This window comes from Carcharodon carcharias, chromosome 23 (genome assembly GCF_017639515.1).
Source record: "Carcharodon carcharias isolate sCarCar2 chromosome 23, sCarCar2.pri, whole genome shotgun sequence".
NCBI lineage: Eukaryota > Metazoa > Chordata > Chondrichthyes > Lamniformes > Lamnidae > Carcharodon > Carcharodon carcharias.
Window position 1 is genome coordinate 20,507,210 of NC_054489.1, and position 112,315 is coordinate 20,619,524.

Here is a 112,315-nt window from a genome sequence, read left to right on the forward strand (position 1 = left end):
AAAAGGAAAGCGATCTTGTTAAGCTTCATCTGTGTCTACCATCTTTTATGCCTGATTTCAGGTGACCCTTGGGTATAGGACCTCCTCCTAACTTTTCTCTTTTTAACATGGTGAGAAAGGATAAATTAGGACTCTGATGGGCTGGGAGTTGCTGAGTTGATAGAGCCATGGTTTCAATCAAGTCTTGGGACCTTTTCACTGTACTGTATTCTTCTGTCCATCTGCATAAATACAAAGGTACCTCCCAATCTATTGTAGCTCTGATGCAAAATCATCTTTCTGTGCCATAACTTGTTAAATGTATATTGTGCAATAATTTACTCCTAAGTCTGACAAGTAATTATCATAGTAGACAGTCTGCTTATAAACGTCACTTTTAAACAGCTATGTTGAAGACTTATTGTGAACATGGTGTGTTATGGCTTTCACTGGATGCATGATAATACTGATCTTGCATTGGTTTGTTTGCAGTATTAAATTTATTTTAATCTGAATCACATACCTGGATAGTAAGGATGAAGGTAGAACTATAAAAATCTGTTGCAGCATGATCTCCCATCTCTACAAAATGGCAGCTCTACCATGAGTGACCTAATATGCAGAGCTCTTTAATATGACCTAGTCCTTTTATCACTAGTTTATTTGTGTTTTAAACTGTTGCACAAGTCCCAAATAAGTGTAACCTATTTATTAATGTCTTTCCAAATGTTATACAAATAGATGATAGACCGAGTTCAGATTTAAGTGGGTTAACAGTATTTGCAGACTATTTTCTTGAATGGGAAAGAAATTGTTGTAAGATGGTTCTCTAAAAGTTCCAAATGTACTTATAATCAGATTTATTAAACAGTGACTTAAAAAAAAACTTTTTGAACTCTGTCTCTGGTGTCTGATTTTTTTTTTTATTGAATTGCCTTTTGTTGGAAAGCTGGGTCTCTGGATTCCTAATGTAGTAATGTAACCATGGAAAGACAAAGTCACCAGTGAAGCAATGCTTCCTAGGGCAAACATGCCAAGCACGCTAGTGCTAATCAAGCAAAGAAGGCTTCACTGGTTTGGGCATGTGCACAGGTTGAAAGAGGACCCCCATCCTCAAGGAAATGTTATATGAGAAGCTATCCCATGCTGAGAGACCAGCAGGGCACCCAAAGCTCTGAGATATTGAAAGCCCTCAACATTAATCATGGCAAGCGGGAAACATTAGGTGATCGTACAAATGACAACACCAGCTGTGGGCAGCAATTCGCCACCTTGACATGAACTTTCAGAAGCTCCAATGTAGATCCCAGCCCTGCAAACAAGGCGTCAGCAGAGATCATCCCGTACAACCAGGAAAGGGCAACTTCACATGTGGTGGACTGCCTTTCCAGAATTGACTTGTTCAGCCATCAAACAAAGAGCAGCAGCTGATCTCATCTGCACACCATCTCTTGCACGTGGAAGGATGCCAATCAATGTAACCGGTATCCTACCATATGTACATTGCCCAGACCAGTGTGGTACGAGTTTAGGTTGGTTGGGTAATTATTGGGGACAGGAACTTCTCTTTTTCTTTTTCTCATTCTTGCCCCTCCCCATGAACACAGGGACACTTCTGTAGGGCCACTGCCATTGTCCCAGCTGGCAACAACTAACTGGGCACAAGCTGGAATTGCACCTAGGATCTACTTTGGTCTAATGTGACTCACCGAATGATTGTCCTAACTAGCTGAGGCTGGTATTGATAGCTGATGAAGCCTGCAGATTTACATTACTGATTACAAATGATTCTGTCTTTGTTAAATGGTATTTCTTTTGAAGTTTTAAAAAGCACCGCTGATAGGTTCTGCCCATTTCCCCACATGATATTCATTTGTGTTGGCCTGTTGTTCGTTTCGTGTGACCTATCCCTGAACTCAACTTGCCAGACGTTCTGAATGGATTGCTCCGACAGCACTTGTCATTAACCTTTTTCTGAGCAGCAGGAAGGTTATGCTGCGGTTATTTCTGTCTTTTAAAAATGCACTCACCACCCAGCAACAAAGTAATTTCCATAGTGGGTTTCCATAGTGGTAGGAAGTCTATTTTCTTATGGTCCAAAAGGCCATTAGGATGGTAATTTGAACAGTTTCTTCTGACAGACGGACATGTACATTGGATACGTCGCATCCATTTTTGGATTTTATCACTGTGCAGGGTACAAGAATGCTGTGTAAACACTTTGCTTTTTAAAGCAAAGTTTTAGCATTCTTGTGTGATGGAGTTTGTATTCTGTATGCATTTGGCATCATAAAAAAGACATATTCCTGGTGTGGTGGATCATAAGTCTGTCTTGTTTCAGATCTTGATCTGTCTCTTATTTATATATGTAATTTAATTTGGATGTTGTAGCTGGCCAGAATTGTAACAATTTTTGAGTAGTCTTCTGAATCCCCTTGCCGCGAGTCCTGTTTATTAATATAATTTGAGTGACACAATAAATTGGAGGCAGGTTGAGATTTAATGGCAGGACTAACAGAAAATTATTTTACGTAAAGCTCATGAAAACCCAAAGGGAGCAAAATCTTTTTTTTAAACAAGTTCTCTGCGAACTGCATGAATGAAACTGCAGCAACTTCTGATTTATTTTTTCTTTAAAAGCCGGGTGGTTTCTCCAGTAGAATGCAGTGAGTGGAGGGGCTTGCACTGCCGTCAGAACACAGCTGCACAGTTTGAGACCACTGTTCCCAGTCATAACGGAAATGATTGGGAAGTATTAAGATACTAGGATGATATTTTGGTTTTGCAGTTATCCTATATGGAGGCTCTCTGAGCAATGGTCACTCAGCTTTCGTTAGTTGGAAGCTGTGCAAGTCAGGCTCTTTAAGGTGCAATTTGAAACCTATTTTCAGGTAATTAGGAAGATATTGTTTATTTCCAGAACAAAAACAGAATTACCTGGAAAAACTCAGCAGGTCTGGCAGCATCGGCGGAGAAGAAAAGAGTTGACGTTTCGAGTCCTCATGACCCTTCGACAGAACTTGAGTTCGAGTCCAAGAAGGAGTTGAAATATAAGCTGGTTTAAGGTGTGTGTGTGGGGGGTGGAGAGATAGAGAGAGAGGTGGAGGGGGGGTGTGGTTGTAGGGACAAACAAGCAGTGATAGAAGCAGATCATCAAAAGATGTCAACGACAATAGTACAATAGAACACATAGGTGTTAAAGTTAAAGTTGGTGATATTATCTAAACGAATGTGCTAATTAAGAATGGATGGTAGGGCACTCAAGGTATAGCTCTAGTGGGGGGTTTTTTTTATAATGGAAATAGGTTGGAAAAGGAAAATCTTTATAATTTATTGGAAAAAAAAAAGGAAGGGGGAAACAGAAAGTGGGTGGGGATGGGGGAGGGAGCTCACGACCTAAAGTTGTTGAATTCACTATTCAGTCCGGAAGGCTGTAAAGTCCCTAAGTCGCAAGATGAGGTGTTGTTCCTCCGGTTTGTGTTGGGCTTCACTGGAACAATGCAGCAAGCCAAGGACAGACATGTGGGCAAGAGAGCAGGGTGGAGTGTTAAAATGGCAAGCGACAGGGAGGTTTGGGTCATTCTTGTGGACAGACCGCAGGTGTTCTGCAAAGCAGTCGCCCAGTTTACGTTTGGTCTCTCCAATGTAGAGGAGACCACATTGGGAGTAACGAATGCAGTAGACTAAGTTGGGAGAAATGCAAGTGAAATGCTGCTTCACTTGAAAGGAGTGTTTGGGTCCTTGGACGGTGAGGAGAGAGGAAGTGAAGGGGCAGGTGTTGCATCTTTTGCATGGGCATGGGGTGGTGCCATAGGAGGGGGTTGAGGAGTAGGGGGTGATGGAGGAGTGGATCTGTTTATTTCCAGGTTGGTTTCTAAAGGAAGGCGAGGTACAGAGTCGGGCTGGAGTCCACACACTCCAGTTCATATCTCAATTGCAGCTGACTTTAAGCAACTCTGTAATGTGTCTTTCTCACATAGATTTTCATTGAGAAACATGATACAAATTATGGAAGTTACCAAGTACAGCTAGAGACTCAGGAATATTGTTTATTTTGGAATTGTATAAAAGTGCTACTGAGAAATCAAATCACCCAGGTGTGGTGCTGTTGAATTGATCTGCTTTCTTCCCTTGTGCTTCTGAGTTAAACATTAATTAATATTTTTCAACATAAACCATGCTAATTTTCTGCTGATCTCTGGGTAGAGCTAAGGGCTAGCCCCACCTGCTTGCAGTGTACAGAGTAACAGTGAAACGGTTGATTGGACATGCAGAGTAAGCTTTATCTTGCTCATAAATGTTCTTATCTTGGTAATACAGACACAACTGGGAAACTCAGGCTTGTGTGGTTCATGAGCAGAGAGATTCGACCAGAATTTTGACAAGATGTGACCGTTTTTTTTTCTAGCGCTGAGGGAGGAGATGATGAGGTGAAATCCTGGAAGGTCTAATGTGTTTTTCCATCTGGATTCCTTGGAGGGTGGGAATTGAATGCATTGCTATAGTCTCTTTTAAATTCAAAGCTAACAATTCCATAAGTTCTACCCTTTACTTATTGTCTTTCGTCCAATGTTAGTATCACTAATGGTGACTATGTAATTTCTGGCTTTCTGTAAAAGCCCATCTGGTTCGCTTAAAATCCTTTTTAGGGAAGGAAATCTTCCATTCTTACTTAGCATGGCCTGTATGTGACTTTAGACCCACATCAATGTGGCTGACTCTTAACTGCCCTCTGAAATGGCCTAGCAAGCAATTTAATTGTCAGGATGGTGGCTCACCACCTTCTCAAGGACAATTGGGGATGACCAATAAATGCTGGTCTGTCTAGCAACACCCACATCCTGTGAATTTTTTTTAAACTGGATTTTTTGACTTCTTAGCCACCCAGTACTGTCCTAAACTGGAATAAGTGTTGGAAATGGAGGCACAAAATGGCCCTCAATCCTGGATTGAGATTCCTCATGCGCAGAATTTGTTATATCCTTCATTCCATAAACTAGCAAATGGAAGTTGCTATAGCGCATTGACTAATCCGGTGGCTGTGAGGGTCACAATTCATTATAAATCTAGGTAAGGTGGTCTTTGTAACTTGAGTAGAGAGATTTATCTCGCAGTTGTTAGTTATTACATTGCATTTATAACACTTCCAGCTTGTATAAATGTTTTAGGGAGTTTCTTGAAACTGTTTTATGATCTCACTCGTTGTGCGGGTTGTCAACATCATATGGTAATTATACACATCTTATCACCAGCGCTCATAGAATACTTCTCATTTAGCACTCAAAACCTGGGAGCTTGGGGAAACCCTATATTTTCCTGTTACTTTACCCGTGGCAATGCCTTGGCCAATCAGAGTCGACTTGCCAATCGATCAGCACCCTTTTTCTCCTGTGGTATAAATTGTTGTGATCAATTGAAATTTGGCATTCTTCTGTTTGTTGTGATGAGTGCATGCTTCAGCAACATGTCTCTCTTTTTCAGAAATATTTAGAATTCTCTTAAGTAGATGAGAGGTAGGCTGTTGTCATTGCACAGGGTGAAAATATTCTTAATTATTTTGTAATAGAGAGAAATGAACCATGAGCTGGTGGAAGTTTAAATTTCCGACCTCTCGGCAAAGAGGATTTGGAGAGGCTAAGTGAGTGGGCAAAAATTTGGAAGATAGAATACACTGTGGAGAAATGTGAGGTTATCCATTTTGGTATTTAAAAAAAACAGAAGTACGGGACGGAATTTTATGGCTGCAGGATTTTACGTTCCTGCCGCAATCAATTGAGTTTAGAATGGCTCGCTGCATTTTATGTACCCATCCCTGCCGGGATGGGGCTGTAAACATCTGGCCACAGAGTATTTCTTAAATGGTGAGAGGCTGGGAAGTGTTGAACTTCAAAGGGCCTTGGGTGTCTTGTTCATGAGTCACTGAAAGCTAACATGCAGGCACAGCAAGCAATTAAGAAGGCAAATACAATGTTGACCTTTTATGGCAAGAGGATTTGAGTGTGCGGGAGTAAAGATGTCTTACTGCAATTATATAGAGCCTTGGTGAGACCATACCTGGAGTATTGTGTGCAGTTTTGGTCTCCTTACCCAAGGAAACATATACTTTCCATAGACGGAGTGCAATGGAGGTTCGCTAAACTAATTCCTGAGATGGAGGGATTGTCCTATGAGGAACGATTAAATAGACTGGGCCTTTATTCTCTGGAGTTTAGAAGAATGTGAGACGATCTCATTCAAACCTACAAAATTTTTAAAGGACTCGACAGATGCAGGAAGAAGTTTTCCCTGGTTTGGGGGAGGGAGGGGGATGGGTGGTGTGTGGGTTCTCGAACCAGGGACACCATCTTAGAATAAAGGGCAAACCATTTAGGACTGAGGTGAGGAGGAATTTTTTCACCCCGGTGGTGAATCTTTAGAATTCTTTGCCCCACAGGGCTGTGGAGGGTCAGTTGTTGAGTATGTTCAAGATTGAGATTGCTGGATTTTTACGTATTAAAAACATCAAGAGATATGGAGATAGTGCAGGAAAATGGTGTTGAAGTAGAAGATCAACCATGATCTTATTGAATGGTGGAGTGGGCTCAAAGGGCTGAACTGCCCACTCCTGCTCCTATTTCCAATGTGCATATGAGCCCTGGAAACCCAGCTTTGAAGCCCAGATAGAATAGCCGTCTTTGTACTTGTATCTTTATTTATTTGATTTTTAAAATTCAATTTTAAAATTCTCAACCTTTTGCCATTTTGAAGATGCATTCACTGACCTTGACCACCCGTGTGAGATCATTAAACGTCTTACAGCTCTGCTGCCAAGTCCTTGGGGCCAACCTTAGGGCATTGACCTTACAGGCCATTTTCTCCCATTCCCTCATCCACACTTTTCCTCCCTCACCAACCCACCCCCCCCCCCCCCCCAACCCCCCCACCCCGGCCAACCCCCGCAACGACCCCGGAAACTTGCCAGATACTCCTGTTGCCCTCCACCATTAAGACCTCCAGTGCCACGTCCAGTGGCTTGGAGCCTGCTCTCCTCCATGGTTCTTCATTTCTGTAGCTCCTACATGTAGCCATTTTCAGTGCAGGCAGTCTGCAGCAGCTTCTTTTTACAAAGTATGGCCCTCCTTTAAGAGGGCCCAGGCAGCCAGCATTGTGAGCCCAACTCAGCCCAATGCTACAATCATTTAACTAAAGAGGTGGCACCAAGTTCACATACTGCCTGCCTCATGGGTGCTGACAGATCTCGAAATATGACCCTTGTGCCCAAAAATGGGTGCCAACTAAACTTGAGCACAAAGATTGTACTATGGCAATGTCTCAACTAAACAAATGGATCTCTGCAGACTAGTGCTGCAAACAAATGTTTGAATAACAAGGGAAGCATTGAACTTTAGCATTTTTGTTAATGCGCTTGTGTTGTGCTCAAAGTCTTGGTTGATTATTTGAAATCTTGTGTTGACCGATTACTGAACTTGGTGAAGTACAAGCTGTTTTTTTCTGAAGTACCATACTTGGTATAAACTGAAGACTGACTGCAGCATGCTTGAGATAATCCAAATATTTTCTAAGTAGCTATTATAGGCTACTGGTTTTATAGAAACACTACCTCCCTGATTTTTAACTCTGGATGAGCTTTGAGTAGCTGTGCAGCAAGGTGAATTGGATAATCATTCATTGTTCCAGAAAGGCAGAGGATTTTTTAACTCCTAGACTTCACTTACGCCCTGTCAGCCCACTTAGTCATGGAGTCATAGCATCACAGGTGGAGGCCATTCAGTTCATCAAGTCCATGCCAGCTTTCTGTAAACTAGTCAGTCCCATAGCCTTGCAAGTTTATTTCCCACAAGTGTCCATCCAATTTTTATGTTGGAATCATTGACTGTCTCTGTTTCAACCACCCTTGTAGACAGTGAGTTCCAGTTCATTACCACCTGCTGCGTAAATAAGTTGTTCTTCATGTACCCATGTACGCCCAAAACCTTCAATTTGTGTCTCCCTAGGCCTTACATGATCACCTAAAGGAAGCAGCTTTTCTTTATCTAAACCTGTCATAAATTTGCACACCCCTATCAAATCTCCACTCAATCTCCTTTTACTCCAAGGAGAAAAACCACAGCTTCTCCAACCTAACCCTGTAGCTAAATTCCCTCACCCCTGCAACCATCCTGGTAAACCTCCTCTGCACCCTTTCAAGGACTGCTATATTCTTCTTAAAGTGTGGTGGCCTTGAGAGGCAGGAACCCATTGCAAGCGGAGAAGCTACGCAAAGTAGTGCAACTCACAGGCCACCTGCCAAAACAAGGTCAATAACCAAGCCAGACTCTGGGCCCTTGCCACCTACCTAGGAGAGAAGGTTGAAGTCCCAACGTCAACCTCCTGACAGCTGTTGTTGGGTAAGTAACCTGACCAATTTTAATTTTCCCCATCCCCCACCCTGGTCCCAGTTTCCATCAGGTGGGTAAAGCGAAAACCCCAACCTTCACGCTCACATCATAACCTCTTAAACTGCTGCATATACAACTCTGAAGAATAGTTTAAAAAGATGAAGATGATGGGATAGGAAGACTTCCACGTTGGCTAATCGATCCCTGTAGGATCTTAAATTTTTTCCCTTCATATAGCACAAAAAGTCTTTTTTTAATCTTCTCCCGCGACCCCCATGCTCCCTTGCATGTGGAGCGGGAACAGTCATTCTTATGTTCAATATGAAAAAAAACCCAGTGACAAGAAATGTACTAAGAAACCACTTTAACAAAAGATCAGAGATAGAATTGTCCCCAGGGCCTAGCATCGGAGCGCCATAGAGTCAAAGGTAAGTAAGCCACGCGCCCCCTTTTTAGGATACTGGCTGCTGTAAACCAGGTAAGGTTAAAGGTCCAGCCAGGTCTTTGACAAGGTAAATGTATCAGGTAAGTGGGTAGGATCATGCAGAGGGGCAATCGGATCGGGCCTTGGGGGGTTCTGAGTGAGAGTTGGGCCTGGCAGGGTGGGAGGGTGGGTGGGGAGGTGGTGGGAGTGAGAGTTGGTTTAGCATAAAGGAATGGCCTATTAAAATAAATGGTTCATGTTCATGCTATGTAACCTTAGGATGGTCTGGGTCATTAATAAGATGGTTTTAAAAAGTTTGATGTGTAAATTATGCCATTCAATCGTCTGAATATTGGGCTGTAACTTCCCAGCTCCAGGGCGTTATATTGGGGGTACCCCAAGGATACATTGGGGAACCTCTCCCAGAAATTCACAGGTAAGGTTTGCATGGCAATTACCCAAAAGTGCAAACCTCCCCTGCGCAACTGCCCTGCACTGGGAACCACCTGAAAATGCGATTTAAATTGCAAACTTCAGACGGTTCCAACTGGGTTACATCAATAGTTAACCAGAAACAGTTAGAAGAGTCCAAACCACTTCTAACTTCTGGGTAACTAGTGCACAGCCACACACCGACCCTCCACAGGACTCCCCCCACACACCGATCACCCAGGGAACGCCCCCCACCCCCTCGACTACACCCCCCCCCATGGGAGTCCACCTACTCCAAGGGCCTGCACCCCCTGATGGGACCTTGCCAAATCACGAGATTCTCCCCACAGGGACTCTTTATGCCCGCTCTCCACCAGCCCAACTCTCACTCCCACCACCTCCCCACCCACCCTCCCACCCTGCCAGGCCCAACTCTCACTCAGAACCCCCCAAGGCCTGATCCGATTGCCCCTCTGCATGATCCTACCCACTTACCTGATACATTTACCTTGTCAAAGACCTGGCTGGACCTTTAAACTTACCTGGTTTACAGCAGCCAGTATCCTAAAAAGGGGGGGCGTGGCTTACTTACCTTTGATTCTATGGCGCTCCGATGCTAGGCCCTGGGGACAATTCTATCTCTGATCTGATCATCCGTGTGGCCTGAGTCGGAAGGTGGGGCGAGCTAGGATCGACTACATTTTTAAGGCAAGAACTTTTGAGCAGAGTGGCAATCTGACTCAATTGTCACTCCATCGGAAGTTACGGCCCATTGCAAATCAAAATGACTTTATGTCCTAATGGTACGAACACCCTGGACTGATTTTTGCTTTTATTAACGTCATGTTGTTGACCAAATGTGATCCTTGCTTACAAAGAGAACATTTTTGGAAAGCTGAGAAATCCACTACATGGCCCCATCCAGAACTCAGTTCATTAAACCTCACCACCCCTCTAGAACCTTTCTCTGACTGTCTTTGTTTCCTCCATCCCAGCCTCTGTCTTCTCTTTTTTGAGAAACACTTTGAGACACTTCTTTCATCAATAGGAATATAACGTGATGTTAACTAATCCAGACTTGAAACAAAACACTAGCATATGCTGGAGTTCAACATTTAACATGTTGGTAGCCAAAAGATTTTTTGTTGTAACTGTAACATTTTTGTGATCTTTCATTATTTCTTCCGCCTCCCCTTCTCTTTATCTACATCACCCCCCCCTCTCACCATCACATTTCCGTATTCAATTCTCCTGATTGGCAATTCTTTTCTCCTCTCTGGCTAGTATTAAGCGAAACACATTTTAGCATGGACTCTGTGTTGGTGAAAACTGAAAACCTGTTTCAGTTTTATATAATTCTTGCCTGTTTCTTTACTCAAATCTACCTTTTTCGTAAGGGAAACACATGGCTTATTTGGAGAAATGCCTTTGTATATAATTGCCTGTTGTGCACTGTGTCTTGCCATTCAATCCCATTCCTTTGTGAGTAAAGGATAGAGGTAGAAGCCATTTTACCACCACATGGAATGTGGTGTCAGGAGTATGCAGCTGAAATTGAATGGATCTTGACAGATGTAAGATTCGCAGCAACTGTAAGGAGCAGCGGAGAATAATTCAGACTTCATTCAATCTGCAACTTTGTGCAGATTATTGGCCACTGGGTGAGTCAGTATGGCTTTGAATATTCCAGTACTGACACTTATGGAGATGAAGGGAGATGTGAAAATGAATTGGAAATTCTTCCAGTCTCAATGAAATTGCCATAGAGCTAAACAAGAAACCTGAACGAATAAGAGTAGCAACTCTGTTTTCAGTGCTGGGGAAAGTGTGCTACAAGCTGTATTGCACCCTGGTCCTCACTGAGGAGCAGAAAAGCCAGTTGTAAATTTTGGAAGCCTTGAAGACCCACTTTGAACCCTCCACTAATGTTATTTATGAACATCACATGTTCAACACTAAGCTTGGGAAGAGAGGGAGAATGTTGATCAGTATCTGACTGTATTGAGATGTCTAGCTGAATCTTGTGAGTTTTAGCAACTGAATGATGATCTGAGCAGAGATAGAATTGTCTTAGGAACAAGGGATCCCCCTATGGCAGCATGGCTGCTGAGAGAACAGAAACTTATTCACAAGAAAACTATTGATACATGCAGAAGCTCTGAAATTGTTAATCATCAGCTAAAGAGCATTGATTGGAGAGCTGACGAGGCTTTGCACTGTGCTGAGAGGCAGTTCAGGCCTTTCACGAGACAATGGGGAAAAGGAAGAACTATTTACAAAAGGGCGAGCAGAAAGATCAGAGCAGGAGTACTGGATGTAAATTATTGCAAAGGACAGCACACAAAAGAAGAGGAAGCATGTCCAGCGTAGGGAAAGCAGTACTCTAACTGCAAGAAGCTGAGTCACTTTGCATGCAAGTGTTTTGCTGGAAAGAAGAAAAGCAAGCCGATAAAGATGATTGCTGGAGAAAGGTCGGACAACGATTCTGATGAACCACTCTATGGCTCAATGATTCTGACAAATTGCTCTACTCCCTGGAACAGGTTGGCACCGTCAAGTCTCAAGGTTCATGATGGTTTGTGACTATGGGAATGATAATTGCAGAAGGAGAGCATCACCTTAATGTGATAGACACCAGCGCCACCTGTAACATCACAAGCTTTGCAGAACTTTGTGAGCTTGGTCAAGATAATGACCCGAAAATGAAGCCGTCAAGGGTGAAGTTGAGACTATATGATAGAACGATGCCCACCCCAAGAGGACAAACTAAGCTGGGAGCCCAATGCAATGGGACGAAAGAAGTTCTACAGTTCCAGATAGTAGACGCTAAGCAACATCATCTCAGCTGAAAGACGTCACAAGCTTGGACTGGTAATCTCCATATACCAGAAGAGATTTGCAGCATTTTGCATGGCATCAAGCCATTGGCTGCTGAACAAAACGTGACAAATTACAAAGAGTTTTTTTCACAGGCCTTGAATGTCTTCCTGGTGAGTATCATCTTGAAGTAGATGAGAATGTGAGACCAGGTCAACATCTTCCCAGGACAGTCCCAGCTGCCCTCACATCCAGCCTGAAAGACAAGATGGAGGAACTTGAAATGATGGAAGTAATCAAGAAAGTGACGAATCCTGCTGACTGGATTAGCAATATGTTAGCGGTAAAACAACCCAGAAAGCTGAGTCTGTGCATAGATCCAAAGGACCTCAATAAAGCTTTGAAGAGATCTCACTGCCCCATGCCAACCATTGAAGAAATTTAGCCGCAACTTGCCAAGGCAAAGATCTTTACAATTCCAGGTGCAAATGATGGATACTGGCAAGTGTCTGGTGCTGGTGCGACTGCTAGAGAGTGCTTTCCAGATGAACCTGAAGCTGAACAAGAAAAAATTGCAACTCAAGATGACTGAAGCCTAGTACATAGTTCTTTTGCTGTTAGTACATAACCTATGCCCTGATTGTGATATGGCAAGAGCTGAAGCAGAGATACAGCAACAAACAGATGTGGAGCTGGTGAAACACTTTGTTGGATTTGTGAACTACCTAGCAAATCTCTTGTCCAATTTGTCATCAGAGTGTGAATCTCTACACAAACTCACTGCAAAGGATGTTCAATGGTATTGGGGCACAGAACAAGAACCAACTTACATCCTCAGCAAACAACTAGTGATGACGACGCCAGTGCTGAGGCACTGTAATGCCAACAATGAAGTCACCCAGCAGTGTGATACCAGTGAGATAGGACCTGGAGAAACCCACATGCAGCAAGGACTATCAGTTGCATTTGCATCCAGAGCGTTAAGGCCAACTGAATGATGCTATGCTCAGATTGAGAAAGAGTGCCTGGCTATTGTCTTTGCTTGTGAGAATTGTAATCAATACCTGTTTGGGAGAGACAAAGTGGTGGGAGAGACAAAGTGGTGGGAGAGCCTGACCACAAATCACTTCAAAGCATCTTTCTCAAACCACTTCTATTTGCTCCAAATCATCTGCAAAGGATGTCACTTTGTTTACAGAGATATCGCTTGGAAGTCACGTATAGGCAAGGGAAGCAGACATATGTTACCCACATGCTGTGAAGAGACACACTCCCTTTGAAGGAAGTTGATGATGCTAGTTTGGAGTGTGAAATCTTCCAGATTCAATGAGAAGCAACGACACGGCATGCTCTGGAAGTCATCAGCCCAGCAGAGACATTCAACCCGATAGACAAGCATCATGCTCAGATCAAGCAAACATTCAATGCGCTGAACAAGGGTCAGCCCACCTGATAACTTGGAACCCATGTAAAGCAGTTGTCACCTCGATCGGACAAGTTGAAAGTGAACAGCCGGATATTTCATCGCAACAACAGTCACAAACGTGCAACTGGAGAAGCTGCTCATTCACAACAGACAGCTGCTGAAGAAGAGTTGATTTTGCCAGTTGAACAAGGAACAGAACAACCATCATTGCCGGAGATCAACTGCTCCCCAACAAATACAACGGATCAGCAGCTACACTTGAGATGGCAACAACATTCCCTGGAAAGGCATCACCCCAGGAGCCATCAACAGCTCGTAAACGTGCCATTAGAAGACCTGAACACTTTAAAGATTATGTGCGTAATGCATGTGTAGAGACAGATACAAGTGAGACAGACAGGAATGAACAGTTTTCTGTTCGTGTGCAGTGGCTTTGTTCATAGACTATGTGTGTGGGTAACTTGCAACTGTTAATGATGGTGCATGCAACGTGTTTTTCTCTTTTTATGAAAAGGAGGATTTTGGAGAAATGCCTTTGTATGTGGCTGTCTGTTGTGTGTTGTGGCTTTCCATAGTCATGTGACCTGTGATATAATTCCTTTTGAGTAAAACATAGAGGCAGAAGCCGTTTTTCTAGCACGTGGAACGCCGCAGGACCACTGAGTCCTGATCTTAACCTGAGTAATCTGTACTCTAGTTTTTTGCTCAGTACACAACATTGCTAGGATCTTTACAAAGTTAACACCAATGTCCTAAAGTCCGGACTTGCATGTAAAAATGCCATACTTCTCCATAAATGTTGTTTGTTAATTATGTAACATTTTTTAGTGCTATGTCTCCCTCTAGTGTGTTTAATACTCTATTGTAATTCCATCTAATGGCCACATGCTAATTTCACAAATGTATTTGACCACTCTAATTTAACGAGTTTAACATAAAAACAGAAAGTGCTGGAAAAACTCAGCAGGTCTGGCAGCAACTGTGAAGATAGAAAGAGAGTTAATGTTTCGAGTCCGATATGACTCTTTCATGACTTTGCCGGGATTTTCCGGCCCTGCCATGGCGGGATTCACCGTGGGGGATGCGGCAGGCCAGCCAAAAGCCCATTGACTTTCAGCGGGACTGGAAGATCCCAGCCTTTGTTGATTTACTACTATCCAAATTGGAAATTTGTTAGACTACTTTTACTTGTTCAGTAATCCATAATGATAAATCATGATGAATGTCTGTGTATCCCCTTAAAATCAAGTGTTCGAGGCAGGAGTATATCCTTGCTAGTGTATCAATTGTATAGCCGTCTTCATTAAAACCTATATTTACAGATGTTGTAGGGTGGCTGAGTTGTACTATTAACGATAAGAGTTGACCTGCAGACACTTCTTGGGTGGAAGCATTAAGTTTATTTACAATATACTCAGCAGCAACTACAAGTGTGCTTTCAACTCCAACTCCATCTCTACACTGTCTGCTGAGGTAGCCTGTGCTACTCTCCTATTGGTTACTACAAATCATGCAATCTCTCCTAACAAGTATTATTCTTAAAGGTACATTGCATACTAAATAAAACCATAAGTACCACATTCATCCCCTTTACCTCGGCTATACATATTATATTTACAAGTACATATTTTTCAAGACTACATAATATTTACACTGGGGAAGGAATTTACAAATTCAGGCGGTTTCCTGGTGGAAACATCGCAGCTCCACAACTTCAGATTCTTTGTCAGGAACCTCCTTTTCCGGAGTTGCCTGAACATCAGGTGCTTCAGTGGGCACTTGCAGTTCTGTATCCTCAACTCTTACAGGAACATCAGACATGTTACGACTACTTCTGGTAGCCCATGAATGGCAAAACTCTGATGTAGTTTCTCAATTGTAGCAGCCAATGTTGGGGACTTCACCTCACATACATCCAACCATTTTGAATGGGCATCAACAATGAATAGAAACATTATTCCCAGGAAAGGTCCAACGTAGTCAATGTGTAACCTCACCCAGGGTTTACCTGGCCATTCCTATGGGTGTAACGGACCTGTCACTGGCAACTTATGCAGTTGCTGACATTGCACACAGTGCTTTACTAAACTCTCTATTTCACCATCATCCAGGCCACCATAGATAGCTGCGTGCTATGGTCTTCACTTGGGAAATTTCTGAATGGGCACTGTGTAGTTCAATTAAACATGGTTTCCCTCCCTGTGGAGGAACTATCACTTGTGCTCCCCACAGTAAGATGCCATCCAACTGGTTATCTCATGTCTTCTGCTGAAGAACGGTTTCATTTCATCAGCTACAGGCTCCTGTGGCCAACCACATAGCACTTGTTCTCATACCTGAGATAGGACCAGTTTTGACTTGTCCAGTCTCTGATCTGATGAGCACATACCAATGATGAATCTAAGAAATATAACAGTAAAACAAGTTCCTTGGAACTGGGACGTGCTTATCATTTTCTTCTAAAGGCAAACGACTAAGGGCATCGGCGTTTGCGATTTGATTGTCAGGCCTATGTAGGAAAGTGTATTCGTATGTTGCCAGAATTAAAGCCCATCGTTGAATTCTTGTTGAGGCTATGGGTGTTATAGCCTTGACTTCACTAAATAATCCTAGCAACAGTTTGTGATCTGAAACGATTGTAAAATGGCAGCTGTGTACGTACTGGCGAAATTTGATGTATAGGTTCTGTGATGTTATAAATTTGTGTTTAGGATGATGTTGTTGATTATGATATTGGTTAAGGTTTTCATTGACCCAGCTACAGTCTTGAGGGCACACTAGCATTTATATTTTGTTGCTGGTGGTCTGTGCCATGTTATGAATTGATGACCTATTGATTGGAATGGTTCCTGTCCATAATTCTTCTACCTCCATTTTACTAAGGTGTTTTTTAAATTCATGGGACGTGGGTGTCACTGGCCATTTACTGCCCGTCCCTAATTTCTCTAGTCCAGAGGGCATTTAAGAGTCAACCACATTGCTGTGGGTCTGGAGTCACATGTAGGCCAGACCAGGAAAGGACAGCAGATTTCCTTCCCTTTAGGGCATTAGTGAACCAGATGGATGTTTACAACAAACAACAATGATTTCATGGTCACCATTTGGCTTTTAATTCCAGATTTTTATTGAATTCAAATCCCACTATCTGCTGTGGCAAGATTCAAACCCAGATCCCCAGAGCTTTACACTGACCATCTGGATTACTAGTTCAGCAACAATACCACTACACCATCACCTCCCCCTTGATCCTTGATCCTTGATCATAGATATGTTCAGAGTTGTGTTGTGCTTGCATCTTAATACGATATTTCCCCAAAAATCATTTCAAAGTGTAACTTTTTTATGAGCCATATTCTATTGAATAGCAATCATGGATGTATTTGTGTGCACACTTTTTAACTTGTTGGGGAATTTCTTGCTCTCATCTTCTACACTGAATGAATTGCTGCTGTAGGTTCAGATTTTTGTAATAGTTTAATGAAGTTGGGATTTCTAATCTGTCAAAAATATTGTAAAAATTCCTACCCACTACCAAATGCTCATCAAATCATCATCTGAACATCAGGTGTGAGGGGTGGTTTACAGGCAGTGAGAATTTGATGGATGGGAAACATTGGAGAGGACAACTATAGTGATAGTTGGGACTAGCGGTTTGAGGTATTAGGATGGGGTTGCAGAATCTGAGAGAGTTTATTCTGGAAAAGTGAAGGCTCAAGCGATTTTATAAAAGATTCAAGATGAAATGGGACAATGAGAAGAATGTCCACTTCAACAGAGAGGGAAGAGACGGGTCAATAAGAACTTGGGGCTGAATCTTTCGAAGAGTGTCAATCACCCTGCTTCTATGTACTTACCTTACTCTGGAACTCCACATTTCTTGTCGAGATTTCTGAACTGACTCTGCTATGTAATGTGGAGCATACCTGCTCCTGGACTCATTCCCTCGTTGTGTAGGTTTTCCCTCAGGGGAAATCAAATTCCTGCCCCTTTTTTATGAGTTGCCTTATTCCAGTAAGCTTAAATGTCCCTTTGTTTAAATGCCACTTTGACAAGCTACAGAGAGAGCAGGTAAGTATGTAAGATAAGTGGATGAGGGGAATGGTTTCAATTGGTGGCCGAGGTGGAAGTCAATTTGGGGGGGCTAATCGGGTTGTTGGGGGCTAGTCGGGGTTGGGTAGTTGGGAGGGTTGTTGCGGGTGTTGGGAGTAGTTGTGTGGCAGGGTTAGGGGTGGTCAGGGTTGGGGGTAGTTGGGGGTGGGGGTTTAGTCAGGGGATAAGGAGGTTAGTGAGGGGGTGTGGGGTAGTTGGATGGTTGGGGGGGTCAGAAGGGTAGTCAGTGGGTTGAGAGAGTAGTCAGGTTGTAGCGGTTGGGGGGTAATTTATTCGGGAGGGTAGTTGGGTGATCAGGGCGCGTGGTAGTCAGGGTGCCTCTTGTATAGCTACCCAGGAATTAGAACCGGTTTTAATCCTTCTAACCTTTCCTGTGTAACTATTCTATAAATAAGTCGGAACTCTCTGACTTTAAATCAGAACTTTTGAAAGGGAGATCATGTTTAACCAATTTATTGGGGTTCTTTGAGGGAGTAACATGTGCTGTGGATAAAGGGGAACCGGTGGATGTACTGTACTTAGATTTCCAGAAAGCATTTGATAAAGTGCCACTCAAAGGTTATTGTAGAAAATAAAAGCTCATGGTATAGGGGTAGCATATTGGCATGGATAGAAGAATGGGCTGGTTGGCATAAATGGGTCTTTTTCAGGTTGACAAGATGTAACGAGTGATGTGCCACAGGGATCAGTGCTGCGACCTCAACTGCTTACAATTTTTATAAATGCCTTGGATGAAGGGATGGATGGGATGGTTGTCAAATTTGCTGAGAACACAAAGATAGTTAAGAAAGTAAGTTGTGAAGGGGACATAAGGAGGCTACAAGAAAGATATAGATAGGCTAAATGAGTGGGCAAAGATCTGGCAAATGGAGTATAATGTGGGAAAATGTGGAATTTTGGAAGAAGAATAAAAGACAAGCATATTATCTAAACAGTGAGAGATTACAGAGCTCTGAGATGCAGAGGGATCTGGGTATCTTAATGCATGAATCACAAAAGGCTAATATGCAGGTACAGCCAGTAATTAGGAAAGCTAATAGAATGCTATCATTTATTACAAGGGGAATTGAATACAAAAGTAGGGAGGTTATTCTTCGTTATACAAAGCACTAGTGAGATTACAACTGGACTACTGTGTACAACATTGTTCACCTCATTTAAGGAAGGATTGGATGCAGTTCAGAGAAGGTTTACCAGACTAATACCTGGAATGGGTTGGTTGTCTTGTGAGGAAAGGTTGGACAGGCTGGGCTTGTATTTACTGGAGTTTAGAAGAGTAAAAGGTAACTTGATTGAAACATATAAGATCCTGAGGGGTCTTCACATGGTGGATGTGGAGAGGGTGTTTCCTGTTGTGGAAGAATTCAGAACTAAAGGTCACTGTTTAACAATAAGGGGTCACCCATTTAGAATGGAGATGAGGTGAAAATTTTTTCTCTCAGAGGATCATGAACCTTTGGAACTCTCTTCCTGAAAAGGCAGTGGAAGCTAAATCTTTGAATATTTTTAAGGCAGAGGTGTATAGATTCTTGGTAAGCAAGGGGGCGGTGAGTTATCAGGAGTAGGCGGGATGCAGATATGAGGTTACTATCAGATCAGCCATGATCTTATTAAATGGCGGAGCAGGCTCGAGGGGCTGAATGGCCTACTCCTGCTCCTTGTTCGTATGTAAAGTTTCAGAGGGTTCCATATGCAGGATAACTGCCCAGTGGAAGTTGAAACTTCCCGGGTAGTTCCTGCGTAATCAGTGCATGGGGGCTTCTGAGGGGTATGACTGTCCGGAGATGGGAAGGTCTGGGTCTAGGAGTTGGAGAGTCTGCAGCTGGATTGAGGAAGAAGAATGCTAATGTGAACTGGGAAAACGAAGATCAAGAGAATGATCATCTTTGTGAACTGAGAAGACTTTGAGAGAAGGAATACCTGTGTCAAGGTTAAGGACTCTTAAGGTAGCCATTAGGAAATAACCTGATTGATTTGTTGCATATTGATAAACTTAGATCACAATTGCCCTATTTTTTGATTAAAGAACCATAAATTGTGAAGTAAAATGATGTTTTGAAAGAAATTAGAATTTGCCAAATTTTAAAGTAAAAATTCAATATGTTGACAAGCATGTCTCCAACCCTCCCATTTACTCTGGACTAATGCTTTGTCTCTTCAGTACTACCCTTACCACTCTCTTTGCCTTTTGTTCCATGACATCCTTGTCATTTAATCTCCTCTGCCCTCTAACCTATCCCTGACCTTCCTGCCTTTTTAAACAGCTTAAAGCTGTTTTCTCTTCAGTTCTGAAGAAGAGTCATGTTAGACACGAAACATTGGGCTGTAACCTCCAAGCTCCAGGACATCATACTGGGGGTACCCCGAAGATGCACTGGGGAACCCATCTTGGAAGTTTACAGGTAAGGTTTACACAGCAATTGTTCAGAAATGCAAACTTTCCCTGGGTAATTGCTCTGCACTGGGCACCATCCAAAAATGCAATTTCAATCATAGACTCATAGACGATTACAGGACAGAAGGAGGCCATTCGGCCCATCGTGTCCACACCGGTCAACAAAGATCTGACTACACTAATCCCATTTTTCAGCGCTTGGGCCATAGCCCTGGTGGCTATGGCAACACAAGTGAATACTTAACTACTTCCTAAATGTTACAAGAGTTTCTGACTTGACCACCCTTTTAGGCAGTGAGTTCCAGACTCCCACCACCCTCTGGGTGAAAGAATTTCTCCTCAAATCCCCTCTTAGCCTTCTACTCCTTACCTTAAATCTATGCCCCTGGTTATTGACCCCTCTACTATTGGAAAAAGTGCCTTCCTATCCACCCTATCTATGTCCCTTATAATCTTATACACATCTAACAGGGCCCCCGCTCAACCTTCACTGCTCCAAGGAAGACAACCCCAGCCTATCCAATCTTTCTTCATAGTTCAGACCCTCCAGCCCAGGCAGTATCCTGGTAAATCTGCTCTGCACCCTCTCCAGTGCAATCACATCCTTCCTATAATGTAGTGACCAGAACTGCACACAGTACTCCAGTTGTGGCCTAACCAACATTTTATATAGTTCCAGCATAACCTCCCTACTCTTGCATTCTATGCCTCAGCTAATAAAGTCAAGTATCCCATGTGCCTTCTTAACCACCTTATCTACCTACCCTGCTACCTTCAAGGATCTATGGAGGGACACCAATGTCCCTCTGATCTTCAGTACTTTACAGGGTCCTACCATTCATGGTGTAATCCCTTGCCTTGTTAGCCCTCCCCAAGTGCATTACCTCACACTTTACCAGGTTGAATTCCATCTGTCACTGCTCTGCCCACCTGACCAGTCCATATCGTAAACTTTGGGGGTGGGAGGAGGGGGGAGGGGGGTGGGTTGAGGGGATGGGTGAGTGGGTGTGGGGAGAGGGGAGGGGGTTGTGGGTGGGGGTAAGTGCGGGGTGTGGGTGTGGGAGGGGAATGGGGTGGGGAGGGAGTGTGGGGGGTGAGGGGGGAGGGGAGGGGAGTGGGGTGGGGAGGGGAGGGGGTGGTGTTGGTGGGGTGACACAATATGGCGAGATGGCCAAAAATCGGCTTCACGCTGTCGTAAAACCAGTTTGCACTCGTCTGCTCCACCCGTCGATGGCAGGATGTGTTTCCTGTCACCGCATAGCGGGAAACTAATTTGAATACTTTAGCATCTCATTATAAACCCTGCTTGCCAGAACCATACCCCACGTTGGATCATCCGGAATCACACCAGCGTGTTTCACAACTGTACATGAACGATGTGCGCCTGGTGGGCTGCACTCTGCTCGGGACTTCGAGGTTAGTTTGCCTACCTTGCTTCGGGCAGCACTTGGGGACATCAGAGCCAGGCTTCGCAGGCAGCACCACATCACTTTTATGGGGGCTCACGGGGAGGCGTCTATCAGTCCAGCCATAAGGCAAAGGTGTCTTTTCAATGGCTGCAGGGCTAGGGCTTGCTTGGGGAAGGGGGAGAAGTGGCCTCAGGCAAGGGAAGAGGCTGCAGGATAAGGGCTGTACTGGGGAAGGAGGATATTCCAGGGTGTGTGTGTGTGGGGGGGCACATGTTGATCTGTGCAAGTGGCTTCAAGATGGTGAGGGCTGAGGAGGCAGTCTCCAGAGCAGATGAGGCCAGATGGAGATATGAGGGTGTGTGTGAGAGAGTGAGTGGTGATGTCCCTTGAGCTGGCAGTGAGTGAGATGTCAGTGAATGTGTGATGGCTTTGTGAGTGTGTGAGATTAGAGCGATGAGATGGTTGCCTCGCCCTGGAGGCACGGATGAGATCGTTCATCTGTTTTCTACAGTGGATGGCCAACCTCTTGTGTACAGCATTGGCACTGACCACCTCTGCCACCGCCTCCCAAGCCGGAGTGGTAAGACTGATGGGCCACCTGCAGCCAGAGTGGGCATAGAGGACATCGCGGTGGGCCTCCATGATGTCCAGAAGGTGTCCCAGGGACACGTCAATGAATCGGGGGCTGCACTTTTCTTGGCTTTTGTGGCAATGTCTTCACCAGAGCAGTCCTGGACTGCGAGCATTGAGAAGTGTGTGTGGCTGAAGTTTAAATGTGGTGCCTTGCGTGAAGAAGTGATGAGGCATTGGAGGCTGCCCGTCAGCAAGATGGCATGTTTCCTGTAGTTGCATAACTAACGAGGCAGGAATGGGACGATATGGTGCAAAAACCCGCCATTGCGGCCATGAAGTAAAAAGATTTTTTTCCTACCTGCTACTGCACTTTGTGTAAATCTGGGATGATTCCGCTCCATGTCTTTGCTGGTTTCTTCAGTGAGACCTGCAGTGGCTGTATGAGCCTTTGTGTAGAGCAGCTCCAAGGCCTTTGCCATTCAACGAGTCTTAATTTATTTGCTGTGGTGATGACCTATTAGATCTTCAGCGTCCCTATTGTTCCAGGATTCCTGGATTTGGGGCAAAATCTTTGACTGGTTTCACTGGTATTTCCTTGGATTTTCTGATCACCCTACGTTGTACTAAGTTTATGTGAAAGTGTGACTCTTTTTCGTAGATGTTTCTCCCTGATTTCTGTTGCAATGAAACACTTTGGACGTACTGAGGATTTGACGGCACTAAATCATAGTTATTTGTTTCTATTTTCTTTTCCCTTTACTGCATCTAATTTGTAAAAGATGCCTGGGGGGTGGGTGGGGGTGTGTGTGTGTGTGTGTGTGTGTGTGCGCGCATGCGCATAGAAACCTTTTACAACTCACAACAGTACTGCAATACTCGTCATATGATCAACCTTTTGGTTGACTGCAGCAGCCTAATTTATTACCTTGTCATTTTGACTACACATTTATATTCAGCACAGTGTCAGAATAAGGGCAGTAAACAAAGCTTATATATGACTACTTTGGGTTCTTATATCAAATAACTTGCTAGTTAAAAACAAGTAGGAGACTCTAACCCAATCACAGAATCCAAATACCTTGGCAGGATGAATAACAGCCTTGTGAAGGTGCTATCATGGACAGAATTTATGTTGTCATTTACTGCCTGTGGTCAGTATGTTTTGTATGTAAGAGATCTGTAGTTTCTTATTCTCAGAGTGCGGGTCCCAAATTAAATAGTTTCATAATTTCAGCATTAAACTTTTGTGAGTTTGAAAGTGAAGAGGAGAATTTTCACCCCTGCCCCTCGCATGCCAACGTGTAAAATGACGTGCGGTGAGATCGAGCATGTGTCCAACGTCACCGTGTGTTGTTCAGATCTTACATTAGGCGGCTGCGTGCCTGCAGAACTGTCAAAGGCCTGTAACGCCATTAATAAACCAATTAAAGTAATTATCAATGCTGCTCATCCAACCACAGGCGGGGTGATGTTTCCTGAAGGTTTTATTAAATAAACAAATTTTTTTTCACAATTCATAAACGTGTCCCAACTCATGTGACACTGTCACATGTGGGGACATGTCTGAATAATTTTTATCTTCCTTTATTTCAAACTTTCCATATGAGCTGAATCTCTCTGAGGCAGCTTCGTACCTCAGGGAGATTTCGGCGCTCTCTCACGCGCAAGGCCCGACTCTCAGCTGCCCCCCCCCCCCCCACCCCCCACCGCCTGCACAGGTAGCGTGAACACTACCGGGCATGCGTCATGCTGGATAGGCCTATTAAGGCCCGCCCACGTAAAATGGCGGCACGCAGCCAATTGCGGGCGGCAATCGGCTTCACGCCCGCCCCGATTGACCCGCCCGACAGGTGGAACATTCTTCCTGAAGAAGGTAATTTATTCTCATGCACTTAACCCAAATTTAAAACATGACGCTTCCTGAAAGTTGTAATGAGGGTCTTGTATAATGAACGCTTCACATGCTCGTTCCCACAGACGCAAAGGTTTATTACAGGTAAAGGTAGTATACCATTACAAATGATGGTTAGCTCAGTCATTGGTTTGCGATCTCCATCCCCTTGATGGCAGGCCTATAGGTTCTTAGATGGTTTTGATATTGAAAGTTGTAATGAGGGTCTTGTATAATGAACGCTTCTCAATAGACTGTGAGGTTTCTTGTCATCGAAATTCTAAGAGGTTGATTCTCAGTGAACATGAAGTTGGAACAGGTTAAGGGAGTCTTTCTCTCTGTTGGGGTCCCCCACTTTCAAGGTATTGCTGTTAATTACTTTGGCTGCTTGAATGACTTGCAGATAATTCGATGGCATTCTGGTGGAACTCTCTGCAAACATCTTCTAGCTGATTTTGAAAGCAGGCAACAACATGGCTCCCTCATCATGTTACTTTTTACAAGTTCAGAGTTCTTTCCCAGATAAAAGGTGGCGTGTATGTTGATTACACATTCTGTGTTGTTGTTTAAAACCCTGAGAGTTTGAGGCAGGTCTTTGCATTTGAATGACCCATTCAATTCGACAATACCCTTTTAGATTAGTTTCATGGAAAGGCATTGACTCACATCGTCTGGAAAGTTTATTTTGTTTCCTCTTGAGGCAGGGGAGTGGTTTCAATTCACAAAAGAAATCAAGTGACACTTGGGGTTTGGGGGGGTAGCTGGTGGGGGTATCTTTTTCAGTCTTTGGATACAAACATAAAATTGGTTTGAAGTTCACAATGGGACATGTGGCACTGGACCTGGCAGTTAATCAAATCAGGATAGGTTATGCCATGGACTGTCTTTCAATAGCTTGCGCTAGAAAATAACTTGGTGGTATTATTACAGTTAATGTTCTAGATGTGCTTGACCTCCTAAGTCAATTGTTTATTGCAGCTTCCTCTAAGAAAATAAACATTGGAGCAGGGGGAGGCCCTTGAGCTTGCCATTCAGTAAAACCTGCTGCTCAGCTACACTTTTCTGCATTATCCCCATATCCCATAATTTCTTTAGTATCCAAAATCTGACATGAATACACTCAACAAATGAGCATTCACAGCCCTCTGGGCAAGAGAATTCCAGGTGTTTGCAGATGCTGCCAAACATGCTGAGTATTTTCCAGCATTTTCTGTTATCAAACATACCTTCCTCTCCCCTCCCCTTTCAGCATTTTGAACAAAGCATTCCTTCTGGTCCACTCTTCAGTTATCCCTAACACCCCACCCCCCTCCCTACAATACTTTTCCATACAAGGGCAAGCCCTGCCCTTTTACTCCCCCCGCTTTCACCATGCAGAGCCCCAGACACTCCATCCAAGTGAAATAGCGATTCAGTTGTACTTTTTCAATTTTGCTTACTGTACTTGTTGCTGATGATGTGGCTGCCTCTAGCTGGGGGAGACCAAACACGGGCTGGGTGATTGCTTTGTGGAACACCTTCCTTCAGTCCACAAGTGTGACACCGAGCTTCCAGCTGCCTGCTACTTTATTTCTCTACTTTGCCCCCACTCTGATCCTCCTGTCCTGGGCCTGCTGCAGTGTTCCAATGAAGCTCAACGCAAGCTGAAGGAACAACATCTCATCTGTTGATTAGGCATTTTACAGCCTATCAGGCTCAACCTTGACCCCCATTTTGCTTTGTTTTCCTTTTCTGCTTTTTTTCTCTTATTTCTTTCTTATTTCTTGAATTTTGCTTTCAGATGGCGGTTACTGATGATTCTGCCATTCACACCTCCTCTAGATACATCTATTGTTTCTTTACCCATCCCATTACCACTCCCTCTGGCTTTGCACCATGAAACCTTTTGTCATTTAATCTCTCCTGCCCTCCACCCCTATCAGTGACCTTGCCTTTTGTTCTTCTTCCCACCTTTCCCTCTGTCACTGGCTCAAACCCTGTTACATTTCTAACTTTTCCCAGTTCTGATGAAAGGTCTTTGACCTGAAATGTTAACTCTGTCTCGCTCACCACAGACCCTGCCAGCACTGCTGAGTGTTTTCAGCATTTTCTGTTTTTATTCCAAAGTTCGCAACCCTGAGCAAAGGAGTTTCTTCCAATCTTCATCCTAAATGGCCGACCTCTTATTCTGAGACTGTAACTCCTAGTTCTAGACTCAACAGGCAGGGGAAACAACCTCCCACAGCATCTACCCTGTTAAGCCCTTTAAGAATTGCACATGTTTCAGTTAGATCACATCTCATTCTTCTGAACTCTAGGGAATATAAATCTAATCTTGTTCCAAAGAATTGGACTAGAAATGTTAACTCTGTTTCTCTCTCCACAGATGCTGCCAGACCTGCTGAGTTTTCCCAGCACTTTCTGTTTTTCTTTCAACTCTTCAGCACCCAGAGTTTTGTTTTTAAAACCCTAATCTACTCCATCTCTACTGGAGGACAGCCCCTCCACCCCCTCATCCCAGGAATCAGTTCAGTGAAACTTTGTTGCACTCCCTTTAATGCAAATAGATCCTTCCTTAGGTAAGGAGACCAAAACTGTACACAGTGCTCTACGCCTGTTGCACTACCTCTACTGTGCACACTGTATTAAACTGAAAACCAAATTGTTTTAAATATTGAAGTTCTGCTCTTTCACCTTGTGGGTTTATCAGAGCCCCTCTATTTAATTAGCTTTTTAACTTAATCCCAGATGCCTGTATGCTGTATTTCTTGGCACATTTCCACAAATGTAGTTTATGACTCATCTTCAGGGAAAAAAAACATAGTGCATTTTTCACTTTACAGTCCAAATCAAAATTAATACCAATTAACTGAACACAGGATTTTACTTGCAAGATTTAAAAACTTAAAGCATTCAGTCAATCAAATCAAGTCAATCTAAAATTCAAATATGTCTATTTTATTATGGGTTTTTCTCTTGCACTAACTGTTGCTCCCTTGCCTTTAAGATTAAAAAAATGAAGTGTTGTTAGGCATCTCTTAGTGCTGCAGCCCTATAGGTACTTGTAGGGTAAAGGGTTAATGGTTACGTTAATGAGACAATGATGCTATTGATGATGTAAGCATGACATCAAGAGACAGATGACCAGGAGTCTTCAAAAGTGCAGGTACGGAGCAGTTTGTGTCCTGAAAACCTTGAGCCTTTTACAAATAGTTTTAAGGAAAGCTATATACCGACTATCTTAAGTCACTCATAAAACAAGCAAAGCCTCATCAAGATATGGTAACACACCAAAATGCAGAGACACTAAAAAACATGGTAAAACATCTTCAAAATAACACTGATCCAACTCCTTCGAAAGCTTGTTCCATGCATGCACTATCCCATGAGGTGAGGGCAGTGTGGGAACTGATATTCTTTTTCTCAAGGTTTGTGGATTTTATGCTGGCATCCTACCTAATCCTAAACTTGTTAACTTTTATGACTTGTTCTGGCTTGCACTCCAGATGCACAGAGGTAATGGTTTTGCGTTATTAATAAGTGCTTCAGACCTAACAGATGCTTTCAGGGTCTGATCAATAATCACCCTCAAATGTTAATTGGCCTGTGACAATGGAGAGAGTTTCACATCGTACACCTGTTTAGTACTCCATCTTTTCTATAGGCATTATCCTTCATTCGAATCCATCTGCCTTATCGATTTAATTGGCCAAGTCTCTTTGAAGATAGCCCACAGAAATGCCATCTGTGGAACATCACTAGTTGTGTTTCTCAAGTGGAATATTTATCACCACCCCTTGTTTTCAATCGACCCAAGTAACTTGTCAAATATTTCACCTTCCTAGACTCACAGGAGATACTTTGTCAAATACCTTTTGAAGACCCAAGTAAACTATGGGCAGAATTTTACACTGGTGGGATTTTATGGTCTTGCCGAAGTCAAGCACTTCTAAATGGCTCACAGCATTTTACAGCCCTGCCCCCGCTGAAACAGGGCTGTTAAATTCCACCCTATACATGCGTTTTGGATCATCCTTAAGATTGCAAAATCAGCACTTTCAAGTTGGGCTTATGTCCAAACTGAAATCTTCAACTTTTAACTTATGTCTATTCCTACATGTCTGATATATCCCTTTTCATTTGTTTTAAGAATAGGAGGAAAATGTTGAAATAAGCATTCAGCTATTATCCACTCCCACTTAAAAGGAATAAATTCTGTGCCTAAGTAGAAAATGTTTTGGTGTTTTCAAAATGTTTCAGTTTAAACAATTAGGGTTGAATGTAACTAATCAGCATTTATTCTCCAATATCCTTTAAATTGGACTACTGAGATCTATATTACTGGGTTAGACAATTGTGTGATTTTCATGTTAACTGTTTTGACTGGGAATAGGTTAAAGAATAGGGGGAATAAACTCTAATGGCTTTGTTGAAAGCATTTAATCACAATTGTCCTAAAAGAGCAGTAAAATGATTAGCCGCGTATTTTGATTCAAAATTTTCCAACAGCAGCAGCTCAGCATTGCAACTACTCCCACATTTTGCAGTTCCCTGGAAGTTTAAAGATAGATCAACTGGCACTCAACATTGGCGCTGTCGTGCTGCCGGCAATACTGTCAAAATACAGGGATTGATTATGGTTGATTTTAAACTGAGGATTGTCCATAGAGACATTACAAAATATGGATGTTGAAGAGCGTACTTTACCTTTATGTTTTTCTGTATGTGGTTTCCTGGCTGAACAGTCAGCCTGATTGACTATGTCATCTTGCCTTTTCCAATGCTGCTGTTAATGCATGAGGAGTTGCACTGACTTGGCATCTGTTTTATCCTGTTTAGGTGCAATTTCATGCTTGAGTACTCCATTAGCCATAGCCACCGGGCGATCTCTACTCTTATTTTCAAAAATGAATGATTGGAAGTTCAGAAAATAGAAGTGACTGTGGCATAGATCTTGACGATGTGTGACAGTGTAAAGTGTGTTCAGCAACCTGTTTACATCTGTCCCAATATTGCGTCTGTTTGGCTTCAACAGAACTAAAAACTGGGAGAGATGCAAAAAGGCTACTGACAAGCAAACAAACTCAAGGAGTGCCCTGTGTTACCTGGCTTCTGTGTTTGTGTACAACTGGGAACAGATGTGGGGCACACAATTCTTCTATGTAACAATCTGTCTTTATTATGTCGTTTATCAGAGAAGTAGCTAAGATCAAATTGAGGCCATTCTCTGCTAAACTTCATAATCAAAGACAAGAGATAGTATGGTAATAGAGCAATGACATGTTTGGAAGCTTACTTTAGGAGCTAAGTCTTGTTTTACATGTTGATTGATGCAGTTTAACAGATGGTGTTATATTTTGATTGTGGTCAGATGCCAATCACATCTTCAGGGAAATTTCAAGCTACTGCCACCTGGTGTCTAAACATATAAAGGACATGAACAATTTGATTCCTTGAGTTCTCCAAATAAATTGTCGATCTTCCAAAATAAAAACAAGTCTATATAATTCAAAGATCTTCTAGTTGTCTTCAGTCTTCTATTACTCACATCTTTCTAAGGGTACTTAGTAGGGACACAATGAGTAGACACCGCAATAAATCACTTTTGGAGTCTGTATGACCAAGATTATGCTAAGAATCTTTTTTTAAAGCTACTTCCTGTAAAGGATCTAGTTGCCCTTTGTAGAATTGATTGCAGTTTTATTTTACATTTTGTGCTGTTTTGTATCTTGCTATGTCTTGGTGCTTCAAAATACGCTTTCGCTTATAAGTGAACTGAACAAGTAACTTAGTTTAGACACAGTAACCTGACGGCATGATATTTTGTCACCTTTTAAGTAATGAACAATGCAGTGTGTATCCCAGTAAATTATTTAGCATGACTGTGGGCTAATTAGTAATCCTGAGCTGTGCTAACCCACATTCAGAAGAGTACAAAATAGTTTGCTGTGTTTAAGAGGCTCTGCCTGCTTGCACAGAATGTAGTGCAGCTGAGAACAGAGGAAAGGTTATTGAGGCCCCAGGGGTGAAATCATGAACTGCAACAACATCTAATATTTAAAATTATTTACTACAGTCGGAATTTTCCCTGAATTGCACTAAGTGCAGTGGCGGGTGTAAAAAAAAAGACATTTCTCCTGTCGGCCGCAAGGGCAAATTTTTGCATCGTATTGTCGCTTCCTGCCACATTAATTATGCAGGCATAGGAAATACGCCGTTTCACTAGTGCGTGGCCTCTGAATCACCCACCATGTCATTACCTCACTGTTTCCTCACTCTGGGTGCCATATATAAACTGCAACTGCACACACAGCTCTTAATGCTTGCAGTCCAGGACTGCTCCAGTGAAGACACGGCCTCGAAAGCCAGGAAGAGTTCAGTGACCTGTCGCCGGAATGCCTTTTGGATGTCCTGTATACATGCTCTGGCCACAGGAGGTTCAGCAATCTCACCAAATCTGGCTTGGGAGGCGGCGACAATGGTGTTCAGTGCCAATGCTGCACAGATGAGGTTGGCCATCCAGTGCAGAATGATCTCATCCATGCCCTCAAGGTAATGCAACCATCTCATCACTCTAAATGATGGCAGGCGTCATCAACCGTGCTATCAAGCGGCACTTGCTTAGCAATAGCCTGCTCACTGATGTCAGTTTGGGTTCCGCCAGGGCCACTTAGCTTCTGACTTCGTTACAGCCTTAGTTTAAACAAGGACAAAAGAGTTCAATTCCAGAGGTGAGGCGAGAGTGACTGTCCTTGATATCAAGGTAGCATTTGACAGAGTGTGGCATCAAGGAACCCTAGCAAAACGGCAGTCAGTGGGATTCAGGGGGAAAATTCTCCACTGGTTGGTGTCATATCTAGCACAAAGGAAGATGGTTGTGATTGTTGGAGGTCAGTTATCTCAGCTCCAGGACATCACTGCAGGAGTTCCTCAGGGTAGTGTCCTCGGCCCAACCATCTTCAGCTGCTTCATCAATGACTTTCCTTCCATCATAAGGTCAGAAGGGGGAATGTTCGCTGATAATTGCACAATGTTCAGCACCATTTGCAACTCTTCAGATACTGAAGCAGTCCATGTCCAAACGCAACAAGACCTGGACAATATCCAGCCGGGGGCTGACAAATGGCAAGTAACATTCACGCCTCACAAATGTCAGGCAATGACCATCTCCAACAAGAGAGAATCTAACCATCGTCGCTTGACATACAATCACATTACCATCACTGAATCCCCCACTATCAACATCCTGGGAGTCACCATTGATCAGAAACTGAACTGGACTAGTGATATAAATACTCTGGCTACAAGAGCAGGTCAGATGCTAGGAATCCTGTGGTGAGTAGCTCGCCCCATGATTTCCCAAACCCTGTCCGCCATCTACAAGGCAAAAGTCAGGAGTGTGATGGAATGTTCCCTACTTGCCTGGATGAGTGCAGTTCCAACAACACTCAAGAAGCTTGACACCATCCAGGACAAAACAATCCATTTGATTGGCACCACATCTACAAACATTCACTCTCTCAAAAGTTGTTTCCATCTACAAGATGCCCTGCACGAACTTACCAAGGCTCCTTAGACAGCATCTTCCAAACCCACAACCACTACCATCTGGAAGGACAAGGGCAGCAGACACCTGGGAACGCCAGCTCCTGAAAATTCCCCTCCAAGCCACACACCATCCTGACCCAGAATTATATCGCCGTTCCTTCACTGTCACTGGGTCAAAAATTTGGAACTCACTCCCTAACAGCACTGTGGGTACATCTAAACCACATGGACTGCAGTGGTTCAAGAAGGTAGCTCACCACCACCTTGTCAAGGGCAATTAGGAATGGGCAATAAATGCTGGTCTAGCCAGTGATGCCCACATCCTGTGAATGAATAGAAAAAACTCACAAAGCCATCTCACATTCATTGGCATCTCACCCATTGCCAGCTCAAGGGCCATCATCACTCACTCTCTCACATATCTCCATCTAGCCTCACCTCCTCTGGAGACAGCCTGCTCATCTCTCACCATCTTGAGGCCACTTGCACAGATCAACACATGCCCCACACATAACATGGGATAACCCCCCCTTTCCCAAGCAAGCTCTAGTCCTGTAGCCATTGAAAAGCCACCCCCATCTTACTGCTGGTCTGGTAAATAGAGACCTGCCCATGAGCCCCCCTAAAAGTGATGTGTTGCTGCCTGCGAAGCCTGATGCTGATGACCACGTGGGCCGCCTGAAGCAAGGTAGGCAAATGAACCTTGAAATCTTGAGCGAAGTGCAAGTCCCCAGGTGCACATTGCTTATGTATGGTTGTGAAACACATTGGTGTGCAATCATGCCAATGTGAGCTCATGGTCCAGCGTAGGGGGGTGATTCCTACGAGCAGGGCTTATAACGAGATGCTAAAGTATTGAAATTATGTTTCCAAGGTGTGGCAGCAGGAAACGGAGCCCACCATTGAGGGGTGGAGCGGATGATCGCAAACTGGTTTCACGGTGAGGTGAAACCGATTTTTGCGAACTCCTGATATTTTCCGCTCCTGCCTGCTATGACGCCGGCTGCAAACAGGAGCAGAAAATCCTGGCCTATGTGTTATTATATTGATGATAGCAGTTACAAAGGGGATATCTGGAACTGCTGTGATAATATTTTTTCTTATGCAAGTTAAAGACCCAAATAAGTAACATGAGAAACTGAACATTTTAACTGATTCATATTAAGATAACATTTAAAGATGAAATTCCTGAGAGAAATCCTAGAATCATAGGGTGCTACAACACAGAAGGAGGCTATTCAGCCACCACCGGCTCTTTGAAAGAGCTATCGAATTAATTCTACTTCCCTGCTCTTTCCTGTAACCCTGTCTTTTTTTTAAAACTTAATTCAAGTTTTTATCCAATTCTCTTTTGATACTTACTAATAAATCTGCCACCCTTTCAGGTAGTGCATTCCAGATCATAACAACTCACTACGCAAAAATCCTTGTCATAAGCATCCCTTTTTCATTTCATTTTGATCTCTATTGTCATCCAGGGAACTCTAGCGTTGGATGCCATTTTCTCCCCCTTGTGGGAGTGTACGTATTCTGTCCTGAACTATTTCCTTGAAGGAAGTCTTCTATTGTTCAATTACTGTTTTGCCCATCAATCTTTGATTCCACTCCACCTGAGCCAAATGCCTTTTCAACTCACTGAAGTTTCCTCCTCTAGTTAAGTAATTTTGCGCATTATTTTTACTGATATTTTTCAATAACTATTCCAAACCTGATGACCTTATAATCAGCATTTCCCAAATCCTCTTCTACACTCCATTTCCCCAATGTCATTCCCCAGAACTACATCCAGCACTGCTTCCTTCCTTCCTGCACTTTAGACACTTTGGGCTGTTATCAGTTTAACATTTGGAAGTAGCTGCTCATAAAATGATGGTTTGGCACATTTCCTCCAGTAATATCTTGCAGAGTTGTGTGGTGCTCACTCCAAAAGATCATGTGCAGAGATTCAGGTTCAGCCAAGACTTTGTTTATGCAAATTATGCCTTATATCTTTTTGTCTCATTTTATTGCTGTTTATTATCAATCAGCCAACCAGAAATGTTTTCATTCTCCCAGGGAATGGTGTACTTGAGTAAGCTGTTATCTGGATTTACTGGTGCAGAAATGATCTCAAAAGCAAAGTGTACCCAGGACAATATTGGATCATTATGCTGGTTAGGTGCCTAGATGTTAATCAGCCTCCAAGAAACAGCTTCAGGACTCATTCAGCTGTAAATTGTATTTAGCTGCAAGGAGTGGACATTTGTTTCTGTAAAGTGGGAGTAGGGGGAATAATTCAGTGAGTTGAGATGATGGAATTCAGGAATAGGTGCTGTGAGCTAATGATGTCTTTCAGTGGTGAATGATTTAATATCATTTGCTTGCTTGTTAGAATTCAGGGCCAATATAATGTGCCACATAATTTTAACTCAGGCTCTGTTTAATTCTAAGAACCGCAGCCCACTCATAAGTCAAGGTCAAATTTTAAAGGATTAATCTGCCTTTGTTATAATTAATGGCAATGATTAAATAGATACAGAAATAAGTGAAACACTTTTTGTTCGTACTGCATTAATTAATCTCAACCTGACTCAGGCTGGGAGTGTCAGTTCTGTTGAAGGGTCATGAGGACTTGAAACGTCAACTCTTTTCTTCTCCACCGATACTGCCAGACCTGCTGAGTTTTTCCAGGTAATTCTGTTTTTGTTTGGGAGTGTTACAATTGGCTTCAACCAAAAGATTGAAAGATTTCTGCTTCTTACTGCTATCCAACAATTCCTGCTGGAAAGTTCATACTGGGTACTTGGCAAGTAGCTGTTGACACTCATTTGTTTAGGCTGGTAAATGGGGAATGATAAAGGGATCAGTTTCTCTAAAATATACCTGAAGATGTAGCAGCCCCTTTAAGATTGCAAGGGGAGCTCTATATATACATGGCACTTTGAAAATGTTGCCCACCTGGCAGATTTTGGATCCAGGTGGTTCCCAGGTGTTCATGTCTGATTATGTTGCTTAGAAGGTGGAATTTGATCCTTCTGTTCTCTGGTACATGTGCCAATTTTCTTTTCTGGCTTCATGTATTCTGGTGATAAGCTTATTTGTTTAATGAAATTGACACACACCCAAATTGCAATTATCAGTTTTATCCTCTGTTTCTGGAATTCATTCAATATTTTTTTTATTAGACTTTCATGGCTGCTGGTAACTTTCTCACCATCATTACATGGGACCTGGAAGAAAAAGAAATCATTCATAATCCAGAAGGTAAGATAATTGGTCAGGCTTCCTTGAAAACCTGCACATTAGTAATGGTGCATCTATAGTGTATTCCATTAATACAGCGCAGGTTTACCAGAAAAGTTTGCTCTAAGTGACTCACGCCATTACAAATGCCAAACCAGAATTTCTTGAACTCTCTACACCACTCCTCTATGAACCTTGCCAAACAGGCAGTCCTATTCTCGTAGCTCCACCCCTATCATCTTTGCTTCTTTGGTTATGCTGTCAATGAGACTGAATGGAAATGATGCTGGTGACCTGGCAGCAGTGTGGTTGATATTAAAAGAGGATCTGCATTTCAGTATCCCCTTTCATGACCTCAGAGCACCCTAAAGTGCCTTACAGCTAATGATATACTTTTGAAGGGTAGTCGCTATTATAATGTAAGAAAGGAAGACAACTTCATTGGGGAACTTCAATCGGCTTGAAGAGGCCTTAGTTAGTTATAAATGATCTTAATAAAAATTATACTTATTAGAATACTCTTCAATTAAAATATTGAGATGTGCAGATCCAGCCAGATATCTTGCAGTTGAAGACAGTGTCCAACGCAAAGCAGAATTTTTAACCTTTGCAACAATATAACTTCATTCTTTAATGTGGTTGTTTTATCTTGATGGTCAATCCGCTCTGTTTTGAAATATATAATTTGAAATGAGTTTGTAGGTCTCCTTGCTCTTTCCTAATTGCTCTTTTTAATCAGACTTTTGGCGTGCACAAGGATCAATGGTCAATCTACTTCGACTCAGAGGATAATCTTTTCATCCATCCCCCTATAATCAGATATGATTTTACATTTAACTTAGAGAAACACCAAATAGTTGATGTAATACATATGGTATCTGTACTTCACCGCGCTGGAGATTTACCACATCTTTTTACCCATTAACCTTACGGGGTCAATACATTGGTCATTGATTGCACCAGTTGCAAATTTCCATTATCTTCACTGTGGCATGTCCTAATAATTCCTCTGGAAAATTTGGGGGTAAATTTTCCATTGGAAGGTCAGAAACACAAAGACCTAATGTCAGGTGTTTGACACCAAGTTCATCATTCCAGGAAATTCCTGGTCAATATATCTCTAAAGATGTAGCTCTGCCAATACAGGATAATCCAGTGGGGTCAAGTGCATGCTAATAATGGGAGACCAGCTGATTTTATGTCCAGGGTTGGCCATTTAGAAATGTTTTGTAATGTTCTTCCAGATATTTTATGAATAAAGTATATTTTTCAAAAACAAAAGGTTTCCTGATAACTCAAAACATTTACATAAAGGGCTGAATTTTTGTTTGTCGGTCCTGATCCCACTGTCAGGAGGAAATACAATTCGGGAACTCACACATGCTGGTGTCAGGTACCAGAGGGCAATTTTTAAGGAGGTGTCCAATTAAATAGATGCTTCTGGGAGCCCTGTCCAATCAAAGACAGAGGGTGGATTCCCAAGGCCAACAGAAGGCTCTCCAGCACTGACACATGGGGAACCCCACCATCGGATGTGGGAGCTGCCAATGTAGGTAGGAGAAGAAAAGTACATCTCAAGAAGGAGAGGCCTTCTGAAGACTTTTTAAAAACTTGAAAAATAAAAAGAGGCTGGAGCTGCCAGGCTGTCATCATGGAGGTGGAATTCCTCCATAGGGTGGCCTGTGGCTACAGACATGACCATCTTGCAATTGTGGCCAGGGCAGGGTGTAGTAAGTTTAAAAATAATAAGTAGATTGCTGGCTCCCTGGTTCGCCACCTGAAGACCACCCCCATTCAGCAGCTGGGATTCAGCCTTAACGGAGAACCCAACTACTGACTGATAAATTCCAGTTACCATCTGTACAATGACCTTAATAGACCTATTAAGGGACTTATTTGCCTACCCACCACTTGTGAGTGGGCAGTCATCCCCTCCAACCAGGGTCTTAAAAAAAATGGCCCCAAGGCAGAACCATGCTGGCAAACTGTCATGCCGTTTGGTGACACGGAATTATGAGCCTATTCAAACTTTGTCTCACTGCTGTGGATGTATAAAAAATCTGGCCTAAATATTGGCCTCATGGTTCTTGTCTGCACTGAATATCCCCCTGTAGTTTTTGTGACCACAATTGCAAACAGCACTCAAAAATGTGTGCTGACCTGGCTGTGGTAAAGTTTGATTAACACTTTGATTTTTACTGCTTTGCTGCAAAGTTTAATATTCTGTAGGCTTGTTGATTGCTATTCTACTGTGGTTTGAAAGTGAAATCCACAAAGGCTTCTTGGACTCTCTCAACTTCATTATTAGTTAGTTGAAGATGTGCCTCTGATTTAATTGCCCAGCCTATGTTGGTATCAACTGCAAACAATTGTTTGATATCAATTATTCTTGTTTGGAATGTGATACTCCTGCAGAATGTAGGTCAGACAGATGATATCTAGTATGTTCATGTTTTGATCGAAACTTTGCCACCTGCTTGCTTCCCAAACAACCAGCTGACCCAAAAGACACAAATTTATAGCCAACTTCTATTAGAAGACGTTGAACAATTTCTGGATAGATTCACAAACAGGCCGTGCCATCACAAACCTTTGCAATAATTTCCATAGTCAGCACAGCAACTGTTATGGTTGGAACAGTTTACAGTGCAGCTGCATGGTAAATTAGGTGAATATGCACCGCATCGTCCAGCACAGGAAGTTAAATCTACACCTTTGCAGCTGCATGGACCACCACTCCTTCCACCATCGATGCCAATTCTTGGCCCATATTTTGCATCAACAGTGTTAGCTACACAAGAAGAGAGAACTAGATAAAGCAAGAGAAATCTCCATTCTGATAACTGCAAGAACTAGTTTGCAGCACACATAGTGTACATTTTAATTAATTGCAAACTCATTTTCAAACAATATTGTTCAAAAAATGACTATTTTTATATGTATATATATTTACTGCTCATACTGCCTCAAATAATGGTGCCACACATTCCAATACAAATTACTTTCAGAAATTATCAATCAATTGTTTTAATTCAAGTGTGTATTAAATATATACCTGGCTTATTATATATGTCAGGGCCGAGCATCAGGTAAATTCATGGTTGTTGGAGGTAGAGATCAGGGGCAGGGAGGGAGGTGTGGCAGGGAATGGACAATGGGTAGAATGTGGTTGGAGGTGATAAGGGTGCCAGTGATGGGAAGGATGTCAGGAGGAGGTCAGGTGGGGTTCAGTGATGAAAGGTGGTGTCGCGGGAGATCATTGAGTTGGGGTGATGTTCATAGATAATCTTGTGAGTCTGGGGCAAACACGTTTGCTGCTGCTGTCCCACAAGCCGTGCTGTAAAAACACTTACCTGATGGATGCAGCCTTTCTCACCAGTTGGTTTCCTGATGCTTGGAAACCCAGCTGACATGAGTCAAAAATTTAAACCCTGTAAAAATAGAAGCATGCAGCCTCCTTAAAAAGTTTCAGCAATCAACCCATCTCCAAAGAGCAGATTGGCTTGCCTGCCTTTTTAAAAATTCATTCACGGGATGTGGGCTTTGCTGACTGGGCCAGCATTTACTGCCCACCCCTAGTTGCCCTTGAGAAGGTGGTGGTAAGCTGCCTTCTTGAACCACTGCAGTCCATGTGGATTAGGTGCACCCACAGTGCTGTTAGGAAGGAATTCCCAGCAACAGTGAAGGAACAGCGATATATTTCTACGTCAGGTGAGTGACTTGGAGGGGAACTTCCAGGTGGTGGTGTTCCCATCTATCTGTTGCCCTTTTCCTTTTGGATGGTAGTGGCCATCAGGACCTGGTGACTTGCCTGCCTTTAATCCCATTAATTTGTCAAATACTTTGTCCCTGTGATAGAGAATGTTACAAGATCTTTCCTCCCATTAGTTCCTTGTTTATCTGTTATCTTTAGGATGTTTATAGTGCCCTCTACCATGAAAACCAATGCAAAATATTGGTTTAAGTTATCTGTCATTTCCCTGTTGTCCATTATCAATTCTCCAGATGCATCCTCCAAAGGTCTCATGCTCACTCCCTTTCTTTTTATATACCGGTAGAAGCTCTTGCTGTTTGTTTTTCTATTTCTTGCCAATTTACTTTCATAATCAATGTTCTCCCTCTTTATTAACTTTTTAGTCATCCGCTGCTGGTTCCTTAAAAAAAAATCCCAATTCTCTGGCCTACCACATATTTTTGTCACTTTGTATACCTTAGTTTTTGATTGGACACTCTCCTTGACCGCCTTTGTTAACCATGGGTGGTTCATCCTTCTCATCGAGTCCTTTTTGACTGGGATAAATTTTTGCTGAGCTTTATGAAATATATGCCTAAACGTCTGCCATGCTCATCCACTGACCTTCCCCTTAGTCTATTTTCCCAGCCTACTTTAGACAACTCTTTCTTCATGCCTCTGTAATTGCTCTTATTTAAGTTGAGGACACAGGTTTGAGACCCAAATTGCTTGCCCTCAAACTGAATTTGAAATTCTACCATGTTATGATCATTACCCCCTAGAGGATCCTTAACTATGAGACCTCTTATTTATCCTACCTCATTACACATTACTATATCTAAAATAGCCGGTTCCTGGATAGGTTCTGTAATGTATTGCTCTAAGAAACAATCCCTGATGGACTCTACAAATTTATCTTCCATGTTTGTCCAGTCACTATGCAGATTAAAATCACCCATGAAAATTGTGATGCCCTTCTTGCATGCCTCCATAATTTCATGATTTATACTTTGTCCTACTTTTCGGGGGCCAATAGACAACTCCCACCCATGACTTCTTCCCTTTGCTATCCCTTATTTCCACCCAAACTGATTCCACATCACGATCTATTGCATCTGTATCACTACTCACCATCGCACTGATAACTTCTTTTGTTAACAAAGCTACCCCACCTCCTTTTCCTTTTTGCCTATTTTTCCGGAATATTGAATATCCTTGAATATTGAGTTCCCGGTCTTGGTCACCTGCAACCACATCTCTGTAATAGCTATCAAGTCATATTCATTTATTTCTATTTATGTCATCAACTCATCTATCTTGTTACAAATGCTGCATGAATTCAGATAAAGAGCCTTAAGATTTGACTTTTTTTTACCATTTATTACTCATTTGGGTTCTAATTTCTGCTGCACTCTTCTATTTATGTTTTCTGCCCCTTCCTGTCACACTTTGATTATCGTTCGCATCTTCACTATGCTGTACCTCTGTTCTCTTGTTTCTTTTTGATTTTTTAAACTTCCCTGCAAGTGAACTCTACCCCCCCCCCCCACTAATTAGTTTAAGGTCCTATCTACAACACTAGTTATGATTTGCCAGGAGACTGGTCCCAGCATGATGAAAATGAAGCCCATCCCAATGGAACAGCTCTCTCCTTCCCCAGTACCAGTGCCAATGCCCCTTGAATTGGAACCCATTTCTCCCACACCAATCTTTGAGCCATGCATTTACCTCTCTAATCTTATATACCCTAAGCCAATTTGCACGTGGCTCAGGTAGTAATCCGGAGATTATTACCTTTGTGGTTCTGCTTTTTAATTTAGCCCCGAGCTGCTCGTAGTCCCTCAGCAAAGTCTCTTTCCTAGTCCTACCTATGTTGTTGGTACCTATGTGGACCAAGACAACTGGATCCTTCCGCTCCCACTCCAAGTTCCTCTCCAGCCCAGGAGAGATGTCCTAGCCTTTGGGACTCTCTGTCCTTGCTGCAGAGAACAACATCTATTCCCCTAACTATGCTACCCCCTATTACTACTACATTTCTCTTTTCACCCCCCACTTGAATGGCACTCTGTACCACAGTGCTGTAGTCAGTTCACTCATCCTCCCTGCAGTCTGTGCTCTCGTCCACACTGGGAGCAAGAACTTCATCCCTATTGGACAAGGGGACTGGTTGAGGTTCCCCAAAAGCCAAGCTCTGGATCCCCATACCTGCCTCACTCACAGTCACACGCTCCTGTCCCTGACCACAATCCAAATTTGATGTAATTAATCTAAGGGGTATGACTGTCTCCTGGAACACAGTGTCCAGGTAACTCTCCCCCCTCCCTGATGTGTCGCAGTGTCTGCAACTCAGACTCCAGCTCATCAACTCTGAGCCGAAGTTCCTCAAGCAGCCAACACTTGCTGCAAATGTGGTCACCATGGATCGCACCAGTGTCCATCAGCCCCACATACTATGGCTGCAACACATTGCCTGCCCAGCCTATCTCTATTCTATTTAATTAATTAATTTGGGTGTTAAATATTTCAAACTTGAATTTCTTAATTGTACCCTTCAGCTGTAATAATGTCTTCTGATTTAGGCCACTTGGCCAGTCTAAAGGGACATGGAAGACATACCCGCCAATCACCTACCTGTTTTCCTATAGGCCAGACCAGGTAAGGACAACAGATTTCCTTCCCTAAAGAACATTAGTCCTGCATTTACCAGGCATTAATGGATTGGGCTTCATTTGAACCATCTGGGACCAGTATCCTGGTGAATCACATAACGAGGGTTGTAGATAGGATTTTAAACTAATTGGAGTGGGGGGGGGTTTCAATTGAAGGGAAGTTTAAATGCATTTAGTCCTTCCCTGAAGGACATCAGTGAACCAGATGGGTTTTTACAACAATTGACATTTGTGGTTATCATTAGGCTTTTAATTCCAGATTTTTATTAAATTTTATTGTCTGCTGTAGCAGGATTTGAACCCAGTTCCCCAAAGCATTACCTTGGGTACCTAATCAAGCAACAATACCATTACACCATCACTTCTTGTCCTGTCTCCATTAAAACCGGAAGTGGTTGAGTTTGTGGCAGATTGGGTTCCTGTTTCAGATTTTTACCTATTTAAACAACTACCCATCCCAAACTCTTCCATTTTGGGGGTTAAAATTTCCCCCAGGTCTCTATTGTTGACCACTTTTAATCAGCTTAGTTAAGTTTAAAGATTTCTACTGAACAGTTAGATAATATAAGGATAGAACTGAATATTTGTGCAGCCTGCTGCCAGCAGTCCCCATTGCCTGAAAATTGTCTGCCTCTGGCCTTTGGTATTCATCTGGTAAAGGCTGTTGATACTTCAATGTCTTGATGCTTGTTGTCAGAATAACTCAATGCATCTAGTCATATCATATCAATTCATAATGCAGCACAAGCTTCTACTGATCTTATCAACCTGAAAACTAATTTCTTAAATAGTTCAACTACTCTATTGCAAACCTGCAAAATTGAGACTATCACTGAAACTGAGATACTTGGTGGTTTCAAACTGGTAGCATAGTGGTTATGTTATTGAATTAGTAATCCAGAGATCTGAACTAAAGATCCCAAGACATCAATTCAAATCCCAATATGTGAGCTTGGGAATTTAAATTCAACTAATTAAATAAATCTGGAATAAGAAGCTAGTATTAGTAACAGAGACCATGAAACAACCGAATTGTTGTAAAATTCTATTTGGTATACTGATGTCCTTTAGGGAAGGAAATCTGCCGTCCTTATCTGGTCTGGCCTACACATGACTCTAGACACACCGCAATGTGATTGACTCTTAATTGCCCTCTGCAATGGTCAAGAGGGTGATTACAGATTGGCAATGAATGCTGACCTTACCAGTGATACCATTTCCCATGAATGAATATTAAAAAAACCTTGGTTTCTCAACAATTTTAAGAGCAAATTCCACCACCATTGTGATTAAATAATAGTGGTAAACAGCCCATATTGTGATTTCTGGATGTGGGCTAATGACAAAGATAGATAGTAGAATGTTGTCTTTCCTTCATTTTATGGTTCATTAAATTTTTCAAGTCAAAGTGTTTTTCAAGAAAAAAATGAAACATGAAAGTAAAACACCGGCCATGCATTTTGCTTTTCTTGGGATGTGTTTGACTGATACTAGGATCAAAGGGAATTATGCCACTTTTTTGTGCTCATTAGAAAAAGTGACAAACCTCACTTACAATTAAGAAAATATCTTAAGAAAACATTGTTTAAAAAGTACCTTAACCACATTATATAAAATTTCATTGATTGGTGATGGTTTTTAAGCTGGTTATTCCTTATTTTTATCAAGATTATATAAACTTAAGTTCCACTATATTACATTGTTTTACAATCAAACAGAGCAGTTTGAATGACCTCAATGAGAGGCAGTGCTTATTTACTTACGATCATCCTCCAGGTCAAGTTCAATGGGGTAATGATCTGACACTTCTCTGACCTGTAATAGAGAATTAAATCTAAAATGTAAGTATATTGTTCAAAAATATGTCAAAAAAGTTCTAATTCTTACATTTAATCAGACTATGAAAAGTAACTACCTCAATGTGTCTCTCCAGTGTATTAGGTAGTTTCAACCTACTGACATTGCGAGTAATTTCTCTTTAACTTAACAAAGACATGCAATTTATTCATTCTTACTGTTTCATAAGGGAGGCCAAAAACACTTTGGAAATTGAAGGCCTTGACTGAGCCAGGAACTATGGTCTTAAGCAATCCTTCCGTGCTCACAACAAACCTAAGAAAAAAAGACTTGTATTTACATAGTGCCTTTCACGATGTCCCAAAGCACTTTACAGCCAGTTAAGTACTATTGAAGCACAGTTGCTATTTTAACATGGGAAACACAGCAGCCAAGTTGTGCACAGCAAGGTCCTACAAACAGCAATGTCATAATCATAGAATCACACAGTGCAGAAGAGGCCCTTCGGCCCATCGAGTCTACACTGACATGAGAGAAACACCTGACCAACCTATCTAATCCCATTTACCAGCACTTGGCCCATAGCCTTGAATGTTATGACGTGCCAAGTGCTCATCCAGGTACTTTTTAAAGGATGTGAGGCAACCCGCCTCCACCACCCTCCCAGGCAGTGCGTTTCAGACCGTCACCACCCTCTGGGTAAAAAAGTTTTTCCTCACATCCCCCCTAAACCTCCTGCCCCTCACCTTGAACTTATGCCCCCCTTGTGACTGACCCTTCAACTAAGGGGAACGGCTGCTCCCTATCCACCCTGTCCATGCCCCTCATAATCTTGTACACCTTGATCAGGTCACCCCTCAGCCTTCTCTGCTCCAATGAAAACAACCCAAGTCTATCCAACCTCTTTTCATAATTTAAATCTTTCATCCCAGGCAACATCCTGGTGAATCTCCTCTGCACCCCCTCCAGTGCAATCACATCCTTCCTGTAATGTGGCAACCAGAACTGCACACAGTACTCCAGCTGTAGGCTCACCAAGGTTCTATACAACTCCAACATGACCCCCCCTATTTTTGTAATCTATGCCTCGATTGATAAAGGCAAGTGTCCCATATGCCTTTTTCACCACCCCACTAACACGCCCCTCCATCTTCAGAGATCTTTGGACACACACGCCAAGGTCCCTTTGTAACATAATGACCAAATAAACTTTTTTTTGTGACATTGATTGAGGGATAAGAATTGGCCAGGACACAGGGGATAATTCCCCTGCTGTTCTTCAAAATAGTGCCAAAGGGTTGTTTATATCTATCCAAGAGTGCAGACTGCACTTCAGTTTAATGTCTCATCTGAGAGATAATATATTTGATACTGGAATGTGGCTTGAACCAACAGCCTTCTGTCTCACAAGCAAGAGCAGCAGCTACTGAGCTATGACTGCTACCATACACAGCACTGTCAAAATTAGAAATGTGACTGGGCTGGATCAGTGAACATATTTTTGAAATGTAAAGTACATGCAATACAAATACTTTCATCTATGAGCACTAAACACTACCTGTCAAAGGCACAGTTTGTGTGTTTACTGACAGTTGTATCTGTCCCATCATCAATCAGCCAATGGAAATTCTTATGTTGACGTAGTCGTATATGGGGCCAATCACTATGCGTCACGTATCTACAATCTGCATTGTAATCTCCAAGTATCAGGATGTTCTGCATCGGAAAGCAAGAGACAACAATTGGAATTAGACTGGAAGCGTCCTGTTTCTCTGAACGATTAACAAAAACAACTGCCACTTGCAACGATATAGCACCTGTAATATAATAAAACATCTCAAGGCACTTCACAGGAGTGTTATAAAAGAAAATTTTAATACTGAGCCATCAAAGACAACACTGGGGCAGATGGTCAAAGGCTAGACCAAAGATTAAGGGGGAAAATCAAAAGACTGAGTGTACTGAACCTCCAAAATACACAACACTTCCTTTCATATGACACAATACAACTTACAAAATTGTTTTAAATAAAATTACTTTTAAGGGTAGGCTATTTGAAATTTTTTAAAAAATCAACAGAGAAGGCTTCACTCTGCATCCAGTTATGTTTTAATTCACCTGGAATTACCTGACATTGGCACTAAATACAACTGCAATTACACTGTGACCAAATAGACCAGAAGGTAAGTAGCCAATAGTTCCACCCAGAAAGGGATGTGCAAACTGTTAGGAACTGAGGTGCTGTAGTGGATGAGAATTCAGAGATCTTGGTCAATAAAATGAATGTATCCAATGTGAACCAACGTGTATCCTGGCTTGATTTTTTAAATAGAATCATGTTTGTTCAAGCACCATGAGGATGAAACTAAGTGAATAATTTTAACATAGCCTGCCCAGATTAGGATGGGATTGGATTGGTTTTACTGTCAGCCCAATTTTACTCGTTATTGACATCATTGGGTGTAGAATGGAAGCCAGCCCCAAACTTTGCTGAGTGTGCAAGGTTAAAATTACCTAAATTTAATGAAGCATTTAGGTGGGGATCCATGATAAAAGGATCCAAAAATCCTTTAGCTTGCTCCACAAGATTAAATGCTGATGATCTCTGTTCCTGACTCCACCAGAGTATCCATGCTCAGGGTTTGTTCATTAGCCTGGCTTTGGCAGGTGCCTATGCCAGACTAGACACCCACTAGAGGAACGACAGAAATGTGGCTCCCAGGCTTTACAAGATGGCTGATCAAAACATGCATTTGCAATACTTATGGGCTCTTTCAGACTGAGCACCCAATGGAGCCCTACTGCCACCACATCCAGATTCCTGAGTGGAATGGAGGTAGAGTCCTGGGAATCCCAGCATAGGAAAGCCCATTGCATGGCCCTGTCTGCTCAGACGTCATGGGCTAGGATTGAGATGGAGAGGAGTTTTGCCTGCTCCTGGCTCTATTGGCTACACTCAATCTTCTGGCTACAATTGTTCCCTTTCCGGCTTCACGGCCACTAGGACTTGATCTGCATTCCCTGATGGGCCAATGAGCTGGAGCATTTTTGGACACTATACAGTATATAATTATTTACTAGTCCAAAAATCTCACATTCTTGAAAAATGGAGCCTCATATTTCTGAAATAATTTTATTTATTAGATGTTAGTTGTCTGGATGAGTGCAGCTCCAACAACATTCAATAAGCTGGACAAAGCAGCCCATTTGATTTGCACCACATCCAATAGCTTAAACTTTCACCCCCTCCACCAGTGTCGCACAGTAGCAGCAGTGTGTATAGTCTACACGATGCATTGCAGGAATTCACCAAGGATCCTTCGACAGCACCTTCCAAACCCACGACCTCTACCACCTTGAAGGACAAGGGCAGCAGATGCATGGGAACATCATCACCTGCAAGTTCTCCTCCAAGCCACACACCATCCTGACTTGGAACTATATCGCTATTTCTTCACTGTTGCTGGGTCAAAATCCTGGAACTCCCTTCCAAACCGCACCTTGGGTGTACTTACACCACATGTATTGCAGTGGTTCAAGAAGGCGGCTCACCATCACCTTCTCAAGGGCAACTAGGGATGGGCAATAACTGCTGGCCAAACCAGCGATCCCTTAAAAATGTTTTAAAAATTAAGTACATTTTGCTGTGCAATGAGAGAAATGGAGAAAGGCAGATTGCCAGTGTACCAGTGTTCTGTTTTGTAGAATGACGTGAGGTGGTTTTTGCCCACAGTTTACCACATGGCAAATTTATGAATTAGGTTAATGTATCAAGAGAGATGATAAGCATGGTTCCAGTAGTGTTACCACAGTTGCAAGGAAAATCAGAGATTAAGTCAAAGTTAAGGCTACCCTTGTATTCTCAAACACAAGTATGGTTGGTCACAATTTGGGACTAGCAGAGGCCTGAGAGGAAATGGGCTGTCTAATGCCCTCAATAGGAGCTTTACATACCACCTAGAGGGGAAACCTACAAAAAATGTATAAGGGAGAACCTTCAGCTTGGAGAGCGGGGGCGGGCCTGCTCACCAAGGCGTAAAACAATTTGGGGTGATGTTGGGTGTGCGTCCGGACATCACCGCGCGTCATTTAGATTTTCAGCTTGGCAGGCACGCAGCAACTGTCAAAGGCCTATTAAGGCCATTTAACTAACAATTGAAATAATTAACAGAGCTGCCCGTCCAACTTTAAGATTGGCGGCCGGCGAAGAGCCCAGGCGGCCTTCGCATTTTTCATGGAACTTCCTCCTCGGGCGGGATGAGGTTTCAGAAATGATTTTAATTTTTCTCAAAAAATTTTTATTGAAATTGATGCACATGTCCCAGCTCAGTTGACAGTTTCACATGAGGGGACATGTCATAAAAATTTTTTCAACACTTCATTGAACTTTTAAAACTTAAAACTAATCTCCTGAGGCACCTCCGTGCCTCAGGGTGATTTCTGTGCTCTTTTGTGGCATGCGCGTGAAAAAGCGCACTCCCGACTCAGGGAACACCTCCCTCCCCAACCCGTGCAGGGAGTGCTCAGCGCTTCCGGGTGCGCGTCACACTGGGCGGGCCTTAATTGGCCCTCCCACGTAAAATGGCGGCGTGGACCCGATTGGGGGTGCTGATCAGGCCCACGCTCGCCCTCGCACAACCCCCCCCAACAGGGGGAGAATTCTACCCAAAATGGGAGTAAGTATTAAAAACAAAATGCATGAAATAATGTAGTTGATAAATGTGATTGATTTGTTTCTAAAATTATATTGATTGCATATAAAAACACTAAAGGCACAAAAGAGATTTAGTAGAATCATACCAAAACTGAGATGTTATGCCTATCAGGAAAGATTGAAATGGTCTGGAACAGAAAAGACTAAGGGAATTATCTTTTTAAGATTTGGAAAGGGTTTGGTAGGGTAGAAATGGAGGACATGTTTCCAATTGTGGGTGGGGTGGGACCAAACTAGGGCCACAACTATAAGATAGTTACTAATAAATACAATAGGTAATTCAGGAGAAACTTCTTTATCCAGAGTGGTTAGAATGTAGAACGCCCCATCACAAGAAGTAGCTATGGCGAATAGTATGGATGCATTTAAGGAGAAGCTGGATAAGAATATGAGGGAGGAAGGAATAGAAGGATAAATTTATGGGATTAGATGAAGAAGGATGGGAGGAGACTCGAGTGAAGCATAAACACCAGCGCAGATCTATTGGGCTGAATGACCTGTTCCTTTGCTAGAAAGACTTTGTACCGTATACACTCAAGTAATAGCTGGTCTCATGTAAAAGTCGACCCAGGTTTCTGAGGGATAATGGAACAATGGCCAGAATTCCTCAGCTGGCAGGTGGAGGCGGACACAGAGCTGATCACTGCCCACAATCAGCTGCGTGCCGTCATATTATGCGGGTGGGCTAATTAAGGCCAGCCCAGCATAAGACACGAGCTGTGATACCTGTGCGGGGCAGGGGGAGGAGAGAGAGTCGGGGCCAGCGCTCTTTCGCACATGAGCTCGACAGAGCACTTCAATCTTCCTGAAGCACGGAGCTGCCTCAGGGCAATCGAAGGGCTTTTGAAATTATTAAATATATGGAGTAAAAATTTAATTAAACACGGCTCCTCATGGGACATGTTTTGGTATTTCGGAAAAATTATTTATTTGATTAATAGAAGCTTCAGGAAACCTCATCCCGCTCGTGGATTGGGTATCCTAAAAAAACGTGAAGGCCGCTTGGCCTTTTTGCCAGCCCGCTAGCCTTAAGGCTGGACGGGCAGCGTTAACAGTTATATTGGGCAACATTTCCCCCCCCCCATCGAGGGGGGGGGCGATGTGCGGGAGTGGGCACGGGAGAGCGGGTTCCTGATCGACGACCCGGTTGGGGGTGCGCCGCCATTTTACGTGGGCGGGTCAATTAAGGCCTGCCCAGCGTGAAACATCTGCTCGGAAGCGCTGTGTGCTTCCTGTGCGGGCAGGGGGGTTTCCCTGAATCGGGAGCAAAGTGCTGCCTCTGGGAGATCGGTGGAAGTGGTGAACATTTTTGGAAGTGTACAAAAAAAACTCCTGACATGTCCTCTGAAGTGACACTGTCACGTGAGCTGGGACATGTCAATTTCTTTTATTTCAACATTTTATAAACATTCAAAATAGGCTATTTACATATTGGCGGGCACGCAGCCGACTCCGGCGCGCCCCCCGCTGAATGAAACATCGCTATACTGCGCGATGATGTCAGGATGCACGCCCAATGTCATCATGAGTCATTTTGCGTGTCGGCCTCAGCCCTGCATGCCGACTGAAAAATCCTGCCCAATGTGTTCTTATATAATTATTGGTGTACACTAAAATTGCGTAAATGCAAGTTACTACCAGCAATGATAATTTCCTGAAATTGCTTCAGATACCATGCCCTAAGATGTTGATGGCAGCCATAATTGGTCCATGACATCTGCAGTTTCCTACTGTTGCCTTCTGCAGTATGGCTGATCAGGGAACTCTCCAACTCTTTGCTGCCTGACATCAGACGAGGAATTACAGGCTTACAACCAACCCGTTTGGGTATACTATGAATGTACCTTTCATGGCCATCAAGTCCTGAAGTGGGACTTGAATCTAGAACATCTAGCCCAGAGGGAGGGATATTACCACCATGCTACTAGATCTCCATGGTTATGCTGCTATACCATTAGATTACCTACACTTAAAACATAATATGGAGCATGGTACCAGAGAATATATGATTAATGAAGCTATTTGTGATGAGTTATGAATCCACTCAGTGGTGGGATGCCAGCAAGATACCAACAGTATTGCCAGGTCAGAAACTACCCTTCTGCTAATCTCGCCCTCTAAACCAGCCAATGCAATGATAAATAACCTAATGTCATCAAATCATTCAAGAAATTTGGGATATCCAATGCACTTGATGGGACAGAAGATGATTATTTGTGAAGTGATTTGGCTGATGACGACATGATTGTTGATGTTGATGATCCATATGACGATGCAATTCAAGAAACAGATTGGGATGAGTTGCTTGGCATTGAAGACAAGGAAGAGGGTGATTTTTAAATAGATTTTAGTATATATTAAGTTAGGTAACAAGATGATGGGAGAGGATGTTTACAATTAATGTAAACTAAAGTGTGATATCAATCTTTAATTTTAGATTTAAAGTGGAATATGGCGATTGTGTGTGGTTTTGCCAGAAACCTAAGTTCCGGCAACTGCTGCTTAGCCTACCAAAAGCATGGGATGCCAGCAAGATGACAACAGATATGGTGCTGCTTACTGGTAATTAGTAAATATTTTTCATGTTTTAAGATAACAGTTGCCCCTCGACATTCATGGATTTCAACCCCTTGAAAATATTCCGCATGTATATGTTGAACCCCTACTTTTTGCCTAAAAGTTTTGTCTAAAAAACAACTTATACAGAGTATACATGGTAATACATTTGCTACTTAGCTTAATCAACTACACCTCTGTATTGAAGTGATCCCTTGCATCAGCCCAAACATCATACAATGCATCAACCTCTCTGACAGCATAACTTGGACTGGTGTGGATAGCTACGAGGACGAAATCCTTGACAACTGTCAAAACACATTGTACCAGAGGTTATTATCAAAGAGTTTGCGAAGGCTGTTACTTCTTAGATCTCACTCATGGAAGGTTATTCTGAAGACGAGAGCTATATTTAAATTTCTATTCAGGGGATGATAAAAATTCTATTCTATATCATTGCTTCCAAAAGCCATAGAAATAAAGGTAAAATATCAAGGAACACAAACACCACGAGTTTCCAGTTTTGGCATAATTGACTCCAAATTGTGCTAGTTTTCAGGTTTACACATTCTAAAATAGATATATAATTACATAGAAGTAAAATAACTCATCATAGGGTGAAATGCATGTTGCAGAATTAACGTGCCCCATGGGGTAGTAAGTTGCACATTTGTGACAATCATTTCCCATATGGTGAGTTCCTGATCTCAGCCTGTTAAGGGAAGCACCAAAGTACAAGGGCTGGGTTTACCTCTGTGTAAGTGAATGGGTTTTGAGTAAGTTAAAATCAGGCCCCAAGTAGTGTCTCACCAGGAGAGAAAGAGCATCAGATGGTGAACTACTGAATGACCTGCATCCTCATGCTGAAGAAAAGTAATGGGAAAAAACTGTAAGAACAGTTTGCCTTTCATTCCTTTCTGGCTTGGGTTGGAAGGAGGAAAAAAATAAAGTAATAACGACCAATAAAATTCTTATAGCACTATGGTACCACTTTGTAGCCTCAATAATAATGTCATCTGTTACTTTATGTCACATGGTTCATGATATAAAGTCAAATGAGGCTTGGAGACTAAAACCACTCAAACCAGTTCAATGTCTTCATGATACTGACTTTGTAAAGGTCAAGTATGCAGCTGACAGTGTCCTGGTGCTGCTTAATGTTGACATTAAAAATCTGCAGTACAAACCAATTATCCTGAGTACCATATTTCTTTCTCAGAACACAAAGCAGTGTAATGCGGCAGTAAATTATTTGTACTCCCAACTAAGGAATTGGTTACTAACAGCATATTTCATCAGGACTGAAGCAGGTCTCCTTCCTATACTTGGGTCTTGAGCCTTGGTTTTTCATTTGTCAGCAGGCTCGCCAGAATAAATTAGCAGTTTTAGTGTAGCCAAGATTTTCTCAAAAATAAACGTTTGAAATCTTACTTGTAGTGAGCGAGTGGAACTTCACTATAAAAGGCTCGCGGATGAAAGTGTCCGTCCCACACTGTTCACAGCCATCATCAAAGTGATACCACGCCATAGGCTTGAGAATATTCTCACTGTCGGAAACAAAACAAAACATGAGAATGAAACAAAGTCAGCAGCCATGTTCAACTGCCAGGTTAATTGTACTTGAGCACTACTAAAGATTTGCACAATTTTTCAAGTTTATTGAAGTCTAAATGTGGTCCATCTGGAAATGCTTCTTTGAATCCTTACCTATAGCATTTCAAACAGCAAGATCTACTCTTTCTGTCCATTTTTCTCCCTGTTTCTCCTGAAAGCATTGCTTCATGTTCATGGGTGTTTCCATATTGTAAGGATATTGCATATGAACTTTTGTAGCTTGTGGAGTTAAGTAACTGCTGTAAGTATGTCAATGCCAAGCTTTGTTAAGTCCCCAAATTAGATCACATCAATTCTATTGCTGTATTGTTTTGAGTTGCATGTTTTGTGAAGTTTCACTCAGAAGTGAACAGCTGTTGCGCTCCGAGTATATTGTGAATCAATACACCATGAGTACTGCTCACCCTCTGGTACCTATCTATGTGCCCATCTTTCACTTGCGAGATCAGTAAACTGATGGTATGAGATCATCCTGATTACCTGACAAACACAATGTCACGTTTTTCAGCAGTGGTTACTGCCTATTGATTAGGAGTAAAAGCTTTATCTCTTTCCTAACCCCATGATACTGGGGCTAACTGTCATGCCTTAATGACTCTCACAGCTAGAATCAGCTGACGCTGCACAGAGGATCCTCTGTTTCGTTGGCTTAATTAAGATCTACATTTTTAAAGACTTATCTTTTGAATAGATAAATTAAAGTTAAATTAAAGATATAATTGTGCACTAACTGGTTCTGCCTTAAAAATATCCAAAGACTCTGCCTCAGCCACTTTTTGAGGATGAGAATTCCAAAGTCTCTCAACTCTCTGGGAGAAAACAAATTTCCTCATTTGTCTTAAATGGGCAACCACTTATTTTTAAACAGCGACCACTAGTTCTACATTATTCCACAACAGGAAACATCCTTCCCACATCCACCCTGTCAAGTCCATCTTTAACCTAAAATTTAACATTGAAAGCACAACATCCAAAAATTATCACAACTGGAAAAGCCATGACCAAAAATGATAATCAGATCTTAGCAAATAAAACAGATTCTGGATCGTATATGCACTTTTGCAATAAATTGCTTTTACGGCTTTGGAAATGTTAATTCGAAAAATTGTGCTTTATCTAAAAATCAATCAATAAAGCCAAGTCCACATGAAATTTAAAAAGGACAGGAATGAGGTAAAAGGGTTATTGTTTCCAATTAACTTCAGTTAACCTCGAAATTTTGAAGTACTCACCAATCTTCAAACTTTCTTCACTGATAACAATTAATCTCTAATTGATCTCAGGATGTTTCTTAAAGACAGTAATCGGACAACGTGACGTAAGGGACAGGCTAAGTTAAACATACTTGCACCTCAGTGGCAAGATAATTTGCATCATGTGATGTAATATTTTAATTTTTATAAAGGAACACATCATCTGACTTACCAAAGTGATACTATGGGAATACCATTTAATTTAAATCTACATTACTTGATTTTTAACCCTCAAATTTCCCAATTAATGCAATAAATCTGCATAGATCCCAGATGTAATTATGATGGAAGAGAGCTGCCTGTTGGTCAGAGTGCTGATACAGTGGACAGTGAACTGGGAGTTATCAATTGGGAATGGAAATGCTAGACAACAACGTTACTATAATAGAATGATATAATAGCAGCCATAATAGTTGAAAGTTGGACTGTCAGTGGTAGATACTGAGGGCGGAATTCAATCCAAGTGACAGGGGTCTCGTCCGCTGGCTGGGGCGCTGGCGAGAGCCCCGTGTCGTCTCCATTGGGAAAATGACCTGCTGAATTAAGTGCCAGTCAGGCTGGCCTGACCTAGGATCAAGGACCCCATGCAGCAATGGAAATCCCAAGCAGAGGCTGGCAGCTCCTCATTGCCATCAGCATCACCAGGGGAACAGTGGTAGCTGCCGATAATGCACCCACCAGAGGCCCAGGATCAGCGAGGAAACCAGGCCACAGGCGAGTTGAGGGCGGGAGGAGAATTGCAGGGAGGATGTTGCTGGCTGTAGTGGCAGGAGAGGGGTTGGAATAAAAGGCAGGGAGGCGGCTCTTGGCAGGGTTTTGCTTTTGGAGCTTGCTTCATTTTGACTGTCCTGCCTGCCACTGGTTGAATACCTGCGGCAGTGGGATGAGGGCTCTTAACTGGGCATTAGTTGCCCACTTAAGGGCCTCAATTGGTTTCAGGGTGGGAAGGCCGTCCACAAGCCTTCCTTCTCCAGATTTAATCGGGGCAAAGGTGGGAAGGTGGCGGGGACCCAACCCCACATCCTCTAACTTGATTAAATGCTCCTCCCCACCCCCACCTCTAAACTCAACTTGGGAGAGGGCATTAAAACTCATCCCGAGTATTAACTTTGGTACATTCGGTTCTGGGGATGTGTGGAATAGTGAAGGGGAAGTTTGCCATTCAGCTAACTTATTCAGACATGGAAACCTGCCAGAAAGGCACCAGTCTACATTACTCAAATGTGTCTTTTGTTGGGCAGTCATAGAATATTATTTGTGTAGATTTCACAGACTGTCTGCCTTTCATTTTACGAAGCAAGGAAAATCATGTAGTTGTGAGATGGGAGAATTAACAAGTCGAGAAAGTAGAGCAAATAAATGAATTTAGTCAACTTAATCGATTCGTCCATCACTGCAATGATGGGAGGTCAATTGATGAGCAACCTGTACTGAAGTAGGAGACTTACTTATAAACAAATGCATATTTTTCCCTGTATGCACTGCGGCCAAGGTAATCAGAAGTGATGAAATTGTATTGCAGTTTAGTTGACCTGAAAGAAAAATAATTTATGTGCTTATTTGAAGTAATTCAAATAGATTGATGTACAAAATCTTTAAGCTATGGTCCAATATGAAAAATAAGCTATCTTAAAATACAATGTATTACGTGATGAATCCAAATTTTGGTCTCAGTCACTGAGAGTGTGAATTCTGTTTGTATTTTCAGTTAGTATATCTAATTTGACTAAAATGCAACCATTGGTCAAAAAATCTTATTCAAGAGTAATATAAACGATTTATGCCTTACAACAGAAAGAAGAAACTTATTGTTAATGTGAATAGCCATTGTTCAAAATGGTAATGTTTGGCATAACACACAGTTGGTGTGGTGTCCCAGAAGGGAAAAAACAGCTCAGACCAGTAGTTTTATTTCCCAGTTTTTTACTGTTTCTTTGTTCTGGTGTTCAGGTTTGTGGATAGGCTTCCCCACCTTTTCATTACTGCATCGTCCTTCTAAACACCATCCAACAATTTACCTAAGTTTTCAAAACTGTTTCTTCAGTCCAGCTTCCCAACATTCCTCTCCCACCCACTGATCAGCAGTCGCATCCCACTGGTTTTGAGCAGGAGATTGATGGGGTTTATGCAGATAGGGCCCGCGAATTCAAACCTCGCAGGTCTTCTGTTACTGAGGTCGGGACAGATTAACATTCATCTCTGCTCTGACCTGCATAACTTCTTTAGGAGGAGATGGTGGGGTAGTGGCAACGTCACTGGACTAGTAAGCCCAGAGTAATTCCCTGGGGACGTGGGTTCATGGTAGCTGATGGAATTTAAGTTCCATTTTTTTAAAAAAAAATCTGGAATTGAAAGCTAATCTCAGTAATGAAACAATTATTGTTGTAAAAACTCATCTGGTTTGGCCTACATGTAACTCCAAGCCCACAGCCATGTGGTTGACTCTTAACTGGCCTCTGAAGTGGCCCAGTAAGCCAAGGGTAGTAAGGGATGGGCAACAAATGCTGGCCTTGCCAGTGATGCCTACATCCCATGAAAGGATAAAAAAACTCCAGCCCCAAAATAAATTCAAGGCTGATGCTCCTAATTACTTACCAATTCAGTTCCATCACTAGTTTTGTTATTGCTGAATTATCAGCTTCCATGACTTCTTCGATGGTGATAAGGTCATACCTTTGTAAAATCTAAGAGAAAATGAAAATAAATGTGTGCTCAATCTACTTCTATCACAAAACATTTGCTTTGATTTTGTTCACCTGGATGAGAATGCCAAGGGTCACATGATTATTGACTTTTGACTGATCAAATCTCTGAATGTTAAATGCTGAAATCTTAAGCCCTTGACTTCCCTGCAGAAAACAGCCAATCAGAATCATCATCACGAGAAATGCCATTGTTATGAATCTTGAATTAAAAGAGAAATGAACAATTAAATAAGGTAAAGACTTTTAAGACTTGAGTTGAAGTTTAATTATACATGTACCAGCCAAGGTACATTACAATATTACAAGATATTGATCTAATCAATTTGATATGTCCTGTTCTTGTGTGCAAATGCTAACAGTTTTACTGGATTTTTGGGATTCACATTTTTCTGATGACTGATGCATTGAAATTTCAAACTTCTTTGTTGTGTTGATAAAGATTATAGAAGAAAGCACAGTTGCTGTCAATTTATCAAAATAACCCCGTCTTACCATACAAGTGTAGAACCTGGTATCATGTAAACCAAGAATGCATATGTTGTAGATTCTTCCTCTTCCCTGAATTATCATAAAACCATGATTAAGACTCATAGAATTGTTGCTTACTCCAATTTTATTCTTTCCAAAACTTCTGTTGAAATGCACACCTCTTTCCTCCTGCAAACTTTATAAACCAGACGCTACTTCATTTAATCCACAACTCACTGATTTGTCTTTGTATTCTCTCCTATTATTTCAATGTCTATACACCCTGCGCCATAAGCCTTGGGCCTTAGCCTCTTTGAATAAAAAATATTGACTGAAGCCAAATATTTTTCCTCCTCCCATGGTTCCATCCTTTTATGGAGACAACAAATTTTATTGGAACGCGACCTCATGTATTGGCAACTGTCATGAAGAGCTACTAATGTGAATAATGTTATTGGAAATTATGTTTAAATTGGACTTGTAGGGTGTGTGTCTTGTGTGTGGCTTAATTGGATTAAAGCCAGCTAGTCTGGGTGCTTTGATGTATAATAGTTTTGAGATGTTAATTAGATAAATGTAAGGAGTTAGAATGTAAAGGTGACATTTGCATTTGTTGAATAAACTATTCAAAATAATGGTAAAATCCTGCACCTAGCTGGGAAATGCCAAGCAATGTGTTTGTATTACTAATAAAGTTGGTGGAATGAAAGGATTATTGTTAGGAGAGGTAACATTTTTTTAAAAAACTAGTAATACAATGGAAATTTTACATTCAAATGGAAAGCTGGGTATAAACAGAAAGGAGTTTTGTGTGTGCAGGTCAGAGGCATGTAAGATCTAACCAGCCTGTAAACCAACAACTGTGTCTGCAAATTGAAAGGGACCTCATTTTGAATTTTTAAGGTCAAATGTGCTTTGCCTGGTTTGTTACCTTGGTGAAGATTTACCTGGAAATGGTTAATTTGGGAATTTGTTTAAAAGTTATTATGGTAGTAATTCGTAGACATGTGTCTGTCTTTAAATTGATTGTTAAATTGATAAATGTTTAATTTGGTTTTGTATAAAAAAACCTTTTGAGGCTGGATGGTTTTATTCCTGAATTCAGAGCTGCATCTCAAACATACCAATTGAAAATATAGGTGATGACAGTTTCCCTCTGGGATTTAAGCAACTCGACCTTTACCAACTGCTGTGTCATAACAGCAACCTTCTGCAATATGACCTAAATGGTCATTCTTCAGAAGTGAGTTTAGATAGTGAGCACTGACAGACTATTTTACCATGAAGGGCATTCACACCATGTTCAGCCAGACTTCCATTTCAGCAAGGGTCAATGAATAGTGGGCAAAAGTGAGATCCCTGTTTGATCTAGGGATGCTAATGCTGCATTGCTAGTTCAGCATAGTCAACCTAGGACCTTCTTGGGCTGTATGGTTCAATTCCACACAGTTTGGCACTTTAATTAACAAAACCGTCAGGTCTGTTCCTTATTCTAGTTTTAAGGTTGTTTCAAGAAAATGGTGTGTATCCCTGGGGAGATTTTCTTTTCATTTCAGTGCAGAATAAAGAAAATGCACATTTATTTTTTTCCCACAAATTTCTCTTTTAGAAACATAATTTTAAGCAGACACAGTGCAAAGTGAGTTACATATCGCACTATGATTCTACAGCCTCTGTCCGTGAATATAGACACTCTTAAAGCATTAAATATTTTACAACTAAAATCACAACACCGCAAATTACTGATAATACTTACCCAAATGTTATTGTTTCCTTTCATTAAAAATTCATGAAATTCAATAATAGACAATCATAGATTTTTCAGAAAATATATTGAAATGCAGAGTTTACAAATATGTACAAGAACAAGATCAACATTTCTATATTTGAAAATCAGGGTAATCTAAGAAAATTCAGAAAATAATATTGAACTTACATGTACTGTACCTGTGAACAAAACACTCTTCAGTACAAAATGGATCTCAGAAATGAGACCACATTTAGTTTGTTTCCTCTGGGTATTAATATACATTTTGGCTTGATAAATATTGTTAATTTATTATTTTAGGACATGGGAAAATCTGTTTAAAGACACCTGCTTTCAGAATTACACCATGCTGTGTGAAGGAACATGTGTATGTATATAAGGAATTGAGAAACATTTTCTGGGAAAACACCTAATTTCAAATGCTTTGCTGATAAAATAAGGGCCCTTTATATAACACTACACCTGTTACCTCCACATAGAAATCTACCATGTTCAGTTTCTTTTGTTGATTATCCCTTCTGTAATTGATTAAAATAAAAACAAAATGTCAGGAATACTCAGCAGGTTAGACAGTATCTGAAATGTCTATTTCTCTCTCCACAGATAGTGCCTGACCTGCTGAGTATTTCCAGCATTTTCTATTTTATTTTTGATTTCCAAATTCTGCACCGTTTTGCATTTATAAAAATTGAATGTTGACAGCTTGCACTAGAATCATTGCTGTTCTTCCATGCAGTCAGTCACTGGGCCATGTTGTTCTGCAGCAACCACGCACGATTGCCTATTGAACATGTGCTCCTCTGAAACAATAAATATGTGTAGAGTATATCAGACTTGTAAAGGAAGAGTTTACCAAACCTATTTAACCAAAACTACTTTTTTCTGCATAATTAGGCCTATATTGATTCACTTGTCTCTGTTACGAACAGTCATTGTGAAAATCTTGAACATTTTGGCAGGTCTGCAAAAGATCCTGTCCAATTGTAAAAGAAAATTTCCACATCTTTGAATTCCCTATTATTTTCACTGAGATGTGCTTTTTGAAAAACTATAACTGTGTTAGCATAAATGTCACCTCAGTGCATTTCATTTAAAATAATGTAATTTATCTCTTATTTTATAAAACTTCTTTCTGAACAATCAATATATGAATTCATGACTGTTGGCATTATCATCAAAAATGTTTAGGGCAAATTTTTGTACAGCAGACTAAACTATGTATGCTCCACAGAAAGAAGAGGAAATTTTGCCTAAATAAAATGCATACATAGATTTACAAAACTGGGTAAACTACATAGAAGCACAGCTTTAAAAAAAGCTCTGGAAGCTTATTATCCTCAGTGTGACTTTTCATGGCCCTGTGTACTTTCTAATTTAAAACCATAAAATATTGAATAAGACTCAATGACAGTGCATGCTCTCATGAGCGACCCAGGCCATAGGCAAATGTATTCCTGTATTAAGTACTTGAACAAAAAACACTATTTAGCAAATGCTGGAAATCTGAGCCAAAAACAGAAAATGCTGCGAACAGAAAGTAGCACAGGCAGCATCTATGAAGGACAGACAAGTTGATGTTTTGGATGTGTGGAACCATAGTTAAGAGTAGAAGATACAACTGATGAATAAGAACAGATATGTTTCTTTATCCTGGCTGAACATATTCCTGGAGATTTCAACAGGTGGCCTTAATTAATTAATTAATTAATTAAATAAATTGCACAGGTCAGTTTTGGGAATATATTAATAGGTTATGCATTTTTTGGAAGATGAGATGATGAATGTCTTTTTCCAATCATTATAGCACAATGTGAAATTCCATCATTTAAGTGTACTTCCAAAACCCAGATAAAAATTGTTTATGTAAATGGTGAACAACAGCACAGATCCTTGTGGAAAACCACTTCTTTTCCTCAGCAAATTCTGAGTCAATACATTAACAGCTGCTCTTTGTTTTGTGTTTTGTAACCAACTTGTGATATTTTTGTGTATTAAATGGGGAAATTCATTGTTTGAATTGCTGGGGTGGTCGGAGGCCACCTATTGAAATCTCCAGGAATATGTTCAGCCAGGATAAAGAAACATATCTGTTCTTATTCATCAGTTGTATCTTCTACTCTTAACTATGGTTCCACACATCCGAAGCATCAACTTGTCTGTCCTTCATAGATGCTGCCTGTGCTACTTTCTGTTCGCAGCATTTTCTGTTTTTGGCTCAGATTTCCAGCATTTGCTAAATAGTGTTTTTTGTTCAAGTACTTAATACAGGAATACATTTGCCTGTGGCTTGGGTTGCTCATGAGAGCATGCACTATCCAGCAGTATGTTTGGGGCCTGCCATGACGATGGACACCTAGGGTTGCTAACTCTGGCTGGATGTAATCCTGGAGGTTTTTAACATGTGACCTCTGGCCCATCCAGAGGTTTTATCACACGATCATCTGGTCCTTCCAGTCAAACAATCATTTTTCTCTTCTCCAATGAACAAAAATATACAAATAAAGTGAAAATAAGGACAAAATTAATTTAATGCTCCGAAGATATTTTTCCTTGTGTTGTTCACAGCAGTATCTATAGAGATTAATTTTTAGAGATTCCAGGGCAACCCTGGAGGGTTGGTAAACATATGGGCAGCACAGGGACATGACAAGTTTATAAATTTCCCTTTTTTCTGTGGTGAAGTCCTTTATTAGTTGTGCCCCCTCAGAAAAAGGGCACTTTGGTTTTTCCATTTGGGGACAATGGAGTTGACCATAAGACCATAAGACATAGGAGCAGAAATTAGGCCATTCGGCCCATTAAGTCAGCTCCACCATTCAATCATGGCTGATAAGTTTCTCAACCCCATTCTCCTGCTTTCTCCCTGGAACCTTTGATCCCCTTACCAATCAAAACCTATCTATCTCGGTCTTAAATACACTCAATGACCTGGCCTCCACAGCCTTCTGTGGCAATGAATTCCATAGATTCACCACTCTCTGGCTAAAGAAGTTTCTCCTCATTTCTGTTCTAAAAGGTCTTCCCTTTTCTCCGAGGCTGTGCCCTCGGGTCCTAGTCTCTCCTACTAATGGAAACATCTCCCCCATGTCCACTCTACCCAGGCCTTTCAGTATTCTATAAGTTTCAATTAGATCCCCCCTCATCCTTCTAAGCTCCATCGAGTATAGACCCAGAGTCCTCAAACGTTCCTCATATGTTAAGCCTTTCATTCCTGGGTTCATTCTCGTGAACCTCCTCTGGACCCTCTCCAGGGCCAGCACATCCTTCCTGAGACACGGGGCCCAAAATTGCTCTCAATATTCTAAATATGGTCTGACCAGAGCCTTATAAAGCCTCAGCAGCACATCCCTGCTTTTATATTCTAGTCCTCTCGAAATAAATGCCAACATTGCATTTGCATTCCTAACTACTGACTCAACCTGCAAGTTAACCTTAAGAGAATCCTGGACTAGGACTCCCAAGTCCCTTTGCACTCCAGATTTCTGAATTCTCTCCCCATTTAGAAAATAGTCTATGCCTCTATTCTTCCTACCAAAGTGCATGACCTCACACTTCCCCATGTTGTATTCCATCTGCCACTTCTTTGCCCATTCTCCTAACATGTCCAAATACTTCTGCAGCCTCCCTGCCTCCTCAATACTACCTGTCCCTCCACCTATCTTTGTATCATTTGCAAACTTAGCCAGGATGCCCTCAGTTCCTTCATCTAGATCATTAATGTATAAAATGAAAAGTTGTGGTCCCAACACTGACCCCTGCAGAACTGCACTAGTCACCGGCCGCCATCCTGAGAAGGATCCCCTTATCCCCACTCTCTGCCTCCTGACAGACAGTCAATCTTCTATCCATGCTAGTACCTTGCCTCTAATACCATGGGCTCTTATCTTAGGGAGCAGCATCCTGTGCGGCACCTTGTCAAAGGCCTTCTGGAAGTCCAAGTAGATAACATCCATTGGCTCTCCTTTGTCGAACCTACTCATTAGCTCCTCAAAGAATTCTAACAGATTTGTCAGGCATGACCTCCCCTTGATGAAACCATGTTGACTTTGCTCGATTTTACCATGCACTTCCAAGTATTCTGAAATCTCATCCTTAATAATGGACTCTAAATTCTTACCAATGACCGAGGTCAGGCTAATCGGCCTGTAATTTCCCGTCTTTTGCCTCAGTCCCTTCTTAAACAGAGGGGTTACATTAGTGAGTTTCCAGTCCTCTGGGACTCTCCCTGACTCCAGTGATTCCTGAAAAATCACCACTAATGCCTCCACTATCTCTTCAGCTATTTCCTTCAGAACTCAGGGGTGTAATCCATCTGGTCCAGGTGGTTTATCCACCTTCAGACCTTTCAGTTTTCCTAACACCTTCTCCTTGGTAATGGCCATCATACTCACCTCTGCCCCCTGACTCTCTTGAAATTTGGGGATGTCACTCGTGTCTTCCACTGTGAAGACTGATGCAAAGTACCTATTCAGTTCCTCCGCCATTTCTTTGCTCCCCACTACGACTACTCCAGCATCATTTTCCAGAGGCCCAATGTCCACTTTATCTCTTACCCTTTATATATCTAAAAAAACTTGCAATCTTCTTTTATATTACTGGCTAGTTTACCTTCATATTTAATCTTCTTCCTCCTTATTTCTTTTTTAGTTGTCCTCTGTTGGTCTTTGTAGACTTCCCAATCCCCTGGTTTCCCACTGCTCTTCGCCGCATTGTATGCTTTCTCTTTAGCTTTTATGCTGTCCCTGATTTTCCTTGTCAGCCATGGTTGCCTCGTCCTCCCTTTATTATGCTTCTTCTTCCTAGGGATGAATTTTTGCAGTGTCTCCCAAATTACTTCCAGAAACTCCTGCCATTGCTGTTCCACTGTCTTTCCTGCTAGGCTCATCTCCCAGTCAATTCTGGCCAGCTTCTTCCTCATGCCTCTGTAGTTGCCTTTATTCAACTGTAATACCATTACATCCGATTCCAGCTTTTTCCTCTCAAATTGCAGGATAAATTCTATCATATTATGGTCACTTCCTCCTAAAGGTTCGTTCACCTTAAGCTCCCTTATCAAATCTGCCTTATTACACATCACTAAATCTAGAATTGCCTGTTCCCTAGTGGGCTCCACCACAAGCTGCTCCAAAAAGCCATCTCGTAGACATTCCACAAACTCCTTTTCTTGGGATCCACTACCAACCTGATTTTCCCAGTGTACCTGCATATTGAAATCCCTCATGATCACTGTAACCCTGTAACCTTGCCTTTCTTACACACCTTTTCTATCTCCTGGTGTATCTTATGCCCCACATCCTGACGACTGTGCGGAGGCCTGTACATAACTTCCCTTATGGTTTTTTTACCTTTGCGGTTCCTCAACTCTACCCACACAGATTCTACATCATCTGACCCGACATCATTTCTTGCTATCGATTTAATTTAATTTCTTACTAACAAAGCAATCCCACCCCCTCTGCCAACTTGCCTATCTTTTCGATAGGATGTATATCCTTGGATATTTATCTCCCAGTCCTGATCACCTTGCAGCCATGTCTCCGTAATGCCCACCACATCATACCTACCAATATCAATCTGCACCACAAGCTCATTTACCTTATTTCGTACACTGCGTGCATTCAGATACAACACCTTCATTCCTGTATTTCCCGTCCCCTTTCTCTTTGTCGTCTCTTTATCTGATGTGCTTGAAGTTAGATTCCTAGCCCTTTCCAAACACTCTATCCTATTTTGTGTTCTAGAGACTTTAATAGCCTTTCCTGGGCTCTCCTTTCTTTTCAGTTTTTTCATAATTTTCCATGAAGTTGAATCCACCCTTCCACCTGCTAACCTGCTGCTTTGTTTCCCATTAGTTATACTTCTTGGAGTTTTACCCTTCCCTCCCCGCCCCCCCAACTTTCCAGTTTAATGTCCTGTTGACCACCCTATTTACCCTTTTCGCTAGAACATTGATCCCAGATCGGTTCAGGTGGAGACCGTCCCAACGGTACAGATCCCTCCTGTTCCAATACTGATGCCAGTGCCCCATGAAATGGAACCCCTCTTTCCCGCACCAATCCTTTAGCCGCCTGTTTACTTCCCTTATTCTCGCGTCTCTATGCCAATTTGCACGTGGCTCGGGTAGTAATCCAGAGATTATAACCCTTGAGGACCTGTTCTTTAATTTTGTTCCTAGTTCCTGATAATCCCCAAACAGTTCCTCTTTCCTAGTCTTACCTATGTTATTTGTCCCGATGTGGACCACAACAATTGGATCCTCCAATATCCTTTCAAGCCGGTCAGAGAAGTCCCTCACCCTGGCACCAGGCAGGCAACATACCATGCAGGACTCTCGATCCTGCTTACAAAGGAAGCTATCAATTCCCCTAATTATAGAATCCCCTATAATTACCACTTGTCTTTTTGCTCCGCCCTCTTGAATGGCCTCCTGTGCCATGGTCAGCTGGCTCATCCACCCTACAGCCCTCTTCCTCATCCACACAGGAAGCAAGTACCTCGTACCTGTTGGACAAGGTCAAGAGCTGAGGCTCCTTTGTTCCTGAACACAGGATCCGTCTACCTGCCTCAGTTGCAGTCACACCCTGCTGACCCTGACCACTGACCGGACTTGAGGTACTTAATCTACCGGGTGTGACCGCCTCCTGATACAAAGCGTTCAGGTAACTCTCCCCCTCCCGGATGTGTCGCAGCGTCCAGAGCTTGGACTCCAGCTCATCAATTCTAAGCCGGAGTTCCTCCAGCAACCAACAGTTGCTGCAGATGTGGTCACTGCAGCTCACAATGGGATCTGCCAGCTTCCACATCATACAGCTACAGCACATCACCTGCCCAGCCATCTGTACTTAGATAAGTAATTTATTAATTAGCTTTGCAATGCTTTTTTTTCAAATTTGGTGCAGATTTCCTACCAACCAATCAGGTTACAGCTTTCCTGTGATGTCACTTTTTCAGTTTTGGCTTCAGTTAGGCTGTGCCCCGTACTCACCGCTCCGGTGCTCCTCCCTTTTTTTTGCAAAAATATACTTTATTCATAAATCTTCAAAAACATTTTGAACCATTTCAATATCACCATTACAAAAATACAATCAGGTTCAACTTTTACAACATGAATCACAAGGTGTATCAGTACAAACAATGAATATTACAATCATTGGCAGACATTCATTTTAAGCTGTACATCCTGAGAGGCTCTTTACAGTTCCCAGTCCCCCAGTGCACTGTGGCAGAAAGGTCTTAGGCAGCGAACCTTCCCCATTGCGCCTTTGTGGCGGCTGCCCCAAACTTAACTGTGTCCCTCAGCACGTAGTCCTGGACCATGGAATGTGCCAGTCTGCAACACTCGGTCGGGGACAACTCTTTGCGCTGGAAAACCAACAAGTTTCGGGCAGACCAAAGAGCGTCTTTCACCGAGTTGATGATCCTCCAGCTGCAGTTGATGTTTGTCTCGGTGTGTGTCCCTGGGAACAGCCCGTAGAGCACAGAGTCTTGTGTCACAGAACTGCTCGGGATGAACCTCGACAGAAACCACTGCATCTCTCTCCAGACCTTCTTCGCAAAGACACAATCTACAAGGAGGTGAACAACGGTCTCTTCCCCACCACAGCCACCTCGAGGGCAACGTGCAAAGGGGGTGAGACTCCTGGTGTGTAGGAAGGATCTTACAGAGAGGGCCTTTCTCACCACCAGCCAAGCTACATCTTGGTGCTTGTTGGAAAGTTCTGGTGATGAGGCATTCTGCCAAATGACTTTGTCAGTCTGCTCAGGGAACCATCCCACAGGATCCACCCTCTCCTTTTCCCTCAGGGCCTTTAAGACGTTACGTGCCGACCACTGCCTGATGGACTTGTGGTCGAAGGTGTTTCTCTGCATAAATTTTCCCACGAGGGACAGGTGGTACAGCACGGTCCAACTACTTGGAGCGTTCTGCGGCATAGAGGCCAGACCCATCCTTCGCAACACCGGGGACAGGTAAAACCTCAGCATGTAGTGACACTTGGTGTTTGCATACTGAGGGTCTACGCACCGCTTGATGCAGCCGCACACAAAGGTGGCCATCAGTACGAGGGCGATGTTGGGCACGGTTTTTTCCTTTATCTAGAGGCTTGTACATCGTGTCCCTGTGGACATGATCCATTTTTGACCTCCAGATAAAGCGGAAGATGGCTTGGGTGATTGCCACCACACAGGAGTGTGGAATGGGCCAGACCTGCGCCACGTACAGCAACAGCGAGAGTGCCTCACACCTGATGACCAGGTTCTTACCTGCAATGGAGAGGGAGCGTCGCTCCCACATGCCCAGTTTCCTTTTCACCATAGACACTCGCTCCTTCCAGTTTCTAATGCGTGCCCTGGTCCCTCCGAACCATATCCCCAGCAGCTTCAGGCCATCAGCCCTGACAGTGAAGGGGACAAAGGATCGGTCAGCCCATTTCCCAAAGAACATGGCCTCGCTCTTCCCACGATTTACCTTGGCTTCCGAGGCCAGTTCGAACTGGTCGCAGATGTGGATAAGTCTGTGCACCGACAGCGGATCCGAGCAGAAGACGGCGACATCGTCCATGTACAGGGAGACTTTGATCTGAGTGCCTCCACTACCTGGGATCGTCACTCCTCTTATGCCCGGATCCTTCCTGATGAACTCAGCAAAGGGTTCTATGCAACACACTAAAAGAACAGGCGAGAGAGGGCAGCCCTGCCTGACTCCAGATTTAATAGGTAAGCCATCTGATTCCCACCCATTGATTGAGACTGCACTACTGATGTTAGTGTCGAGCAGTTGGATCCAATTGCGAATTCCCTCCCCAAACCCCATTTTGGAGAGCACATCCACCATGTAGGTGTGCGATATTCTGTCAAAGGCCTTCTCCTGATCCAGGCTGATGAGGCAGGTATCCACACCCCTGTCCTGCACATAGGCAATTGTATCCCTGAGCAGCACGAGGCTGTCAGAGATCTTCCTGCCTGGCACAGTGCAGGTCTGGTCAGGGTGGATCACCAATTCCAGAGCGGATTTGACCCGATTGGCGATGACCTTGGACAGAATTTTATAGTCCACATTCAACAGTGAAATGGCTCGCCAATTTCTAATTTCCTCCCTTTCCCCCTTGTGCTTGTGGATGAGGGTGATAATGCCTTTCCTCATGGATTCTGACATACTGCTGGCCAGGAGCATACTCTTGTACACTTCTAGCAGGTCTGGGCCGATCCAGTCCCACAGAGCCGAATACAACTCCGCCGGCAAGCCGTCGCTTCCGGGAGTTTTACTCTTCTCGAAGGACTCAAGGGTCTCAGTCAGTTCGTCAGGAGTTAGCGCTTTGTCCAGACTCTCCCGTGTACTGTCGTCTAAGACCTCCGTGATAGAGGACAGGAAGGACTGGGAGGCCGTGCTGTCTGTGGGCTTCACGTCATAAAATCCGGCATAGAAGGATTTGCTGATCCTCAAAATGTTGGACTGTGATGACTTTACTGAGCCATCTTCTTCCTTCAGGCTGCTAATCACAGAGCTCTCTCTGTGTACCTTTTTGGAAGAAGAAACGTGAGCACGTCTCATCCTGCTCCACGGAGCGGACTCTGGAACGGAAGATGATCTTGGAGGCCTCCGAGGCAAAGAGCGAGGCTTGCTGGCTCTTCACCTCTTGGTGTTCCTCCTTGATATCGACCCCCATCGACCGCAGCCAGAGCAGGTTCTGATGTTTTTCTGAAGTCGGGACATTTCCCTCTGTTCCTTTCTAGCTTTCTGGGTGCCTTTGAGGATGAAAAACCTCTTGATGTTTCCCTTGATCGCTTCCCACCAGTGTGTCAGGGATTCAAAGAGGGGTTTCATGGTTCTCCAACCTTTGTAATCCCTTGAGCTCCTCAATGTTCTCTGGGGTCAGCAGTTTCACGTTTAGCTTCCATGCCCCCCTGCCAACCCTCTGGTACTTCTCTAAGTGACAGTCAGCCAGTAGGAGGCAGTGGTCAGAGAAGAACACCGGCTTGACGTCGGTGGATCTGACTGTGAATGCACGGGACACAAACAGGAAATCTATCCTGGAACAGACGGACCCGTCAGGCCGCGACCAGGTGTATCTACGCTGCGCTCTGTCTGCAGGGTTGCTGAAGACATCGTGCAGCTTGGCATCCTTTACTGTTTCCATCAGAGATCTGGACGTTAGCGTCCAATCTGCTGTCGGCCCTGCCGGATCGTCCAGCCGCAGCGATGATGCAGTTGAAGTCACCGCCCAGAATGACTGGCCTGGAGGTCACCAGCAGCAGTGGGAGCTGCTGAAAAACCTCTAGCCGCTCAGCCCCTTGTGATGGGGCGTAGACATTAATTAACCGGAGTGGAGCATTCTTATACATTACGTCTGCTACGAGGAGGCGCCTGCCCACCACCTCCTTAACCTCGGAGACGGTGAAGCTGCCTCCCCGCAGCAGAATCCCCAGGCCGGAGGAACGAGAGTCGTTTCCTCCCGACCAGATCGATGGCCCATGGGACCACCATCGTGACCATTGCCTGTAGGAGCTGAGGTGCGGTATCGCACACTCCTGCAGAAACAACAGGTCAGCTTTGACCTTGGCAAGGTAGTCCAAGGTCGCAACACATCGCTTAGTAGATTGAATGCTACGCACATTTATGGATACAATCTTTACACCCATTTTAAAGCAGTTAGTCGCTTACCAAACCTATTGTCTCTGAGAGTTCCAGACCATTGGTCTGCTCCTTCATGCCCGTGGTGTGCTCAAATTGCTTCACTTGGGATGGGCTGAGGAAAGCGTCCTGAACCTCCCCATTGGAGATGGTCTGCTCAGGTGGCATCTGGGGGTCCGTGCAGAGAGCGGGGTTTGAAATGTCCTCTGTTGAAGAAGCTTCTCCAATCCTCTCCCCCTCTGGGGCGTTGCTGCTCCCGGCTTCCCGGAGCTGGGGTGCGCTGGCCTCTTTGGGTTGTGGGCCAAGTTGGGGTGCGCTGGTCTCCTCATTGTCTCCAATGTTCTGGAGCTCGGGTGTCTCATCCTCCAACTCCCTAGTGTTTTGCCGCTTCTTCTGTTGGCGCCGCCCTGGCGCTTCTTCTTCCGAAGAGCTGCTGCTCTTGTTATCCGTGTCGGATAGGAGACGCCTCTTGACTCTTGTCTGGGAAGTGGCTTGGTTTCTTTTTAGCCCCTTCTTCCTTTTGGCTCTCTTCACCAGCTGCCACTCCCCCTGCTGCTTTCCCACTGCTGCCTCCTCCTCCTCCGTTGATTCTCTCTCCTGAGGACTGGGAGGTTCAGGGGGCAGTGCTGTTGATTGGCTGTCTGTTGCCCCAATCTTTTCCTCCACCTTGTCTCTCTCTGTGTCCTCCTTTGTCCCGTTGTTCTCCCTGTGGGGCCTTGGTGGTTGGAGTGACACGAGGCATTTCTTCTGCTTCCCCCTCGTTGGCTTTGGCTGCCTGTGCATAAGTACGGCAACGTTTGGGGCAGGTCTTGTAGAGGTGACTTGCCTCGCCACACAGGTTGCAGCACTTAGCCTGTTTACATTCTTTTGTCTGGTGCCCTTCCTTTTTGCAGTTCTTGCAGAGGATGGCGCTGCAGTTGGCCGCCACATGACCAGACTTGCTGCATGAGCGACAAAGTTTGGGTTGCTTAGCGTAGACAAGGTACCCACGGCTTCCCCCGATAGCGAATCTGGAAGGGGGGTGGAAAACGGCTCCCTTACCGTCGGTCTTGAGCGTTACCTTAACCTGGCGTTTACATGTCCAGATCCCCAAATTATCTTTAACTTCAGTGCAGCTCCCAATCTTATCGAAGTAACTGGTAAGGAAGGTGAGCACGTCAGCGACAGGGACATAGGGGTTGTACAGATGCACCGTCGCAACCCGTTCTCGATGCAACGGCAGAGCAAAGAGCGGCTCCACCGTCAGGACCTTCATTTCTGGCAGGTCTTTCTTTTCCTCAAACACCTTCAGGAGTTTGACGCAAGCTGCCACTTGTTTGAAGGTCACATCAAAGAAACCAGCGCTGGGGAAATCCTGTAGGCAGTAGATCTCCGCAGCCTCGAAACCACACAGCTTGAATAGGATCCTCTTGGTGAAGAAGTTCCTATCCATTCCTGTTCCTTGCTCGCTGCCCTTCACCATGACTCGGATGGTGTTAGGTACCCCATGGTAAGGGGTTCTCCTCCCTCTGAGTCTGCTCCCAGGATTTACTCACCAAACAACTGCTTTTTCTTTAGCGTTCTTTGACAGTTGGTCCTCCTCGATTCCCGCCTGAGTCGCGGTGACTGCGATGACTTCTCCCAGAATGCTTCAGTCACTTCTCATCAGCGCCCTCTGTTGGATGCTCTTCCTTCTGTTGAGTGCAAGAGTCCTTCTCCTCGATTCCCTCCTGAGTTGCGGTGGCTGCGATGACTTCTCCCAGAATGCTTTAGTCACTTCTCACCAGGGCCCTCTGTTGGAGATTCCAGGGCAACCCTGGAGGGTTGGTAAACATATGGGCAGCGCAGGGACATGACAAGTTTATAAATTTCCCTTTTTTCTGTGGTGAAGTCCTTTATTAGTTGTGCCCCTTCAGAAAAAGGGCACTTTGGTTTTTCCGTTTGGGGACAATGGGGTTGAGAAGGGGGTTGGGGGGGGGGTGGGGCGGGGGCGGGGGGGGGGGGGGGGGGGGGGGGGGGCAAAACGAAGTGCGAAAGCGCATGCGCGCAAGCCTATCTGACCCCGCCCACACTAGGGGGCGGGAGCATGTCGATTGACAGCAGCTGTAGCCAACCAACAGACGGACCGTATGCGTGACAGGCTGTTCAACCAATGGGCGTCGACTTCCAGCACCTCCCCCCCGCCCCCGTAACGGCGGCTCCTGTCACGGTGAGCGTTTGTAATGGCGGCAGGTTTGAGTGAAGCACAGCTGGCAGCTCGGGTGATGCAAAAGCTCTTGGTAAGGGGAAAAGAAAAGCGATTTAAATGCGTGCGGGTCAATGCGTCGAGGAGGCCGACTTCAAATATCGACTTGGTGACTGCATTTAAACAGTTTTGATATGTGGGTTCATAACTGAGACCCTCCCCCCCCCACCCCTCCCCGGCCACCCACACACGCTCACAAACAATTAAGACATGAATTCAGGATTCAGAGTGAACTGGACGGAGTCAGAGCCTTCTCCATGATTTTCTTTCCAACTTTGGCTCTATTCTAGGTGTCAGACTCGTGGGTTAATCAGGTATCCAAACCCTGTCGTAAATTGAGACCATCTCTTGCAGAGAGCCTCCTTCATCTTTCTCTTGTTGACAAGTCGGTCTTCGCTCCAGATTCAGGCTGTGTTTATTTACACTGTAACTGCAGCATTGTTGTGAACTGAAGACCCCCCCCCCCCCCCGAACTGAAGTGACTGCATCCTTGATGTCGGGTGCTCGACGGTTAAGTGTTCAGTTGCAGGGTATCTGTATACCTTGAAAAAAAACTCAGCAGGTCTGGCAGCATCGGCGGAGAAGAATAAAGTTGACATTTCGAGTCCTCATGACCCTTCAACAGAACTGAGTAAATTTAGGAGAGGGGTGAAATATAAGCTGGTTTAAGGTGGGCGGGGTGGTTGGGGGGAGAGAAGTGTCGGGGTGGGGGGGTGGGGTTGGGTGTGGTTGTAGGGACAAGTAAGCAGTGATAGGAGCAGATAATGAAAAGATGTCACAGACAAAAGAACAAAGAGGTGTTGAAGGTGGTGATATCTAAGAGAATGTGCTAATTAAGAATGGATGGCAGGACACAAGGTACAGCTCTAGGGGTGGGGTGAAATAAGACTAACGGCATAAAAGGTATAGATTTAAAAATAATGGAAATAGTTGGGAAAAGAAAAATCTATATAAATTATTGGAAAAGACAAAAGGGAGGGAGAAGACACTGAAAGGGGGTGGGGATGGAGGAGGGAGTTCAAGATCTAAAGTTGTTGAATTCAATATTCAGTCCATTATTTTTAAATAATGTACCTTGTGTGTCCTGCTATCCATTCTTAATTAGCATGTTCTCTTAGATAATATCACCTTCAACACCTCTTTGTTCTTTTGTCTGTCATCTTTTGATTATCTGTTCCTATCACTGCTTGCTTGTCCCTACAACCACCCCCCTCCACTTCTCTCCCCCCAACCCCCCCAACCTTAAACCAGGTTATATTTCACCCCTCTTCTAATTTTACTTAGTTCTGTTGGAGGGTCATGAGGACTCGAAACGTCAACTTTATTCTTCTCCGCCAATGCTGCCAGACCTGAGGTTTTCCAGGTAATTCTGTTTTTGTTTTGGATTTCCAGCATTCGCAGTTTTTTTTTTGTTTTTATATCTGTATACCTTGTTGTCCAACGGGATGGTTTGCTTGTGCATAACCCTTATCCATGGGTTAAAATGAGTTATTGGCTGGTGTTGAGGAGGTTATTTTGTTGAGACTGGGTGAGGATACTCAAGATATTGCCCATGTTAAACAAGACAATTTTAGCATGATTTTCCCTCAAAAGGTACAATAGCAATTGTTGAGAAGATTACGTGGGTGTTCCTGAATTTTTATTTGGGAAAGGAAGTGACCCAAGTTCAGCTTAAATAAAATGTAGAATGGCAGGTTGAGCATAAGTATCAAAAATTATATGGTTAGTCATCAAAATTTATATGATTAGCCATTCAAATGTCAATCCACAGCATAATGGGTTTAAATGTGTAAATGGTGTAGGTTGGCTAGAAATGAACAGTGTAGTGCCTCAAGTTGTATCAGTTAAGAATATTTGTTTGTTTCCCTTCTCCCCCAGCACAGGCTTGTAGTTTCAAAAATAAATAAAACACTCCTGTTGTAAATATCTATGATTATAACATGGACTTGTCAAACTCTGCAATAGGTTTGTTACCGGGAATCCTCATTTTATTATGTGATTGTAGCCCAGTAATGTTTCAAAGATGGACAAAAATCTCGTTACATTTAATATTTCTTTAAGTTTTAGATTACATCTTGTTTAACACTCATTCCCTCTTCATAAACATCTACAATGATACATAATACATTTTTTCAATTAATGCTTTCTGTTGCTTTTTCTATGTTTATTTCTTTATTCTTACTTTCATTTCCAATAGTATCTAAAATATACATGTCAGAGTATATTCTTTATCACAATATTTAATTCTTAAATACTGTTACGATCTTGGTAGAAGCCACTAACATTTTCAAAATCCCAGTTATTTGCTAAAAGAATAAAGCCACAAGATTCCACAGTTTAAAACAGAAGAATTTTTACTATATAAGAGTCAGCAAAGCAAACGTTAAGTACCATCTATCTGATACTCTTAACATCCAGAATTCACATATGTCAAACGTTAATTAACAGACAAATGGTGCTCGAATATAAACTATAAATGGCAGATGCAACTAAGACAGATCTTATGAATTGATTCAACAGTCCACTCAGGTTTTAGTGATCATAGTGATTCCTTTAAACTCTGCCTTGCTCGCGAAGAATTTTAGCTCCCTTCCTAGGAGCTTGTCTGATCCCTAGCTGACAGCAGTGCTCAACCAACCTGAGTTCCATGGGCACAATCTTCACAAATGGCATAGGCCTGCAGAACCAGCTCAACTCGGTTTGGATGGCCAAGTAACACACAACAGCAGCAACTTTCCCTTTGTTTATTCTTAGCTTCTGGATCTGGTTGCTTCTTTTTGGGTCTTCAGTTTCTCTGTTCTCTTACTGTGGACTCAACAACTGCTACAGCCCAGCTTGGACTGATCTGTGTCCTTTTATATCTTAAACCAAGGTTTAGTTTTGATTTGCTTAGAGACTGAGAAGTTCAGTTTCATTCTCAATGTTTACCTTTTCTGCTTCTCTTTCAGTTTCATTTTCAGATCAGCTTCTGCTTTGAGGTAGGGCCTGGCTCAAAAACATCCAAATTAAATTTAAAAATCTGGATTCCCTCACAACTTCATCAAACATGTGTAAGATGCACATAATCATGGAATTATAGTTTGAAAATAACAAATGAGATTGGAATTTAAAAACCCAATTTTGTTAATTTGAAAATCTGTGCTCCTTTGTGTATATTGCTTGGGGTGAAACAATGATTCATTAACAGTGAGGTTGAGTGTCTTGAGCTACAGGAAGATGTAGATGGGATGGTCAAATGGGCAGATAAGTGGCAGATGGAATTTAACCCTGAAAAGTGTGAGGTGATACACTTTGGAAGGAGTAATTTGACAAGGAAGTATTCAATGAACGGCATGACACTAGGAAGTTCTGAGGAACAAAGGGACCTTGGCGTGTGTGTCCATTGATCTCTGAAGGCAGAGGGGCACGTTAGTGGGGTGGTGAAAAAGGCTTATGGGACACTTGCCTTTATCAATCGAGGCATTGATTACGAAAGTAGGGAGGTCATGTTGGAGTTGTATAGAACCTTGGTGAGGCCACAGCTGGAGCAGTGTGTGCAGTTCTGGTCGACACATCATGGGAAGGATGTGATTGCACTGGAGGGGGTGCAGAGGAGATTCACCAGGATGTTGCCTGAGATGAAACATTTAAGTTATGAAGAGAGGTTGGATAGACTTGGGTTGTTTTTGTTGGAGCAGAGAAGATTGAGGGGCAACCTGATCGAGGTGTGCAAGATTATGAGGGGCATGGACAAGGTGGATAGGGAGCAGCTGTTCCCCTTATTTGAAGGGTCAGTCACAAGGGGGCATAAATTCAAGGTGAGGGGCAGGAGGTTTAGGGGGGATGTGAGGAAAAACTTTTTTACCCAGAGGATGGTGACGATCTGGAATGCGCAGCCTGGGAGGGTGGTGGAGGCGGGTTGCCTCACATCCTTTAAAAAATACCTGGATGAGCACTTAGCATGTCATAACATTCAAGGCTATGGGCTAAGTGTTGGTAAATGGGATTAGATAGGGAGATCAGGTGTTTCTCACGTGTCGGTGCAGACTCAATGGGCCGAAGGGCCTCTTCTGCACTGTGATTCTGTGTGATTACGAGTAATGCTTTGGGAGATTTGCTTGGTGTTCATTATAGATGTAAAGCAGCCCTGATTGTGGCAGGAAAATTGCAATTTTGGCCCCATGAGTAAACAAGAGTCAAACCTTGTTGCAGGTTGAAAGGGACTTACATAGTTCTCTTGGCTTATTGTTTTGAATTTTGCACTTAAAAAAAAGAGATGTTATCAAGGGGAGGAAAAGATTGTTATGGTTTTTAATTATTCAGTTATGTCTCACTTACATATGCTTGGAATGTATATCTAGATTGAGTTAAGTTCCTTAAGCTAAACTGATAATTAAAATGGTGAAATGCATAGCATTGTATTCTGGAAATGAATTGAAACTATTACACAAAAAGTAGAGAAAAGCTGTTCAGCCTCGTCCGTCTGACGGGATTTCTGTATTTCAGATTGGATGGAGTTACAAATGAAATTAAGGTGGAATTTATGTTTATATCTTTAGTGCAAGTTCCATTTTTGTTTTGGAAGGGCTTTCAGAACCTCTGCATGATGCAGCCTTTGTGTAAAAATATTTTGAAGCTCCATTGTATGAGAATGGTTTCTCCTTGCCTTATCCTGATGTTAATAATTGCTCTTTCAGAATCTGAAATGCCCATTTCTGGAAGGAATCAGCATGAATGATTCAGACGCAGTTATTCGGTTGCTGTGTACACCAGGAGTGGACAGACTTCAAATCTTAGAATGGTTATGCATCAGGTATTCGATGATCTCCTATGTGCATTTCAGCGTTCTTGGGTGCTTATGAAATGTGAATGTTTTATCTTTAAAAAATAGAGAGATCTGAGATTAGAGTCTTATGAGGAGCCTATGCGTTGACCTAAATGATAGTGGGAGCTTAATAACCCTTTCTTAGTCTTGCTGGATGATCCTAGCAGTATTCCATTTTTTTTTTGTTTGCTGCAGTTAGCAATCAGTAATGAAAACGGAAGAACTTGACAGTACAATGCTATTTGCTCCTTGTAGTTTATGTTGCAGCCTGATTCCTCATAGTCACTTTATAACCCAGGTATTAAATATTGGGAAATCCTAGGTATCAAACATGTGACCATGATTAGTTGAAAGCCACATCTATGCCTCTAAGTTACCATGTTATAGCCTCTAAAACCTGGAGACCTCCTAAATATATGTTATATTTTTTGCTGGGCTGCGCAAGATATTAGCTTTTTGCTGGTCAGTATGCTAATCTGGTGCGCTTGTCTTGAAATCTTTACAAGGAAACATTCATAATGATTCACCTTTCATCTGCACCATCTGCAAGTTATAAGGACCCTAAGTGAACAGAATCTAGGCCATACCAGGTCTGTTCTTGTGTAAGGATGCAGCAAAACCTTTTTGTAATTCAGGGAATATTATCACTCTGCAGCCTGAATGACTGACCTGGGAAATGAAAATGTCATATTGACACGATAAGGGGAGCTCCTATTTTGAAACTAATCTACATTATTGGAACAGTGTTAATGGATTTTACTCTAACCTATGATGTATCTGACGTGAGAGCAGGAACATCATTGATTTGAAAACTAAGTGCTCAGCAAGGATGCACAAAGTATTCCCATAGATATGTGCATCCCTTAAGCCCGAGTGGTTTTTGCTTTGTTTTCATTTTATTTTTCACTTGTTTAGTTGTTGAATATTATGCGCCTGAAGATATGGAATGGGATGTTCTTAAAGCAGGTGCTCTGATTGATGCATAAATCCTAACTCAGTACACCAAAATCTGTTGGCATTTTCACTTGGGATATAGACAGCTTGAAGGCATCATTGATTTAAACTCAATTTATGGCCTATGAGACTTCATGGCATATACCAGGAGACCCACTTAAAAAAAAAGTTTGACCTTGGTGTACTGAGTTTTAACTCTTAATGAGGTATTGATTTGTCAGTTTGTTTTTGCTGTTCATTTGTTGGATTTCTGCAATTTAAGTGCTTGACATAAACCTGCTAATGTATCATAATAGTGAATGAATTAAAGGTTAAATAATTTATTTCTTGTTTTATAGCTGCTATCCACCTCTCGAAAGAAAATTTGCAGAACTACGTTTTCATTCCATGCAAGACTATGGAACAGACCTTGTAATAAAAAGTAGGATATTTTCTTTATTTTTTGAAATGCATTTTAATATAGATCAGAACTTTACACTTTACAATGTTCATGAGCTAGATTTTGTGAGGGGTTGAGGGACAGCGAACTATATGCCTTTGCCATAATTGCCCCTCTAAAATTGGCTGCAACTTCAGGATGCCAGGTATGCAGAGATTAGCACAAAATCCTGAAATTGCTGTCGGTCACTCAGGGTTTGGACACAGGCTGTGTTGTTGAGCCTCCTTCCCCCACCGCCTCCGAGCGGGCTGCCATGAAATCAGCGAGAATTTCGAAGTTCCAGCCCGCACATCGCTTTTTGAAACCCTGTAAAAAGTTACACCTTGTTCAGGTGTAACTGGGTTTTTAACAGTAATGTGATTAATAACACTTGATGGAACAACAGAATGGGCCCTGAAAAAATAATTGCTTAATTGAGGAGTGCTGTTAAACGGTCATTAGAAAAAGAGTGGCAGAGATGAGAACCTAGAGACAGACAGCAGGGCCTAAAAGAGCTTTTCAACCTGTGGCTGCAGAGCGGACTGACTGCGTTCTGAGAAAAAAATGAAGTATGATGTCACAGGAAAATAGGTAGTTGACTGGTAAGTGTTCTCCTCATCTGTCTTTCAAAACTTAAGTTATTTTAATAATTTTAAGGTTTAATTAGTACTCGTAAGGTTTACTATTAGACTAGCTAATGAGTATTTCCTGTTTATTTTGGGAAATTTCATTTGGTAAGTAGAATATTTATGGAAATAATAAGAATATAAGCACAGACAGGACTAGAGACATAAATATTTTGCTGAGTAAATTTTAATTAATTAAGCTTTATTAGGTTGGCAGGGCAGGTGATGTGTGGCGACTGCAGAGTATGGGAGCTCATAGATACCTGTGTGAGCCAAGGCATACTCATCTGCAGTAAGCATCTGCGGCTGAAGGAACTTTGGCACAGAGCCATTGAGCTGGATGCCAAACGACAGACACGCCGGCACATCAGGAAGGGGGAAAGTTATCTGGACGTTTTGTTCCAGGAGGCATTCACACCCCTTAGGATAGCGTTGCCTGATTTGGCCCATGGTCAGGGGTCAAGAAGGTGTGACTGCAAGTGAGGCAGGTATAGGGATCGAGAAAGTAGAAGCGGAGGAGCTTCAGCCCTTGCAATTGTCCAACAGGTTCGAAGTGCTTGCAGCCTGCATGGATGAAGGCGGGGCTGTAGGGTGGTTGAGCAAGCTGACTATGGCTCTGTGGTACAGGAAGCCATTCATTGGGACAGTCTTCACCTGATCCATGCTAGGACCATTGTACAGGTTAATCATATAATTAGGGCTGTAGAGAGGGCTTTAAACTAAATAGTGGGGGTAAGGGATCAAGTGAGGGAGGATATAATAAATTAAGAAGAGAAGACAAGGCAAGAGAGTAAGGTAGCAATAATCTGAGTGTGGCAGTACAAACTTGACAATGCGCCAGCATATAAGGCTAGAGGTTGTGAAAATAATAAAAAGACAGAACTAAATGCACTGTTTCTGAATGCACACAGCACATGTGACAAGGTAGATAAATTGATGGCACAAATGGAAATAAAAGGTACAATCTAATTGCCATTACGTCTGGAGGGTGACCAAGGTAGTGAAGTGAATGTTCAAGGGCATTTGACATTTAGGAAGGATAGGCAAAAAGGAAAAGGTGGTCTTGTGGCATTGTTAATAATGGATGAGATCAGTATCTTAGTGACAGAGGATCTTAGATCAGAAAATCACGATGTAGAATCAGCATAGATGGAGCTAAGAAACAGCAAGGGGCAGCAAACATTGGTAGTTGTTTATAGGCCACCAAACTTTACTGGTACTGTGAGGCACAGTATAAATCAGGAAATTAGGTGCATGTAATAAGAGTAATACAGTAATCATGGGGTACTTCAATCTACATGTAGACTAGGTAAACGTAATTAGCACCAATGCTGTGGAGGACAAATTCCTCATGCATACAAGATGGTTTTCTAGACAGTATATTGAGGAACCAACTAGAGAACAGGCTATTTTAGATCTAGTATTGTGCAATGAGAAAGGGCTAATAAATCAATCATTGTAAAGGAGCCTTTAGGGAAGATTGACCGTGATAGGAGAGAATTTTGCATAAAGTTTGAAAGTGATGTAGTTCAATCGAAAACTAGGGTTTTAAAATTTAAATAAGGAAACCACGGAGATATGAGGGGAAAATTCACCATGGTAGATTGGGAAACTACATTAAAAGATATGATGGTAGATGGGCAGTGGCTAGCATTTAAATAATTAATACATTGCTTACAGCCAATTTATATTCCTTTTGAGGCACAAAATCCCAACAGGAAAGGCGATTCAACCATAGCTAATAAGGGAAGTTAAAGATTGAATTAGATCAAAGGAAGAGGCTTTATAAAGTTGCTAAAAAAAAGTAGCAAGCCCAAGGATTGGGAGCATTTTATAATTCAGCAAAGGAAGACCAGGAAACTGATAAAGAGAAAATAAAATATGAAAGTAAACTAATGAGAAACATAAAATTGGACTGTAAAAGCTTCTATAGGTATGTAAAGAGGAGAAGATTAGTAAAGAAAAATGTAGGCCCACTACAGGCATCGACAGGAGAATTTATAAAGGGGAATAAGGAAATGGTGGAGAAACTAAACAAATGCTTTATGCCTGTTTTCATGGAGGAAGATACAAAAAAGCTCCCATGAATGCTAGAGAACCCATGAACAGACAAGAATGAGGAACAGAGAGAAATTAGTATTAGTAAAGAAGTTTTGAGAGATTAATGGGACTAAAAGTTGATAAATTCCCTGGACCTGATGATCTACATCCCAGAGTGTTGAAAGAGATGGCTGTAGACATATGTGAATGCTTTGGTGTTCATCTTCCAAAATTCTATAGATCCTGGAACAGTTTCTGCAGATCGAAAGGTAGCAAATGTAACCCCACTATTTAAGAAAGGAGGGAGCGAGAAAACGGGGAACTACAGACCTGTTAGCCTGACATCAGTATTCCGGAAAATGCTAAGGATGTGATAACTGGACACTTAGCAAATAATAGTAGGATTGGGCAGAGTCAACATGGATTTATGAATAGGAAATCATGTTTGACAAACCTGTTGGAGTTTTTTGAGGATGCAACTAGCAGAATAGATAAGGGAGAACTAGTGGATGTATTTGGATTTTCAGAAGACTTTCGATAAGGTCCCATATAAGAAGTTAGTAAGCAAAATTAGAGTACGTGGGATTGGGGTAATATACTAGCATGGACTGTGAATTGGTTAATGGACAAGAATTGGGGCGTAGGAATAAATGGGTCATTCGGGGGAGGCAGTGGGGTAGTGGTATTGTCGCTGGACTAGTAATCCAGAGACCCAGGGATGTGGGTTCCAATCCTGCCATGGCAGATAGTGAAATTTGAGTTCAATAAAAATCTAGAATTAAAAGTCTAATGATAATCATGGAACCATTGTCGATTGTTGTAAAAACCCATTTGGTTTACTAATGCCCTTTAGGGAAGGAAATCTGTCCCTACCTGGCCTGGCCTACATGTGACTCCAGACCCACAGCAATGTGGTTGACTCTTAAATGCCCTCTGAACAAGGGCAATTCGGGATGATCAATAGATGCTTGCCTAGCCAGCGAAGACAACATCCCATGAATGAATAAATGAATAAATAAAAATTCTTAGGTTGGCAGGCTTGACTAGTGGGGTACTGCAAGGATCAGTGTTTGAGTCCCAGCTATTCACAACCTATATCGATGATTTGGATGTGGGCACCAAATGTAATATTTCCAAGTTTGCTGATGACACAAATCTAGGTGGGAATGTGAGTTGTGAGGAGGGTGCAAAGAGGCTTCAAAAGGATTTAGGCAGGCTAAGTGAGTGGGCAAGAACATGGAAGATAGAATATAATGTGTAAAAATGTGAAGTTATCCACGTTGTTTGGAAAAACAGAAGTGGAGAGTATTTCTTAAATGGCAAGAGATTGGGAAATGTTGATGTCCAAAGCGACTTGTTGGTCATTGTTCATAAGTCACTGAAAGTTAAGACGCAGGTGCAGCAAGTAATTAGGAAGGCAAATAGTATGTTGGCCTTGATTGCTATGGGAGCCTTGGCGAGACTGCGCCTGACATATTATGTACAGTTTTGGTCTCCTTACCCAAGGAAGGATATACTTTCCATAGAGGGAGTGCAACAAACGTTCATCAGACTGATCCCTAGGATGGTGGGATTGTCCTATGAGGAGAGATTGAGGAGACTGGGATTATATTCTCTATAAAAAATTTTTCAGGGCTCAACAGGTCGATACAGGGAGGAGGTTTCCCCTGGCTGGGGGGTCTCAAACCAGGGGACACAGTCTCAGAATAAAAGTAGGCCATTTAAGATTGAGAAGAGGAGGAACTTCTTTGCTCAGAGGATGGTGAGCCTTTGGAATTCTCTACCGCAGAGGTTTGTGGAGGCTCAGTCATTGAGCATATTCAAGACTGAGATTGATAGATTTCTAGATATTTAAGATATCCAGGAATATGGGGATAGTGCAGGAAAATGGCGTTGAGGTAGAAGATCAGCCATGATCTAGCTGAATAGTGGAGCAGGCTCATGGGGCCGAATGGCCTATTCCTATTTCCTATGTTCCTATTAGTGGATTTTTAAAAAGTTTAATTTAAAAAAAAAATTCTGAGCAATTTAGCTTCTATCATCTTCCCATGTGTGTCTCCCAAACTTTAATTCAATATATGCAAAAATTTTTAAAAGTGATTTTATTTTGGTGCTTTTCATTTCCAGTGTGGAGGTATGTAAAAATGTTTTAATAATGGCATCGCTGCTGCTCCATGCTAGGAATCCCCAGTAAAGAATGCTGTAATCAATTGCACTACCACTGAACAGCACTGGAGGTGAAATTTTCACCAGAGAGATCGCTTGATCACTTAGCGAGACTTACTTTTTGGTCAGTGGTATCCTTGCTTTGCAGCTGACCACAAAATTCGGCCCCATGTTTTAACTTTTTTCATTTTTTGTCTTCCCTCTTAAATTGTGCTTTGATGTTTTATGTAAAAGCAGGTATAAGCATGTCTATAATGTGTAAAACAGTTGAATTAAAGGACCATAATAGGTTTTAAGGTAGACACGTCTTGTGACTAGTTTAGACTGTGTAGAGTGTGAACACTGACACAGACTGGCTGGGGTGAGTTTCCTTGTTGTAACCTCCATTACTCTGTCTATAATCTTTTCAGAGAACATTGTGTGCAGCGCTCAGAACTGTAGGTTGCAGTAATCTGATCAGTTTTTAATTACAAAATCCAAAAGCATGTGTATAATAACAAAACAAATAGCACTCTCCAGGTACTTTGCTTGGGTTGGGATTGCTTCCATTGGCAAAGCCACCCATTCTGTGAACTGAAATGTGACCTTAAAGCATCAAGTTATCTAGGAGGTAGCATGCCTGGTGTGATTGATAAACCCTTTCACTGTCATTGCATACACTGGAAAAAATAAACCCAGCCCCTCTTACCACCTCCAGGAAACAATCTTGCTGTACATGCATACTAACCTTTTGTGATTCATGGACTAGGACACCTAGATCCCTCTGCATCTCAGAGCTCTGCAATCTGACCACTTAGATCATATGCTTCTTTTTTATTTTTCCTGCCAAAATGGACAATTTCACATTTTCCCACATTATACTCCATTTGCTAGATCTTCACCCACTCACTTAACCTATCTATACCTCTTTGTCACCTCCTTATGTCCTCTTCCCATCTTGCTTTCCTGCCTACCTTTGTGTCATCAGCAAATTTAGCAACCATACCTTTGGTTTCTTCATCCAAGTCATTTATAAAAATTGTACAAAGTTGAGGCCCTAGCACTCTTCTGTGTTTACATTCAGTGTGAATACATTCAAACAAACTATATTTTGGGTTACAAACTATGAACCAGTGTTATTAAGTAAAATTAAAGCCCGCAAGAACAACTTTCGTTAGATCACTGGTAAAAGAATCCTTGTTTCAAAATAATAAATAGGCCAAAACTTGGGTCATGTCTATGAGAAAAACCTTGTATCTGAAATCAGATATTCAGAATGCTTCCATTAGCTTCAGCTTGTTAAATTGCTCAGCAAAGTGGAACTTCAGTAATGAAAGATTGATTATGGGCATCAAACAGACTTGTATTTTGCTTTGAAGTATGAATTAGGACAAAGGGAAAACAAAAGTGGTGTCTAAAGGTGATTTATATATAACTATTGAAGTGTGTTTGGCACATAGTGTATCTTTCATATATACACATAGGCTGTTCTGAACAAGCATATTAAATATAAGTGCTACTGGCTAGCTACCAAAATCCTATGAAGAAATATTAAGCTTTTCGTTTGATGCAGGCCATTTAATCCACCACACAAGTGTTTGCTTTTAAAAAATGCTTTGAAAAGTGCCTTGAATGAAATGGAGTGTATGATAGCATTCTGTTGGAAACTACCCGTGTGAAAGATATGACTGAATAATGCAGTGTACTATGTCATATTGCGTGCTGTCGCATTGTGCAAACAATATGTTGAGCAACTTTTAGGGAGACAGTCTTCAAGTTTCTGATTTTTATTTTTGAACTTGATGGATGGAGATTCAAGAGAGGAATGATGCAGTGAAGCTAAATGGCAGGTGTTTGTGGGGAGGCAGGGGAGAGAAGGGGTGTGACTTAGACACTGGGGGAAAAAAGAGATGGGAGATGAAGGAGAAAACTGATCAGAGTCTGGAGACTGCTAACTGAGAAGCAAGACAATTTGGACCCTGAAGAATACTGAATCTGCCTGACAACTGGACCTAGCTCCCACAGCCTTTTAAGAAAGTGAATTTCAGATTTCTGCTATCCTTTGATTGGAAGAAATGCTTCCTGATTTCACTCAAAAGATTTGGTGCAAGTTTTAAGATTATCCCATCAGGGGAAATAGTTTCTCTGCATCTATCTTATAAATCCTTTTTTTGTTTTAAGTATATCAATTACCTGCTTGTGCTCCTATACTCGGAGGATTACAGTGCAAAATATCTTTCTTGTATCTACTGCGATCACATTTGAAATAATAACTGCTAAATTTATGTGAAATGAATACTATTCCTCATTAAGTTGACATAAAATTGCTTTATTCTGAGAAATACTAACATACTTTGTTTCACAGAAATGACCTGGCTTGGACATAACTTGGGAGTCTGCAGTGCTGAGGACTTCGATCTCTTTTTGGTAATGTATCTCCTTGCTTTTTTGGAAAAGTTGCCTCGTTTACCTTAATGTTTAGGCTATTCTAAAATTAGATTTCAAATTCCTTGTGGGGTGTTGTACTAAGGTAGTACAGCTGAGCTCTTTAATAGCCAGTTGCTTAAGTTATCCCCTTGTATTCTTGTTCTGCATTTTGAGTTGGGAATTTCTCCAGTATTCTGCTGACAGTACTTTATAGTAGTCCAAGGATTGAATTTCCTCCCATAAAGGGGAAATGTAGGACTTCCATCGCAATTACACTAGATTTGGATATTATGGAAGGTAGCCCAATTTAAAGACTGTTTTACTGGGATATAATCAGCAGAAGATTTTTTTTATTCTTTGTGGGATGTTAATGTCATTGGCTCAGCCCTAATTGTCCTTGAGAAGGTGGTGATGAGCTGCCATCTTGAATTGCTATAGCCCATGTGGTGTACGTACACCCAGAGTGCTGTTAGGAAGGGAATTCCAGGATTTTGACCCAACGACAATGAAGGAATGGCAATACACTTTCAAGTCAGGATGCTATCAAACGGCACTTATTCAGCAATAGTCTGCTCACCGATGCTAATTTTTTGCTCTGTCAGGGCTACTCAGCTTCTGCTTTGATCCATCCTCCCTTCAGTTGCTTCATCAATGACCTTCCTTCCATCTTAAAGTCAGAAGTGGGAATGCTTATTGATGTTGGTAATGCCTTGAATGTCAATGGGAGATGATTAGATTCTGTCTTGTTGGAAAGGGTCGCTAACCTGGTACTTGTGTAGCATGAATGTTACTTGGCATTCATCAGCCCAAACCTAAATGTTGTCCAGGTGATGTTACGTGTGGGCGCAGACTGCTTCAGTATCTGAGTAGTCATGAATGGTATTGACCAATGAGCAATTTATTAACAAACATCCCTACTTCTGACGTTATGATGGTAGGAAGGTCATTGATGAACCAGCAGAGGGAAGGAAGGACTTCCTGCAGCAAGGTCCTGGGGCTGAAATGATTTGCATCCAACAACTACAGCCATCACTTTCTGCTAAGTATGACTCCAACTAGTGGAGAGTTTTTCTCTGATTCCCAATGACATAGAAGACAGAGGGTAGCAATGGTAGGGTGCTTTTCTGAATGGAGAGCTGTGACTAGTGGAGTTCTGCAAGGGTCAGTGCTGGGACTTTTGCTATTTAGTATACATAAATGATTTGGAGGAAAATGTAACTGGCCTAATGAGTAAGTTTGCAGACGACACTAAGGTTGGAGGAGTTGCAGATAGGGAAGAGGATTGTGAAAGGATACAACGGGATATGGATCGGTTGGAGACTTGGGCGGAGAAATGGCAGATGGAGTTTAATCCAGACAAATGCGAGGTAATGCATTTTGGAAGGTCTAATACAGGCAGGAATTATACAGTAAATGGCAGAACCCTTAAGTGCATTGATGGGCAGAGGGATCTGGGTGTACAGGTCCACAGGTCACTGAAATGCAGGTGGATAAGGTAGTCAGGAAGGTACATGGCATGCTTGCCTTCATTGGCAGGGGTATTGAGTATAAAAGCTGGGAAGTCATGCTGCAGCTGTATAGAACCTTGGTTAGGCCACACTTGGAATATTGCGTGCAATTCTGGTTGCCACATTAACAGAAGGATATGGAGGCGTTGGAGGGGGTGCAGAGGAGGTTTACCAGAATGCTGCCTGGTCTGAAGGTTATTAGCTATGAGGAGAGGTTGGAGAAACTCGGATTGTTCTCACTTGAGCGACAGAGATTGAGGAGCGACTTGATAGAAGTTTACAAAATTATGAGTGGCATGGACAGAGTAGATAATCAGAAGTTTTTTCCCAGCGTGGAAGAGTCAATTACTAGGGGACATAGATTTAAGGTAAGATGGTGGAAGCAGATACGATAGTGGTGATTAAGAGGCAGCTTGACAAATACATGAATAGGATGGGAATAGAGGGATACGGACCCCAGAAGTGCAAAATGTTTTAGTTGACGGGCAATATGATCGGCGCAGGCTTGGAGGGCCAAAGGGCCTGCCTGTTCCTGTGCTGTACTTTTCTTTGTTCTTTTTCATCAATTTTGTTAGGGCTCCTTAATGCCGCACTTAGCCAAGTACTGCTGTAATGTCATGGGCCGTCACTCGCCTCACCTCTTGAGTTCAGCTCTTTTGTCCATGCTTGGCTCAAGGCTGTAATGACTGCAGGAGCAGAGTGGCCCTGACGGAACCCAAATTGAACGCTGGTGAGCATGTTATTGTTAAGTGCTGCTTAATAGCAATGTCAATGATACCTTCCATCACTTTGATGATTGAGAGTAGATTGATGGTGCGGTAATTGGCCGGGTTGGATTTTTCCTGCTTTTGGTGAACAGGACATACCTGGCCAATTTTCCACATTGTCGAGTAGAATGCCAATGTTGTAGCTGTACTGGAACAGCTTGGCTGAGTTGCAGCTAGTTCTGGAGCACAGATTTTCAGTGCTACTGCTGGGATGCTTTCAGGACCCATTGCCTTTGCAGTATCCAATGTCTTCAGCTGTTTCTTGATATTGTGTGGAGCAAATCGAATTTGCTAAGATTGTTATCTGTGATGTTGGGGACCTTAGGAGGAAGCTGAGATATATCACCCACTTGGCACTCCTGGCTGAAGGTGAATGCAAACACTTCAGCCTTGCCTTTTGCACTGGTGTGCTGGCCTCCTCTATCAATGGAGATCAGGATATTTCTGAAGCCGCCTCCTCCAGTTAGTTGTTTAATTGTCCATCACCAACAACTGGATGTAGCAGGACTGTAAAGCTTGATTTGATCTGTTGCTTGTGAGATTGTTTCCTTCTACCTGTAGCATGCTGCTTCCACTGTTTACTAAATCTTTCTGTTGTAGCTTCACTTGGTTCACATCATTTATGGGTCTGCTTGGTGTTGCTCATGGCATGCCCTCTTGCACTCCTCAAAGAAACTAGGGTTGTTTCTCTGGCTTGGTGATAATGGTAGAGTGGGAGCTATGCCAGTTCCAGAGGTTATAGCTTGTGGTTAAATACAGTTCTGTTGCAGCTGATGGCCCACAGAGCCTCATGGATAACCACTTTGAGCTGCCAGATCTGTTCAAAGGCCTGCCCTCCATATTTCTGATGCACATTAAAAGCATGGGCTAGTAACCCCTTTACCAAGATATTGTCTGGCGCCTTTCCTGTCAGGTATGAGCCACGGATTTTGTTTTGGAGCCCAGTGAATACTCCTGAGCCTGATTTACTCACCGTGTCTTCTGACCACAGCTCTGAAGTTATTGCTGTTTTGCAGTACCACTGACCTAAACACGCTTGTGTTTGTACCATTCGAACTTGGATTCCTAAGTTCCGCAATGCTTAAGTAACCTGTCACCCAGTTTATTTGGCATGCCATTTCGTAATTGTGGCAGTTTAGATGGGTGTGCACAACATTGTTTTCAGAAGTAGGTTGATTTAAAGGTATTGGATATTGTTGCTTTTATGGTGGGTTAAATGCTGCTGTGACCAAGAATTACAAAGTTGTAATATTTTCATTTGGAAATTAGGGCCAGGCAAGTCCTTATAGACAATTGGTGATGATGGATAAAATGCTGGGTGGCCTCCAACAATATAAACAAATTACTGCAGCTGCATCAACAGATTTAAAAAATATTAGGTAAGTAGAGTAGTATTGTGTAAGTAAATTTCTTTTGTCATCTTGCGATTCTGTTTCATATTTCTATCATTTATTTTACAAAAAATGTCCATTCTCTTTTATCTTTCAAGACCTGTCATAGAATGATGTAGATTACACTTCTGCAGGCTAGTTCATAGATTGATTTATTATAAATATTTGGACTTATTCCTAACACTCCAGTTGTCCACAGCTTGGCACCAAGTTCAACTCCAATAGTGTGCCCTGTTTGAAGTGAAATGCTGCATGTTCCAATTTGAGGGCTGAAGAAGAAAAGAACAAAGCATACACCGCAATAGCATCGTGTTGAACTTCTGCTTGATTCTTTGCAACAACTTAATTTCAATGAAAAACAAATTCTTAACCCAATATTTACGACAGGAAATTACATGTTTTGGTCTCCTCCCTACTTCCCTTCCCCTGATTACATCAAATCCTTTTTTGTCTTTTCCCCAGCCTCCTCCTCACCCTCTCCTGAAGGCCTAACTCCTAACTGGACTATGTTTTTAACGTAAATCTCAGGACTTTGCCTATTCAGTTGTGAGCCTTGACCAAATGTCAGTTGGCTGCATGACAGGTGTGGAGAAGAAAGTGATGGATAATTCTGTTGACAACTGACATCTACACGCACATGCTCCTCTAGGAATCCCAGCAGTGTGATCAGGAGTCCTGAATGATTTTCTGCCGCTCCCAACATGGGACCTGTTGCCAGTTGGGAGAACATCTACAGCTCTCTTACCTGAAATCAGCTAGTTGGGCACAGATTGAATATCAAACCCAGGACCTTCATTGCTTAGTTATCCATTGCCTAGATCAAATAACATACCGAAGCTGTATTTCATTTTCCTTAAAGTACAAAGTGTTTATTTTGAAGTATATTGGCACTTAAAAATACTTAGAACATTGTGCCAATTCTTCCCCCATTGTAAATTCCTGAGTCCACATTTATAATGCCTCAATGCCCAAGTTAAGTGTCATACTGTAACTAGTCTCATGCCACTTGCTTCATTTTTGCGTTTTCCAGATTCTCAGCTTGCACTTTGGAGAAATTGCTGCAAACTTTGCTATTAAATGATAAAAAGTACAAAATCAGAATATGTAAAAATAAGGTCTGAATGTGTAAAATAGAGACTGAATTATGCCTATGCATTCTTCTCCAATTATCCATTGCTCTTTAACCCAGTGCACCTGTAGACTGCAATTGGTTGTGACTCTGTGCAGGGCCAAAGGAAATGTGCTAGTATTGTAATAATATAATATAATAATTAATTAACATGTTTAAAAATATATAAGGTAATGCCGTTTAAAATGCTAAAACAAGCTCTTAAATATTATGCCTTACCTTATGAAACAATTGCCATTTGCATTAAGTTCCTTCTCCACTGTTGTTTGTAGGATTTCAATAAAGCATAACGGTAGGAGTGTGAAACATTAGTACATCTGCATTGTAGCCATCTTCAGCTGAGATTTCAAAAAAGTCTAAAGATTATAATATGAAACTTTTGTGCCGAATCTACTTGAACTATGAAAAACAATGATACAATTACAGATTTTATGCTTTTGGTCGAATTTTTATATATTTGCAGAGAGAGCACTTGAAACTATATTATTAAATACTGGTAATAACTATTTGAAATTAATGAGAAGTGTCCTACAAGAAGTGTATCAAATATGTTAGATTTTGTTTACATGTTTATTATTACATGTTTTTGATTTGAAATAGTTGTATGTTGAGAATTTATAATGGAACCTTAAAATTAACTGCTGAGACAACCTAGTGGGTCTAGGGCTAGTAAATTGAAACCTTTCCTTGAAACTTTAAAATATGCTGATGAACTTTCTTTTTTTAAGTTCTGTTCATTCATGGAATTCCCAGCTGCTGATTGAAGTTCGAAATGATCCTCATCTTCGTTCGTCAGCAAATCTGGAGTTCAACCTGTCTCTTGATGCACACAGACTTCTTAAAAGAGTTGAGGCCAACTTTGAATCACGAGGAAGAAAGCAAGTGATCTTTTGATAGAATTTTGCATTGCCAACCGGAATCTCTTATGAGACTATGATCTGATATTTTACTACCTGCGAAGTATTGTTATAATACTCAAATGTGCATGTAGTTGTTCCTAAAGCTTAGGAAACATATAGCTCATATATTGATGAGATAAACCCCTGAGAAAAGTTACTTTGAATCTACAAGTTTGTTATAACAAAGCTTGAAACGTTACAGGCATCTGAATTTTTCGAAAATTAACTGAAATGAACATAGATAATGTTAGAAACTGAAAACTTAGTTACCGATTTTTAAAGTTTGTTTTCATTGCATGCATCTAAATTGATTCAGATCAAATTACAATGCAAGAATGCACAATTGATGTATCTGAAGACTAAACCTTTGTCGTGAATTAATGATTATAATGATTTTAACCAGTGAGGAATTCGAATTTTAATAATTTTGGATTGACCTGAGTGACACAGATGTCGCCTGATTTTTGCTCCTCTCTGATCCAACAATGCCAACATGTTTCTTGCATTAACTTTGGTTTCAGCTCCTGCTCTTCTTCCTGTTCCTGTCTCTGCACAGTCACTTCAGGAATGTCCCAAGATTCCAACCTTGGCCGCCTTTTTTCCTCTTGTTACCACCCTTGGCAACTCAACCACAAACATGCTCTCTGCTTCTTCCACTGACAACAAAGTTGTGCAGCTCTAACTCCATTCCCCTCCCTTGTAAGGTTATATTTCAGTGTCTGTTACCCCTAATTTGTGCTTCAAATCCTACATTTCAGCTACCACTAATGCTATCCACTTCCACCTGTAAAACATTTAATTTTCTTGCTCATATGTCACCCATATTGTTTAAGAAACTACTATCTGCGCCATTGTCATCTTCAGATTTTCTTTACTCTAATAACTATGCTTGCTGGCTTCCTGCATTCCACTCTTTACAAATGACAACTCGTTAAACTCTTGCAGTGTCCTTGCTAATCGTTATTGGCAGTCCATCCCTAGCACACTGATTTTAACATCCTCATCCTCATCTTCAACTAAAAACCCTTCCATGCCCTTTTCACTCATTGCATCATCTTTGTTCTAGCTTTTTGCTCTTGAGTCTGGTCTGCTGTGCGTTCCACATCCCTCAATCCACCTTTAGGATATGATATTCAACTGTCTTAGCCCCAGACCCTGCAACACTGTTCCTAAACTCATATGCTTTGTACCCTTCTTACCCATCAAAATGTTCCTTGAAACTCTACCTCTAACATTAGCATTGGTTATCACTAGTAACCCTTCTTTCATCATTCCAAGACATCTGCAAATTTATTTTTACACCAGGGAAGTGATTAGGGATGATTTGTTATTTTGAAGGTGCCGTAAAACGTATGTTGTCACTGATCACTAGTTTACCTGTGACCCATCAACTCCAGACCCGATGCATGGTTTATCTAATTGAATTTAAACTCTGTATGTAAGAACTACACACCTTACCATAATTGAATATTTAAGCAAGTCTGGAATGCTCTGTTTCTACTAAAAGTGTAATGATCTTGATTAGCACAGTTTAAATGCAGCCAATTCTCACTGCATGAAAGCCATTTGGAAATTAGGAATACAATATACTTACAAAAACAGTGCTTATGCAATATACTGGCTCATATTAATCCTACATTGTGCATCAGCAAAGTTTCCCTTTGTGTTTCCAGTAGTTGCTATTAGCATTAATTTAAATTTAGTGACTTGTTGTGGGCAGGTGGATTTGTGTGGTGTCATTCAATCTCTAATTAATATGGAATTTAAGCTTTGATGTTAATTAAAGAAAGGACTTGCATTTCTATAATGACTTTCATATCCTTGGGACACCCAAAGTGTTCCACAGTCAATTAAGTACTTTCAAAGTGTAGTCAATGTTATAATGCAAGAGAACATGGTAGCTAATGTGCTCACAGCAAGATGCCACAAATAGCAATGAAAAAAGTGACCAGTTTATCTGATTTGATAGTGTTGGATGAGAGAGCATAGATTTCTGTTTTTCTTTCATTTGTAACATGTTTTTAAATTCAACCTGGGAAAGTTGTGAGTTTTGCTTAACTTTTATGCAAAATATAGTGTCTGCAACTGGAGCACTCCATCATTAGTGCACTAAAGTGTCAGTTTAGATTATATATTCAAGGCTCTGAAGTGGAGCTTACAGCAATAAACTTCTCATTGAGAGGATATAGTCCGACCACTAATGAAAGGCTGACACCTAGCAAATATCTTATGGTTCTTTTTTCTTGAGGTAGATATGCACAAAGTGTATTCAAGCAGGAATAAGACTTGCATAAATTTGTCTACAGTAGAGACAAGCTATTCTGTGTGCTGCTATTTATTTTATTTATCTGAAAATAATTTCAGGAAATGCTCGCCACCTTCTATTAATTCCATGGAGAAATTGTTGATTAAACTTTCTGAGGAATTAAAGGAAACAAATGAACACCTTGAAGAGATGAAGAAAACAGTAAGATGTGCAGCATATTTCAAGTTTCTTATAGCTGATCTATCCTGAAAAACCATTGCCAGTCCTTAGCAAGAAAACAGTTGTCACTGATTGTTCAATGAGAGTTGCAGGTCCGGCAGTGTCTGTGGACGAGAAATGATATTAACATTTCATGTCAGTGACTGAAACGTCTGATGAAGGGTCACAGATCTTACCTGACCTGCTGAGTTTTTGCAGTATTTTGTATTTTCATTTCAGGTTTCTAGCATTCACAGTATTTGATTTTTGTGTTAGTTTCTGTTTGTTCACATTTTTTGAGGAAGGAACTGCCTTGGTAATGCTGGTAACTTTTATTTTTAACTTTTTTATTTAGGTTGTTTTCCTGGGCCCCACAGAAAGTAGTGATACCACTTTTCAAACCTTGAAGCTCACCCTTTCGGACTTCCATCAGCTGATGACGGTGTTTTCCCTAACATTTGAGCATGAATTTGGTGTACATTGTAATAAGGCACCGCCTCAGCTTTGCAACTTTGGAACACTCTGCAAAACTGTACATAAGCTCTTGACGTCTTGTATTGATGTAAGTCTTTCATGATTTTATTTATGATTTTAAAGTGCACAATTGAGATTATTGAAACATAAATATGGTTCTCTAATTATTGATTGTTTAATAGGTATATAATAAGTCTACCTGTCAAGGTAGCTCAAAAGGTTGAAAATCAATTTTTCAATTGCTGATTTCTGCTATAGAAATTATTGACTCAGGGAAGAGTTCTTCTGATTAACTTATTGAACAATTGATAAAGGCTGAAAACAGAGATATGTCTTAAGTTTTTTTGTCTTGCACTCATCAGGACACTTTGTATGAATACCAATATAAGGGGAAAACAACAATTTATATTGTGTGAGAAGAAAGTGCTGATTGGTTTGTAAGTGGCGTTGCCATGGAGAATGCACCAGTGATGGTGACTGACAGTCAACTGCCAAGCATCGTTTGAAATTTAAACCAGACATCTTGACCCTGATTGGTCAAGGCATTGCTCTGAGAAATGAGCCAGTGAATGGCTGTCACCTACTTAGTTTAGCTGAAACAGGCGCAAATGTGTGTACATGTTCTTTCTGTCTACAAAGAACAGGGCCCTGTGTATTAATTTACGTAGCTTCCAAAAAATGCAAATGTGCCACATTGTGAGCCCGACTTTCTTTAAGTTGGTTGAATTAAATGTAATTCTTAGCACATTGAGGATATTTTGGCAAATGTTGTCCAACCGCAGAATCACATTTAATGTTGGACACTGTTTTGAGTTTTGCAAGCATGGGCTAGTTGGGTATGGTCTGTATCCTGCCTATTTTGAACAGCGGCTGGGACATGCTGTTTGATGAGATCCACTATTCTTTGAGATATATGGCTTACATACCTAGCATCACACTGACACTGAAATTCATATACCACATTACTCTTTAGTGTGATGGGCAAAATGTCTTTTTGGCTTGACAGCAGCATCCTGTTAGTGGCAAATACCACTCGTGTTGTTATTGCATAGTAGCAGCGTGAAACAGACGTGGCAGGATTTGAACCCGGGCCTCTGGATAACTAGTCCAGCAACAATACCACTACACCATCACCTCCCCCTATTCAGGTTTTGCAGAACCGGTCATAGGTAAGATTGAGTGAAAAGGTTTACTGATGCATATGTCTGGGTGGCTTCCAGGCCTTGCAGCGCTGTAAGACATTCACGTTGCATGTGAAAGTTGGACAGGTCGTTCGGAATTTGCATGCGCTAGATCAGCTAGGCACGGTTAAGGATTCAGCGTCTTCAGTGGACGTTGGTTTGTGGCGGGGTAGTTGGAACTTAACAAATACCTCTTCCTGTTTGATTTGGGATGAAGACACACCAAAATTGAAACCATGCGCAAGAACAGACCCCTCGCCTTCTGAGAGTATATGGTCAGACATTTGTTGTGTGTTTAGTGGCATCATTAATTGTATATTGGTATTCTTACAAAGTGTCCTGATGAATGCAAGACGAAAAGCTTAAACATGCCGCCTTTTTCAGAAATACTCAAGTTCTGTACTACCGAATGACTAACTGATCTGGGAATTGCATATCTTTCTTTACAAAATTTGGGTGTTTTTTTTTTACCTTTTTAAACAGAATTATTTGTTTGAAATACAGTCCGATCCAGCATAATATCCTTTCCCTTCTGTCCTGGGAGGCAGAGCCACATTATGACAGTAATGATACAAACTCTTGAGTTCCCACGGGAATGTCGTGGTTTTACATTTAAAAAAACACCCAATCCATGTTGGAATGTGTTGACAGCAGACTTGCGATGTGATTACATAAATTGTTTACAGTTTGATGCAATTACAGTGAGTTGACATAGTTCCATAGAACTATAGAAAAGTTACGGCACAGAAAGAGATAATTCAGCCTGTTGTGTCTGCACCAGCCGCAAAATAAAAAGGCTAGCTGCCCATTCTGTTCTCTCCTTCCAGCACCTGGTCTGTAGCTTTGCAGGTTACAGCACTTCAGGTGCAGATCCAGATGCCTTTTAAATGTGTTGAGGATTTCTGCCTCCACCACCAAACCAGGCAGTGAATTCCAGACACCCACCAGCCTCTGGTGAAGAAGTTTTTCCTCATGTCCCCTCTAATCCTTCTACCAATCACCTTAAATCTATGACCCCTAATAATTGATCTCTCTGTTAGGGGAAACTGATCTTCCCTGGTCTACTTTACCTAGGCCCTTCATAATCTTGTACAGCTCAATTAAATCACTCGATAGCCTCCTCTGTTCTAAGGAAAACAATCCTAGCTATCCAATTTTTCCACAATTTTCAAGCTCTGTACTCTCTCCAGAGTAATTATATCCTTCCTGTAATGTGATGACCAGTACTATAGCCTAACCAAGGTTTTATACAGTTCTAGCATTACATCTCTGTTTTTGTATTCTATACCTCATCCAGTAAAGGGAAGTATTCCATAGGCCTTCTTCACCAACTTATCTATGTGCCCTGCCACCTTCAGGGACCTGTGAATATGTACTCCTAGGCCTTTCACTTCCTCTACGCCTCTCACTATCATCCCATTCATTGTGTATTCCCTAGCTTTGTTTGCCCTCCTCAAATGCATTACCTCACACTTTTCTGGATTGAATTCCATTTGCCACTTTTCCACCCACTCAACCAAACCATTGATGTAATTCTGGGGTCAATAGCTATCCCCTTCACTATCAAATGTTTGTGCCACCCAAATTTCCCAACCATGCCTCCCACATTTAAGTCCAAGCAAACAGCAAGGAACCCAACATTGAGCCCTGTGAAATGCCACAGGAAGCTGCTTTCCATTTGCAAAAACATCCATCAACTATTACCCCTTGTTTCATGTCATGGAGCCAGTTTTGGATCCAACTCACCACATTCCCCTGTATCCCATGGGCTTGTACTCTGACCAATGTGTGAAGTTGTCAAATGCCTTACTAAAATCCATGTGGACAACGTCCGCTGCTCTACTCTCATCAATGTTCCTTGTTACTTGCTCAAAAAATTTGATTAAATTAGTAAGACATGACCTTCCCCTAACAAAACCATGCTGACTATCTCTGATAAATCCATTCCTTTCTAAGTGACAGTTCATCCTGCCTTAGAATTGATTCTAATAATTTGCCCACTGTCGAAGTTAGACTGACAGGCCTATAATTATTTGGTCTATCCCTTAAACCCTTTGTAAATAATGGTACAACATTTGCAGACCTCCAATCTTCTGGTATCTTGCCTGTATCTAATGAGGATTGGAGAATGATCCTCAGAGCATCCGCTATTTCCTCCCAGGGCTTCCTTTGACAGCCTGGTACACAATCTATTTGGCCCTGGTGATTAATCCATCCTCAAGGATGACAGTCCCTCCAGTACTTCCTCTGTCATTATTCTTATTGTATCATATTTCACAATCCTCTTCATTAACTAGAATGTCTGCATCATCCCTCTCCTTTGTGAAGAAAGGAGCACTCTACTCATGAAGAGCCCTGCCCACATCTTCTACATCCACGCATAAGTTACCTAGTACATCTCTGAGGCCCTACCCTTTCCTTAGTTATTCTCTTGCTCTTAATGTACTGATTAAATATCTTTTGGGTTTTCCTTGATAATATTTTGCCAATATTTTTTCATATCCTCTCTGCTTTCCTAATTTCCTTTTTTTACTTCACCCCTGTACTTTCCATGCTCCTCTAGGCTTTATACAATATTACGTTTTTTGTGACTGTCATAAGCTTTCTTTTTCTGCTTTATCTTACCCTGTATGCTTCTGGATAACCAGGGGCTTTAGATTTGACAGTACTGCCCTTTTTCTTTTTTGGGGACATGTCTACATTGTACTTGTTGAATCTCACTTTGAATGCCTCCCACTGGTTTGTTACTTCAAAAAGTGGTGTCCAGTCCACTTTTGCCAGATCACTTCTCAGCTTTTTAAAATTTGTCTTCCCCCAATTTAGAATGTTTACTCCTGTTCTATCTTTGCCCTTTTCCATAATGAAGCTAAATCTAACTATTATGGTCACTATCTCTAAAGTGGTCATCCACTGCTACTTAGCCACTTGCCTTGCTTCATTTCCTAAGACTAAATCTAGAATTGTGCCCCTTCTAATTGGGCTTGTTACGTGCTGACTAAAAAAGTTCTCTTGAATGCAGTTCAAGAATTTTGTGCCCTCTACCTTTCACACTGTTCGTATCCAGTTGACATTAGGGTAGCTGAAGTCTCCAACTATAGTGCCCTGTTGTTTTTGCATTCAGAAATTTGCCTACATATTTGCTCTTCTATCTCCCTCTCACAATTTGGGGGTCTATAGTACACTCCTAGCAGTGTGGCTGTCCCTTTTTTTATTTTTGAGCTCAACTCATATGGCCTCATTTGATTAGTTATGTCATCCCTCCACATAGCTGAAATTGATTCCTTAACTGATAAAGCTACACCCACACCTGTTTTATCCCCCTCTCTATCTTGCCTAAAAACTGTATATCCAAGGATGTTGAACTGCCATTTTTGCCCTCTTTAAGCCAGGTTTCCATTATAGCAATGATATGTTGCCATCCATCTGTGTCCTCAGCTCATCGGCTTAATTTGCTATACTTCTTGCATTTACATATATACCTTTTAACACTGCCAAATTTCTGTGCTGTATACTTTTTAACCTTTGCTTGCTTCTCCTGTCTTTCAGAATCATTCACTAATTTCCTGTCTCCTGTTCCCTGCTTTGAATTTGTCCTGCTTGAATCTGTCCTCAGCTTCCCATCCCCCTGCCAATCTAGTTTAAACCCTCCCAACAGCACTAGCAAACCTCCCTGCAAGGATAATTGTCATGGTCCTGTTCAGGTGTAGTCTGCCCGGCTTGTACAGATCCCACATTCCCCAGAACTGGTCCCAATGCCTCAGAAACCCGATTCCCTCCCTCTTACACCAGCTTTCCAGCCACGTGTTCAATCATTCAATTCTCCTATTTCTATGCCCACCTGGGGACTAGGCATAGTCCTGAGATTACTGCTTTAGAGGCCCTGCTTTTTAACCTCCTTCCTAGCTCCTTAAAATCTGCTTTCAGGACCTCAACCCCTTTCCTACCTAAGTCATTGGTACCAATGTGGACTACGACTTCTGACTATTCACCCTCCCCCAGAAGAATGTCCTGCAGCGCTCTGTGTCATCCTTGACCCTGGCACAAGGTAGGCAACATACCATACTGGAGTCACACCTATGGTCCCAGAAACACCTGCCTGTTCTCCTAACTAATGAATTCCTTATCAATATTGCTCTTCCTTTCTTCTTCCTCCCCTGTACAGCTGAGCCTTCCCTGGTGCCATGAACTTGGCTTTGACTGCACTCCTCCTAGGAGCCAATGCCTTCACTGGTGTCCAAAATGGAAAACTGATTAACGAGCTGGACCCAAGGAGACTCCTGCACTACCTGCCTTGTTCTTTTGGACTGCCTGGCAGTCATCCATTCCCTTTCTGCCTCCATGCCCCTGTGCTATGGTGTGACCACCCTCACAGACATGCCACAGTGACACCAGCCACCGCTTGAGCTCCAAAACCCGAAGCTCAAGCTTCTTGCAGCTGGTGACGCTCCCTGAACGTGTGGTTGTCTAGGTTGCCGTAGTTTCCACAACTTCCCACATACTTCACATTCCACGTGACCGAGCTGCCCTGCCATGTCTAAACTTTTCTTCACTTACTGTAACTTTATTTTACTTTGGTTTACTTATTTTATTTTGCTTGGCCTTGACAACTTTGCTTCCCTCTGACTCATGTTTCTTACTTAAATCTAAGTTGTTACTTATTTAAAAATAATGTTTTTATAATTTTCAGCTATTTGGAGACACTCCCTAACAACAGTTTTTTTTACCATCCAATGAACGTAGAGTTTTCCTGTGATGTCACTCTGGTTTTTTTTTTGAAACTCAGCCAGCTTCCGAGTAGGTCAGGTTCGGTTCTCTCTGCTCCCCAAAGATACGCAAAAAAACTCCAACCCTCGCTCTCTTTTATCTGCTCTCAAGTAGAGGTGTCTCCCGCAGGTCCGATTCACTGTGCTCCCAAAAGTGAGTCAAAGGATGAGTTAACGAGCAAAATATCCACCAACCAGTGACTTAGCTGCTTTCCTGTGATGTCATACTTTGATTTCTGTCAGAAGGCGGCTGAACAGCTCTTTCTAACTGATGCCAACTGCTTCTGGGTCTTCCTGTCTGCCTTCCCTTCACATTTACAATCAGTGCACTTGTATGTGGCCTATGGTATAAAATTTGTCTAGCTTGCACAAAAATGTGTCCTCCGCCAAGTCAAAATCAGATGCTAGTGCATGCACATAATAGTTCTGCCAATTTATTTGGTACTGCTCTGTCATTGTGACCGACAGGGCTGAAGATACAAAATTTAGTGTCTCGACAATATGAAAATCCCAAAGTGCTTATAATCTAATTTATACATACACCCCTTTACAAAGGAACTTGCTGCGTTGGCGGAGATAAGTGTCACATGCAGAGAGTTGGAGACAATTGTGAATGGACTGCAGCAAGATGTGATAAACTGGGAAGGTGGTGAAGCTGCTACACTGCGTAAGTAAAAGGAATCTGGCAACAATATGCATCTATATTGCATGATTTTTCCAGCCAAAAATTGTTCACAAATATTGAGGAAATATGGGTTGCTTTTCTTGACTTTGGGATATAAATTTAGTTGTCAGTAAATAGCCCCTTTCAATTGTGACATGAAGCAAATTAAAGAGGTAGTGCATATTCAGGGCATAAACATGCATCCCTGGCAGGGTTTTAAAAATTCCTTCTCTACTCTGATTTTCCAGAAGGAGTTTGCTCCTTCCAGAGTGTGGTTCAATTGCCCCAAGCACCCTGGGCTAATTACTTTTTGGATCATTATCCATGTGACTTATACAATGAGTGTCCATCAGCATGTTTCTCACAAATTTTATTGTTGTGTACTTGTCAACTTTTTTGCACGGGTGCTGTATTTAACATGAAACAAGGTACCTGCCAGGCTGCTCTGTGGCCATGCATACACACAGCTTAGCAGAACTATTCAATCACTGGGAGCATCAGAACTGAGCTCAGTGGAGTTTAGTCCGATGTCCATGCACCATTTCCAGCAGGGGTCACTAATGTTGAGTACTAATTCTGACTAATTTTTCTTTTCTTTGCCTTGCCTCTGATTTAACTTAGAAGATCTTGGATAAATTGTAAGTTCTGTTGTCACTTCAGTTACAGATGACTAATTTGTAAGCTAACAGACACAACATCAAACTTGGGACCTTTCTCATAGCTCTGTTAGTTGCTGTCTGAATTTGTTGAGCTATCAAGATGGCAGAAGGATCAGCTGTCTTTTGCATTGTGTTTTATGCAAAATCCTTTCAGCAAATTCACTGTAATACAAAGCAAGACTGGTTAATACATTCTTCTTCATTAGCAATAAGTTGCATTTATGTGGTGCCCTTAACATAGAAAATACCCCAAGCTGCCTCAGAAATGTAAGGTCTAATTGAGCATTAACTCAACAAAAGATATATTAGGGATGATCAAAAACTTGGCCAAAGAGGCTGTTTTAAATAAGGTCCTTAAAAGGAGAGTCAGATGAAGTTGGAGCAGTTTAGGGAGGTAATCTCAGCAGGTGAGGCCCAGGTATCTTAAGGCACAACTGGCACTGCATGGGGAAAGGGTTGAACAAAAGGCAAGTGTCAGTGGCAGTGAGGGTAGGGGTGATGGGTGAGTAGGACGTGGTATAGAATAGGATTTTGGCAGTAATTTGGGATGAGCTGAAGTTTAGAGAGGGTGGAGGGTTGACTAGGAGAGCATTAGAATAGTGGAAACTGGAGATGTCAAGCATGAATGAGTTTTAGTAGTAGATGGGGTAAGTGAGAAAGTAGGCAAACTATGTTGCGGAGGTGGAACTTTGTAATGGGAAGGATATGGTGTTAGAAAATCTGCTCAAGGTAAGTAGGATTCAGAAGTTGCGAGCAGAAATATTCAAAAGAACATAGTTGATGTAACTGCACCTTAAATACACCAGTATAAAAAATTGGTTGGGATAAGATACAATTTTGTTGGAGTGTATGCAATGCTTTTGTATTATATTCCTAAGTATAAATGTACATAAATGTCATCTTATTGTCATTAAAATAAAAAAGAAAGACTAACATTTACATAGCTTCTTTCACGATTGGCAGATGATTCAGCGCTTTATTGCCAATGAAATACTTTTGAAGTGTAGTCACTGTTGTAATGTAGAAAACGCAGCAGCCAATTTATACACAGCAAATTCCCACAAATACCAATCTGATAATGCCCAGATAACTCTGGTTTTGTGATGTTGATTGAAGGATAAACATTGGACAGGACAATGGGGATACCCCAGCTCTTCTTTGAAATAGTGCCATGAGATCTTTTACATCTATCTGCAGGGCACATGGTCTCTGTTTAATATCTCATCCGAAAGACTGCAACTCTGACAATGTAGCATTCCCTCATTAATGCACTAGAAATGTCATCCTTGATTTTCGTGCTCAAGTCCTGGAACGGGACGTGAACCTACAACCTTCTGAGCCATGGCTGACGCAGCAATTACTTAAAGTTGCAGTCTTTACTAGTTTTCTAAATTTGGGCCTGGGTGATACTGGAATAGCTCAGCCAACCCCTGATGGAAATGAATCCTCAGCACATAAATAAATGACAGTTTTCAAACTGACACCATGTTTCTACTATTATGCTTAAACAAACTGGCATCAATGAGATGCGTTAACAACTTGCCTCACCTGCTGGCAAGTTTCACTTGTCAGAAACACTAAATACTTTGATTTCCAATGATATTTATAGTGCCATTATGAGTATGCAGTGAATGCATGTCTGTGTATTGGAGCTCTAACTTTTGAAGGAAAGAAAAGGACAGTGTGTAGTTAGGAACATGATCTGTACATGTGTTGCAAATGGATGATCTAGAGCACATAGTTGGTGGTTGTTATGACCACAGCTGGTGTTAAATGCTGTGCAAACCTAGAGGGAAACTTGGCTTATGGGCCATAACCTTTTTCTTTGTATTCTGAAACTGAGAAGATGATGTACTGATCTCAGGAGTAAGAGGACCAGTAACACTTCAAGAATTTTAACAAATAAAAGCAAAAGTTTTATTGACAAAAATAAAAGAAAACTTAGGCACACAAGATTACAGTCACACATTTAAGGTTAGTCTTACAAAACATTCCCCCCAAAACACTCTACTTGGTCAAACCCACAAGCAAACACCTTTCAGGCAACATTCCTTTATAGATGTCTACTATGAAATTCAGTAATATTGCACAAGGCAAACTGCTGGAGCTTCGATAAAGATGTACTACATGACCTTTAACCTCTTCCACTCGGGTGGAATCCACTTCAGAACAAAACTGCCTACTGCAACCCGAGACTTTTCTGGCTTGACTGGATTGATGATTCAAACTGCATCCTCTTCCAACCTAGTGCTCCAGCTATCTCAACAGCTCAAACAGCTCCAGCCACCTCTATCTCAACATCTGTCCAGCCCAACAGCTAAAAACCAGCTATCCACAGTAACTCTAATATACCTTCTTTCCCTTTCATCTCAGTCCCATTGTTCTCACACCCCTTTGGTACTTAAACCCTTCCAAATATAAGATCTTTCATGTTTCCATCTTGTCTTTGCTTTTGGGTCAGTAAAATACATCCCCACAACTGCAAGATGTAAATATGTTTCTTGTCACCTCTGTCTTATGAGGAACGGTTAGACAGACTGGGCTTGTTGCCACCGGAGTTTAGACGAGTAAGGGGTGATTTGATTGAAGTATACAAGGTCCTGAATGGCCTTGACAAAGTGGACGTCGAAAGGATGTCCAGAACTAGGGGTCACTGTTTTAAAATTAGGGGTCGCCCTTTTAGGACAGAGATGAGGAGAATTTTTTTCTGAGGGTTGTGCGACTTTGGAATTCTCTGCCTCAGAAGGTGATGGAAGTGGGGTCATTGAATAATTTTAAGGCAGAGGTAGATAAATTCTTGTTAGGCAAGAGAATCAAAAGTTATCAGGATTAGACAGGAATGAGGAAATCGAAACACAAGATGATCAGCCATGATCTTATTGAATGGTGGAGCAGGCTTGAGGGGCTGAATGGTCTACTCATGTTCCTATTTTTATGTCCTTATGACTCCCCTTTGATATTCAAACAAACTCTCAACTTACTTAAAAATGCAAATGTTAGACCTACCTATTCACTTGTACCTCAACTTAATACCTCTATCTTTTTCATGTTTCCAAACCCCCAGACAACCTGACTCCTGTCTGTTGCCTAGCTTAATTAAATCTCACACCCATAGATACCCAGTCTTCTTTACAGAATAATACAATATTGCCCAAAATATATCAAAAAATCCATTCTCTATGGTAGAAAGCATTTTCATTGAGTGCTATGGTGAACACTTGATTGCTGTTCCTGTAATTCCAGAAATTGCAATAATTGTGTACCTATTCTCTCATTTTGCATGCATTACAATAGAGGTGCTGAATCAGAGATTCATTGGTGAAGAAGCATACTGTGGAGATAAATATATTCTACTGTTGGTATCAATACAGGTCAAAATTGTGTACAAAGGTATTACATGCCACATATCTTTGTAAGGATGAGCTAGTTTGCGAAATGAAAACATTGTTACAGGTGTATTAGGCATATTTTTCTTAAAGAAGAAGCTGAAAGAATACTGCAGGGGCAGTTTTACTCTAACCTGATTAGAAGTACCTTATGGGCTTTGGACATGTTCTATTTCCAAACACACTTTTCACCAAGTTTTACGGTAATCATATGAATCACCAAAGGCCACCTTACCTAAATTTGTAATTTTCACTCGGTGTGTTTGATTACAATGAAATGCATATCTAATTTATTCCCATTAAAGCCAGTTGCCTCGCTTTGGGCATGCGGTCCTACTCTGTCATTTGCCCAAAATGAACGTTGCCACAGACCACTGCATAAAACTAACAATTATAGTTAACCAGAGTTTTTTTTAGAGGCCAGGTACATGTAAACATGTAATACAAACAATTGGGTTTTTAAAAAAAATTCAACATTGAGACAATGAAGTGGCTAACTCCAAGACACTGTTTCTAAATAATTATTATATTGTACATTTAGCACATGAAATTTGTCAAAGAATATAATTGTTCATTTTCTTTTTTCTTCAGCGGTGCGGGTTAAAGAGATGAAGAAGAAATACACAGAATTTCTGGAAGTCTTTCGGAGCCATGCATAGTGAAATTGTTGTTCTGTATGTACATAATGTGTTCTTTCAATGTTGACACCTGCAAAGATCTTCTCACTTATTGTTTGAAAATAAAACTGTAAGATTCTAGACTCACTGTACAGTGCAGTGATTTGGCCCAAAGTTGGTAGTAACATCCCATTCACTTTTTTGGCATGGTATTTAAAACAGACTACATGATTTAAGTGGTGTTAAATAAGATTTCCCTAATTGGTGGAATATTGCGTTTATGCATTTTCCAGTGGAGCATTTTTTTTTACACGTTCTATCAAACGACTTAAGGTCTCTGAAGTGTTGCTGTTTTCTGTTTCAATTTTCCTGAAACCAGCTTATTGAATAAAATGGCGGTATAATTCGTAATCCAGAGACTCAGGCTATTGTTTTGGAGACAAGGGTTCAAATCCCACCACGGCAGCAGGTGGACTTTAAATTAAATTAATACAACTGGAATATAAATCTAGTCTCCGTAATGCTGACCGTGGAACTATCATTTGTTGTTGTAAAAAAAAAAATCTGGTTCACTAATGTCTTTTAGGGAATGAAATCTGCCGCTCTTACCCGCTTTGGTCTACACATGACACCAGACCCACAGCAATGTGGTTGACTCGTAACTGACCCCTAGCAAGCCACTCAGTTCAAAGAGCAATTGAAAAAATAAAGAAAAAAAATACATTTACATTCCAAATGTGCAAGAATATGACTTGTCCACGTTCTCTATTAAACTCTGGGTAGTATTTTTTATGCAACTGACCAAAACTTGAAATAGAAGGTGTTCCAAGATAAATAAAATGTTGACTAAATTAGTATTATATGAATCGTGCCCTTTTTTGCATCTCTCATAGACTGACATTTTTAAATTTCTGTAATTTTTCCGTATTTGAGGCATATGCACAGCACCTATGTAAGATATTAAATCTGATTGCCTTAAGCTAAGTACTAATGCAACAAGTATAATTATTTATATTTGAAGAACTAGAAATTATTCCCCTTTTTATGCCTGCTTTATTGTATTTATATTTATGATCTACCAAATGCATTAATATATACATTTTCCAATTTGAAGTATTTACACCTGTCGTGCAGTTTATTTTCAATAAATATAACAGTGCACTCCTCCAAATTATGAATAAAGCAGATGAGCTAGGATAGAACTCAATTAGTCATTGCTGTCAGTTTATCATTGCCGCCAGTTTGTTACTGTCACTGAAAGAAAATATGAAAGACAGATAATTGAAGAGTAAAATTGAACAAAATTACCAGATAGCACCGGGCAATGATCATGGAGGAAGTGAATAATTGGTGATAAATTAGAAAGCCAGAAGGGTCAATCGAGATAGATTTGAGAGAGTGGAAATCTGTCAGTAAAAATTAAAGGGAGAAATAGAGCATAAAAATGCACTGGCAAATGTCTCAACATTTTTTGGAGGAGGAACAAGCTGTTGATACTTAGCCATTACTAAAACCAATCTATCAAGTCCTATGGGTTTCACACACTTTCTTGTGGATATGGAAGTGGATGTGGAAACTTGCATTACTTTAAATTGTGTCCGTTTAGAAATTAGCTAACACAGTGCTTGAATAAGTTCTCCATAAACTAAGTATCTCTCTCTTTAGTATATAAAATATTCTTGATGTTTGTCAAAACAAATGTTGCAAGCTTTTAATTGGGAAATTTCAAGGCACATCAGTGAATGAAATAAAGGATTGCTTTCAAAAAGAAAATTCTGATCAAGGTGGTGAATCCCCACTGGGATACTCTTCTGTGGCACTAATAATCAGATAACACCTCTTTCAAGCAGCACTTCTTCACTCTTAATAGGCAGTTAGTTGTGGGAGATCATTTAGCCACAGGAACATCACAGTGGAGTCCAGTCATCACCTGGTGGCCATATACATGCAGCGCCAGCACAGGATTATGCATAGCCATCGGGAGTCCTGTTTGTTCTCTTTTCCTTCTCCTTCATCAAAGGGTGCTGAAACCTTCTGCAGTCTTTGAAATCTGCTACTAAAGACAGACCTGACACCTTAACCAGCTGGACAGTATTTAATGAGTAATATTTTATTGTTTACTATCAGTCTTCCATTTATTTCTATTACCTTGTCTCTAATGTTCCTATTTTTAAATAAAACTTAAGCTTTATTGTAAGCTTATATTTAAATGGTGGACCAGCATTGAATGTTCATATAGCTACTGATTCCAGTCCAGCATCTATGACTGATTATGGTAATCTTTTGTGATGTCATAGGTCACAGAGGGTCAGCTAATGGATTATTGCATTGCAGCACAGTAAGTCCATTGGCAAATGCATGAACTGTATGATGTAATAATGGCAGTGTCCGCAGCAACTACTTCGGGCAAGTTTAAATCGATGCCTATGATGGGGTTTTGTGACGTCTGTCTTTCATCAGTCACCTCTTATATAAGAAGATTAGATAAGCAGAGCCGCCATGGCTGGTACAAACCAGGTTCCCTCAAATCTGAAATCTACAAAATTAGGAGGCGGTCAGTAAACTTTAGTAAAAGCTATAAATTGCTGAATGTCGAGTGGCATCAGTGAACTAATGTATATTGTATCTGCTTTCTGTAACCTGATGAATAGTATGAATTATATTGAGGACCAATTGTGTCAACTACTGCAATGTCCTTGTATGCTTTAATAGCATTGCATTCACCTGATGGTGCAATTTTCTACACTTAATATGTGCTGTTCAAATTACACATATCCTTAATACTATTAAAAGTCAGATCATCTGGAGGCAATGCAAACTTGGATGTCCTGCTTTCTAACTTTGCAGCATTCATCCTTGGTTTCTCTTCCCTAATTACATCATGGTGTCAGCAATTTTTGAGTAGTCCTTTGCCTTCCTGATATTGGTCCTTTACTGTGTATGGTTTGAGCCTGTAACTCTCGCGGGGAAGGTACTCCTGAAGTATCAGGCTTAAATCAGAGTCTCTGCTGACAGGAACCTGACAATATAGAAATATAACTTGGGTTTTCAAATGATAAAATGATTTGTTTGCATGCAAAACTGCACATAGAAAATACTGTGTAACTAATATACACAAAATTTGCAAACCTCACTAGAAGGTGCATGCTTGTGTGCATGTATGAAATCTGTCTATATTCATATTTTAATTTTAATGGGATATTATTAGATTCCCCTTTTCCTTCATTCACTCTAAGTGCAGGGGAAATGTGCCTTTTCAGCTAAAAAGAGCTCTTTGCACTTTGCCAGACACGTGTTTGCTGCTAAGCATTAGAGACTTGTTTCGTCAAATTTTATGCTTAGTCATATTATCCTTTTTAAATTTGATATTAGCTTCATGGAGCCCTTTCAGTTAGTCTATTTTGCACTCGGCAACTTGGAAGGGTTGCAAGAAAGGATTAGGACTCCATCTAATTTAGTTGAAAACTGACCATACCAATGTGAGAAGGTAACAAATCTTTTGAGGATGTATATTCAATAGTCATAGACATTGAACAAAGATGTGTTAAATATTTCCACAGTTGTAGAATACTTTTAAAAAAAATTTATAGAGCAAAGTTACCTTTTCTGAAATTAAGAGCCCAATATCTGGCTCGCCAAATGCACATTCATTCATCAGAAGCTAACTACCAGATATCAATGTGTAGTTCACATATACCAGCCTAAATTTTTGGATGTATTATTTTAACACCAACAGTACCCTGTTTGGAAGGATCAGTGATACTGGTTTCACTGGTTGCCATTCGTGCCTTTGGTGCTGGTTAACATAATTGCTGATTGTTACAAGATTTTGGTTCAAAAGAGGAAAGGAATGCAAGAATGCATAATAGCACCCTGGTGCTTATCCTTACAAGGAACTCATGACTTAATTCTCAATACACGGGGAGATGATGATGTAGTGGTAATGTCAGCAGCCCAGGCTAATGCCATGAGGACATGGGTTCAAATCCCATCATGGCAGCTGATGGAATTTAAATGCAATTATTTTTTTACAATCTGGAATTGAAAGCTAGTCTTAGTAATGGTGACCATGAAACTTTTATCGACTGTCATAATGACCCATCTGGTTCACTAATGTTCTTTAGGAAAGGAAAACTGCCGTCCTTACCCGGTCTGGTCTACATGTGATTTCAGACCCACAGCAGTCTGGTTGACTCTTCAAGGGAAATTAGGGATGGGCAACAACTTCTGGCTTTGCCATCCCATGAAAGAAAGAATAAAGAAAAAAAAAATTTGGAGAAACCGAACTGATTTCCCTGGATTTATGCTTGCATCTATATGGGTTTCCCTCTCTGGCCTGCCATTTGATTTGGAAGCCTTGGTCAAATTTCCTTCATGCAAGCCAGAGTAAGATAATCAGTTAAGAATCCCAATTGCCATGGAGGAAGTTCTTTTTGAATTCTGTTATTTATGTAAGACATTACAGCAAGTTATAGAAGCTTGTATCCTTTGAGAAAAATTGAGAAGTTAGATTTTTAGGGAAGAATTGTATCATTCTTAGGCACTTGAAAGATAAAATGGCTACACGTCCATGTTAGATAAAATCTAACTGTTAAGTTGTTTGGATTTATCTTATTACAATTTGAACAAAGTCTCCCGGAATTGGTTCCAATGCTGCATATTTTCTGTTATGTTAAAACTGTTTAAAAGTATTGTTGATGCTCTTGAAGTTAAATGCACTCAGTTATTTAGAACAACTTGCTCCAGGGTTGCTCAATTTCTATTGGGTTTCTCTTACATGGGAAAAGTTGTTTGCAAATAAGCAACTACTAATCTGAAAATAGCAGAGACTAAATTTGATAGCCCTGAAAATGGGTGCAGGGATGTGTGATTAACCCATGCCCTTTGATTGTGATGCATGTGGCACTGCAACTTTGGGCAGCCTGCTCATTTCAGATGATTTCAGCATCTAGCCAGCTCTAGCTGCGCTGTTGGTTGGCCAACTTAACAACCAGTGTGGTCCTTCTCAGCTCCGAGGTTGAAGCTATAGCAGCATCAGGTGACATTTAAATGAGGATGTTTTTATTGAAGCACAGAAATCCAATACATTGTTCCTTGCTGAGGTTTAGATAGCTGAATTGCTCCCTGAATACACTTGGGGAGGATGTGGCCTCCTGCTGGGAGCCCTTCTCTATCCTCTTCTAGAATCTTGTTCTGCTCTGTGGCCTCTGTTCATGCTCCAGGACATGTATTCCAAGGTGAATGGCTATTTGTGCACCCATGACTGGGAGCAACTGGCTTATGCTGAAGCTTTGAAGTCAGCAAAAAAAAGTCCTTCAGCACCTGTCACACCACTCATGTAGACTTTTGCAACATTTTAACTAGCTATAGAAAACACCAAACACTTTGACAGACAATATGATTGGCGCAGGCTTGGAGGGCCGCAGGGCCTGTTCCTGTGCTGTACTTTTCTTTGTTCTTTGTTCTTGTTCTACTTGTAGAATTTGAAGCAACAGCCAGAAGAAATCAAACAGCAACTAACCTATAAGTAGTCGATCTCTTCAAATAGCGCTGGTGAGTGGTCCTTTTGGCTGCTGAATGTGTGTTTACCTTTGTAAGCTTGAGAGGGCATTAGCTGGAGCATTAAACTCCAAAATGGCACTGCTGTTTTCAAATTAACATTGCACCCTGATTGACATCATGATCTGCTTGTTCTGTCTACCTCCAGCAGCCACTCACTGTGACCACGCTAATTGCCTCAGCAAGATGGCATCTGGCATGATGCATCTGAAAAGAGGATGCATGTCCTGCTGAAGCCATTTCGGAGCTCTAAGAGTGCATCCAATCTCAATTTCTCACTCTGCATATTTTGACGTGCCAATTATGGAATGTACACCCTCAGCTGGGATTGGCAAATACTGCTGTATTTTGGCATTGTCTATGGATAACTTCATGCATCAAACACTTTTTTTAGCATTGATATAATATCTTTCCAGAGTGTGTAGTTCATGGAGTAGAGCTATGTTTACTTCTGGCATCACCTGCCGTCCATTCTCAATTTAACAAACTAGTATTTTGGATGACTAAACTATCACTCTATACCTAAATAATATGCAACTCCTGGAATAAATTTTAACCCTACAGTTATATTCCCAGGCTGTTTATATGCAACTACACACAAAGCCCTAATTCCTTGCATACTTCTCAACCAATTTAATGCTTGAATTATTTTGCGATCCACATTTGTCCGGTTGGTTTGAGTCAAATTTTAGGGTTCAGACTCAGGATCATTCCTGATTTTTGCAGGTCATTGTATGACTTTTGTTGGGAAATGTGTATATTTTTATTGTTGGGGACTGGTATGTTGTGTTTGACTAGTTACACTACCAATATTAGGAAGTAGGCTGCACAGTTGGCCCAGTGTGCCTTGTTATAGTGTCAGCAACTAACAGGAAAATGGAAGTATAGGGCTGGTGCTGGAGCAACATCCTTGATTCTGGCATTTTTAGCCCACTAATAGTGGTAGGAGTGGTAGTCTTGGGCCTGTTCTACTTTTCTAAAATGCTGGCAAGCACCGATGATGGTCTCCTAATTTCTAAAGAATTTTGAAAATTGAGTACAAGACTAGAGTAATCCTTAATATCCATTTTACATGAGTATGTTAATCAGTGTGCTGTTTATGTTGGGATGAAATAAGTACTAAGCAGGAGGAAATAGAACTAGTGGAATGGAATGAATATTTAATAGACTTCTGAAAGCAGGGAAGGATCAGCTAAAATGGAAAGATTAGGGAAGAAGGTTCAAAGGACAGGGCATAGTGACTGATGACATAACCACCTTGGATGAAGTAACAGGTGCAGGGAAGGATGTAGACCTGAAGGAGGTCACTGAAGTAGGATAGGGCAATGTGTGCAGGCATTTGAAGGTTCAGAAGAGGAGTTTGAAATGCTTATTGGCTGGGCCAGAGTTGTCTAAGGACTGAGGTTAAGGGATTGTGCAGGGACCTAAGGACATGGGCAGTAGTATTCTGAAATAGTTATAGTTGGTGGTGCTGGAAACAAGACGACCAGCTAGGGGAATGATAAGGGCTCAAGTGATGAAAGAAACTCCTCTTGGTTGTGGCAGCATCCACATTGCCACTTTTGGCCAAACCTGGTAATCAGGAGTTAGATCAAGTTAAATTAGCATTTTTGTTTTGTCAATTTCAAATCTGTCAAATTTTGACTTAACTGAGATTTAATGTTGAACAGGAGATTAGGGAGTGGACTAACAACTTTGGAATCAAAACAGGGAGTCAAAATGTGAAACTTTGTCTCATCCTGTATATGGAATTTGTACTTTCAAGGGTAGTATGTGGATAGAAGAGAGGACCAGGGAGAAGAAACCTTTTGAATAGTGCCATTGTTAAAAGCCAAACCAGGAGAGAGCACTTCTATGAAGGTAGCCTGCAAAGGAGAGACATTGTGGAGAATAGAATGATCAACTGGGTTTAAAGGCAGAGAGAATGTCAAAGAGCATGAGGAGAAGCAGTGAGTACGCTCACAGATGTAAGCGATGTCAAGAATATTCTGCTATGTGGGACAGAAACCGTATCTCGAACCAGGAGTGGTAGGAAAGATGTGAGCGGTCCAGGATTTGAAAGAAGGGAAATTTGATGGCAATAGCTGGAGAATTGAAAGATTTAAGGTGGATTTTTTGGGAGAAGGTGATGGACTGTTTTGAGAGAGGTAGAGATTATACCAAAAGATAGGTTAGTATCAATCTGAGGAGAAGTTTCTTTAAAGTAGGGTAATATCTCAGCTAAAAAAGCAGATAAAAGAATGTCAAGTTTTAGTCAACTGCAATTTCTGGGCTCATTTTTATTGAAGATTGCTTCATCAAAGCTGAATCCTTTATCTATATTTAAACCATAAGTGTATTAATTGTAATTATTTGAAGATATACTCCAGATTATTCTCAGCTCTCCAACCTCTCCCCATGGTATCAGACTTGTCTATGGTAGTTAATTTGACTTTTTGCCAACTCTGTGCAAATATCATATGTAGATCGCTGTATTCTGAGGTGAAGTAAGTTGTAATTCCGTCTTTGCATTTCCCCTTTCAAGTGTAAAGGTATTTGGTTCTTTTTTGTTACTTCAGTGAGTGCAGGTACAGTGTCTCAAATTTGAAAACCAGTGATGTCCAAAAACTGGGCATTTTTTTAAGCTGCCATGCATGAATTTTAATTATTATTAGATATGTAAAATAACTTACTGGCTTGTTCGGCTAAGTGCTCCATTAGTATGGTGGTGCACCTACTAGTTATTG

General features: G+C 41.7%; 3 protein-coding genes across 5 annotated transcripts in view; 2 read left to right on the forward strand and 1 right to left on the reverse strand.

Annotated features, from left to right (window-relative positions):
• Positions 1-865, forward strand: part of LOC121269053 (ras-related protein Rab-18-like) — an 18,278-nt gene extending 17,413 nt beyond the window's left edge. For both annotated transcript variants that reach the window (XM_041173471.1, XM_041173472.1), the window contains exon 7: positions 1-865. This exon is cut by the window's left edge and continues 615 nt beyond it. The gene's annotated coding sequence lies outside the window, so the exon portion shown is untranslated.
• A 33,602-nt stretch (positions 866-34,467) lies between these two features.
• LOC121269118 (deoxyribonuclease-1-like) lies at positions 34,468-73,533 on the reverse strand. The gene is made up of 11 exons (XM_041173589.1): positions 73,353-73,533; positions 55,676-55,823; positions 55,515-55,603; positions 54,368-54,451; positions 51,484-51,599; positions 50,248-50,360; positions 44,341-44,498; positions 43,001-43,097; positions 42,749-42,800; positions 37,174-37,374; positions 34,468-34,570 (listed from the first exon to the last, which is right to left on the reverse strand). The coding sequence occupies exons 1-11, from the start codon at positions 73,385-73,387 to the stop codon at positions 34,560-34,562; spliced, it is 1,104 nt and encodes a 367-aa protein (XP_041029523.1). The 5' UTR covers positions 73,388-73,533; the 3' UTR covers positions 34,468-34,559.
• On the forward strand, positions 70,611-104,884 carry haus7 (HAUS augmin-like complex, subunit 7). 2 transcript variants are annotated; one of them, XM_041173590.1, is made up of 10 exons: positions 70,611-70,748; positions 75,391-75,506; positions 76,811-76,893; positions 84,067-84,128; positions 87,673-87,782; positions 89,652-89,801; positions 92,187-92,289; positions 92,642-92,848; positions 99,260-99,371; positions 104,005-104,884. In XM_041173590.1, the coding sequence occupies exons 1-10, from the start codon at positions 70,692-70,694 to the stop codon at positions 104,070-104,072; spliced, it is 1,068 nt and encodes a 355-aa protein (XP_041029524.1). In that variant the 5' UTR covers positions 70,611-70,691; the 3' UTR covers positions 104,073-104,884. The 2 variants fall into 2 exon arrangements, with proteins under 2 accessions (XP_041029524.1, XP_041029526.1); XM_041173592.1 differs by lacking the exon at positions 70,611-70,748 and adding an exon at positions 75,107-75,227.
• Positions 104,885-112,315: the final 7,431 nt, after the last annotated feature.

Excerpts from the sequence above, each read along its gene's own strand:
- haus7 (XM_041173590.1), top strand. The coding sequence starts at position 70,692 with ATGGCGGCAGGTTTGAGTGAAGCACAGCTGGCAGCTCGGGTGATGCAA. Across the intron at positions 89,802-92,186 it reads TTTGAATCACGAGGAAGAAA|GAAATGCTCGCCACCTTCTA; the intron begins GCAAGTGATCTT and ends AAATAATTTCAG. Across the intron at positions 99,372-104,004 it reads TGGTGAAGCTGCTACACTGC|CGGTGCGGGTTAAAGAGATG; the intron begins GTAAGTAAAAGG and ends TTTTTTCTTCAG.
- LOC121269118 (XM_041173589.1), bottom strand. The coding sequence starts at position 73,387 with ATGCCATTTGTGAAGATTGTGCCCATGGAACTCAG. Across the intron at positions 44,499-50,247 it reads GGGATCACTTCAATACAGAG|AACATCCTGATACTTGGAGA; the intron begins GTGTAGTTGATT and ends TTTCCGATGCAG. Across the intron at positions 42,801-43,000 it reads TTGGCCTCCCTTATGAAACA|GTCAGAGAAGTGTCAGATCA; the intron begins GTAAGAATGAAT and ends TCTCTATTACAG.